Source organism: Scyliorhinus torazame, chromosome 4 (genome assembly GCF_047496885.1).
Source record: "Scyliorhinus torazame isolate Kashiwa2021f chromosome 4, sScyTor2.1, whole genome shotgun sequence".
NCBI lineage: Eukaryota > Metazoa > Chordata > Chondrichthyes > Carcharhiniformes > Scyliorhinidae > Scyliorhinus > Scyliorhinus torazame.
Window position 1 is genome coordinate 241,393,296 of NC_092710.1, and position 144,179 is coordinate 241,537,474.

A 144,179-nucleotide genomic window follows, 5' to 3' on the forward strand; every position below is an offset into this window, starting at 1 on the left:
GAATGTACTCTGAGCTGGTGGCATTTAAACATATGCTCGCCATAGGAGCGCTGTACAGGAGTTTCATCCAGGTGCTGAACTCTGATCCAAACTCAAACCGTTCAAGCACCTCCATGAGGCACCGCCATTCCACTTGATCTAAGTCTTTCTCAGCGTCTAGGAAGACAGTCATTCTGGTGTCTCCTCCCCAGGTGGGGTCATTATTATATTCAGCAGGTGTCTGATGTTTGCAGTTAGCTTTCTGCCCTCGACGAGCCCGGTCTGATCTTCCACGACCAATTCTGGAAGGCAACTCTTCAGCCTCCTCGCCAACGCTTTCGCAAGGACTTTAGCGTCAGTGTATAAAAGAGAGCTGGGTCTATATGACCCACACTCTGCCATGTCTTTGTCTTTTTTGGGGATCAGTGAAATCGAGGCCTTGCTAGCGTGGGTGGCAGTGCCCCCTTCGCTACTGAATTGTTGAATGTCTCCCACGAGTGGGGGGCCAATGATGTTGCAAATCTTTTGTAAAAGTCTACTGGGAATTCATCTGATTCTGGCGCCCTCCCTGACTGCATGTAATTGATGCAGTCCATGATCTTTTTGAGCCCTCTAGGCGCATCTAGCCCTTTCGTGTCTTCCCCATCATGTCCTTCAAGGAACTGTTTCATTCCCTTGTACCCCTCTGGGGGCTCGGAGAGGTACAGGTCTCGACAACAGTTTGCGAAGGCCTCGTCAACCTCATTCAGGGCTGCTCCCATCCTACCGTTCTTGTCCCTGATTTGTACTATTTTTTTTGTGGCAGCCTGCTTCCTTATTTGGTGTGGCAGCATGTGGCTGGCCTTCTCCATGTTTGTAAAAGGCCCCACTGTGGCTGGTGGAGCTCATGGAAAGCTTTCCCTGTGGAGAGAAGATCAAACTCCATCCGCAGCTTTTTCCTCTCTGCTGCAGTTCCACTGTGGGGACATGGAGTACAGTCGATCCACCTCCAGTTTGTAGTCGATCAGCCGCTGCCTGGTTATCCCTTTCTTCCTGTCCCGAAGGGCCCTAGAAGCTCTTATTTCCCCCATGATCACCACCTTCAGTGCCTCCCAGAACGTGGAGGGTGAGACCTTCCCATCTGGTTGCAGATTGCATATCCATCTTGGGATGGCTTGGGAATTTTGTTTGCAGAATTTCTTATGTCAGCGAGGAGGGCTATGCCCAGCCTTCATGTGGAGCCCAACCTCCCATTCATGTAATGCAGCATGTGGTCAGAGATTACTATAGTGAAGTATTCCAGCCCTGGAAGCACCATTTTCCCGACGACAAAAAGGTCTATGCTTGAGCAGGTCTTGTGCACATGGGAGAAGAAGGAGAATTATTTTTCCCCACGGTGTCTGAGCCTCCAAGGATCCACCTCCCCCATCTGCTTCATAAAGGTGTTTAGCTCTGGTGTCATTCCTGATACGTCTCCCGTCCCAGGGTTGGATCTGTCCATTTTTGAGTCCTGCATGCCATTAAAGTCACCCCTGATGGGTCGGTGGGTGTCTAGGTCGGGGATTTTGGCCATTATTCTCTTGACAAACTCTGCCCAGTTTGTCCCAGTTTGGGGCGTATATATTTACCAGAACTACCATGGCCCCTTCCAGGGTCCGGCTGACCATAACAAATTGTACCCCTGGATCAATCACTAGATTCATTACCGTCCTTTTAACTAGTTAGGCCACCCCCTTTCCCTAATGTCGAAGCATGCCTGAAATGTTTTTCCCACCCAGCTCTTCCTTCCCCACAGTTCATCTCTCTTGGGTGCGACCCTTGTAGAAAGGCTATGTCCACCCTCAGGCTTTTGAGATGGGCGAAGGCTATCTTTTCATTCGTCCGTTGAGGCCTCTCTCGTTCCACGTGACTATCCTAATGGGGGAGTTCTGCACCCCCCTCCCCCAACTCCTGTGGCGAAGCTGCAACTACCAGGCTGTCACGGCCTCTCAACATATGGAACTCGCCGTCTGGGACGCCTACGTGGCTGGAGTCAGGTCTGTCATGATATTCAAACACACACATCATGATAGACACACCAACAGACAAATCAGAACACACAACACCACAACCAATGACAGAAAGATATAAAAGCACAGACACGACCCCTGGTGGTCAGTATTAGCTGCAGAGGAGAACCAGGACACATCTATTGCCAAACACACTCAGGGAGACAGCACGTGCAGAGTATCCAGAACGAACTGTATTATAAGAGTTATAATAAAATAGAGTTGTACCACATACAACTGTGTTGGCTCATCTGTGCACCAGAGCACCCAACACCACAAGGTCCAACTACGTCAGACAGCACCTGCTTGAGAAAGGCGCTCTCGACCTAGAAGAGACGGTAAAACTAGCCACCTCCCTATAAGTAGCGTTCCAAAGCCTCAACGCTTTTCCGTCCGATCACGCGACCCCCTCGTGGACCCCCGATCAGAGAGTACCCCAGGCCTGTGCCGCACGGCTACCCGCCCAACCCGGTTGCACAATCAGGGCGCACGATCAGGGCGCCGGACAGACTGAACCTGAGTCAGCCTGGGGGCCTGGTCCTGTTTTCCCAAGCCTGCCTTCACACTTGGGTCATTCTAGATGGCCAGTGTCCACTTCCTCTGTTTTGCCGTCTCCACGTGCGGCCTGTTGTAACCAGCGCTCCACCCCCCCCCCCCACCCCCGCTCATTCCCTGCTCCCCCCTCCTTGTCCCTCCCCTCTTGCTCTTTGTTTCCCCTGAACTTATGCTTTTCCCCCACACATGCCAGGCGCTCCCTCTCTCCTGGGAGGTGCACCATTGCCGCCCCCTTTTCTGTACCTCTGTGCATCAGCCTTTTCACTAGTGGGCTTCCCCCAACGATTGGTTTTCCCATTCTAAATGCCTCCTTTTTCTTTTTGACGAGGCCTTCAATATCTCTCGTTATCCAAGGTTCCCGAAAATTGCCGTATTTATCCTTCTTCCTCACAGGAACATGCCGGTCCTGAATTCCTTTCAAATGACACTTGAAAGCCTCCCACATTTTTCTGAATGAACTTGGCCTCCTCCGGGGAGTCAAAGTCGTACTCCTTGCATTGGTAGGTGACCCATGGTTTGGCGGCATAGGGCATGCCAAACCGCACCTTGTTCTTCAACAGTGCAGATTTGGCACCATTAAATTCTGCCCAGCGTTTAGCTAGGTCTGCTCCAATGTCCTGACACAAATGGATGGAATGTCCTTCCCACTTGCATGTCCTTGTGTTTTTCTCCCACTTCATCATCCTGGTAACTGCAGAGCCTCACAATCATCGCCCACGGTGATTCCCCACCTTGGACGTGACCTGTGTGCGTGGAAGACTTCGAAAAGGCCGCCGCAGACCAAGGTGACCAGATTGTGGACCCTCCAATCCGAGGTGACGAGGCTAGTCAGGACTCAGTTAAGGCTGAGAGAGCGGAGAGAAAAGGTTGTCGACCAGGGGAACAGGAGGCGCTGGCAAAATCCGTGGGGCTGCCAGAGGGCACGAGAGAAGGAACCCCACTGAGTATGTAGCAGCGATGCCCAGGAAGCTGGTTGGTGAGGAGGGCTTCACCATGCCCCCGGAGGTGATGAAACCCATCATTTTTTTCCATCAGTGCCTGGCTCTGCGCTGGCGGTTCAGTGTGGGGGCGGCTGTCATTGGTTCCGTGTCGCCAAGTGGCCTTCCCTGTTCCGAGGCTGAGATCTGTCTCTCCTCACTTTTGCTGCTCCTACGGCTGGGTTGCTGGTTCCTTGGTATCCCGGCTGACACTGCAGTTGATGGGGTTTGGTTTGGGGGATTTTCTGTCCTTCTGGTGCCCGTTTGTTGTGATTAAAGGGCTTTGACCAAAGCACCTAGTGGAGAGCCACCTTTTGTGCGACTGCTGACCTCACAGCCACCACCGGAATTCCATACGAACCTCCTTATTGTGAAACTTTTTTTTTTAATTCTGGAAAGAACAAAATTAAAACAGAAGCCAGGGAAATGTATCCTGTTTATTTAGTATTTCTGTTCTGTGATATACAAAGTTAAGAGCAGTTTTCATATTTTCATCTACCTACTTGAAATAATTGCACTGCTGGCCACGCTTAACAAAATATGGAATGTTCAACAAACATATTGACTCGCAAAGTCTCTCAGGACACGTCAACATCTGGAATATAGACACCACAATATAACTTGATGGTAATACAATGAAGTGTCACATATTTCAGCGATTTCTAGTTCCTTGCTGGTGCTTGCTGGGCAGCACGGTAGCATAGCGGTTAGCACTATGGCTTCACAGCGCCAGGGTCCCAAATTCGATTCCTGGCTTGGGTCACTGTCTATGCGGAGTCTGCACCTTCTCCCGTATCTGCGTAGGTTTCCTCCGGGTGCTCTAGTTTCCTCCCACAAGTCTCGAAAGACGTGATGTTAGGTAATTTGGATATTCTGAATTCTCCCTATGTCTCCCCGAACAGGCGCCAGAATGTGGTGACTCGGGGCTTTTTGCAGTAACTTCATTGCAGTGTTAATGTAAGCCTACATGTGACGATAAAGATTATAAAATATAATGGTAACAGACTCTTCTGTTAAAATTCGTTTTTGTTTTGCACAAGCAGAAAGGTGAGGCAGGATAACATTTCTACAACTTTCAGCTAAGAAAATATAAGATAGAAACATCTGTATAACTCCTTCCAAAGAAATTCATACTTGTTTCCTGTGTTCACTTGAACTTAACTGCATTTCTGTTAGTTCTCTTTCAAGACGTCAGCTTAGACTACATTACTTTTAGAAATGGATTGCATAATCTGAAACCATTCACCATGTAAGGATAGAATGCCTTAGTGACACAGAATAATCACAGCTTTCATAGAATCCCTACAGTGCAAAAGGAGGCCATTCGGCCCATTGAGTCTGCACCGGCCCTTGGAAAGAGCACCCCACCTAGACCAACTCCCCTACCCAATTTCTGTAACTTCACCTAACTGATGGACACCAAGGGGCAATTTATCATGGCCAATCCACCTAACCTGCACATCTTTGGACTGTGGGAGGAAACCGGAGCACTCGGAGGAAAACCACACAGACGGGGGAGAAAGTGCAAACTCCACACAGTCATTCACCCAAGACAAGAATTGAACCCTGGTGTTGTGATGCAGCAGGAATAATCACTGCCACCATGCCGCTTACGAATTGTTCCCAATTTTGGACCAAATAAAGATAAGTATTAGAAAAAGCTCTTCTGCTATATTGCAAGAACTTCGAATTAAAATGCATTGAAGTTTGGCAATTCCAATGTGGAAGTAGTTTGGTTCAGTTTGGTAAGTACGAGTCAATGCTTATCAACTTTTAATCTGAATTGCTAAAATTTAGTATGAAGGAACAAAAAGTTTACTACAAGCTCTGTTTTCATGTAAAAAAGGTCAGGAACTGAATGCTTACATGTCTGTTTACAGAAGAGAAAAGGTGGATATTACAAAACAATTTATTCTAATATTGCATTTAATACAGTAATTATGTTTTCATGTGCAGCAAAACATTTCAAGGCTTCGTTATGACACTAAGCAAGAGCTATGAAATGGTGTTTTACATTTGGCTTACAGCTAACACAAATATAGTCAAATACATGGATTTAAATATCTTTTTTTTAAAATATTTTTTATTCTCCTTTTTCACATTTTCTCCCAAATTTACACCCTGATGTGACCATCGATTCACACGAGACAGAGAGTTGAAGGAAACAGTGGCTTTAATCGACTAGAACAGTGCCTGCCTGCGACTGCTCTGCTAGTGAGAGCTGCCTACAGGGCAGCTGCTCTTTATACCTCCCCTCAAGGGGGTGGAGCCAGGGGCAGAGCCCACAAGGGTACCAACATGATACATTCCATGTAGTACAGTACAATGGTCCATAGGTGGAGCCCACATGGGCAACAGTGTGATACAATATATACAGTGGTGAATGGTTAGTACAATACGTTCACCACATTCACCCCCTGTTAAAAAAAATTGAAGTCCGGCGGGGGTGAAGGGCTCACCGGTTCAGTCTGTCCGGCGCCCTGATCGTGCGCCCTGATTGTGCAACCGGGTTGGGCGGGTAGCCGTGCGGCACAGGCCTGGGGTACTCTCTGATCGGGGGTCCACGAGGGGGTCGCGTGATCGGACGGAAAAGCGTTGAGGCTTTGGAACGCTACTTATAGGGAGGTGGCTAGTTTTACCGTCTCTTCTAGGTCGAGAGCGCCTTTCTCAAGCAGGCGCTGTCTGACGTAGTTGGACCTGACTCCAGCCACGTAGGCGTCCCAGACAGCGAGTTCCATATGTTGAGAGGCCGTGACAGCCTGGTAGTTGCAGCTTCGCGCGTGGAGTTTGAGGTCGCGTAGGTACTCCTCCAATGATTCCCCGGGGCGTTGGCGGCGAGTGGTGAGGAGATGCCACGTGTACACTTCGTTCACCGGCCTTACGTATAGGCGCTTCAGCATCGCGAGGGCGTCCGCGTATGTGGAGGCTTCCTCAAGATGTACAGAGATTCGATGGCTCACCCAGGCGTGGAGGAGGCTCAGCTTCTGCTCATCGGTGACGGAGGGCGAGGAGGAGGCGGCGAGGTAGGCCTCGAAACATCGGAGCCAGTGTGAAAAAATCCCTTTGGCTTCCGCAGCCTGTGGGTCGAGTTCCAGTCGGTCAGGTTTGAGGGCTGATTCCATTGCGGTGCTGTAGTCGATCAAATTGATGCAACCATCAATTCACGCGAGACAGAGAGTTGAAGTGAACAGTGGCTTTAATCGACTAGAACTGTGCCTGCCTGCGACTGCTCTGCTAGTGAGAGCCGCCTACAGGGCAGCTGCTCTTTATACCTCCCCTCAAGGGGGTGGAGCCATGGGCGGAGCCCACAAGGGCACCAACATACCATGATACATTCTGTGGAGGACAGTACAATCGTCCATCGGTGGAGCCCACATGGGCAACAGCATGATAAAATGGAATACAGTGGTGAGTGGTTAGTACAATACGTTCACCACCCACCCACCAACATTAAACAATAATCAGTAACAAATATATCAATCCCCATATCAATAACAATGATCCCATCCTCCCACCAAACCCCAAACATTAGCCCGCATGTTCACACAAACAAATGACAAAAAGGAATGAGGGATCACCCATAGTCACCATTAACACACACAGCCCCCCTCCCCACAAACCTCGCACCCACACGCCCCTACTAATGTTCGATGTTATCCAGTTCTTGAAAGTGCATAATGAATAATGCCCATGAATTGTAGAATCACTCCATCCTTCCCGTTACTTCAAACTTAACCTTCTCAAGAGTCAAGAATTCCAACAGATCCCCCCGCCATGCCAGGGCACAGGGTGGAGAGGTTGCTCTCCAACCTATCAGGATCCGCCTTTGGGCGATCAACGAGACGAAGGCTACAATATCTGCCTCCGCATGCGTTTCCAACCATGGCTGGTCCGACACCCCGAATATGGCCTCCCGGGGACCTGGGTCCAGTTTCACGTGCACCACTTTTGAAATTACTCTAAAAACCTCCTTCCAGTAATCCTCTAGCTTTGGACAGGACTAAAACATATGAACGGGATTAGCGGGGCCTCCACCGCAACATTCACTCACATCTTCTACTTCTTCAAAGAACCGGCTCATCCTCGCCCTCGTGAGGTGTGCTCTGTGTACCACCTTCAGCTGTACCAGCCCCAACCTCATGCACGAGGTGGAGGCATTTACTCTCCGGAGCACCTCACACCAGAACCCATCCTCCATATCCTCTCCCAACTCTTCTTCCCACTTTGCTTTGATCCCTTCCAGTGGTGCCGTCTCCTCTTCCAAAATAGCTCCGTAAAACGCTGACACTACCTCCTTCTCCAGTCCCCCTGTCGTCAGCACCTCCTCCAGCAATGTGGAGGCCGGCTCCACTGGGAAGCTCTGTATCTCCTTTCTGGCAAAATTTCGAACCTGCATGTATCTAAACATTTCACCCTGCTCCAGCCCATACTTCGCTTCCAGCTCCTTCAATCCTGCAAATCGACCCATAAGAACCAAATCTTTTAGTGTTGTAATGCCCTTCTCCTCCCATTTCCGAAAATTTCCATCCCACCTCCCTGGCTCAAATCTGTGGTTCCCCCGAATCTGCATTTCCCTTGACCCTGCCCCCAACCCGAAGTGTTGGCGAAACTGCCTCCAAATTCTCAATGAAGCTATTATTACTGAGTATTTCCCCGGGGCTATCAGGAGCGGCGCAGTTGCTAGTGCTTTCAATCCCGACCCCCTGCACAAACTCTCCTCCATTCTGACCCACTGGGAATCAGACCCACTGGGAATCAACCCCTCTGACCCAGCTCCGCACCTTAGAACAAAGAACAAAGAACAAAGAAATGTACAGCACAGGAACAGGCCCTCCAAGCCCGTGCCGACCATGCTGCCCGACTAAACTACAATCTTCTACACTTCCTGGGTCCGTATCCCTCTATTCCCATCCTATTCATGTATTTGTCAAGATGCCCCTTAAATGTCACTATCGTCCCTGCTTCCACCACCTCCTCCGGTAGCGAGTTCCAGGCACCCACTACCCTCTGCATAAAAAACTTGCCTCGTACATCTACTCTAAACCTTGCCCCTCTCACCTTAAACCTATGCCCCCTAGTAATTGACCCCTCTACCCCGGGAAAAAGCCTCTGACTATCAACTGTCTATGCCCCTCATAATTTTGTAGACCTCTATCAGGTCGCCCCTCAACCTCCTTCGTTCCAGTGAGAACAAACCGAGTTTATTCAACCGCTCCTCATAGCTAATGCCCTCCATACCAGGCAACATTCTGGTAAATCTCTTCTGCACCCTCTCTAAAGCCTCCACATCCTTCTGGTAGTGTGGCGACCAGAATTGAACACTATACTCCAAGTGTGGCCTAACTAAGATTCTATACAGCTGCAACATGACTTGCCAATTCTTTTACTCAATGCCCCAGCCAATGAAGGCAAGCATGCCGTATGTCTTCTTGACTACCTTCTCCGCCTGTGTTGCCCCTTTCAGTGACCTGTGGACCTGTACTCCTAGATCTCTTTGACTTTCAATACTCTTGAGGGTTCTACCATTCACCGTATATTCCCTACCTGCATTAGACCTTCCAAAATGCATTACCTCACATTTGCCCGGATTAAACTCCATCTGCCATCTCTCCGCCCAAGTCTCCAAACAATCTAAATCCTGCTGTATCCTCTGACAGTCCTCATCGCAATCCGCAATTCCACCAACCTTTGTGTCGTCTGCAAACTTACTAATCAGACCAGTTACATTTTCCTCCAAATCATTTATATATACTACAAACAGCAAAGGTCCCAGCACTGATCCCTGTGGAACACCATTGGTCACAGCCCTCCAATTAGAAAAGCATCCTTCCATTGCTACTCTCTGCCTTCTATGACCTAGCCAGTTCTGTATCCACCTTGCCAGCTCACCCCTGATCCCGTGTGACTTCACCTTTTGTACTAGTCTACCATGAGGGACCTTGTCAAAGGCCTTACTGAAGTCCATATAGACAACATCCACTGCCCTACCTGCATCAATCATCTTTGTGACCTCCTCGAAAAACTCTATCAAGTTAGTGAGACACAACCTCCCCTTCACAAAACCATGCTGCCTCTCACTAATACGTCCATTTGCTTCCAAATGGGAGTAGATCCTGTCTCGAAGAATTCTCTCCAGTAATTTCCCTCCCACTGAAGTAAGGCTCACCGGCCTGTAGTTCCCGGGATTATCCTTGCTACCCTTCTTAAACAGAGGAACAACATTGGCTATTCTCCAGTCCTCCGGGACATCCCCTGAAGACAGCGAGGATCCAAAGATTTCTGTCAAGGCCTCAGCAATTTCCTCTCCAGCCTCCTTCAGTATTCTGGGGTAGATCCCATCAGGCCCTGGGGACTTATCTACCTTAATATTTTTTAAGACACCCAACACCTCGTCTTTTTGGATCACAATGTGACCCAGGCTATCTACACCCCCTTCTCCAGACTCAACATCTACCAATTCCTTCTCTTTGGTGAATACTGAGGCAAAGTATTCATTTAGTACCTCGCCCATTTCCTCTGGCTCCACACATAGGTTCCCTTGCCTATCCTTCAGTGGGCCAACCCTTTCCCTGGCTACCCTCTTGCTTTTTATGTACGTGTAAAAAGCCTTGGGATTTTCCTTAACCCTATTTGCCAATGACTTTTCGTGACCCCTTCTAGCCCTCCTGACTCCTTGCTTAAGTTCCTTCCTACTTTCTTTATATTCCACACAGGCTTCATCTGTTCCCAGCCTTTTAGCCCTGACAAATGCCTCCTTTTACTTTTTGACGAGGCCTTCAATATCTCTCGTTATACAAGGTTCCCGAAAATTGCCGTATTTATCCTTCTTCCTCACAGGAACATGCCGGTCCTGAATTCCTTTCAAATGACACTTGAAAGCCTCCCACATGTCAGATGTTGATTTGCCCACAAACATCCGCCCCCAATCTATGTTCTTCAGTTCCCGCCTAATATTGTTATAATTAGCCTTCCCCCAATTTAGCACATTCCTCCTAGGACCACTCTTATCCTTGTCCACCAGCACTTTGAAACTTACTGAATTGTGGTCACTATTCCCGAAATGCTCCCCTACTGAAACATCTACCACCTGGCCGGGCTCATTCCCCAATACCAGGTCCAGTACCGCCCCTTCCCTAGTTGGACTGTCTACATATTGTTTTAAGAAGCCCTCCTGGATGCTCCTTATAAACTCCGCCCCGCCTCAGCCCCTGGCACTAAGTTAGTCCCAGTCAATATTGGGGAAGTTGAAGTATCCCATTACCACAACCCTGTTGTTTTTACTCTTTTCCAAAATCTGTCTACCTATCTGCTCCTCTATCTCCCGCTGGCTGTTGGGAGGCCTGTAGTAAACCCCCAACATTGTGACTGCACCCTTATTCCTGATCTCTACCCATATAGCCTCACTGCCCTCTGAGGTGTCCTCCCGCAGTACAGCTGTGATATTCTCCCTAACCAGTAGCGCAACTCCGCCACCCCTTTTACATCCCCCTCTATCCCACCTGAAACATCTAAATCCTGGAACCTTTAGCTGCCAATCCTGCCCTTCCCTCAACCAGGTCTCTGTAATGGCAACAACATCATAGTTCCAAGTACTAATCCAAGCTCTAAGTTCACCTGCCTTACCCGTAATACTTCTTGCACTAAAACATATGCACTTCAGGCCACCAGATCCGCTGTGTTCAGCAACTTCTCCCTGTCTGCTCTGCCTCAGGGCCCCACTGTCCCTATTCCCTAGTTCTCCCTCAATGCTCTCACCTTCTGAACTATTGCTCCCGTGCCCACCTTCTCCACATTCGCCGCCCAGTAATAATACATCAGGTTCATAAGACCCAAACCCCCTGCCTGCCTTTCCCTCTGTAGCAGCACCTTTCTAATTCTGGACACCTTCCCTCCCCATATGAACGAAGTAATCCTTCCCTCAATCATGGATTTAAACATCTGTGGTAGTATGTATTGGGGGTCATGTGGGACTGGAAGCCCTAATGTCATTGGCTGACAGATCCCGGGTCCTGGTTGGCCGTTGACCTCAAGCACCGCCCTGAAGGCGGAGTATAAGAAGCCGGAGTCTTCCCCCGCAGGCCAGTTTACTATCGAGCTGCTGGGGAACAGACACGCTTAATAAAGCCTCATCGACTTCACTCTATTCGTCTCATGGAGTCTTTGTGCGCTACAATTTATTAAGCGTGCCTAAAAAGGACTATGGAGCTCAGGATCATTCCAGAATGCCTGAGGATCAGCCCCCACGCAGTGAACGCGGCAGCAGCCTTCAAACACAGGCAGATTTGCTTCGAAGCCTACATCAGAACGACCACCGGCCGAGTCTCAGACGAACAAAATCTGCAGGTCCTGCACTCGAGGGTGAGCACGGAGATTTTCACCCTCATTGAAGACACCGACGATTTCCAGACGGCGTTCGCAGCACTCAGAAGTCTCTATGTTCGCCCAGTTAACCAAATCTACGCTCGCTACCAGCTCGCGACGAGACGGCAAGCTCCCGGAGAATCGATGGACGAATTCTACGCCGCGCTGCTGATTTTGGGACGAGCCTGCAGCTGCCCGTCGGTGAACGCAAACGAACACATGGACATGTTAATGCGCGATGCTTTTGTGGCAGGTATGCAATCCTCCCAAATCCGCCAAAGACTTCTAGAAAAAGAGTCGCTAGGACTCTCAGAGGCACGGGCCCTAGCAGCCTCCCTAGACGTGGCCGCGCGTAATACCCGCGCCTACGGCCCCGACCGCGCGGCAGGCCATTGGGCCCCGTACGTACCCGTCGCGGCAAACCCCCGACCCCCCCCCCCGGACACCCCACAGGCTTGCGCGGTCCAAACGCCGAGTCGCACCGGGGGCGCCCACTGTTATTTCTGCGGCCAGGTGAAACACCCCCGACAGCGCTGTCCGGCCCGCGCAGCCATCTGCAAAAGCTGCGGGAAAAAGGGCCATTATGCGGTTGTGTGCTGGTCCCGCGAGGTCGCCGCCGTCCCGGGAGCACAGGGAGCCCTGCAAGCAGTCTATGCGCCCCAACCCCCCCAGCACGCCATGTACGACCCGCAGGCGCAGCCGCTCTGGGTCCCGACCACCGCGGTCCCGGGAGAACTGGGAGCCCTGCACGCCGCCTACGCTCCCCAACCCCCCTCCCCGCAGCCCATGTATGACCCGCCGCCGGCGCTACCGCTTTGGGTCCCGGCCAACACTCTCCACGGAGAGGAGGGAGTTTTTTGCGTCCCTAACGCCACCCTAACCCCCGTCCCGCGCCCCACGCCTGACCCGCCGGCGCCACCTACTTGGACCCCAACCACCGCTGTCCCCGGTGAGGGAGCTCCGCGCGGTCCTTGCGCTCGCGGCCCCACGCCTGACCCGCCGGCGCCGCCAACTTGGGCCCCGACCACCGCTGTCCCCGGTGAGGGAGCCCCGCGCGGTCCTAGCGCTCGTGGTCCTAGCGCTCGCGGTGAGGGAGCTCCGCGTGGTCCTAGTGCTCTCGGTCCTAGCGCTCCCCAGCCCCCCCAGCACACCATGTGCGACCCGCAGACGCCGCCATTTTGGGTCCCGACCACCACGAGGGGAGGAGGGGCGCCGCCATCTTGGACCGCCCCAGACCTGTACGACGCATGGGGGTGGCCATTTTGTCCACCCCCACCGCCATCTTGTGACCCCCCAGCCACGTGCGATGTATGGGGGCGGCCATTTTGTTCATCCCCGACGCCATCTTGGATGGCAACAACGGACCCCACTCCACTACTACAACCACGGCTCGCTTCGATTACGCTCGATCAGGCTCGGCCCCGGACACTCCAGACGACGACGACAACGGTCCTAATAAACGGCCACGAGACACCATGCCTAGTCGACTCCAGGAGCACGGAAAGCTTTATACACCCCAGCACGGTAAGACGCTGTTCCTTGACCACCTATCCCAGCGCACAAAAGATTTGCCTAGCTGCAGGATCCCACTCCGTACAGATCCAGGGATTCTGCATAGTTACCCTTACGGTGCAGGGGAGGGAGTTCAAAAACTACAAACTTAACATCCTTCCCCAACTCTGTGCCCCCACCTTGCTGGGGTTAGATTTCCAATGTAATCTACAGAGCCTTACGTTCAAATTCGGCGGCCCCATACCCCCACTCACTATCTGCGGCCTCGCAACCCTCAAAGTGCAACCCCCGTCCTTGTTTGCGAACCTCACCCCGGATTGCAAACCCATCGCCACTAGGAGCAGACGGTACAGCGCCCAGGACCGGACCTTCATTCGGTCCGAAGTCCAGCGGCTACTAAAGGAGAGCATAATCCAGGCCAGCAATAGTCCCTGGAGACCGCAGGTGGTAGTAGTGAAGACAGGGGAGAAACTAAGGATGGTCATTGACTACAGCCAGACCATCAACAGGTACACACGACTAGACGCGTACCCTCTCCCCCCGCATGTCCGACATGGTCAATCGGATTGCCCAATATAAAGTCTTCTCCACCGTGGACCTCAAGTCCGCCTACCATCAGCTCCCCATCCGCCCAAGTGACCGCAAGTAAACAGCCTTCGAGGCAGATGGGCGATTATACCATTTCCTACGGGTCCCTTTTGGCGTCACAAACGGGGTCTCGGTCTTCCAACGGGAGATGGACCGAATGGTTGATCAACATGGGTTGCGGGCCACGTTCCCGTATCTCGACAATGTAACAATCTGCGGCCACGATCAGCAGGACCACGACGCCAACCTCCAGAAATTCCTCCAGACCGCCAAAGTCTTGAACCTCACGTACAACGAGGACAATTGCGTTTTTAGCACCGACCGGCTAGCCATTCTGGGCTACATAGTACGTAATGGGATAATAGGCCCCGACCCCGAACGTATGCGTGCACTCATGGAATTTCCCCTCCCGCACTGCCCAAAAGCCCTGAAACGCTGCTTGGGGTTCTTTTCGTACTACGCCCAGTGGGTCCCCCAGTACGCAGACAAGGCCCGCCCCCTAATACAGACCACGACCTTCCCTCTGTCGACAGAGGCTTGCCAGGCCTTCAGCCGCATCAAAGCGGATATCGCAAAGGCCACGATGCGCGCCATCGACGAATCCCTCCCCTTCCAGGTCGAGAGCGATGCTTCCGACGTAGCTCTAGTGGCGACCCTTAACCAAGCGGGCAGACCCGTGGCCTTTTTCTCCCGAACCCTCCACGCCTCAGAAATCCGCCACTCCTCAGTGGAAAAGGAAGCCCAAGCCATAGTGGAAGCTGTGCGACATTGGAGGCATTACCTGGCCGGCAGGAGATTCACTCTCCTCACTGACCAACGGTCGGTAGCTTTCATGTTCGATAATGCACAGCGGGGCAAAATCAAAAATGACAAGATCTTAAGGTGGAGGATCGAGCTCTCTACCTTCAACTATGAGATCTTGTACCGTCCCGGAAAGTTGAACGAGCCGTCCGATGCCCTATCCCGCGGCACATGTACCAACGCACAAATTAACCGCCTCCAAACCCTCCACGAGGACCTCTGCCACCCGGGGGTCACTCGGTTTTACCACTTCATCAAGTCCCGCAATCTCCCATACTCTTTAGAGGAGGTCCGTACAGTCACAAGGGACTGCCACATCTGCGCGGAATGCAAGCCGCATTTTTTCAGGCCAGATGGAGCGCACCTGATTAAGGCTTCCCGCCCCTTTGAACGCCTCAGTCTCGATTTCAAAGGGCCCCTCCCCTCCACCGACCGCAACGCATATTTTCTTAATGTAGTGGACGAATACTCCCGCTTCCCTTTTGCCATTCCCTGCTCTGACATGACCGCGGCCACAGTCATTAAAGCCCTGAATGGCATCTTCACACTGTTCGGTTACCCCGCATACGTCCACAGCGACAGGGGGTCCTCTTTCATGAGTGACGAGCTGCGCCAGTTCCTGCTCAGCAAGGGCATAGCCTCAAGCAGGACGACCAGCTACAACCCCCGGGGGAACGGGCAAGTAGAAAGGGAGAACGGCACGGTCTGGAGGGCCGTCCTACTGGCCCTACGGTCCAGGGATCTCCCAGTTTCACGGTGGCAGGAGGTCCTCCCGGACGCTCTCCATTCCATCCGGTCGTTATTAAGTACGAGCACTAATCAAACGCCACACGAGCGTCTCCTTGTCTTCCCTAGGAGGTCCTCCTCTGGAACGTCGCTGCCGACCTGGCTGGCGGCCCCAGGACCCATCCTGCTCCGAAAGCATGTGCGGGCACATAAGGTGGACCCGTTGGTCGAATGGTTTCTCCTCCTCCACGCAAACCCCCAGTACGCCTACGTGGAGTACCCCGACGGCCGACAGGACACGGTCTCCCTGCGGGATCTGGCGCCCGCCGGCAACACGCACACCCCCCCGACACCATCAACCCAACCCCCCACCTTCCTGCCACCGCCGCACCCCGCGACAGCCCCCTTCCCAGGAGGATCGGCCCCCCTCCCTTTTGCACCAACAGCTGAAACCGTACGGCTCCTGGAGGCGACAACACTGGTACAAGCACCACAACCACCGCCGGGGCCGAGGCGATCGACACGGACGACCAGACCGCCCGACCGACTCGTGGCGTCGATGTAACACAAATATGGACTGTTCACAAGAACATTTTGCTTTTCTTCCTATACCCTCTGTAAATAGTTGCAACAGGACGAAATTGTCCAATACTGTATTGCCATGTGAATGTTTTATCCTCCCAGGACCAGCCCTGTAAACTCTTACCACCATACGAAGCATCACCCCGCCGGGTTCATTTTTGACAAGGGGTGAATGTGGTAGTATGTATTGGGGGTCATGTGGGACTGGAAGCCCTAATGCCATTGGCTGACAGATCCCGGGTCCTGGTTGGCCGTTGACCTCAAGCTCCGCCCTGAAGGCGGAGTATAAGAAGCCGGAGTCTTCCCCCGCAGGCCAGTTTACTATCGAGCTGCTGGGGAACAGACACGCTTAATAAAGCCTCATCGACTTCACTCTATTCGTCTCATGGAGTCTTTGTGCGCTACAACATCTGATGAGCTCATATTACTGAAATGAGTGAATTATCAAATCCCATATTTGCTCCGTAACTAACCAGTGCTTCCGTTATTTTTTGGCTTCCTATGCATTGTAGCAAACAACATTTTAGAATGAAAGAACTTTCAACTTATGATTCCATTCCATATGATTTAATTAGAAATATCTGGTCAGACTGCAAAACTTGCAGTTTAATCAGTTTGGAATCACCTTCCTTTATTTCCCACAAACCTACTATAACATGAAACAGAATGAGTTCCTTAATTCTTTAAGAGTTGTATTTTAATGTCTTTGCATAGCAATCTTGGATTTAATGCAGTAACTGTATCTCTATAATGATTTCATGCCCGCAAATATAGTTTTCAGTGGAAATTGTTTGAAATACTGTCCAGGATTGTGGCTTGTACATTAATATACAAAAATTAATTTTAAAAATAAATTTGTGCTGCCAATCTGTGTCAGGAGCACATATAAAGTATCTGGCTGTGGAGATCAGTCACCTGCAGGACCTTCCTTCCACATGAACATCTTTTAATCTCTCTTCTCCCAGATAAAGGTTTTACTATTGCATTCGCTTTATGTACATTAGCCAGAGGAACAATGTTTCATTCAGGCTTCAGTTGGCTGTCAAGGTCGCTTACAGATCACAATCACCAGCCAATAGCAATGTCTGGGAAGACTACATTTTTTTTGTACCGTAATCAACAGCATGCTGTTTTCTTTTGATGTGCCCCTTGAATTTTTGCAAATAGGATCTCTCTCTTCAGAGATGAGTAGAGAGAAAAAGAATGATTCTTCCAAGTTTAAGATGCCATTGTGGAGTAAATTTATCCAACATTCTGCAGGTTAACCTGACCTCTCCACAATGTTCTCTTTTTCCACATATGAAGCAGAGATATATTTAATTGAAGAATCCATTGAGTGACCTTTTTTAATTGTTGCCGCACCTATATATATTCTTGTTTCTCACGCAACGTCAGAATGAGCCAGAGGACTAAAGTCATAAACGAATATCTTATCTGTAGAATACACTAGAGACCAAGAAACCTGTGAGGATCAAGTTAACAGAATAAATCACTGCATTGTAGAGATACAGTACTGCCTTAAATCCAAGGTAACTATGTAAAGACTCTAAAATACAATATTAATAAATAAATAATTTATGAAATGATTCCAAAATACCTTTCGTTACTGGATCACTAGTGCTCAGCAAGGTGGCTAAAAAACAGAGCTAATTGAAAGTATGATTTGCAATTAAAATCAATATAAAAGTTCTAATAATTTCAACCATTTTATTCTCAACTGAATAGATAGTTTGTTTTAGCAAAAGGAAGTGTCATCCAGTGGTATAATTGTTATTGCAACCCTGGATGACACGTCCTGTTAGGGGAGGAAGGAAGATGGTGGTAACATCAAGTAATACAGAGGTTCAACATGGATATGAATTCAAATTGTATTCCAGATTTCTGAACGGAATTTAAATTCAATGAATAAATCTGGAATTTAAAGCTAGCTTATTTTAGAATAATTTTTTCCTGGGATGTGTGCTTCGTTAGCGAGGCCAGAATTTATTACCCATCCCTAATTGCCGTTGAGAAGGTGGTGGTGAGCTGCCTTCTTGGACCGCCTCAGTCCCTGAGGTGTAGGCACACTCACAGTGCAAGAAGGGAGGGAGTCTCAGCGACAGTGAAGGAACAGCGATATATTTCCGAGTCAGGCTTGTGAGTGACTTGAAGCGGAACTTCCAGGTATATGACAATCTTTATTAGTGTCACGAATAAGCTTACATTAACACTGCAATGAAGTTACGGTGAAAAGCTCCTTGTCGCCACATTCCGGCACCTGTTCAGGTACATTGGGGGAGAATTCAGAATGTCCAATTCACCTGACAAGCATGTCTTTCGGGACTTGTGGGAGGAAACGGGAGGAAATCCACACAGACACGGGGAGAACATGCAGACTCTGCACAGACAGGGATCCAAGCCAAGAATCAAACCCAGGTCTCTCGTGCTGTCAAGCAACAGTGCAAACCATTATGCTACCCTGGTGGTGTTCCCAGGCGTTTGCTGTCCTTGTCCTTCTAGATGGTAGTGGTTGTGGGTTTGGAAGATGAAAGGGCTGAAGGTGAGTTTGGAAGCTTGATAATGGTGAGCGTGAAGCTACCCTTGATGCTTGTAAAAAGCCATCTGGTTCATCTGAGAATATATCCTTGCATGTTCCAAAAGGGGAAAATAAATCGAGCCAGTTCAATTTAACTTCTTCCCTGATCAGCTTTTCCAATCCTTGAGCTACAAAGTGCATTGAGCCTTTGGCTTCTGTTCTCCACGGTAGCAAAAGGAAATTCAAAAGCAACTTGTTAGAGTTGACAAAGTGCTCCGTAAAACAAATGTAACCTCAGGACTAAATTTAGTTTTAAATGGTACTGAGAAGTTAATCGTCCTATGGGATACATTTTTGTCCGCATTGCCTGGATTGTTAATCTGGTGCGGCTAATTATCCAAACTTTCAGTTGAATGAAAGCCAGAGCATGTTTCTAAAAAGGGCTATATGATCCACATTTCCAGTTCAAGAGGTGAAAATTAAAACTTACATAAAGCATGATTTTCCTCTAACATTCAATACGATAGTTTTCAAATTTCGGTTTAAAAACAGTCATATTTTCTCCACATTGTGCCCTGTGATATTCACAAGATAAATGATCGGTGAATAATGTAAATGAAATACAGGTATTGGCAAATTGTAAACACTGCAACCATGTGGAATGATGATTACAAATTAAATTGAACAACAATGTGGAAATAAAACACATGGGGCTTCATTTACCGGCCGTCTCATGATCTCACTTGAGTGCGATGCGGCCGTTAGGTTGCAGGAAAGGCCAAAATCATTGACCGCGATGGGCACCGATCGGTTTGCGATCTAACCGGCCCCCTCCAGTTGACGAGATCAGGATCCTGCCATGGCGAGGCGAGAAACCAATAATCACCAATTAAAGTCCAACTCTGTATCATTAACGGAAACGACCCCCTGTGTAACGGCGTCCCGTGATCTAACCACCATCCTGCAAGTGGTTACGCGGGCACCAAATAGTAAACCTTTTTAAAAACTTGAAACTGGTGAAATAGTTGCTATGGGGACCCGAGGAGGGGGTAGCCACCTTTGAACCTGGGCAGTAAGCACGGGGACACTGGGGTTGCAGCCCCAGTGCCCAGGGTGGGGGAATAGGCTACCATCGGTGGTTGGGTGTGTCAGTGCCCGTGGGTCTACCAAGCCATCCCCTGCACCATCTGTATCCATAACGAGGGTGGCTTGAGCTACTCCCTATCTGTCCTCTCGACCACCCATTAACCCCCACTGACAGTGCCGGCCTCCTGGCGCCAGCAATAGGGAATTGGCAATCATAGTAATGTGAGCATTCACAGCCCCAAGTGAATTCCTGTGGGTACAGGTGCCATGTCGCAGGTGAGTTATTGCCTCGCATCTCAACCAGACCGTGAGGCCTGAACACAGGAGGCTGCAACAACATAGAGGCAGAAGGCAACTCCCAAATACCCAAGAGCTGGGCCTCAGCACTGTGTACATCCCCACAACCAGAGGGTGGATGTGTGCAACAGGAGGGAACCAGCACCCAGCCCAGGTAATGTTACCAGTGGGTGAAGTGTTGGGTGCTCTGAGGTACAGACGAACCAACACGGTTGCGATTGTCAGTAGCAAAGGACGACCATTCCTGGCTGGCAAAACAGGGCCCATTGTCCGACATGACAGTCATCGGAATGTCGTGGCGAGCAAAGGTGTCTTTGCAGGCCCTGATGACAGCAGACAACGTCAAATCGTGCAGGCGAATGACTTCAGGGTAGTTTGAGAAGTAGTCAACTATGATGACATAGACCCTGCCGAGCGCGTGAAACAGGTCGACACCCACCTTCGCCCAGGGGGACGTCACCAGCTCATGGGGCAGAAGCGTCTCAGGAGGTTGCGCCGGCTGAAACCTTTGGCAGGTTGTACAGTTGAGCACCATGTTGGCAATATCGTCACTGATGCCCGGCCAGTATACCGCCCCTCGGGCCCTCCGTCTGCACTTCTCGACCCCCAAGTGGCCTTCATGTAGTTGGTCGAGAACCAGCTTGTGCATGCTGTGCGGAATCACAATCCGGTCCAGCTTCAGAAGGACACCATCAATGATGGCTAGGTCGTCTCGGACATTATAGAACTGCGGGCACTGCCCTTTGAGCCATCCTCCCGTCATGTGGAGCATCACTCGCTGCAGAAGGGGGTCGGCCGCAGTCTCTCGGCGGATACAGGCCAGACTGGAGTCGTCAGCCGGCAGATTTGCCGCTGTGAAAGCCACCTGTGCCTCGACCTGAAATACGAACCCCTTTGCATCTGGCGACGTGCTCACTGCTCTGGATAGGGCATCCGCCACGATGAGGTCCTTCCCTGGAGTGTAGACCAGTTGGAAGTCGTACCTCCTGAGTTTAAGTAGGATGCGCTGGAGGCGAGGGGTCATCTCGTTCAGGTCCTTGTTTATTATGCTGACCAGGGGGCGGTGGTCAGTTTCGACAGTGAACCGGGTAAGACCATATACGTAATCATGGAACTTGTCTAAACTGGTTAGCAAGCCCAGGCACTCTTTTTCGATTTATGCGTAGCGCTGCTCTGTGGGGGTCACGGCCCGCGATGCATAGGCCACTGGGGCCCATGATGCCGTGTCATCCCGCTGCAGGAGTACTGCTCCAATGCCGGATTGGCTGTCATCAGTTGAGATTTTGGTGTCACGAGACGTGTCAAAAAACGCCAACACTGGTGCAGTGGTGAGTTTGCGTTTGAGCTCCTCCCATTCCAGCTGGTGTGTGTGTTGCCACTGGAACTCTGTGGATTTTCTGACGAGGTGGCGCAGAGTCGTCGTGTGGGAGGCAAGGTTGGGAATGAACTTCCCCAGGAAGTTGACCATGCCAAGGAAGCGTAGGACAGTTTGCTTGTCGGCCGGCTGTGGCATGGCTGTGATGGCGTTCACCTTGTCTGCATCCGGACGGACCCCTGACCGGGAGATGTGGTCCCCCAGGAACTTCAACTCGGTCTGGCCAAAGGAGCATTTGGCTCGGTTGAGGCGCAGGCCGTTTTCCCGTATGCGGGCAAAAACACGTTGGAGACGATAAATGTGCTCCTGCGGTGTGGTGGACCAGATGATGACATCGTCCACATATACGCGCACCCCTTCGATGCCTTCCATCATCTGCTCCATGATTCTATGGAAGACCTCGGATGCCGAGATGATGCCAAATGGCATCCGGTTGTAGCAGAACCTGCCGAAAGGGGTGTTGAAGGTACATAGCTTTCGGCTGGACGGGTGCAGTTGGATCTGCCAAAATCCCTTAGAAGCATCCAGTTTCGTGAATATCTTCGCCTGGACCATTTCACTGGTGATCTCCTCTCGTTTGGGTATGGGATAATGTTCCTTCATAATATTATTATTGAGGTCTTTGGGGTCAATACAGATACGGAGCTCGCCGGAGGGCTACGACCCTGGATAGGACCCCTTGGTCCTGGAGATCCTGCAGCTGCTGCTTGAGGCGGTCTTTAAGTGATGCAGGAACCCTGCGAGGTGCGTGAACTTCCGGGATGGCATCCGGTTTGAGGCGAATTCGGTAGGTGTATGGCAGTGTTCCCATGCCCTCGAATGCCTCCTGGGCGAGGAGCGATTGGAGCTGTGCGTTGAACTCTGCATCCGGGAAGTCAGACGTGCCGTCTGGAGAGAGAGAGTGGATTCGTTGCACAAGGTGGAGAGCCTTACATGCCTGTGCACTCAGCGAGGAGTCCTTCGATGAGCCGACTCTCTCGAACGAGAGTGTGGCTGTGTGTGTGCTGTGTGTCACCTGGAGCTGGCAGGATCCCATGGCCGGGATAACGTTCCCGTTGTAGTTGACCATCTTGCACCGGGATGCCGGATTGGTGGTCTGACCTTCATGGCGTAGAAGGCTGACCATGCTATGAGGTTGGCGGAAGCGCCAGTGTCCAGGCGGAAAGTGATCGGCGATCGGTTGACCGTCAGGGTGGCACTCCATTCATCGCCCGGATTGATGGTGTTGACCCTGTTCGCATCAATGACCGCAACCCGGAAGGCGTCTTGGTCATCTGTGTCATCGGTTTGGGTGTCGTGATGTGGAGGCTGAATGGTCCGCACGTTCCTGCGAGGTTGTCGGAGATGTGGAAGATCAACAGGTTGAGCCGCTCGACAGTAGGCAGCGTAGTGGCCCATCTTGCCACAGCGTAGGCATTGTCGGGTTTTTGCAGGACATTGCCCTTTTAAATGTGCAGCTCCACAGTTGCTGCACGTCGTGACGTCATGGCTTTCGTTACACCACTGTGCATGCGCAGTTCAGTCTTGCGTCGGGCCGCCTGCGCAGCATGTCCCTCAGTGTTGCCGTAGGTTTTGGCGCGCACAAACGCAAGAGGCCTTGAAAAGCGCGCGATACGGCCGCCCTCGTCCGGGCCGCGGGCCGGGAGAAACTCAATTGCCTGGACGCGTTTGACCTCGTGGGTGGCCTGGCTTGCCGATTCCATCACGTGGGACCCCCTCCGTGCCGATTCGGTCGACTGAAATTGGGCATAGCGGCTGGTCGCATTCTCATGCAGGACACAGGCTTCAACTGTAGGTGCTAAGGTCAGGCCTTTAATTTTTAGAAACTGCTGGCGTAGGCCGCTGGAGGCAACGCCAAAAACGATCTGGTCCCGGATCATGGACTCTGAGGTGGTGTCGTAACCGCAGGACTGCGCGAGTATGCGGAGGTGCGTCAGGAAGGACTGAAAGAGCTCATCCTTACCTTGCAGGCGCTGCTGAAAGACATACCTCTCAAAGCTCTCGTTGACCTCAAGATTGAGGTGCTTGTCGAGCTTGAGGAGGACCGTGTCATACTTAGCTTTGTTCTCGCCTTCCGCGAACACCAAGGAGTTGTATACATGGATGGCGTGCTGACCTGCGGTAGTGAGGAGCACGGCAATCTTTGTTTCGTCCGAGGTGCCCTGTTTTTCATTCCCCTGCATGAAGAGTTCAAAGCGCTGCTTGAAGAGCTTCCAATTTGTGCCCAGGTTCCCAGCAACTTGCAACGGCTGCGGTTTGTTGAGGGTTTCCATGGCTCAGGATGGCAGATTTGCTGGTAGGTATCGATTCACTCCTGGTATGATGAAGTGTTGGGTGCTCTGAGGTACAGACGAACCAACATGGTTGCGATTGGTACAACGCAGTTTTATTCCATCTAACTATTTATACATCAGACTTGGTACTCAGCATGTTGTGACGGTGTGAGTGTCTTGCTTTGAGGTCCTGTGCCGTCTCCAGATGGACTGCCCGGGAAGTGTTGTGTTTCTTGTTTTATACTGTGTCTGCTCTTGTCTGTGTTTGGCTGTCGTGTTATGTGTGCTAATTGGTCCGTTGCTCTGTCTATCATTATGTATGTGTTATGATGCATGTTTGAATATCATGACAGTGGGTGTCTGGGTTACAGGGGCTCGGCTTTGATGCCTGGGGGCACCCGCTGCATCCAGAAATGTGTGTGCAGGCTGTGTTTCATAGCACCCTGAGGATGTAAGGGGTAGGCTGGGGAACTGGAGTGTACCGGGTAAAAGCTATCGCTGAGTGACTGTTTCTCACCCTTATCAATCCCTTGCAGATATTGCACGAAATGGATACCTTGAACCCCACAGAAGTTGCCATCATGGTGCTGCTGGCAGGCCAGGTGGCCAAATGTCAGAGGAGGCAGCAGTACTGACAAAAGTTAGAGATGGTGGCCCATGTTAAGGGCCCCGCCCCACACCCTGAGGGCCCAGCCACTCATCAGACCAGGGAGGGATTCAGAGGAGGAGGCTGACAATGGCCCAAGGTGTACAGGCGTCGCTGGTCATTCGAACAGATAACGGACGTGTGCCGCAGGAGGCCCTGCCTCAAAAAGGGGATGGTGTGGCACCCTTGCCATGTCTTTGTGGACTTCGCACCATGTGTGAGGAACAAGGTAGAAGAACAAGGTAGCCTGCCTCAACGACGACCGACCAGTGGCCTTGACGTCTATTATCATGAAATGTTTCGAGCGGCGAGTCTTAAGACGGATCACTGCCAGCCTTCTAAACTGTCTCAATCCACTGCAGTTTGCACCGCAACCGGTTCAAAGCAGACGCTATCTCCCTGGCTCTCCAAACAACACTCGAACACCTCGACAACAAGGACACCTATGTAAGACTGCAGCACTACAGCTCCGCCTTCAACGCCATTATCCCGACAAGATTAATAACCAAACCCTGCAATCTTGGACTTGACCCCTCCCTGTGCAGCTGGATCCTTGACTTCTTCACCAGCAGACCGCAAACTGTCAGGATAGGCAACAGCACCTCCACCACAATAGTCATCAACACCGGGGCCCCGCAAGGGTGTGTGCTCAGTTCTCTACTATGCTCCCTATACACACTATGGTAAACCACTATATTGCATTGTACTGTTGTATTGTTACATGCCTGGGCTTGTCCCTGCTGGCTCCAAACCACTGTCGTATATAATATGTGTATTGTGGTAAACTGCCACTGTATTATATGTAATGTGGTAAACCACTGCCTGCTGGCTCCGCCTCCCCTTGGGCTCGCTATAAAGGTGGCTGGTCTCCGCCGCTGCCCACGTTCGGGATCCGAGGCCAGGCGGCTTTCTGTTTAGTTTCTTAAAGTCTCAGTTATGTTCACCACTCGTCATGTGTTCATTGATGGCACATCAATTTAATAAACTAAACTACTAAGATGAATTCATTGCTCAAGCCGGATCACCTGGAGCTGGACCCACAGGCAGCTGACGCCACTGCAACATTCGAGCACTGGCTATGCTGCTTCGAAGCGTACCTCGGATCCTCCACCGAACACTTCACCGATCTCCAAAAGAAGCAGATCCTCAACGCACGGGTGAGCCCGCAAGTTTTCCTTCTCATCAGGGATGCCCCCTCGTATACGGAGGCGATAATGCTGCTGAAGGGACAATATGTGAAGTCTGTAAACAAGGTGTATGCTAGGCACCTTCTTGCCACGAGACGACAACGCCCGGGGGAATCACTAGCAGAATTCCTGCGTGCCTTGCGGGTACTCAGCTGGAACTGGGGCTTGGTATAAAGGTGGCTGGTCTCCGCCGCTGCCTCAGTTATGGATCCAAGGCCAGGAGGTTTTCTGTTTAGTTTATTAAAGCCTCAGTTACATTCACTACTTGTCTCGTGTTCGTTGATGGCACATCACACACATGACCGTGTGGCAAGATTTAACTCAAAGTCAATCTATAAGTTTGCAGATGATACGACTGTGGTGGACCGTATCTCAAACAATGACGAATCAGACTACAGGAGGGAGATAAATCACTTGATTTCATGGTGTACCGAAAACAACCTCTCTCTAAATGGCGGAAAGACCAAGGAACTGATGATCGACTTCAGGAAGCATAGCACGGCACACACTCCCGTCTGCATCAATGGCTCTGAAGTGGAGATGGTCGATAGTTTTAGGTTCCTGGGGGTCACCAGTACCAACAGTCTGTCCTTGTCCACTCACATTGATGCAACAGTCAACAAAGCCCAACAACATCTCTACTTCCTACGGAAGCTAAAGAAATTTGGCATGTCTGCATCGACTCTCACAAACTTCTACAGATGTGCCATAGAGAGCATCCTATCCGGCTGCATCACAGGCTGGCATGGCAACTGCTCAGTCCAAGATCGCAAGAAACTGCATCACACAAGCTTGCCACCCCCACATTGATTCTGTATACACTTCCTGCTGCCTCCGGAAGGCAGACAGCATTATCAGAGACCCCTCCCACCCAGGCATTGCCTTCTTCCAGAATCTTCCATCAGGCAGAAGGTGCAGAAGTCTGAAGACCCGCACATCCAGACACAGGAACAGCTTCTTCCCCACAGCTACAAGACTCCTCAACGACTCCCCCTCGGACTGATCTGTTCCCTGTAAGAACACTATTCACGACGCCCTATGCTGCTCTTGCTCATGTATTTGCTTTGTTTGGCCCCTTGTTCTGCACTGTAACCAATCACTGTTTGTCGATGTACCATTTGTCAATGTTCTCTGTTGATTACTCTTTTTGTTTAGTATGTACGTACTGTGTACGTTCCCTCGGCCGCAGAAAAATACTTTTCACTGTACTTCGGTACATGTGACAATAAATCAAATCAAATCAAATATAGGAGGAGGACAACTGCTCCCGTTTGCCGTCATGGTCAACGCAGCTCTGAAATTTTAAGCTTTGGGATCATTCCAGGGCTTGAGCAGGGACTTGTGTGGCATTTCTCAACCAACAGCCCACAAGTGAAGTAACGGAGGCCCTTTTTGCCCAGACAGCTAACTATATAAACTTTGACCTGGACCAAGCCCAACAGGATTCTCCACCATCGCCGGGATGCCCCAGGTCCAGGGGGTAATAGATGGCACGTATGTTGCCTTCCATGCACCAGGGCATTAGGGACTGCATTTCTTTAACAGGATGGGGTTCCACACCCTGAATGTCAAACTTCTGTATGACCACCACATGCAGATCATGCACGTGTGTACACACTTCCCAGGGAGAGTCCACAACATCCTGGGGCAGTTGAAGATCCCCCTCTTCTCTGCGGGATCTCCTAGGGTGACCGTGTGGCTTTGGAGGGGATAAGAGGTACCCGCTGAAGACCTGGCTGATGACGCCAGTACGGAGACTGGTGACTGACGCGGAGACACAATATAACGCATCCCATGTGGCCACCTGGGCTGTGATTGAGCAGCGCAGCTTACTCCTCATAATGCGGTTCTGATGCCCCGACTGCTCCAGTGGTGCTGTGCTGTACAGCCACCCCCCTCCCCTCCCCGGAGGGTTGCCCGCTTTCTGGTGGTCTGCTGTGCCCTCCACAACCCTCCACAGAAATGGGGCAATGTGCTGGAGATGGAGGAGGAGGAGGAGAAGGAACATGCAGTTACCTCCAAGGAGGACAAGGAGGCGCTGGACCAGGTGGAAATGGAGGACGAGCCCGGGGAAGTTCCGCAGGACCAGCTGGAGGATGAAGGACATACAACGGTGGCAAGGAGAGCCAGTGAGGCCCTCATCCTTGACCGCCTCACATAAGATGTGGGCAGCACGGTAGCATAGTGGTTAGCACAGTTGCTTCACAGCTCCAGGGTCCCAGATTCGATTCCCCACTGGGTCACTGTCTGTGCAGAGTCTGCACGTTCTCCCCGTGTCTGCGTGGCTTTCCTCCGGGTGCTCCAGTATTTCTTCCACAGTCCAAATAGTGTGGGTTAGGTGGATTGGCTATGCTAAAATTGCCCTTAGTGTTCAAAAAATGTTAAGTGGGGGTTACTGGGTTACGGGGATAGGGTAGATATGTGGGCTTCAGTAGGGTGCTCTTTGTATGGGCCGGTGCAGACTCGATGGGCCTAATGGCCTCTGTCCTATGTTGTGCACTGTAAATTCTATGATTCTATGTCCGTCATCCCATCTCTTCACCCCTTCCCACCATACCTGTGTCCCCATCCCTCACCTGACCTGCTGCAACTTTCCCCTTCCCCGCCCACATCCACCGAACCCTCTCACCCTCTGCCACAATCACCCTCTTGCCACAATCACCCTGTTTCCACTCTCCCAAGGTCTGTGTTAGATCACTCCAGGGTGATGGTCCTGTGTTAGCACTGCCAGTTGGCCTCTGTGCCGGTGCTATCTCCTGTTCCCTTCGCCTTCAGGATTCCTCCAATCGGCTGTGGACATGTTGTGGCTGACATTCCCCTCTAAATCGCTCAGCCGCACTCTATCCATTGCATCAGCTCCAGGTAAACCTGGTCAACAGACTTACATCTGGCTGGGACCCAACTGGGTCCTGGGATCGAGCAGACCTCTAACTGCTGTCTCACCTGGATGTTCCTGCCTCCACCTAATGTGCATCTGCAACTGTGCGGTGCTCACCAGAATGTGTTCCAGAAGCCTGTCTACTGCTTTCGCCCACCTAGGATTGTGTCACTGAGCTGGTGAAGGGTGGGGATGATAGCCGCGACTATTATGGTGGTATCCTCACAGCTCTCCTCTGAGGTGTTCCCTTGGGAGGCATGGGAGGAAACCACCCCGGTTGGCCGGCGGCATCAGATGGAGGTCCTATGGGAGAATGGACATGTGGTCAATGGAGGGGGGGGGGGGGGTGCCAGGGAAAGGATCAACATGCTAGTTTGAACAACACACATGTGACCTGTCATTTGGATGGGAATCGGTGGTTTCTCACCTCTGCCAAGCTAGCTAATCTCAACGTAATTGACCTACCTGTCCCGGACAAGTCCCTCAACCTTCAGGGCCTGTTCCTCGTAGGGGATGAGGACGCTGATGTCCAGTACTGCGCCTCCCACCTGGGCCCTCTCCCGTCTGTTATGAGCCAGCTTCTTCTGCTGGGATTCAGACACTTCATGCACCTGGGGGGAGGGGGGATGGCATGGGCACCACTGCTGAGCATGGGTGGAGGGTTGTGGCATTATACTGAGCGGAGGAGGTGATGCAAAGTCGTTGGCCGGGTGGGGTTATGACAGGCAAGACCGGTGCCGGGGGCCGATGCAAACTCACCTGTGCAGTCCGGTGGAGGCCATTTAGCTTTTCGCGGCACTGGGTGGCAGTCCTCCTGGTGACACTCATCGTGCTGATGGCCCCTGCCACTTCCTCCCAGGCGACACTGGCTGCCCTGTGGTTGACCCGCCGAGCCCCTTGGGTGAACATGGTGTGCTGGCTCGACTCCACCGTGTCCAACAGTCTGGCCAGGTCTGCATCTCCGAAACCTGAAGCTGGTCTCCTTGGTGGCTTGGCTGCTCTCCGGGATCGGTTTAAGTACTGTCCCCCCTCGTTAGTGGGGGCTGGCAAACCAGCCAGTGTGACAGTCATTTGTGGAGTGAGGTCTGTGGGGTCTTGTTAAGTAGAGAAATTAGCATTAGATACCGGTGATGGCCTTGCCAGGGCAGCTGTCGGTAAACTGACGGCAATTCCGGCTTGCCATCACATTTTGAACAAATTTGGTTTGATCATACCCATGAAGCATCGTGCACCCTCATAACTGAACTATATTCAATTTCTGTCTCATGGCATATATTTTAAAAGTAAAATATTATTCGTTTGCACCATACATGCCTTATGCTACTTCCTTACTGAGCTTTAGCAAACACTTAAAAGAAACAGTAGAATACGCTGGTAACTTGTGCGTTGTAATTAGCTCCTATTTCTTCATTGCAATCTTCTGCTCGTAGTTTAACATTAGTTGATTTTAATGTTTCAAACACTAAGGGCGCAAAGTAACGGAAATGTTTTAAAGTGTGGTAGTGAGCAGGAATTGCTGGGTTTTTCCTGATGACTGACCTCACCGGTATCTAATGTTAAATAGGGCACTTAATGATGCCCCACAGCGAACATTTATGCACCAAATTGGGACAACGCAGATTTTATCAAAAGGGTGTTGGCGGCCATCCCCGATCTGGACTCATACCAGTTGATTATTGGGGGTAGATTTCAATTGTGTATTAGACGCGAGGATGGACATGTCAAGTCCAAGGTCTCTGGTTACTTCTGGGATGGCTAGGGAGTTGACTGTTCATGGAACGGATGGCGGCAGCGGCGGTGGTGGTGTTGGGGGAGGAAGGAGAGAGAGAAAGAGAGACGTGCACCGGGTCAATTCCAGAACACATTTCTTCATAGTGGGAAAGCCGTTATTCCCAGGGGTGTTGGGAACTGGATACTCGGCGATTGTAATACCGGACTATGCTCCACGCTATGTGGATATGCATTTGGAGATGGACCAAGCCCTGTGCCCCCCATGGAGTTTGGACACATCACTCCTGATAGGCAACGGGATTTCTGAAGAGGTGGCTAGGGCCAAAGAGAACTACGTGGATTCCAACTACAACAGGCAGGTCTCGCCTTCCATGTCTGGGAAGCGTCGAAGGTGGTGGTCAGAGGGAAAATAATATTGGACAAGGCACACAATGATAATGCTGGCAGGGCTGAAAATGCAGGTGCTGGTGGACTTAATCTTGGAGGTGGATCAGAGTACTCCACGGCCCCTACGGCAGAGAGAAAGAGGCTACAAATTATGTTTGAGCTTGAATCGACGGGGAATGCGGTGAGCCAGCTTTGCCGTTCGCGAGGGACATTTTATGAGGATGGGGGATACAGCCAGTCGATTATTTGCTCACCAACTGAGATGGCAGGCAGCCACATGGGAGATGGCCCAGGTGAAAAATGAGGGGGAGAGCTAGTTACTGCCCTGGAAATGATTAATGGAGGTTTTGAGGATTTTTATCGAGGGCTGTAGAAGTCTGAACCGCTGGAGGATAGCTCGAAGATGGAGCAATTCTTGGCCAGATTGGTCTCCCCTGTGGGGGAAAGGGTGAAATGGGAGGAGCTGGAGGCACTGTTGAGGTTGGAGGAAGATATGGACTGTAATGGTTCCATACAATTGGGGAAGGCACTGAGGCCGGATGGTTTTCTGGTGAAATTCTACAAACAGTTCACGGCCCTGTCAGTGGCGCACATACTGGGAACGTTCAATGACTCTCTGCTGAGGGAGGGTGTTGCCAGCCACACTGGCGCAGGCCTTGATTTCTCTAGGTAGGTAGTGGATTTAGGGTTGTTGCTGTTACTTCGTCAAAATAAAAATTCCTTTTGTCTGTGATAATTTGATGATGCTTGGAATAAAATATATATTTTTTAAATGATGCCCCATGAGCTTCATGCCACAACTGGCTGCCCAACAACTGATTTGCCTGGACATGCCCAACAGCTTCCCACCAACAGGGGGTGCAGCAGCTAAACCCCTCTGAGCAAACCCCAGGCAGCACAGAGCTATGCCACTGAAGAGACCTCCACCACCCTTTGGCAATGTTGACCTGGCTAGGCTGCTTCCATCGTAGTGTTGAGCCCCAGAGTCCAGGCCTCACAGTCTGATTGGGATGCTAGACCAGGGGTTTTCAAAGTGGAGGTTGCGACCCGCAGGTGGGTCACGGGCGGTTGTCAGAAGGGCCGTGGAAGCAGGATCGAATTGCTGCTCATTGCGCCCACCAGCCGCTAGGGCGGAGTTTCCCAACAGCAGCATTCAGAAGCCTGCAGGGAAAATCCAACTGGTCGGTGCAGGCTTGAAGGGCCGAAGGGACTGTTCCTGTGCTGTACTTTTCTTTGTTCTTTGTTCTAAAACGTCAATTCAGTCCTCTCCTTAAACAATTACAATGAGGACAGATTTGACAGTTAGGAATTCTAGCTTATTGCACCAGATCCATGTTCATCAATTTTGCCCCTTTAATTATTTTAAAGAAGTAATTTCAGTGCACTGTAATAATTATTTCCGGGGTCATAGGAGCTGATGGACGTACATTGATCAGATCATGCTAGAGTGAATGCAATTCAGGGGAAGTGACCGCGTACCAACCACTGTAGGTGAGAACAGAATGGATTCATAGCTTAAAATCCTTACCTAATTTGTGCTCAGCATTCTGTCTGCAAATGTGATAAAGCTGGCCGTTAGAGTGAAGGGTGTTTAAGGTGGCGTTTGATTAACCTACTAAATTGTAAAAGCATGGGAGGCAACTTCTGTATTGAAGGGCAGGATTGGCAAGATCTCAAATATCGTAGTTAATCGATTTATTTATCTATTGGTTAAGGGAGTGAGTCACCAACTCTCATTAAATGACCGAGGTGAAATTGCACATAGGCTCGGAGGCAAATTTATATGGTCCTATCCGAAATTCTGTTCCAATTGAATACAATTGACCATTGGAACAGTTTGAAAGATCTGCAAATGGGATTCTGACTGTTTTGTGACTCTGCACATATTTGTCTTAAATCCCTTCACACCACTGACCACAAAAAACTGTCATTCCTTTCTCTCTATTTTAATTAAATGCCTGCCCACACGTGCTGATTTCACATGTCTGTGAAGGCGGATGTATTCAATCACACAACTCAGCCAGCTCACATAACCATCCTTTGGACCCATGGCTGCGAGCCCCTCCCAGCCCAGGTCAACCCTCCACTGATAATAACCCACCCTCCCTACCAGGCCTATCCTTCCACCCCTCCACGCCCCCTCGCCCTCAGCACTGGGGCAGCAGCTCTGGTGCCCGTGCCCCTGGGATGCATGCCTGTTTCGAAGATAGCTGCGCACCTCCACAGATCCCCTCAGCAGCCATTCTGCCAGCTGTACATATTTTAATTGGTGTCTGCTCACTTTGTAGCCGGTTAGATCATGGGTGGCTGTTAGATAGGAGGTCAGTCCCATTAATGGGATCGAGTTTGGCCTTAATCGGTGATTATTGGTTTCTCGTCTCATTGAGGTGGGATCCGGAACCCGCCAACGGGAGTGGGCCGGTTAGGTCGGAAACTGACAGGTGTCCAGTGCGATTCCCAATTTCGGCCTCTCCCCGGCCCACGCAGATTCATACCCAAAGTGATGTGGCCGTTAGGCCGTGCCCTAAATTTCATCTTTGCTATGTTATTTTTATATTTAAATTGAAATTACTGGAATGTTCTAGATTGGGATTGTTCTGTTATCAAACCTTGTAATCTCAGAAATTGTAATCATCAGTAGATTGCAAATTCTGATAATAAATAAAAGTCTATTTCTGATGGAAAGAGAAAATATGACCATTAATGTCAGAGTTTGGGAAATACATTTTGCTTCCAGAGGTTTCAAGGAGCCAAAAAGGCACCAAACAATTTCACAACAGTGAACATAAAGTCATGACAGGTCTAAAAGTCAGACAACTTCCTTGTTCACAGGCCACATTATAAAGTTAATTCCATACATCTAATACAATATCTTGGACGCGATTGTCTGGAAAAACGTTTAAGTGTGGTAGCGAGCGGGAACTGCCGCGAGCTTCCTGGCACTCGGCCTGGCGAGACCGGCAACGCTATTCAAAGTTAAATGATCCACTTACTGAGGCTTCACGGGCTTCTCGCTGCAAATGAAGGCTTTCCAGCCGATTCATTGGCACCATGCTCGCCAGCCCCCCTACCACCACCTCCTAACAAGGTCGAGCAGCACTTAAGAACCACTTGTTCAGTCAAGCCCAGCCAGCTCACACCAATGGCGCCAAGGAGACCAGCCCCAAGATTTGGGGAGGCTGCTAGATGTTGTGGGGGACAGGAGGGATGTCCTGTTCCCCCAAAGGTCCTGGGGGGCTAGCCTCCCGTGAGACCACCTCGGAGGAGAGTGCCGAGGATGCCACCATATAGTCGCGTCACAGCTGTCATCCACCAGCCAGATACTCACACCTCGGTGGGAAATATTAGTGGTCAGGCTTCTGGGGCACAATCTGGTAAGCACCATGTTGCTGCTGAGGATGTACATCAGATGAGGCAAGAACCTCCGGGCGAGACAGCAGTCAGATGTCTGCTGGATCCCAGGACCCAGTGGAAGAGGAAATCACGGAGCTGATGGAGATGTTAGGGTGCAGCCGGGACATTCGGAGGGAGATGTCAGCGTCACTCCAGCAGATCCATAGCTCCTTGGGGGAGTCCCAGCAAAGACGGGTGCTGGAGATGTCGCCGGCAATGCATGACACTGAGGCCAACACAGGAAAGTTGGCGACCGCAGTGGAGAGCCTGATGCATGACGTCGGCACCATTAGTGAAGATATCCACGGCGTCGAGCAGTGGATGACGGCTATGGCTGAGGGTCTCGGCAGAATGTCCGACTCGCTGTGGGATGTGACTCAGTACTAGACTGACCTTGATGAGGTTGTGCGGGACATGTCCCGCTGTCAGATGGGCATGGCCATGCGCTGCAGAGCTTGTCCCAGTCGCAGATGGGCATTGCTGAGGCACTGCAGACCATGTCCCAGTCACTGAGGAGCATCGCAGAGGGCATTGACACAATGGTGCAGACTATGGGGAGCTGCAAGGGCTGGAAGAGCCAGATGATGCAGTGGCAGCAAGGCTTGAACCAGCTGCCCCTCCACCCCAAGGTGAATACCACAGCTCTATGGGCACTGAGCAGGAGGAGGGGGCTTCAGGTGCCGACCCAGACCGTCCCATGGAGTGGCACAGCTCCCCAGAGTTCCACCACTCTGATGAGGTCTCACAATCAGCACACAGGACAGGGTGGTACTGCTGTTCATGTGCCGCCGACAAGTAAGCCGGGGCCTTCTGGCCTCAGAGCCCCGAGAGGAAGCCCGCCAGGGGCATCAAAGGCCATGGGGCGAGGTAAGCAGCTGGCTGCCTTCACCTCAGATGTGCATCCTGGGGACACAACTAGATGTAATGATAGAGCTAGGAAGACAAAGAACATCGAGAATCATTGAGGGCAACGGGGGAGGGGTGGGGGGGATTGGTAGGGGGTGAGAGGGCCGGGGGTGGGGGAGGGGCAGCATCATTGGGTGGGGAATCATAAAACACAATAAACACCCTTGTGCACAACCTGAATGACACCTCTGTCACTTTCTTCCGCAATACGGCACGACCTCCGAACATTTGGCCCATCTCTCCAAGCATCTTCCCCTTTCCGTAGCACCCGCCCATCCTCCGGCCATGGACATGTCCCTGGAGCTGTGTCCCAACCCCTGGGTGTTTGGATGTTGGCTGCTGTGTGTGTGTGTGGTGTTGCCTCTCGCAGCGTTCAAACACAGTGTCCATGCAACAAGGTGTGTTTGGGATGCTAGGCAATGACTTCCACATGCTACATGGCCCGCCCACCCATAGGTCTCCACTATGGTTATGTGAAGTGCTCACTTAACCACAATTGCCAATTCACTATTAGCAATTGCCTTCAGCCGCACGGCCAGAGGGCTCGGCAGTCGGTGGGGTGGTCAGTTGGGCAGACAGGCAGGGACAGGAGTTGCCCCTGGAGTGGGTGCACATGATCTAGGGTTTGGCATAGTGGTGCTGCGCGTGGTTGCCCCCCGGTTGCCTCCCCCGCCACCCGCCCATGGCAGCCCGCCACTGCGGAAGATCCCCCACACCTCGCCAAGCACTGGGGTGGCAAGCCCAGCGCCCCATGGCTCTTTGCATGTGAGCAAAGATGGCTACTCACCTCCGTGGCTCCTCACAGAAGCCCTTCTGTCAGGTTCACGTTTTTAATAAGGAGTACTAATCGGCGCCAGCAGGAGCATTTGCTGGCAAGGCTGCTGAATAACGGGAGGCCGTTGGATATGGGGTGGCTCTCGTTTATTGAATTGAAATAGTGTATAAGTGGCGATAATTGTTTTCTTGACACGCTACGGCGAGATCCTGATTTCGCCTACTGGAACGGGCCGGTTGCATCGCAAACTGTTTGCCGCTGGCGCGGTTCTCAATTTCTCCCTCTCCTGATATTCACTGGCCTCGTTTTGCTCGAACGAGAGTGTAACAAGGCCAGAGAATTCCGCCCCTTGCATGACGTAGATGTAATTTATGACAATGGGGTAGATATTCCACTGTGTACAATTGAAGGAAATGCTCTTTATTTGTTAGTTAAAATTTCAGTTTAGTAAAATAAAACAAATACCTTCAACAGTACCCATGGAGAAAAACAGCAGAAATAATCAAAAAAAAGAAATACAGCCACATAGAAACAAAATAATATAAAGTCATTACCTAAATAAAATAATTACTGTAAAATCCAGTATTATTTCTTACAGCATCAAGAAAGTGTTTGAGACTTACAAAACAGTGGATGGAGTAAATACCATTCATAGATTTAATCAGTGATCTTGTCACCCAAGTGTACAATAGCTGAACCTTTATTCAGTAGCCAACATACAAATATTTATATCTCTTTTTATGTATTACAAAAAGTTAAATTGTTTGATCATATTAATCACTTTTAGGGAAAATACAGCTTTTACTCCCCCAGAACATTTAGCGAGAATAAATTCCATTGTGTTGTGATCACATTTTTTAAAAATACAGAGATTTAATTTTGAGTAGCTGATTATTTCAGTGCGATTGTTTAGAAACCCAGTGCTTAAAATGATCATAAATGTAAAAATATATATATCCAATAATAGTACAAAGGTGAGTGAAGATGACAACACGCCACTGAGGTGAAAACCTTTGCTAGTCACCAGGAGCAACAGAATTCCTGCCAAACGCGCAAGATTCATGAACATTTCCAATGTGGACAGAAACTGATTAAAATAAAATAAAATATATTTAATTTAATCCTCTTATTACATTAAGTCAATGCTTGCAGCTATCTTGCTAAATAAAGCACAGAGGACAGACTGCAAAATGCTATAGAATAAGCCCATTTTCAGTTTCAAAGGGTTCAAACTCGGTTTAGCCTGCAGTCCAGCAGTTCCAGTGCAATTTTATGTCAATGTTGTAGAAAACACATTACATTAATCCATTTCAGAACAAGCTATGGGCTTGAAGTGCAAAGGTATTTGTAATTCACAAAAATCATTTCAAGGGAGCACTTCTCATGACAACTGTAGGCCTTACCTCCAATTGCTATGCCACAGCTAGTAAACAGCAGCTGAACAGTATCTCTGGCCCAAAAAATAGGAGATATTTTTTGTTGAAGAGGAATGATAGGTCATCAGAGTCATTTGTTTGACAAGAAGAACAACAGCTTGCATTTATGTAGGGGTAAATTTCCAGTCCCGCCCAAAGTGGCAATCGTTGCAGGAGGGACGGACATGATGGTGGACCATTTAAAGGTCGGTGGGAAATAGTGTCTGAAGTGTCAAAAAAATCCCAAGGTTCTTCAAATAAACAGAAAAAAAAATTCCTGAATCAGGATGTTATACTAAGCTGAGTGACAAAACCATGGTGAAAGTGGTGATTTTAAGGATGGTCTTAAAGAAAAGAAAGATGCAGTGGCAACGTGAGAGGAGTTTATGGAAGGGATTCCAGGCAGCTGAACCTCTAAGTGGCTGGCATAAATCCAAAGTGGAACTTCCTCCCACGAATGGGTGGAGATCCCACCTTCTGCCAATTAATGCTTATTGGAGCATGATTTGCTGGAGTCGGATCTGCTGGAGTGGGTGGTAAAGCATTCCCCACCGACACTTCAAATGGCCCCCGCCAGCCAGAAAATTCGGCATTGCATATTTAATGGATTCAAACTTGGACATGTGATTTACTGTTGCTAATAATCTAAGTGCATGCTTTATCTCTATTATCCATTTTGTGTACATGTCTGTCTGCACGAGGGGGTGAGTGTATTTTGTTGCACTTACATTTTGGGGTGTTGTGTGAATAAACATTACCCTTTCATTGAATTTAAATTTTGTGTTTATTACTGAAATTCACAACCCTAAAATTGTTTAAAGTGCTCCCTCTAAACCCCAAGTTGTTGCAGCCACCTATGAGGTGAAAAAATGTGAGAAAAACTAACACATCACCTCCTTGCCCAAACTGAAGGGAATGCTTAACAGGAGAGTAGGGAGATTATCTGGAGCATTTTCTAATAATCTAATAATCTTTATTGTCACAAGTAGGCTCACATTAACACTGCATTGAAGTTACTGTGAAAAGTCCCTAGTCACCACATTCCAGCGCCTGTTTGGGTACACAGAGGGAGAATTCAGAATATCCAATTCACCTAGCAGCACGTCTTTCGGGACTAGTGGGAGGAAACTGGAGCACCCAGAGGAAACCCACTCAGACACAAGGAGAACATGCAGTTTCCACACAGACAGTGACCCAAGTTGGGAATCGAACCTGTGACCCTGGTGCTGTGAAGCAGCAGTGCTACCCACTGTGCTATTGTGATGCCCTGGGGTTTCTGTATGGGGGCCAGAAGAGCATTGCTGCTCCTCTTGACTTACGTGTAAACTAAAAAATCTTTAGAACAAATATACTTTGGTCCTCTATTGGCTCTGACAGTGGTTCATGACAGGTTTTGACAGGTATAGAGGCCACCAATGCGGCCTTGTTCGGGCCTCAGTTTAAAATGGCAGTTTGTGTGAGCCCCTGTAATGTCTTCAGAACCTGGTCTGCATTTCTAAAGATGATAGTCTGAAATTTCAAGCTTCTGTCAGCAAACTTGTGGTGGGTAAGGTATTAAAAGTCTCCATTCTAACTGCTGCTTGGACATGATGGCAGTTATTAAATTTGAGCCCATTACACCTCTGCTGGCTATTCGATAAACAGATATGAAGTCAAAGTGCCTGCAATAAATGGTAGACAATTTGTTAATTTTCAGCTGCCTGTCAATTTTCTTACTACCTGTCAAATCACAGAATAACTGTGTTGGATCCCAGGTCACCTCATCCACTTTGTATATAAAGTAATGACAATAGCCAAGGTTTGAGCTCCAGTCTCATGTAAGATTATAAATTCTGAAAAAAATCATTGGCACTTTACTCAATATGGATGGAATATACAGTGTTTATAAATTATTCAAAGTTATTTTCTTGAAACTACCATATAAGACGAACAATCTTTCTCCTGTTAAAATATACAGAATGGCTATACCATCTGTTTCAGGATATGTTCTCCATAATTCCTAGTAAAGGTGATTTCTTTTTCTCTGATATTTTTTTCTGCTCATGGCGATGATCAATGAAAGGGGGAAGGCAACTTGAAATTTCTTTCAAATAAAATAATTCACATTGGAATGCAATCACATTTTCCAGCGCAATTCAATTTAAAATGAGAATTTGATGCCCAGAATTCCACTGCTGCAGTTTCAGAGCATGACGAATTCTCACATCAGCAGGAAAGAGCTGTTGAGTTCTTTTTGGTTAAACAAAGCTTAAAAGAGGAAGTGAAAATATTTTGTTTTGGAGCAAGAAGTCAATTGAATTCAATAGATTTTGCTGATGATCCATGATATTCAACAGAGATTTGTTTTAGAGTTCAGCCCCAAAACCATTTCTCCAAATTGGAACATGATCTATATTTTTGATACCGTTTTATGTTCTCACACACGCTACATGCGTGTTCATCCCAGAAACGAACTGACCGTACTGAGTAGTGTTTCCTCCATTTGAAGTAGGTCATGTACAAATCTTCATTCCCGTCCAGTTTGTGCAGGTAACCCGCAAGTTCTTTAGCTGAGTGGAAATCATCCACATGAATGAAAGAATCGGCTGGAATGTAATTTTCATAGTTTTTTCTGGATGTCCCCAGGACCACAGGCACGGTACCAGCAAGCAAAGCATTGTAGAGCTTTTCAGTTATGTAATCTTCATGTACTGAATTCTCAAAGGAAAGGTAGAACTTACAACTAGATATGGTAGGCATCAAGTTGTTATCGCTTAGGCGTTCCCCAAAGGCTTGACCGTAAGTGCTGATATTAATATAGTTGCGGAATTCATTGTAGAACTTCACTCTGGCATGATTAGTGTTCCAATGGCTTACAACCCAACACACCAGATTGCTTTTCTTAGGCAGTTTAAAATCTAATGGAACTTTGTTTATTATCAGAGACCCATAAGGCACTACGATATCTGAACCTTGTCGATAAGTCAAGGTCAGGTTGAAGAAATGGTCGAGTCCAGTTTTTTTTGGAGAGTGGGTAGGTGACTCCAGGTTCATCCAAACCCATTTCTGAAATGTTGGCCGAGGCTGTTTGGGCAGATTGGACAAGTCTCCACTCATGTCTCGGTGATGGAAAAGGACAGCATCGGATTTGTCATAGAGGTTTCTATCCGCAGTTAAGTGGCATTTATGGATGTTAAACTCAGATGCACAAGAATTGAGTTTAAATAGCTGACCAAAAGGCCAAAACCAAATGAGCACAATAGTTTCATTCTCTTCAGCACTTGTCACAAAGGGGTTTTTCACACCTAGTTTTAATGTGGCAGATTCTAATGGAGCATAAATCCAGCTGTTAGACGGTTTGACATACAGCAACACCATGGCTAAAAAACAGCCCAAAATGATTAGGGAAATTAACAGGGTGCGGCAAATCCCTACACTGGACACAGATGTCATACTGACTCCTGTAAAGAAAAAAGATGAAGATTATTAGAATCCTGGGAGCACAGCTCCTATTCCATTTAAACTCTATCTAAATCCAAAACATTTGAACAGAACTTAACTAATGGAATGAGGAAGATTTACCTTGGAAATATAGGAGAGAGGGTAAAAGGAGCGGGTGAGGGATAACATCAAAATTAGATTTAAATTTAGCAAAAAAAGAAATGAAACAGAATTAAGAAAAGTAAGTCATAATCAAATATAGACAACAAAGAACATGGTAATATTGTTAGAATTAAAATATACTTAGTAGTTATTATTATCCCAGACCAGATCCCAACAATAGCTAGGATACTGAACAGACACCCCAATACTTATTTTAATTTTTTAAGACTGCGAGGCAAGGATACTTCATTCCAGGAGTGATTTCATGCAAAATAGGGATAAACAAACTTAATTCCTAATACACAATTGAAGTATCTTGAACATCACACAAGAAAATGCTTTACAATTACCCTTTAAGCAATGCTAAACAATGCAGCGACACAATAACCCTTAACTGCTAACTTTACTTCCACTCAAACAACAGAACAATCTCAGAACCCAATCCACTTTTAAATACAGTTAACACTCAGGAATACTTGATGGACAGAGATGTCTTTAATACTCCACTTTGAGAAAGAGAGATCTTTGAAGACTGCTTTAAATAAAGAGACCTGACCGCCCCCCCTGCCAGAATAATGCAGAATCTCTGGCTGTATTTCCTCAGAAAACCTTCTTAGCTCACCTTCCAGCCAAAAACTAAAACTGAACTGACTGCTTTAACCCCTGGCTCCTCCCACTGACTTCCTAATCTCCCTAAGCTGCACACAATGGGCGTGATTTACCAGCTGCATCCCACCAAAATCGGAAAGGGATGCGGCCGGTAGATCCCGAGAGTGGCCTCTTTTAGGATTCCGGTCAGTCGTTACGCCTCACAAGATCGAACGAGATCTCTTAAGGCGTCACCACCTGAATCACGTCCACAAGAGGTGGGACCCAGGCTCGCAGAGTTAAGTTGATTTTAAAAACTCACTTAACTCTGCTTTTGTCGACGGTTATATGTTTTGATTGTCGTTTTTCTTCTGCTTTTAAGTTTGGGTGAAGATGGGGGAAGTATAAGTTATTCGGTTCTATGGGTTTTCGGTGTGTTGGTGGGGGTGGCTGGTGGGGGCTTTTTACTTTTTATTACTTTGATTTGCACTATTGGGGGGGGTTCTTTGTGGGTTTTTCGTTTTGGGTTGTCTTCTGTAGTAATTGGGAGATTGTTTGGGGTTGGTTTGATGAGAGAAGTGGTTTCGATGGGCGGGGGGGGGAGGGGGAGGGGAGTAGGGAACAATAGGTGGGAGACTTATTGGCGCCGGAGGCGAGGGCCACCAGGCTAGCTGGGTGAACGAGTCTATGGAAGCACAGTGGGGGCTGTGTATATGTTCAATATATGGCATGGGTTAGGTTACAAAGTGGTGTTGCTGGTGGGGGGGAGTTACTCTGCTGACGAGGGAGGGACTTAGGTTTTGGGACAGAGAGGAGGTTGGGGGTGGGGGCTGCCAGGAGACAGGCCTGTGGAGGCCTGGCACATGGGCTGGAGGTGGGCCCAGGAAAGGGGATGGCTGACCGGCGGACGGGGGTGGGGGGGGTGGGGGGGGTGCAGTGCCCCCCAACTAGGCTGATCACCTGGAATGTTGGAGGGTTGAATGGGCCGGTCAAGAGGGCACATGTGTTCGCGCATCTGAGGGCTCTGAAGCCGGACGTGGTGATTTCAGGAGACACACCTGAAAGTGGCAGATCAAGTCAGGCTAAGGAAGGGTTGGGTCAGTCAGGTCTTTCATTCAGGGCTGGACACCAAGACTAGAGGGGAGGTGATTTTAATCAATAAGCGGGCGCAATTTCAGGTGGGCAGTATAGTCTCAGATGGGGGGGGCCATTATGGCATGGTGAGCGGCAAGCTGGAGGAAGGAAGGTAGCCATGGTTAACGTGTATGCGCCAAACTGGGATGACGTAGAATTCATAAAGAGGGTACTGGGGAAGATACCTGACCTGGGCTCGCACAAGCTGGTGATGGGAGGGGATTTTAATACGGTCATCGACCCTGGCCTGGACCGGTCGTGTTCAAAAACGGGGAGGGTACCAGCAATGGCGAAGAAACTGTTAGGGTTCATGGAGCAGATGGGGGGGGGGGGGTTGACCCATGGAGGTTTAGGCAGCCGACGGGGAGGGAATTTTCTTTTTATTCGCATGTGCATAAGGTTTATTCCCGGATTGATTTTTTCATTTTGAGCAGAGATTTGCTGGCGGGGGTGGTGGACATGAGGTATTCGGCGGCCATCACTATTTCGGATCATGCCCAACACTGAGTGGAACTGCAGGTTAATGAGGAGAGCTTCCAGTGTCCGCAATGGAGATTGGACGTGGGCTTATTGGTAGACGAGGCGGTGTGCGAGAGGCTGGGGAGGTGCATGCAGAACTACCTGCAGATCAATGACACAGCGGAAGTCTCAGCAGCGGTGGTCTGGGAGGCGCTGGAAGCAGTGGTGAGAGGGGAGCTGATTTTGATCCGGGCTCATAGGAACAGGATGGGTAGGGCAGAGACGGATCGACTGGTTAAGGAGATCCTACAGATAGATAGGAGGGGTGTGGCGACCCCGGGGGTGGAGCTGTTAAGGGAACGTCGGAGGCTGCAGGCTGAGTTCGGGGTGTTGTCCACAGGCAAGGCAGTGGAGCAGCTGAGAAAGGCGAGGGGTGCAGTTTACGAACATGGGGAGAAGGCCAGCAGAATGCTGGCACAGCAGCTTAGGAAGAGTGAGGCAGCCAGGGAAACAGAGAGGGTAGTTGATGGGGATGGGAATTTGGTAGGGGAGTCGGCTGGGCTAAACAGGGCAATCAGGGACTTTTACAATAGACTCTATCGCTCGGAACCCCCCATGGGGCCCGAGGGGATGAGACGCTTTTTGGATGGACTGACCTTCCCAAGGGTGGGCAGGGAGTTGGTGGATGTGCTGGGGGCCCCGATTAGGGCCGAAGAAATAGTCGAGGGCTTGAAGGCAATGCAGTCGGGTAAAGCCCTGGGGCCGGATGGGTATCCGGTGGAATTGTACAAGAAATTCTTGGGGATATTAGGGCCGTTGCTGGTCAAGGTTTTTAATGAGGCGAGGGATAGAAGGGTGCTGCCCCCGACGATGTCACAGGCCACTATTTTGTTAATATTGAAGCGGGACAAGAACCTGGAGCTATGAGGGTCATAGAGGCCGATCTCACTGCTTAATGTGGACGCCAAGCTGCTGGCCAAAGTTTTGGCCTCCAAGATTGAAGATTGTGTGCCGGATGTGATTATGGAGGATCAAACCAGGTTTGTCAAGGGCAGGTAGTTGGTGGCCAATATAAGAAGGCTGCTCAACGTGATTATGATGCCCCTGGAGAGTAGGGAGGTTGAAGTAGTTGTGGCCATGGATGTGGAGAAGACGTTCGACCGGGTGGAGTGGGACTATCTATGGGAGGTGTTGGGACGATTTGGGTTCGGCAGGGGCTTTATCGACTGGGTTATGCTGTTGTACCAGGCCCCGGAGGCTACTGTAAGGACGAATAGGGCGACCTCGGACTATTTTAGACTGCACCAGGGAACAAGGCAGGGATGCCCCCTCTCCCCACTGCTGTTTGCGTTAGCTATAGAGCCGCTGGCAATTGCTCTGAGAGCTTCAAGGGGCTGGTTCGGGGGGTGGTGGAACATAGGGTCTCGCTGTACGTGGATGACCTGCTCTTATATGTAACGGATCCAGGGGCAGGGATGGTTGAAATCATGGCGACTTTGGGGGAATTTGGTTGGTTTTCAGGATATAAACTGAATATGACAAAGAGCGAGATGTTTGTAGTCCAGGCAAGGAAACAGGAGGGTCGGCGGGGGGGGGGGGGGGAGTTACCGTTTAGGTTAGTGGCGGACAGTTTTAGGTAGTGGGGGACAGTTTTAGGTACCTAGGGATACGAGTGGCACGCGAGTGGGGCCGGTTACACAAGTTGAACTTGCCCCGGTTGGTTGAGCAGATGAGGGGCGAGTTTCGGAGATGGGATGCGCTACCGCTGTCGCTGGCTGGGAGGGTGCAGACGGTTAAGATGACGGTCCTACCGAGACGGTCCTGCCCTGTACAATAGTGGAGTGTGCTTTGGTTTGGTCTACCCGGCTCGTCTCAGAGTAACATTTGAAGAAAAAGACAATTTCTTCGATGTGCTGGGAGAGGTGGACTCTTTTGTTAAAAAAACACAAATTGGGCACGTTGTAATTTGTTTTTTTGGCTCTGTCGATGAGCCACGTTGTTGGGGTTTCATGTTTATTCTTGTTTTCTCTGTTCTTGTTGGGGTTGAGTTCTTGTACTTTTTGATTAGGAGTTTTATACTATGTGGGGTTCCGTTCTCTGTATAAAACTCCTAATCCAGAACTATAAGAACTCCAACCCCAACAAGAACAGAGAAAACAAGAATAAACATGAACCCCCAACAACATGGCTCATTGCCAGGGCCAAATCAACAAATTACAACGCGCCCAACTTGTGTTTTATTAACAACAATGTGGCAATACATTGTTTTGCTTCCTTTAAATGGGGTTTTGGTATTTTGTTATTTAGATCTATTTTTGTCTTTCTCCAGTTGGAAGTCTCCCTCCAGAGAGTTAGTTAGAGGGTGCTGTTATGGGCCAGATTTTAGAGAACCCCAAAGTGTATCATGGAGTTCACCTGACCCACAACTTTTAATACATTGTGGTATGGGGAGCACACGGCCCACTCTACAGGTGTGGTAGAGCAGAAATGGAAAAGTATTTTTTAAAGCAAAACAATGTTTATTCTATGAACTCAAGTTAACCTTTTTGAAAAAATCAAAGAATATCTTAGCAACCATCAATTCAAATACAACCCCCAAAGAATACAACACTAAGTAATTCTTTAAGCTTTCCTTTTAACATCCATAAGGCTTAAAACACCTTTTACCAGAAACACATCAGGTTAAAGTCACGACTGTTAATAGTTTTAAATCACCAGGATCGATTTACAGTCTTTAGATTACAGAGAGAGACTCTAATACACCTTCTGGCTGTGACTGCAGCTATCCAGCTCTGAAAACAAAACTAAAACACACCCTGCAGCAAGCAGCCTAAAATGAAAGTAAAACGCTGGCAGACAGCCCAGCTCCACCCACTCCTTGATATCACTGCAGTAGTAAACACCCATTTCTTAAAGGTACTCTTACTACAGACATTTATATACACACCCATTTATAAACACCCATTCCTTAAAGCTACTCTCACATGACAGTGCGGCTTAGCGCCAGAATGTGGCGACTAGGGGCTTTTCACAGTAACTTCATTGAAGCCTATTTGTGACAATAAGTGATTATTATTATTATTATTGTTATATTATTACTTAGTGAAGTGTGCAAACCATTGGGAGCAGTGTAAAATAAACTAGCTTTGTTTCAAATACATAGCTTGATGTTCTTTGTCAACACTACGACTTTTAACCATCTTGGAGAACTATACAAGGAACATCACACTCAGCTCAAGAGTTTAAACTCCGATGTAATGTTTTTGCAAGAGACTCATTTGTGGGTCCGAGATCAAACTAGGCTGTGCAAGGCGTGGGTAAGGCAGTTTTTTCATTCTGGTTTTGAAGGTAGGGCCAGGGGTATGGTGACTCTAATTAATAAAAGAGTTCAGCATTCCACTTTTAAGATTATAGCTGATCCCAACGGTCGATATGTTGGCTGTGCTCCCTAGTGAGCACCCCAGTTTTCATGATTGACATTTACGCCCTCCAACTGAGTATGAAAAGAATTTTATTAATACCCTGCAGATCTCCCTTCCCAATCTAGACTCATGTCAGCTTATTTTAGGAGGGAACCAGAATTGTGTCTTGGACAGCCTGATAGCACAGTGGTTAGCACTGTTGCTTCACAGCTCCAGGGTCCCAGGTTCAATTCCTGGCTTGGGTCACAGTCTGTGTGGAGTCTGCAGGTTCTCCACGTGTCTGCATGGCTTTCCTCTGGGTCCTCCTGTTTCCTCCCACAGTCCAAAGATGTGCAGGTTAGGTAGATTGGTATGATCAATTGCCCTTAGTGTCCACAAAAACGGTTAGGTGGGGATACTGGGATAGGGTGGAGGTGTGGGCTTGAGTGGGGTGCTCTTTCCAAGGACCAATGCAGACTCGATGGGCCAAATGGCCTCCTTCTGCACTGTAAATTCTATGATTGTATGACCCTGGATTGGATTGTTTCAAGCCTAAATCTCTTGCTCCATCGGATATGGTCAGGGCTTTGTCCTCTTTCCTGATGCAGATGGGGAGGGGGGAGAGGGGGGAAGGTAGATCCTTGGCATTTCTTGAAATAAAGCAAGCAATAAAGATTTTGTTTCTCGTGTCCACCAAGCATATTCACGAATTGATTTTTTGGATAGGGTTCTCCACCCTTTGGTGGTGGCATTTGAGTACTCAGCAATTGTTACTTTTGATCATGTCCCGCACTTCATTGATTTGTCGCTCGAGTCTGGCCGCACCCTGGAGATTAGATCCAGCATTGTTAGTGAATAAAGAATTTTGTGAGTGTATGTCCTCTGCCATTGAGGACTATATAAAATCTAACAAATCTGATTCAATCTCACCCTCCACATTGTGGGGGACCTCTTAAGGCAGCCCTCAGGGGGGAAATTATCTCCTACATTTGTTGAGGTTGGAGCAGCAAAGACTGGTGGATTCCATTCTAGAGGTGGATCACCAGTACTCCTTGATCCTACTTCGGAACTACTGGCAAATAGGGAAAAAAAGCTACAGACCCAGTTCGAACTATTGTCGACTGGCATGGTGGTACGTCATTTACAATGCTCCTGGGGCACTTTTTATGAGTACGGAGAAGGCCTGTCACCTTTTAGCTCATCAGCCCAAATGGCAAGGGACCTCCCAGGAGATCACACAGATATTCAATACGGGTGGCAACCTCCTCCTCAGGTTGATGCAGTTTTATTTTATTCGTTCATGGTGTGTGGGCACTGGCAGCTGACCCAGATCGAAATTGCCCATCCCTAATTGCCCTTGAAGGGGCAGTTAAGAGTCAACCACATTGCTGTGGGTCTGGAGTCACGTGTGGACCAGACTAAATGTGGACCTTAAAGGACATTAGTGAACCAGGTGGGTTTTTAAAACGATCAACAATGGTTTCATGGTCATTGTCAGACATTTAATTCCAGATTTTTATTGAATTCAAATTTCATCATCTGCTGTGACGCGATTTGAACCCGCGTCCCCAGAACTTTGTCTTCTGTCACTGGATTGCTCGTCCAGTAACAATATCACTCGACCCCGTAATCTTTTATATCTTCTTACCGCAATGTTTATAAATCGGAGTCTCCTGTGGTTGGGTCAGTCATGTTTGGCTTTCTGGATGGGCTACTTATCCCAACTATGGAGGTGGATAGGAGCAGTGAATTGAAATTCCCTTTACACCCTGACAAAATTTTAAAATGCATTGGGTTGATGCAATCTGGCAAACCCCTGGACTGGATAGCTTTCTGACTGAAAACTACAAAACTTTCTCGGAGAAGCTGGTGCCTTTAATTTTGGACATGTTCAATGATTCCTGATGTCGGGGGACGTTGTCCCTGACCCTCACTCACGCCTCTATTTCCCTACTTCTTAAGCAGGATAAAGTCCCGACAGAGTGCAGTTCCTACCGTTCTATTTTGCTTCTGAATGTGGACGTCAAGCTACTCGCTCAGGTGCAGGCAACCCGGCTGGAGCCTTGCCTTCAAAATATAATCTTGGAGAATCAAACAGGCTTTATGAAGGGCCAACAATTGTTGACCAATATATATTGTCTGTTAAATGTTGTCGTTTCCCCCTCCTCAGTACCTGAACCTGAGGTGATGGTATCTCTTGATGCTGAAAAGTTATTTGAAAAAATGGAATGAGAATATTTATTTGAGATTCTTGGGGGGGGGTTTGGATTTTACCATAAATGTATTTCTTGATTTTATCTGTTGTATAATGCCTCTACTGCCAATGTTTATATGGGAGCTTTGAACTCTGATTATTTTCCTTTGAATAGGGGCACTAGGCAGGGTTGCTCACTTTCCCCACTCCTGTTTGTTTTGGCAATAGCGATGCTTTCTAGCATTGAGGTCCTCTAGTAAGTGGAGGGGGATTGGTCGGGGAGGGGTGGAACATCCGATACAATTCCAGAGACATTGGCACCACTCCCTTTACTCTGGAAGCATAAACAGCAAGGTCAATGACCGATTAGGACACGCCCAGCCATCAAGGCACCCGCCCCTTTATTGGCTCAGATCGAAGGCAGTGATCAAAGTCTGCTGAATTATTGGGTCCAATCCTAAGGACCACCCAAAAGAGCGTGAAACCCCCCCCCCCCCCAGGATAAAGAGAGACACTGCCATGTGTTCGATCTCTTTTGGACCTGGCGCTCCAGCAACGTCCATCTCCAACTGCAGCACCACGACCACAAGCAAGTCCAAGTTCAACGCTCGCTGCCAGACGGATGAGCCCAGCTGAACCGCAGTTACTTCGCCAGACCCAGCAGAGCCAGATTCGAACAAAGGCCACTGTTCCTCTGACCTAAGCCGGGTGCCTGAAGTTAAGTACAGGTTGTCATAGTGTTAGGTGTAATTTAGCTCATAGTGTTTATGTTGCATGTATAAGTTAATCTTGTGTGTAAATAAAGTATTATTGAACTTGAACTAACTAACTGGTTGTTGAGTCTTTGATTGATATCCGGTTGAACCTTGTGGTGGTATCATTTGATACCTGGCGACTTTGAAAGCAATATAATATCAATATCTAGACAAAAGAAGGGCAACCTCATTGAATGCCATATTTATAGCGAGTAAATATAGCAACAGGGGTAGATTTTTGTTGGAGGGAAGTTTGCAGATTTGGAGGGGTTGGAGCAGACACATCAGTTGCCAAAAGGGATTGGGTCCAGGTATCTGCAAGTTGGGACTTTATGAGGAAGAAGGTGGCCTCGTTTCCAGCACTACCACCCCTGGCGCTGGAGGACAAACCCCTGTCCAAGGAGGAAATAGGAGAGGTCAAGGTCTTGGATATATATGGGAAGCTGTTGAAGAGAGAGAGTGCCCCGGTGGAGGAGGCTAGGTGTAAGTGGGAGGAAGAGCTGAGTGGCGCTTTGGGGGCTGGAGTATGGAGTAATGGTTTGTGGAGCGTTAATGCATCCTCATTGTGCGCAAGACTAAGTCTCGCCCAGTTCAAAGTGGCAAAGAGGGCGCACATGACTGTGTCCAGGATGAGTCGGTTCTTTCCAGGGGTAAAGGGTAGGTGTGGGCGGTGTGCAGGGAGGCCGGTGAACCATGTTCACATGTTTTGGACACATTTTAGGTTGGGGGGGGGGGGGGGAGAGGAGGGCTGGGTTTGGAAAGGATTCGCAGATGTCGAAGATATTGAGGGTAACAGTAGCTCTGAGTTCAGAGGTGGCAATATTTGGAGTGTCAGAGGATCCAGAAGTGCAGGTGGGGAGAGGGGTCAATGTGTTGGCCTTTGCCTCCCTGATAGCCCGGAGACGGATTTTGTTGAGCTGGTGGGACCTGGAGCTGCCGAGTGCAGGGGTGTGGGTTAGCAATTTGGCAAAGTTCTTAGACTTAGAGAAAATCAAGTTCGCCATCAGAGGTGCAGAGGAGGGATTCACCTCGAGGTAGAAGCTATTCATCGACTTCTTTTTTAAAAAAATTTAGAGACCCCAATTTGTTTTTCCAATTAAGGGGAAATTTAGCATGGTCAATCCACCTAACCTGCACATCTTTGGGTTGTTGGGGTGAAACCCACGCAGACATGGGGAGAAGGTGCAAACTCCACACGGACAGTGACCCAGGGCTGGGATTCGAACCCGAGTCCTCAGCGCCGCAATCCCAGTGCTAACCATCGTGCCACATGCCGCCCGTTCATCGACTCCTTTAAAGAGTATTGAGTCGTCAGTGGGGATGGTGGTTTCAGTTTGTTGGGGCCAGGGGCCTGGGTTCATAGAATCATAGAATTTTACAGCATGTAAACAGGCCCTTCGCTAGTCCCAGTTGCCCGCACTTGGCCCATAACCCTCTATACCCATCTTACCCATGTAACTATTTAAATGCTTTTTAAAAGACACAATTGTACCCGCCTCTACTACTACCACTGGCAGCCCATTCCAGACACTCACTACCCTCTGAGTGAAGAAATTGCCCCTCTGGGCCCTTCTGAATCTCTCCCCTCTCACCTTAAACCTATGCCCCCTAGTTTTAGGCTCCCCTACCTTTGGGAAAAGATGTTGACTATCTACCTTATCTATGCCCCTCATTATTTTATAGACCTCTATAAGATCACCCCTAAGCCTCCTACACTCCAGGGAAAAAAGTCCCAGTCTATCCAGCCTCTCCTTATAACTCGAACCATCAAGTCCCGGTAACATCCTAGTAAATCTTTTCTGCACTCTTTCTAGTTTAATAATATCCTTTCTATAATAGGGTGACCAGAACTGCACACAGTATTCCAAGTGTGGCCGTACCAATGTCTTGTACAACTTCAACAAGACGTACCAACTCCTGTATTCAATGTTCTGACCAATGAAACCAAGCATGCCGAATGCCTTCTTCACCACCCTGTCCACCTGTGACTCCACCTTCAAGGAGCTATGAACCTGTACTCCTAGATCTCTTTGTTCTATAACTCTCCCCAACGCCATACCATTAACTGAGTAGGTCCTGGCCTGATTCGATCTGCCAAAATGCATCACCTCACATTTATCTAAATTAAACTCCATCTGCCATTCGTCGGCCCACTGGCCTAATTGATCAAGATCCCGTTGCAATCCTAGATAACCTTCTTCACTATCCACTGTGCCACCAATCTTGGTGTCATCTGCAAACTTACTAACCATGCCGCCTAAATTCTCATCCAAATCATTAATATAAATCACAAATAACAGAGAACCCAGCACCGATCCCTGAGGCACACCACTGGTCACAGGCCTCCAGTTTGAAACACAACCCTCTACAACCACCCTCTGTCTTCTGTCGTCCAGCCAATTTTCACCCTGGATCCCGTGAGCTTTAACCTTCTGCAACAACCTACCATGCGGTACCTTGTCAAAGGCTTTGCTAAAGTCCATGTAGACAACGTCTACTGCACTGCCCTCATCTACCTTCTTGGTCACCCCCTCAAAAAACTCAATCAAATTTGTGAGACATGATTTTCCACGCACAAAGCCATGCTGACTGCCCCGAATCAGTCCTTGCCTCTCTAAATGCTTGTAGATCCTGTCTCTCAGAATACCTTCTAGCAACTTACCTACTACAGACGTTAGGCTCACCGGTTTGTAGTTCCCAGGCTTTTCCCTGTTGCCCTTCTTAAACAAGGGCACAACATTCGCCTCTCTCCAATCTTCAGGCACCTCACCTGTGGCTGCCGATGATTCAAATATCTCTGTTAGGGGACCCGCAATTTCCTCCCTAGCCTCCCACAACATCCTGGGATACATTTCATCAGGTCCCGGGGATTTATCTACCTTGATGCGCTTTAAGACTTCCAGCACCTCCTCCTCTGTAATATGCACACTTCTCAAGACATCACTATTTATTTCCCTTAGTTTCCTAACATCCATGCCTTTCTCCACTGTGAATACCGATGAGAAATATTCATTCAGGATCTCACCCAACTCTTGTGGCTCTGCACATAGATGTCCTTGTTGATCCTTAAGAGGCCCTACTCTGTCCCTAGTTACTCTTTTTCCCTTTATGTATCTGTAGAAGCTCCTTTGCATTATTTGCCAAAGCAATTTCATGTCGCCTTTTTGCCCTCCTGATTTCCCTCTTAACTCTATTTCGACAATCTCTATACTCTTCAAGGGATCCACTTGATCCCAGTTCTTTATGTACGTCATATGCCTCCTTCTTCTTTTTGACCAGAATCTCAATATCTCGAGTCATCCAGAGTTCCCTACTTCTACCAGCCTTGCCCTTCACTCTAAAGGGAATGTGCTTACCCTGAACCCTGGTTAACACATTTTTAAAAGCCTCCCATTTACCAGCCATCCCTTTGCCTGCCAACAGTCTCCCCCAATCTACCTCTGAAAGTTCCTGTCGGATACCATCAAAATTGGCCTTGCCCCAATTAAGAATTTTAACTCTTGGGCAAGACCTATCATTCTCCATAGCTATCTTAAAACTAATAGAGTTATGGTCACTTGTCCCAAAGTGATCCCTCACTAACACTTCTGTCACTTGCCCTTCCTTATTTCCCAAGACGAGGTCAAGTTTTGCCACCTCTCTGGTCGGTCCATCCACAGACTGAATGAGAAATTTCTCCTGAATACACTCAACAAATTTCCCTCCATCCAAGCCCCTAATGCTATGGCTGTCCCAGTCAATGTTGGGAAAGTTAAAGTCCCCTACTATTACCACCCTATTTTTCTTGCAGCTATCTGTAATCTCCTTACATATTTGCTCCTCAATTTCCCGCTGACTATTTGGGGGCCTGTAGTACAGTCCTATCAAGGTGATCTCTCCCTTCTTATTTTTCAGTTCCACCCATATAGACTCAGTGGGCGAACCCTCGGATATATCCCCTCTAAGTACTGCCGTGATGTTCTCCCGAATCAAAAACGCCACTCCCCGTCCTCTCTTACCTCCTGTTCTATCCTTTCTATAGCATCTGTACCCCGGAACATTGAGCTGCCAGTCCTGCCCCTCCCTTAGCCATGTTTCAGTCATAGCTATAATATCCCAGTCCCATGTGCCCATCCATGCCCTGAGTTCATCCGCTTTGCCCGTCAGCCCCTTGCATTGAAATAAATGCAGTTTAATGTAGACTTTCCTTGCTCTCTGCCCTGCTTTCTCTGGTCATGCTTTACACACTCTCCCTTCCTGCCTTTTGTTTCCGTCCCCACTGACTTCCTACATCGGTTCCCATCCCCCTGCCACATTAGTTTAAACCCTCCCCAACTGCACTAGCAAATACACCCCCGAGAACATTGGTTCCGGTCCCACCCAGATGCAGACCGTCCGATTTGTACAGGTCCCACCTCCCCAGAACTGGTCCCAATGTCCCAGGAATTTGAAACCCTCCCTCTTGCACCATCTCTCAAGCCACGTATTCATCCTAGCTATCCTGTCATTCCTACTCTGACTATCACGTGGCACTGGTAGCAGTCCTGAGATTACTACCTTTGAGGTCCTACTTTTTAGTTTAACTCCTAACTCCCTAAATTCAGCTTGTAGGACCTCATCCCGTTTTCTACCTATATCGTTGCTGCCTATATGCACCACGACAGCTGGCTGTTCACCCTCCCCCTCCAGAATGCCCTGCAGCCGCTCCGAGACATCCTTGACCCTTGCACCAGGGAGGCAACATACCAACCTGGATTCTCGTTTGCGTCCGCAGAAATGCCTGTCTATTCCCCTTACAATTGAATCCCCTATCACTATAGCTCTGCCACTCTTTTTCCCGCCCTTCTGTGCAGCAGAGCCAGCCACGTTGCCATGAACCTGGCTGCTGCCACCTTCCCCTGGTGAGCCATCTCCCCCAACAGTTTCCAAAACGGTAAATCTGCTTTGGAGGGAGATGACCGCAGGGGATCCCAGCACTGCCTTCCTACTCTTCCTCTGTCTGTTGGTCACCCATTGCCTATCTGCCTCAGTAATTTTAATCTGCGGTGTGACCAACTCACTGAATGTGCTATCCACAACTTCCTCAGCATCGCGGATGCTCCAAAGTGAATCCATCCGCAGCTCCAGAGCCGTCAAGCGGTCTAACAGGAGCTGCAGTTGGACACACTTCTTGCAGATGAAGGAGTCAGGGACACCAGAAGGTTCCCTGACTTGCCACATCTCACAAGAGGAGCATGACACGGGTCTGAGCTCTCCTGCCATGACTTAAACCTGAAGTTAAATTTGAACTACACTACACAGCTAAGAGAAAGTCAAAGAGAGAAAAATCACTTACTAGTCACAAGCCAATCGCTTACCTGCTGGCTGTGATGTAATTGCTCCCGAGACTCCCTCACAGGTCTGCTTCTCTGCACCTCCTTAAGATGAGCACCAAATTCCCTTCACTAGTTAATTAATTTACTTAATTAATTGGATTTTTTTTTTTTTTTTGGAAACTCAACTCCAAACACCAAACTCCAAAAAACACAGCCCTCACTCACCTCTTACCCGAACTCAGCCTTACCCAAACTCAGATACACTCTGTTTGCTTCCAGCACTCCGTTTCTAAAGGCTCGTCAGCCACACCTTTTGTATCCTTCCTGATTTACACTCAGCCAATAGGCCTGCTCCCGGAACTGAACTCCCGAAACTAACAGCTGACCTGCAAGGTAAGGAAGCTGTTAAACAGTTAAAAAATGGGGGGGAGGCACCGGAGTGGCAGCCGGGAGGGTAGGGGAGATTTTTGAGAGGGGTGTAAGGATGTTGTGGCTGTTTGCTGTTGCCGCGGTTGGTTTTGGTTTTTCTTCTTTCTTATGTATATATTTGAAAATGCTTCCAATAAAATATTTAAAGAAAAAAGACTGTGAAAAGATCGATTCACTCCAGGCATGATTCCATGAAGAAATCAGGTTAGTCATCTTTCAAAAAAAAATTATTGTGAATAACAATATTAAACCTGTTTAACTTCAAACCCGAAAAGAACAGCCACACCCGTACACCTTAAAATTACGATTCAATTTCCCATCAAAAAACAAGATCATACACATGCAGCTCTAAATATAGCTTAAACATGCAGGCCTTAAAGTGATACATGTCTCACTGTGCACATTCTGAGAATCTCTTCTTACTCTATCTGAAGGTCTTCAAATGGCTGCTTCACTTGATTTGTTTCAGTCTTTCCCTTGTCTCCGGAGAAGGCTGCTCTGTTTTTAAAGTAGTATCTTACTTGGAAAAGGAGTATGGACTCGGAGTCAAGCATATGGGAACTCAATTTCTCTTTTCTCAAACTCATTGCGTTTCTGCCTCAACCTGTGGTCCCAAAAAAAGCAAGAGTTGCCAGATCAGAGATCAGGGACGATCGGCTGGAGAATCAATGTTACCGATGAAATCGGGAGTGGCGCCGCTAAGCGGCATACTCTAGGAGTACGCCGCTGTCATAATATCCACGCATGTATATAATGAAGTGCGGACAGGCAGTGATTGACACACAGGATGACCAGTAAGCACACAGCACAGTGCAGCCAATCACCAGACAGGACACCACCACTATAAAGCCAGAGGGCACTAGGTTTCCCGCTCTCTCTGGACCCAGCCACTGAGACAGTCCGAGTCCACGAGCTAGCACAGTGCAAACACCATGTGGTAGCTAGTGAGTCTGGTCAGGCTAGTACAAGGTCTCCAGTCAGTTCAGTATAGTGTTGACCCACAGTTAAATATGTATGTTAGTTCTATCGGTCAATAAAACCGTGTTGGATCTTCTACAGTGTAGAGGTCTGTTACTTGCATCGCTGCATCAACTGTAGTCCACACCGAACTGACCTGCCTAACACATCAGCCGCGTGCCGTATCGACAGTTTCAGGATGTTGCCTGAGGCCCTCCCCATAAAGCTCCGCCCCCCCCAACCGGCCGAGTTCCCGATGGCGTCGGTCACGTGTGCTATCATTTGTCGGGAACTCGGCCTGGCGGCTGTGGACTCAGTCCAGCCCGTCACAGTCGGGGAAGGGCCAATCCGCGGGCAGGGAGGACTTTGGCAGGGGCTGGGGGCACTGTTGGGGGGTGGTCCGGGGCTCGCGAGCCGGCCAAATGGGAAGGCACTATTTTACAGGCCGGGACCACGCGCGGCCGGCGCTATGTTTCTCGGCGCGGCCACTGTAGACCGCCACCGTGCGCATGCGTGGCCATGGATCCGGCAATTATCCGTGCCGTATCGGCAGTTAGGTCCGGGTGGTCTGCGCTGCCTTCCTGCTAGCCCCCAGCCAGATGGAGAATCGGTGGCTGTTTACGTCAAATTTTTGGTCGTAAAACGCCACCGTTCTCACGCCAGCATCAAGACATAGCTTGAAAATCAGAGAATCCAGCCCCAGACCTCACTTCCAAAAGCCTTTCTCCAGCCACTGTCTCTCTTCACAGCTTCTCACAATATCGCTCAGTGCCTCTCCCCCCACAGCTGTTAAAAAATGTCCCTGAGCTCTCTTAGCTCCTCCCATCACTGACCTCCTCTGCCAGTGTTTAACCCTTAAATTGTCCACTATATTCATAACCCAATTTCTTACAATCGTCCAGTCATCACACCGACGAAGGAAAGAGAGAGGGAGAGTGCGCCTCCATTTTGAGGCTCCCTCGCAGCAACTTTACAAAATCTGAAATAAACAGTCACAGCTGTTGGAATGTCATTGTGGAGGGGAGACCCTGAAATTGGGCATGATGTCCACAAACCAGGGCACTGGCTGGTGGCACAAAATTATGCAAATGCCTACCAGCATTTCTGCTCACATATCAGGGAGGAAATTCAGCTGCATCTCCATTCATATTCCAAAAGGAGAAGATGTAGTTGAGGAGAAGGAGGGGGTCTAAGGTAAACCCTTTGGGGTTTCTTGAGGTGATATTGCATGGGTTCATAGAGACGCCACACAGAATGGCAATATGTGTTTCAGACCACCTTCATAGATAATTCCAAGTGAAAGATTGTCTCGAATAGGGCACTATAACTTTAATATATCTGATCAGCTATAAAATCTGTTTCAGGACACTTTCTCGATAATTTCTAATACAGTTTATCTTTTTCTAAAATGTTTTTAAAAGTGGCAATAGCAGGGGAAAGACAGTGTGATTTTTTTCCTAAATAAAATCATTCACCTTGGAAAGCCATTATTTTCCAGCACAGGTCAATTTAAGACGAGAAATTGATGCTCGGAATCCAACTACTGCAGTTTCAGAAGCATCATGAATTCTCACATCACCAGGGAAGATGTAAGGTTGTCGAGTTACTATTGCTTAAACAAATGAATTAATCAAAAATATTTTCTTTTGGAGAAAGAAGTCAATTGAATTTGATAGAAATTGCTCATGATCCGTGATATTTACCAGTGATGTGAGTCATCCGAGAGTGCCTTTAAGAACTGGATGTTTAAGCAATGTACCTTTAAGAAAACAGTGATGTCATAGAGTGGGTAGAGCTCAGGTCAGCCATTTTGCAGTTTGATTTTGCAGTTTGGTTTCAGTTTTGAAAAGTGCCTGGCTGGTTTTGCTGTGAGCTGATTAAAAGGAGAAAGCCAGTTTGAGACAGCAGCTTGAGAAGTTCTGGTTTGGAAAAGAGCTGGGTGTGTGTCTGTGTTTTGCAGTGAGCTGGATTTCTGCCATGAAAGACTATGCCTGGATCATTTGGGTGATTTAAAGTAAAGCCTTTAACCTGATGTGATTTTGTTTAAAGGTGTTAAGTCTCTTGGAAGTTTGAAGGAACATTTTAAGGAATTATTTACTGTTGCAATATTTTCTGAGTTATCTTTGAAGTAAGGGGAGTTAAGAGATCCAATGTTTATTTAAGATATTAAGTTGAGTTCATGGAATAAACAGTGTTTTGTGTTTGAAAACCCACCTGTCCATAATTGTAATACCACACCTAGGGAACAAGCCGTGTGCTAGGAAAAGCAACAAATCCATTAAAGGGAGAGGTTGGTTGAACTCCATGATACATTTGTGGTTCTGAAAAAGCCTCGCCCATAACAATTGGGGGCTCGAGGGGAATAAAAGTCTATCTATTGGATTGGCTTTTGTGAACTTAAAGACAGTGAAGGATTGTTGCTTTTCCGGTGTGGTATTTTAGTTTAAATGGGGAGAGTGTTGTGAACAATGGCTCTTTCAGAGGCTCAGACATTTTTGGGGGTGGTGAATGTTACACGTTACCTTACGGACAGAAATGAAAAACAGACTGTTAGATTTGGCAAGAATATTCGCATTTTGTCAGGTAATGTTAACTGCAAAAGATAAGGTAATTATGGCGGTGGTTAAGCATTTAAAGTTGCCTGAGATAGAGTTTGACTAATTGAAAATGGCAAAAATTCAGTTGCAAATTAATCAAATGGAACATGAGAAAGAATTAAAGTGGCTGGCATACGAGATTGAGAGAGAGGAAAAAGAAAGAGAAGAGAGGACAAAGCAAAGGAGAGAGAAGAAAGGATAAAAGAAAGAATAGCCCTAGCAAAACTAAAAGAAAAAGAAAGGGAGATACAGATCAGGGAAAAAGATAAAGAGAGGGAGTTTGAACTTCAGAAAATGGCCATGAAACATAACAATCAGTTAAAATTGGCAGACGTAAAGGGAAACGTACAGTTGGATGATAGTGATGAGGATAGTGAAAAAGAGTGTCATAGTCGAAGGCTTGGTGGGAATCTATTTAAATATGTCCAAGCATTGCCAAGGTTTGACGAGAAGGAAGTGGAAGCCTTTTTCATTTCATTTGAGAAGGGAGCTAAGCAAATGAAATGGCCACTGGACATGTGGGTGTTACTGATTCAAACAAAGCTGGTAGGTAGAGCTAGTGAAGTGTTTGCATCACTATGGGAGGAAGTATCTGGAAAGTATGAGGAGGTGAAGAAATCCATCTTAAGTGCATATGAGCGAGTGCCTGAAGCAGGTAAAGAAGTCACAATTTTAAGAGATACATGGGCTAGTCAATCTTTAATGGTAATGATGAGGAATTATGTAGTTTGCGAAGAATGGTGCCAGAAAAGGTGGTGACATGTGGAATTCAGGGTGAGAGGAGTAGTGTTCCATTATATAAGATAATGTTGGAAAGTCCAGTGAAGAGTGGTGAAGTGGTAGTAGGAGTAATAGATAAACTGTATTCCTGGACAAGATAGTTTATTTTGGGTGATGATATAGCTGGATCGCAGGTGGGAGTGATGCCTACTGTGGTTAATCAGCCATTGGAAAATCAGTCAACTGAAGGGTTGAAGGACGAATATCCTGGGATTTTTCTGGATTGTCGAGTAACAAGGTCGCAAAGTCACAGGTTAAGACAAGAGGAGAAATCAAAGAGTGAAGATGAAGCTAAAGTGCAATTAACAGAAACGATTTTTGACCAGATGGTTGAAAAAGAACAAGAACAGGTGGAGGGTGAGGTGAATATTTTTAGTTCAGGAACATTGGCAGAGTTACAACAGAAAGATGTAGAAATAAAACGGATATATTAGAAAGCATATACGGAAGAGGAATCTGAGTGTATACCAGAGTGTTATTACCGTAAAAATGATGTCTTGATGAGAAAATGGAGACCTGTTCATATGCAGGCGGATGAAAACTGGGCAGAAGTTCATCAAGTAGTATTGCCGGTAGGGTATAGAAAGGAGGTGTTGCGAGTTGCACATGAGGTACCAGTGGGAGGTCATTTGGGAATAAGGAAAACTCAAGCTAAAATCCAGAAACATTTTTATTGGCCTGGACTACAGAAAGATGTAGTTCAATGTTGTCAATCATGTCACACATGTCAAGTGATAGGGAAACCTCAAGCAGTGATAAAATCAGCGCTCTTAATACCCATTCCAGCATTTAAGGAACCTTTTACAAGGGTCCTAATCGATTGTGTAGGACCGCTTCCTAAAACAAAAAGTGGGAATCAATATCTTTTGACTATAATGGATGTGTCTACTAGGTTTCCAGAGGCCATTCCAGTACGTAATATTACAGCTAAAAGGATTGTGGAGGAGTTGCTTGAATTCTTTACTAGATATGGACTACCCACAGACATTCAATCGGATCAAGGAACTAATTTTACTTCAAAGTTATTCAAAGTTATGGATAGCTTAGGAATAAAACAATTTAAATCAACTGCGTACCATCCAGAATCGCAGGGAGCATTAGAAAGGTGGCATCAGACATTAAAGACAATATTGAGGGCCTATTGTCAAGATTATCCAGAGGATTGGGATAAAGTAATCCCATTTGTTTTGTTTGCAATTAGGGATGCACCTAATGAGTCTACCAAATTTAGTCCTTTTGAACTAATTTTTGGTCATGAGGTAAGAGGACCACTTAAATTGATTAAGGAAAAATTGGTGGGTGAGAAATCGGAAATTCCACTATTGGATTACGTGTCAAATTTTAGGGAACGATTAAATAGAGCAGGTGAATTGGCTAGACAACATTTGAAAATTGCACAAAATGTGATGAAACGGGTAGCGGACAAGAAATCCAAAGTTCGTAGTTTTGCCAGTGGGGATAAAGTTTTAGTGTTGATACCAGTGGTAGGGGAGACTTTAAAAGCTAGGTTTTGTGAACTGTTTCAGATTGAAAGGAAATTAAGTGAGCTGAATTATGTGGAAAAAACACCAGATAGAAGGCTCACCGAGTGTGTCATGTGAATATGCTTAAAAGGTACTTTGAAAGGGAAGGAGAGAAAAAGGAGGTTTTAATGATTCTAACTCAAAGTGACGAACCAAATCCAGGTGACTGTGATTTTGACATACCTCAAATTAAATTGGAAAATGAGAATGTTCTTAAAAATTGGGATAAATTAAGTTACCTTCCAGAGGAAAAACAAACTGACTTGAAAGAGTTATTGATATCACATGGGCAAGTTTGTAGAGATAAATTGGGAAGTACTAAAATGGCTATACATGATGTAAATGTGGGAAATGCTGTTCCTATCAAACAACATCCATATAGACTTAATCCTTTAAAATTGGCACAGGTTAACAAAGAGATTGAGAGTATGCTTAAAAATGGCATAATTGAAGTGGGTTGCAGCCAATGGCGCTCACCCATAGTGATGGTACCTAAACCAAACAGTACCCAATGGTTGTGTTTGGACTATCAAAAGGTGAATGCAGTTACAAGAATGGACTCTTATTCTATCCCACCATTGAAGGATTGCATGGAGAAAGTGGGACAATCTGCTTTTATTTCCACTTTCCAGACATGGAAAGAACATTTAAAACATCGTATGGAGTTCTTCGATCAACTTCAGGTGGCGGGTTTGGTGATGAACCTAGCCGAAAGTGAATTTGGAGAAGCCCGAATCACTTTTCTTGAGGAGTTTCCGATACCCTCAAGACAAAGGGAGGCAATGCGATCTCTTACCATGAATGAATTTGATCGAACCTTTGTGCAAAAGTTTTGTGGCGTGATTACTCCACTGATGGAGTTGCTAAAGAAACCTAAAAAATTTCAATGGACAGCGGACTTTCAACAGGCATTTGACTGCCTGAAAGCTGTGATCACCAATGCTCGTGTATTGGAGAATTGCAAGGGACTCTGTGGTCAGATTGAACGAAAGTATCTGATTCTAAAGAGAAATGCCGAGGAGTAGAGGAATGGATGGATCGTGCAGAGACTTTGTTGAAAAAGTCTATCAACCATTTTAGTTGGAGGAAGAAGAACAAAGAAAAATGGACTATATTATTATACCTGTTTGCGTGTGTTGTTTTCTTTAAATAAAAATGTATATTTAATGTGTGCATTTCTTAGTGGATGGTGCAAAAGTGAAAAATGAAACCATCTTGAAGTTGATGGGGTTTTTTTTCTTGGGGGGATGTGTCATGCGAGAGTACCTTTAAGAACTGGTTGTTTAAGCAATGTACCTTTAAGAAAACAGTGATGCCATAGAGTGGGTGGAGCTCAATGAGAGATCCAATGTTTAGTTGAGATGTTAAGTTGAGTTCATGGAATAAACAGTGTTTTATGTTTGAAAACCCACCTGTCCATAATTGTAATACCACACCTAGGGAAAAAGCCATGTGCTAGGAAAAGCAACAAATCCATTGAAGGGAGAGGTTGGTTGAACTCCATGATACATTTTGGGGTTCTGAAAACGCCTCGCCCATAACATGTGATTTTGAGTTCAGTCCCAAAACCATTTCTCCAAATTGGAACATGATCTATATTCTTGATACCGTTTTACATTCTCACACACGTGGCATGCGTGTTCACACCAGGAAAACGGATTCCTCACTGAGTAGTGTTTCCTCCATTTGAAGTAGGTCATGTACAAATCTTCATTCCCGTCCAGTTTGTGCAGGTAACCCGCAAGTTCTTTAGCTGAGTGGAAATCATCCACATGAATGAAAGAATCGGCTGGAATGTAATTTTCATAGTTTTTTCTAGATGTCCCCAGGACCACAGGCACGGTGCCAGCACGCAAAGCATTGTAGAGCTTTTCAGTTATGTAATCTTCATGTACTGAATTCTCAAAGGCAAGGTAGAATTTAGAACTAGATATGGTAGGCATCAATTTGTGATTGTCCAGACGTTTCCCGAAGGCTTGACCGTAAGTGTTGATATTAATGTATTTGCGGAATTCATTGTAGAACTTCACTCTGGCATGATTAGTGTTCCAATGGCTTACAACCCAACACACCAGATTGCTTTTCTTAGGCAGTTTAAAATCTAATGGCACTCTGTTTATTATCAGAGACCCATAAGGCGCTTTGATATCTGAATCATGACGATATGTCAAGGTCAGGTTGAAGAAATGGTCGAGTCCAGTCTTTTTTGGAGAGTGGGTAGGTGACTCCAGGTTCATCCAAACCCATTTCTGAAATGTTGGCCGAGGCTGTTTGGGCAGATTGGACAAGTCTCCACTCATGTCTCGGTGATGGAAAAGGACAGCATGAGATTTGTTATAGAGGTTTCTATCTGCAGTTAAACGGCAGTTGAACTCAGATCCACAAGAATTGAGCTCAAATTTTGCACCAAAAGGCCAAAGCCAAATGAGTACAATAGTTTCATTCTTTTCAATAACTTTCACAAGGGGCTTTTTCACACCGAGTATCGATTTGGCAGATTCCAATGGAGTATAAATCCAGTTGGTTGTTGGTTGGACATACAGCAACAACATGGCTAAAAAACAGCCCAAACAGATGGTGGATATTAACAGGATGCGAAAAATCCCTGTATTACCAATTGATGTCATAATGTCTCCTGTGAAGGGAACGATTAAGACTATTAGGATCCTGGAAGCACAGCTTCTCTTCCAATTAACTGCATCAAGATCCAGAATGTTTGAACACAGCTTTCTGAATGGAATGAGGAAGATTTAGCTTGGAGATATAAGAGAGAAGGTAAAGAGAGTGGAAGAGGAGAAAGCTTAAAATGAGAGTTCAATTTAGGAAAGAAGTGAACAAAAAGAATGAAGAAAAATGATAGTAAGAGGATCTAATCAAACACAGACAACAATGAGCATGATAATGTTGTCAACATTACAATGCACTGTGGAATAAAAGGAAAGAAAGATTTGCATTTATATTGCACCTTTCATAGAGCCATAGGATAGAATTGAAGGTAGATGATGGGGTTACTGCACATCAACTGGACAACGGCCTTCCCTGTGATCAAGGAAACTGGGGCAGAAATTCTGCCTCCTTTAATGCTCTTGGCCAATCAGAGGCGATCAGCTGAGTTTGCTTGGCAGGGCCCCCAGCTAATGTGCAATGAGGCAGGATTAATTAATGGGCTCATAATTTTCAGTCATCATACATGACTGAATTTTGCACTCATTTTGAATAAGCAAGGTGTAGATCTAAGACTGGTGTTTTAAATTTAAATAAAGGGTACGAAGACAGAGCTGGGCAACGTGAACTGGGAACGTTTGGCTGAGCGATAGATGAGTTGAGATGCAGTGGCAGATATTTAAGGAGATATATCATAACACTCAACAAAGATGCATTCCAGTTCAAAAGAATTATTTGAGGAGAAGGATGCGTCATCCATGGAAGTGAGGAAGTTAAAGATAGCAGGGAATTGAAAGAAAACGCATATAATTTTGCTAAGATTAGTGGCAAGTCAGAGGATTGGACAGATATAAGTAAAACAAAGAATGACTGGAAAAGTAATAAGAGAGTAAGCAAGCTAGAAATATTAAAATAAGCATACAGAGTTCCTACAGATATTTGAAAAGAAAAATGGTCGCTAAGGTGGGTGTTTGTCCTCTGGGGGGTGGGCGAGTCTGGTGATTAGTAATGAGAAATATGGAAATGGAAGAAGCACTGGATAGATGTTTTGTGTCTGTCTTCTTTGTAGAAGACACAAATAACATCCCAGAAATAATTGTAAAGCAAGAAGTTGAAAAAGGGAGGAATTGAAATCAATTCGTATCAGGAAAAGGGTACTGAGAAAAATGTTAAAAGCAAAGCTGACAAGTCCCTGGTTCTGATAGACTTCAACCTAGGGTCTTAAAATAAGTGGTTGCAGAGATAGTAATTTTTCCAAAATTCCCTAGATTATAAAAATCTCCCATCTGCTTGGAAGTTTGCAAATGTAAATCTATTATTCAAGAAAGAAGGGAGACAGAAAGAGGAAATTACAGGCCAATTAGTCGAACATCGGCCAGAGGGAAAATGCTAGAATCCATTATTTAGGAGCTTATCTATGGTGATTGTCCCTTCAAGGGCAACACAGCAGAGTAAGGGTCACATGGCCTGTGTGACCAATCGGGACTTAGTGTTTGGAATCCATGGTGAGAAAGGTTCTTCGGCAAAGCAACATTTTGGGAGCTTGCTATAGCCATGAGACTGCTGTCCAATTCTCATTTATAAACACCTTTTGTGTTCACAAATGACATCTGTGAAAGTGCACCTTTACATCTGGTGACGAGGATAAATTATCCTGACACTACCTCTGACCCAACACCTGTGAGTAATATGTTTCAATCGAAGTCTAAGAAAATAAAGTACTCACCAGAATAAACCTATTTGACACCTCCATGGAGGACTGGACACAATAAGTTGAGTGCCTTGGATATGATTTCCAAGCAAACAAAGTGGAGAGGAGATGAAACACAAAGTAATTCTCCTTGTGGAACTCAGGCCTAAAACCTTATTTGCAGTCTTACAGCCCCAAGTGAGACCGACTCCAGATAATTTAGTGAGCTCATGGATTTAATAAATGTTCAATTGCACCCTCAACCATCAATCATATTCCAGAGATTCAAATTGAATTTGAGGGCGGGAGCCGCAAGTGACTTGATCACAACTTACATTGTTAGACTGAAGCAATCATGGAGTATTGTGATTTTGGAGCCAACCTAAACAACATGTTATGGGACAGGTTCATCTGTGGCATGAACAACATCATTCAACACAGATTGCTTCCAGAGGCCAAGGTAAATTTGAAACGAGCAATGGAGATAGTGATGGCCGTGGAAAGTGCTGAAAAAGGTGCATAAGACCTGCAGAGCGCATTAAATGGTGTTGTTCACCAGTTAGGGAAGGAACCTATAGGACACCATGGCACCAAAACCACTGAAATCGCTGTGAAGCAGGAAACAATCTCAGCTACAAACTACAGAATAGGCAATCAATCTGTAATGCTTAAAATGGAATATTAACAATAAGGAGTTAACCACACTCCTGAATCATGTGAGTTTAAGGAGACAATCGGCGAAATTCTCCCCCAATGGTGCGTTGTCCGCCGACTGGCGCCAAAAACGGCGCCAATCAGATGGGCATCGCGCCGGCCCAAAGGTGCAGAATGCTCCGCATCTTTGGGGGCCAAACCCCAACATTGAGGGGCTAGGCCGACGCCGGAGGGATTTCCGCCCCGCCAGCTGGCGGAAATGGCGTTTGTTGCCCCGCCAGCTGCCGCGGAAATGCGGCGCATGCGCGGGAGCGTCAGCGGCCGCTGACAGTTTCCCGGCGCATGCGCGGGAGCATCAGCGGGCGCCAACAGTTTCCCACGCATGCGCAGTGGGGAGAGTCACTTCCTCCTCCGCCATGGTGGAGGCCGTGGCGGAGGCGGAAGGGAAAGAGTGCCCCCACGGCACAGGCCTGCCCGCGGATCGGTGGGCCCCGATCGCGGGCCAGGCCACCGTGGGGGCACCCCCCCGGGGTCAGATCACCTCACGCCCCCCCCCCAGGACCCCGGAGCCCGGCCACGCCGCCTGGTCCCGCCGATAAATACCAGGTTTAATTTACGCCGGCGGGACAGGCAATTTCTGGGCGGGACTTCAGCCCATCCGGGCCGGAGAATTGAGCGGGGGTCCCGCCAACCGGCGCGGCCCGATTCCCGCCCCCGCCCAATGTCCGGTACCGGAGACTTCGGCGGGGGCGGGGGCGGGATTCACGGCGGCCAACGGCCATTCTCCGACCCGGCGGGGGGTCGGAGAATGACGCCCAATGTTTTTATTGTCACAAGAGGAATGCAGTCAAGGTCAGCAACTAATTGATCAATCATGATGTTACAAAAATACATTGTGAAAGAGCTTAGCACCAGTGATTCTGCTATTCACTCTCTGTTTAATCTAAAGGCAGGCAAGATAGGTCCTATTGCTGTAATGCTCTGGGTAAATGGGAGGCCTAAACAGCTGGCTTGTAATGCAGAACAAGGCCAGCAGCACGGGTTCAATTCCCATACCGGACTCCCTGAACAGGGGCTGGAATGTGGTGACTAGGGGCTTTTCACAGTAACTTCATTGAAGCCTACTTTTTTAAAAATAAATTTAGAGTACCCAATTAATTTTTTCCAATTAAGGGACAATTTTGCATGGCCAATCCACCTAGCCTGCACATCTTTGGGTTGTCGGGGCGAAACTCATGCAAACACGGGGAGAATGTGCAAATTCCACACGGACAGTGACCCAGAGTCGGGATCGAACCTGGGACCTCGGCGCTGTGAGGCTGCAGGGCTAACCCACTGCGCCACCGTGCTGCCATTGAAGCCTACTTGTGACAATAAGCAATTATTATTATTATTATTAAGATGGAAGTGGATCCGGGCCATTAGTCACTATGATGGATGAGAATTCATTTCAGTACCTAAGTGAAGGAGTCCAACCATTGAACTTCAAGAGCACTTAGAGACTTATATGGGAGAAGCAATAAAAATAAAAGGCATTACAATGGTACTTGTAAGCTATGGACAACAGTCTACCCAACTCCCAGTGACAACAGTGATGGGTGAAGGACCAAGCCTTCTCAGCCGCGATCGGCTCAAAGAAATCAAGTTGAATTGGGCTGAGAGTTTTCAAGTGTGGGAAGGGGGACTGCCCAAACCGAAAAGAAAATACGGGAACGTCTTCTGTGATAAGGGCTACAAGCTAAAGTTTATGTGGATTCAGGGGCGACAGATCAATTATTTAGGGTAAGACCGGTACCTGGGCTGGATTCTCTGTGACATCATGCCGAAATCGCGAAACGCGATCGGCTGGAGAATCGGCTCCGATGCCAAAATCGGATCCAGAAATACAGTACACATCTCATTATCAGCCCTGACGACCGATTCTCCGGGGCCTCAGCGATTCTGCGCCCCAGATGGGCTGATTTCCCGACAGCGTGTTTCTAATGAGCTGTACAAAATTGTGAAGCCACCGTGCTGGCTGAGGCAACTGCGAGAGGAGGTAGGAGTTGGTGTGGGGAGCACTGCGGCCTCCCGTTTCGGACACTGGCTGTGCTTTCTGCAGGGGTATTTGCTACTCAATTTCCCGCTGACTATTTGGGGGCCTGTAGTACAGTCCTATCAAGGTGATCTCTCCCTTATTTTTCAGTTCCACCCATATAGACTCAGTGGGCGAACCCTCGGATACATCCCCTCTAAGAACTGCCGTGATGTTCTCCCTAAACAAAAACGCCACTCCCCCTCCTCTCTTACCTCCTGTTCTATTTTTTCTATAGCATCTGTACCCCAGAACATTGAGCTGCCAGTCCTGCCCCTCCCTGAGCCATGTTTCAGTCATAGCTATAATATCCCAGTCCCATGTGCCCATCCATGCCCTGAGTTCATCCGCTTTGCCCGTCAGGCCCCTTGCATTGAAATAAATGCAGTTTAATGTAGACTTTCCTTGCTCTCTGCCCTGCTTTCTCTGGTCATGCTTTACACACTCTCCCTTCCTGCCTTTTGTTTCCGTCCCCACTGACTTCCTACATCGGTTCCCATCCCCCTGCCAAATTAGTTTAAACCCTCCCCAACTGCACTAGCAAACACACCCCCGAGAACATTGGTTCCGGTCCCACCGAGATGCAGACCGTCCGATTTGTACAGGTCCCACCTCCCCCAGAACTGGTCCCAATGTCCCAGGAATTTGAAACCCTCCCTCTTGCACCATCTCTCAAGCCACGTATTCATCCTAGCTATCCTGTCATTCCTACTCTGACTATCACGTGGCACTGGTAGCAATCCTGAGATTACTACCTTTGAGGTCCTACTTTTTAGTTTAACTCCTAACTCCCTAAATTCAGCTTGTAGGACCTCATCCCATTTTCTACCTATATCGTTGGTGCCTATATGCACCACGACAGCTGGCTGTTCATCCTCCCCCTCCAGAATGCCCTGCAGCCGCTCCGAGACATCCTTGACCCTTGCACCAGGGAGGCAACATACCAACCTGGATTCTCGTTTGCGTCCGCAGAAATGCCTGTCTATTCCCCTTACAATTGAATCCCCTATCACTATAGCTCTGCCACTCTTTTTCCCGCCCTTCTGTGCAGCAGAGCCAGCCACGTTGCCATGAACCTGGCTGCTGCCACCTTCCCCTGGTGAGCCATCTCCCCCAACAGTTTCCAAAACGGTAAATCTGCTTTGGAGGGAGATGACCGCAGGGGATCCCTGCACTGCCTTCCTACTCTTCCTCTGTCTGTTGGTCACCCATTCCCTATCTGCCTCAGTAATTTTAATCTGCGGTGTGACCAACTCACTGAATGTGCTATCCACAACTTCCTCAGCATCGCGGATGCTCCAAAGTGAATCCATCCGCAGCTCCAGAGCCGTCAAGCGGTCTAACAGGAGCTGCAGTTGGACACACTTCTTGCAGATGAAGGAGTCAGGGACACCAGAAGGTTCCCTGACTTGCCACATCTCACAAGAGGAGCATGACACGGGTCTGAGCTCTCCTGCCATGACTTAAACCTGAAGTTAAATTTGAACTACACTACACAGCTAAGAGAAAGTCAAAGAGAGAAAAATCACTTACTAGTCACAAGCCAATCGCTTACCTGCTGGCTGTGAAGTAATTGCTCCCGAGACTCCCTCACAGGTCTGCTTCTCTGCACCTCCTTAAGATGAGCACCAAATTCCCTTCACTAGTTAATTAATTTACTTAATTAATTGGATTTTTTTTTTTTTTTTTTTGGAAACTCAACTCCAAACACCAAACTCCAAAAAACACAGCCCTCACTCACCTCTTACCCGAACTCAGCCTTACCCAAACTCAGATACACTCTGTTTGCTTCCAGCACTCCGTTTCTAAAGGCTCGTCAGCCACACCTTTTGTATCCTTCCTGATTTACACTCAGCCAATAGGCCTGCTCCCGGAACTGAACTCCCGAAACTAACAGCTGACCTGCAAGGTAAGGAAGCTGTTAAACAGTTAAAAAATGGGGGGGAGGCACCGGAGTGGCAGCCGGGAGAGTAGGGGAGATTTTTGAGAGGGGTGTAAGGATGTTGTGGCTGTTTGCTGTTGCCGCGGTTGGTTTTGGTTTTTCTTCTTTCTTATGTATATATTTGAAAATGCTTCCAATAAAATATTTAAAGATAAAAGACTGTGAAAAGATCGATTCACTCCAGGCATGATTCCATGAAGAAATCAGGTTAGTCATTTTTAAAACAAAACTTTATTGTGAATAACAATATTAAACCTGTTTAACTTCAAACCCGAAAAGAACAGCCACACCCGTACACCTTAAAATTACGATTCAATTTCCCATCAAAAAACAAGATCATACACATGCAGCTCTAAATATAGCTTAAACATGCAGGCCTTAAAGTGATACATGTCTCACAGTGCACATTCTGAGAATCTCTTCTTACTCTATCTGAAGGTCTTCAAATGGCTGCTTCACTTGATTTGTTTCAGTCTTTCCCTTGTCTCCGGAGAAGGCTGCTCTGTTTTTAAAGTAGTATCTTACTTGGAAAAGGAGTATGGACTCGGAGTCAAGCATATGGGAACTCAATTTCTCTTTTCTCAAACTCATTGCGTTTCTGCCTCAACCTGTGGTCCCAAAAAAAGCAAGAGTTGCCAGATCAGAGATCAGGGACGATCGGCTGGAGAATCAATGTTACCGATGAAATCGGGAGTGGCGCCGCTAAGCGGCATACTCTAGGAGTACGCCGCTGTCATAATATCCACGCATGTATATAATGAAGTGCGGACAGGCAGTGATTGACACACAGGATGACCAGTAAGCACACAGCACAGTGCAGCCAATCACCAGACAGGACACCACCACTATAAAGCCAGAGGGCACTAGGTTTCCCGCTCTCTCTGGACCCAGCCACTGAGACAGTCCGAGTCCACGAGCTAGCACAGTGCAAACACCATGTGGTAGCTAGTGAGTCTGGTCAGGCTAGTACAAGGTCTCCAGTCAGTTCAGTATAGTGTTGACCCACAGTTAAATATGTATGTTAGTTCTATCGGTCAATAAAACCGTGTTGGATCTTCTACAGTGTAGAGGTCTGTTACTTGCATCGCTGCATCAACTGTAGTCCACACCGAACTGACCTGCCTAACACATCAGCCGCGTGCCGTATCGACAGTTTCAGGATGTTGCCTGAGGCCCTCCCCATAAAGCTCCGCCCCCCCCAACCGGCCGAGTTCCCGATGGCGTCGGTCACGTGTGCTATCATTTGTCGGGAACTCGGCCTGGCGGCTGTGGACTCAGTCCAGCCCGTCACAGTCGGGGAAGGGCCAATCCGCGGGCAGGGAGGACTTTGGCAGGGGCTGGGGGCACTGTTGGGGGGTGGTCCGGGGCTCGCGAGCCGGCCAAATGGGAAGGCACTATTTTACAGGCCGGGACCACGCGCGGCCGGCGCTATGTTTCTCGGCGCGGCCACTGTAGACCGCCACCGTGCGCATGCGTGGCCATGGATCCGGCAATTATCCGTGCCGTATCGGCAGTTAGGTCCGGGTGGTCTGCGCTGCCTTCCTGCTAGCCCCCAGCCAGATGGAGAATCGGTGGCTGTTTACGTCAAATTTTTGGTCGTAAAACGCCACCGTTCTCACGCCAGCATCAAGACATAGCTTGAAAATCAGAGAATCCAGCCCCAGACCTCACTTCCAAAAGCCTTTCTCCAGCCACTGTCTCTCTTCACAGCTTCTCACAATATCGCTCAGTGCCTCTCCCCCCACAGCTGTTAAAAAATGTCCCTGAGCTCTCTTAGCTCCTCCCATCACTGACCTCCTCTGCCAGTGTTTAACCCTTAAATTGTCCACTATATTCATAACCCAATTTCTTACAATCGTCCAGTCATCACACCGACGAAGGAAAGAGAGAGGGAGAGTGCGCCTCCATTTTGAGGCTCCCTCGCAGCAACTTTACAAAATCTGAAATAAACAGTCACAGCTGTTGGAATGTCATTGTGGAGGGGAGACCCTGAAATTGGGCATGATGTCCACAAACCAGGGCACTGGCTGGTGGCACAAAATTATGCAAATGCCTACCAGCATTTCTGCTCACATATCAGGGAGGAAATTCAGCTGCATCTCCATTCATATTCCAAAAGGAGAAGATGTAGTTGAGGAGAAGGAGGGGGTCTAAGGTAAACCCTTTGGGGTTTCTTGAGGTGATATTGCATGGGTTCATAGAGACGCCACACAGAATGGCAATATGTGTTTCAGACCACCTTCATAGATAATTCCAAGTGAAAGATTGTCTCGAATAGGGCACTATAACTTTAATATATCTGATCAGCTATAAAATCTGTTTCAGGACACTTTCTCGATAATTTCTAATACAGTTTATCTTTTTCTAAAATGTTTTTAAAAGTGGCAATAGCAGGGGAAAGACAGTGTGATTTTTTTCCTAAATAAAATCATTCACCTTGGAAAGCCATTATTTTCCAGCACAGGTCAATTTAAGACGAGAAATTGATGCTCGGAATCCAACTACTGCAGTTTCAGAAGCATCATGAATTCTCACATCACCAGGGAAGATGTAAGGTTGTCGAGTTACTATTGCTTAAACAAATGAATTAATCAAAAATATTTTCTTTTGGAGAAAGAAGTCAATTGAATTTGATAGAAATTGCTCATGATCCGTGATATTTACCAGTGATGTGAGTCATCCGAGAGTGCCTTTAAGAACTGGATGTTTAAGCAATGTACCTTTAAGAAAACAGTGATGTCATAGAGTGGGTAGAGCTCAGGTCAGCCATTTTGCAGTTTGATTTTGCAGTTTGGTTTCAGTTTTGAAAAGTGCCTGGCTGGTTTTGCTGTGAGCTGATTAAAAGGAGAAAGCCAGTTTGAGACAGCAGCTTGAGAAGTTCTGGTTTGGAAAAGAGCTGGGTGTGTGTCTGTGTTTTGCAGTGAGCTGGATTTCTGCCATGAAAGACTATGCCTGGATCATTTGGGTGATTTAAAGTAAAGCCTTTAACCTGATGTGATTTTGTTTAAAGGTGTTAAGTCTCTTGGAAGTTTGAAGGAACATTTTAAGGAATTATTTACTGTTGCAATATTTTCTGAGTTATCTTTGAAGTAAGGGGAGTTAAGAGATCCAATGTTTATTTAAGATATTAAGTTGAGTTCATGGAATAAACAGTGTTTTGTGTTTGAAAACCCACCTGTCCATAATTGTAATACCACACCTAGGGAACAAGCCGTGTGCTAGGAAAAGCAACAAATCCATTAAAGGGAGAGGTTGGTTGAACTCCATGATACATTTGTGGTTCTGATAAAGCCTCGCCCATAACAATTGGGGGCTCGAGGGGAATAAAAGTCTATCTATTGGATTGGCTTTTGTGAACTTAAAGACAGTGAAGGATTGTTGCTTTTCCGGTGTGGTATTTTAGTTTAAATGGGGAGAGTGTTGTGAACAATGGCTCTTTCAGAGGCTCAGACATTTTTGGGGGTGGTGAATGTTACACGTTACCTTACGGACAGAAATGAAAAACAGACTGTTAGATTTGGCAAGAATATTCGCATTTTGTCAGGTAATGTTAACTGCAAAAGATAAGGTAATTATGGCGGTGGTTAAGCATTTAAAGTTGCCTGAGATAGAGTTTGACTAATTGAAAATGGCAAAAATTCAGTTGCAAATTAATCAAATGGAACATGAGAAAGAATTAAAGTGGCTGGCATACGAGATTGAGAGAGAGGAAAAAGAAAGAGAAGAGAGGACAAAGAAAAAGAGAGAGAAGAAAGGATAAAAGAAAGAATAGCCCTAGCAAAACTAAAAGAAAAAGAAAGGGAGATACAGATCAGGGAAAAAGATAAAGAGAGGGAGTTTGAACTTCAGAAAATGGCCATGAAACATAACAATCAGTTAAAATTGGCAGACGTAAAGGGAAACGTACAGTTGGATGATAGTGATGAGGATAGTGAAAAAGAGTGTCATAGTCGAAGGCTTGGTGGGAATCTATTTAAATATGTCCAAGCATTGCCAAGGTTTGACGAGAAGGAAGTGGAAGCCTTTTTCATTTCATTTGAGAAGGTAGCTAAGCAAATGAAATGGCCACTGGACATGTGGGTGTTACTGATTCAAACAAAGCTGGTAGGTAGAGCTAGTGAAGTGTTTGCATCACTATGGGAGGAAGTATCTGGAAAGTATGAGGAGGTGAAGAAATCCATCTTAAGTGCATATGAGCGAGTGCCTGAAGCAGGTAAAGAAGTCACAATTTTAAGAGATACATGGGCTAGTCAATCTTTAATGGTAATGATGAGGAATTATGTAGTTTGCGAAGAATGGTGCCAGAAAAGGTGGTGACATGTGGAATTCAGGGTGAGAGGAGTAGTGTTCCATTATATAAGATAATGTTGGAAAGTCCAGTGAAGAGTGGTGAAGTGGTAGTAGGAGTAATAGATAAACTGTATTCCTGGACAAGATAGTTTATTTTGGGTGATGATATAGCTGGATCGCAGGTGGGAGTGATGCCTACTGTGGTTAATCAGCCATTGGAAAATCAGTCAACTGAAGGGTTGAAGGACGAATATCCTGGGATTTTTCTGGATTGTCGAGTAACAAGGTCGCAAAGTCACAGGTTAAGACAAGAGGAGAAATCAAAGAGTGAAGATGAAGCTAAAGTGCAATTAACAGAAACGATTTTTGACCAGATGGTTGAAAAAGAACAAGAACAGGTGGAGGGTGAGGTGAATATTTTTAGTTCAGGAACATTGGCAGAGTTACAACAGAAAGATGTAGAAATAAAACGGATATATTAGAAAGCATATACGGAAGAGGAATCTGAGAGTATACCAGAGTGTTATTACCGTAAAAATGATGTCTTGATGAGAAAATGGAGACCTGTTCATATGCAGGCGGATGAAAACTGGGCAGAAGTTCATCAAGTAGTATTGCCGGTAGGGTATAGAAAGGAGGTGTTGCGAGTTGCACATGAGGTACCAGTGGGAGGTCATTTGGGAATAAGGAAAACTCAAGCTAAAATCCAGAAACATTTTTATTGGCCTGGACTACAGAAAGATGTAGTTCAATGTTGTCAATCATGTCACACATGTCAAGTGATAGGGAAACCTCAAGCAGTGATAAAATCAGCGCTCTTAATACCCATTCCAGCATTTAAGGAACCTTTTACAAGGGTCCTAATCGATTGTGTAGGACCGCTTCCTAAAACAAAAAGTGGGAATCAATATCTTTTGACTATAATGGATGTGTCTACTAGGTTTCCAGAGGCCATTCCAGTACGTAATATTACAGCTAAAAGGATTGTGGAGGAGTTGCTTGAATTCTTTACTAGATATGGACTACCCACAGACATTCAATCGGATCAAGGAACTAATTTTACTTCAAAGTTATTCAAAGTTATGGATAGCTTAGGAATAAAACAATTTAAATCAACTGCGTACCATCCAGAATCGCAGGGAGCGTTAGAAAGGTGGCATCAGACATTAAAGACAATATTGAGGGCCTATTGTCAAGATTATCCAGAGGATTGGGATAAAGTAATCCCATTTGTTTTGTTTGCAATTAGGGATGCACCTAATGAGTCTACCAAATTTAGTCCTTTTGAACTAATTTTTGGTCATGAGGTAAGAGGACCACTTAAATTGATGAAGGAAAAATTGGTGGGTGAGAAATCGGAAATTCCACTATTGGATTACGTGTCAAATTTTAGGGAACGATTAAATAGAGCAGGTGAATTGGCTAGACAACATTTGAAAATTGCACAAAATGTGATGAAACGGGTAGCGGACAAGAAATCCAAAGTTCGTAGTTTTGCCAGTGGGGATAAAGTTTTAGTGTTGATACCAGTGGTAGGGGAGACTTTAAAAGCTAGGTTTTGTGAACTGTTTCAGATTGAAAGGAAATTAAGTGAGCTGAATTATGTGGAAAAAATACCAGATAGAAGGCTCACCGAGTGTGTCATGTGAATATGCTTAAAAGGTACTTTGAAAGGGAAGGAGAGAAAAAGGAGGTTTTAATGATTCTAACTCAAAGTGACGAACCAAATCCAGGTGACTGTGATTTTGACATACCTCAAATTAAATTGGAAAATGAGAATGTTCTTAAAAATTGGGATAAATTAAGTTACCTTCCAGAGGAAAAACAAACTGACTTGAAAGAGTTATTGATATCACATGGGCAAGTTTGTAGAGATAAATTGGGAAGTACTAAAATGGCTATACATGATGTAAATGTGGGAAATGCTGTTCCTATCAAACAACATCCATATAGACTTAATCCTTTAAAATTGGCACAGGTTAACAAAGAGATTGAGAGTATGCTTAAAAATGGCATAATTGAAGTGGGTTGCAGCCAATGGCGCTCACCCATAGTGATGGTACCTAAACCAAACAGTACCCAATGGTTGTGTTTGGACTATCAAAAGGTGAATGCAGTTACAAGAATGGACTCTTATTCTATCCCACCATTGAAGGATTGCATGGAGAAAGTGGGACAATCTGCTTTTATTTCCACTTTCCAGACATGGAAAGAACATTTAAAACATCGTATGGAGTTCTTCGATCAACTTCAGGTGGCGGGTTTGGTGATGAACCTAGCCGAAAGTGAATTTGGAGAAGCCCGAATCACTTTTCTTGAGGAGTTTCCGATACCCTCAAGACAAAGGGAGGCAATGCGATCTCTTACCATGAATGAATTTGATCGAACCTTTGTGCAAATGTTTTGTGGCGTGATTACTCCACTGATGGAGTTGCTAAAGAAACCTAAAAAATTTCAATGGACAGCGGACTTTCAACAGGCATTTGACTGCCTGAAAGCTGTGATCACCAATGCTCGTGTATTGGAGAATTGCAAGGGACTCTGTGGTCAGATTGAACGAAAGTATCTGATTCTAAAGAGAAATGCCGAGGAGTAGAGGAATGGATGGATCGTGCAGAGACTTTGTTGAAAAAGTCTATCAACCATTTTAGTTGGAGGAAGAAGAACAAAGAAAAATGGACTATATTATTATACCTGTTTGCGTGTGTTGTTTTCTTTAAATAAAAATGTATATTTAATGTGTGCATTTCTTAGTGGATGGTGCAAAAGTGAAAAATGAAACCATCTTGAAGTTGATGGGGTTTTTTTTCTTGGGGGGATGTGTCATGCGAGAGTACCTTTAAGAACTGGTTGTTTAAGCAATGTACCTTTAAGAAAACAGTGATGCCATAGAGTGGGTGGAGCTCAATGAGAGATCCAATGTTTAGTTGAGATGTTAAGTTGAGTTCATGGAATAAACAGTGTTTTATGTTTGAAAACCCACCTGTCCATAATTGTAATACCACACCTAGGGAAAAAGCCATGTGCTAGGAAAAGCAACAAATCCATTGAAGGGAGAGGTTGGTTGAACTCCATGATACATTTTGGGGTTCTGAAAACGCCTCGCCCATAACATGTGATTTTGAGTTCAGTCCCAAAACCATTTCTCCAAATTGGAACATGATCTATATTCTTGATACCGTTTTACATTCTCACACACGTGGCATGCGTGTTCACACCAGGAAAACGGATTCCTCACTGAGTAGTGTTTCCTCCATTTGAAGTAGGTCATGTACAAATCTTCATTCCCGTCCAGTTTGTGCAGGTAACCCGCAAGTTCTTTAGCTGAGTGGAAATCATCCACATGAATGAAAGAATCGGCTGGAATGTAATTTTCATAGTTTTTTCTAGATGTCCCCAGGACCACAGGCACGGTGCCAGCACGCAAAGCATTGTAGAGCTTTTCAGTTATGTAATCTTCATGTACTGAATTCTCAAAGGCAAGGTAGAATTTAGAACTAGATATGGTAGGCATCAATTTGTGATTGTCCAGACGTTTCCCGAAGGCTTGACCGTAAGTGTTGATATTAATGTATTTGCGGAATTCATTGTAGAACTTCACTCTGGCATGATTAGTGTTCCAATGGCTTACAACCCAACACACCAGATTGCTTTTCTTAGGCAGTTTAAAATCTAATGGCACTCTGTTTATTATCAGAGACCCATAAGACGCTTTGATATCTGAATCATGACGATATGTCAAGGTCAGGTTGAAGAAATGGTCGAGTCCAGTCTTTTTTGGAGAGTGGGTAGGTGACTCCAGGTTCATCCAAACCCATTTCTGAAATGTTGGCCGAGGCTGTTTGGGCAGATTGGACAAGTCTCCACTCATGTCTCGGTGATGGAAAAGGACAGCATGAGATTTGTTATAGAGGTTTCTATCTGCAGTTAAACGGCAGTTGAACTCAGATCCACAAGAATTGAGCTCAAATTTTCCACCAAAAGGCCAAAGCCAAATGAGTACAATAGTTTCATTCTTTTCAATAACTTTCACAAGGGGCTTTTTCACACCGAGTATCGATTTGGCAGATTCCAATGGAGTATAAATCCAGTTGGTTGTTGGTTGGACATACAGCAACAACATGGCTAAAAAACAGCCCAAACAGATGGTGGATATTAACAGGATGTGAAAAATCCCTGTATTACCAATTGATGTCATAATGTCTCCTGTGAAGGGAAAGATTAAGACTATTAGGATCCTGGAAGCACAGCTTCTCTTCCAATTAACTGCATCAAGATCCAGAATGTTTGAACACAGCTTTCTGAATGGAATGAGGAAGATTTAGCTTGGAGATATAAGAGAGAAGGTAAAGAGAGTGGAAGAGGAGAAAGCTTAAAATGAGAGTTCAATTTAGGAAAGAAGTGAACAAAAAGAATGAAGAAAAATGATAGTAAGAGGATCTAATCAAACACAGACAACAATGAGCATGATAATGTTGTCAACATTACAATGCACTGTGGAATAAAAGGAAAGAAAGATTTGCATTTATATTGCACCTTTCATAGAGCCATAGGATAGAATTGAAGGTAGATGATGGGGTTACTGCACATCAACTGGACAACGGCCTTCCCTGTGATCAAGGAAACTGGGGCAGAAATTCTGCCTCCTTTAATGCTCTTGGCCAATCAGAGGCGATCAGCTGAGTTTGCTTGGCAGGGCCCCCAGCTAATGTGCAATGAGGCAGGATTAATTAATGGGCTCATAATTTTCAGTCATCATACTAGACTGAATTTTGCACTCATTTTGAATAAGCAAGGTGTAGATCTAAGACTGGTGTTTTAAATTTAAATAAAGGGTACGAAGACAGAGCTGGGCAACGTGAACTGGGAACGTTTGGCTGAGCGATAGATGAGTTGAGATGCAGTGGCAGATATTTAAGGAGATATGTCATAACACTCAACAAAGATGCATTCCAGTTCAAAAGAATTATTTGAGGAGAAGGATGCGTCATCCATGGAAGTGAGGAAGTTAAAGATAGCAGGGAATTGAAAGAAAACGCATATAATTTTGCTAAGATTAGTGGCAAGTCAGAGGATTGGACAGATATAAGTAAAACAAAGAATGACTGGAAAAGTAATAAGAGAGTAAGCAAGCTAGAAATATTAAAATAAGCATACAGAGTTCCTACAGATATTTGAAAAGAAAAATGGTCGCTAAGGTGGGTGTTTGTCCTCTGGGGGGTGGGCGAGTCTGGTGATTAGTAATGAGAAATATGGAAATGGAAGAAGCACTGGATAGATGTTTTGTGTCTGTCTTCTTTGTAGAAGACACAAATAACATCCCAGAAATAATTGTAAAGCAAGAAGTTGAAAAAGGGAGGAATTGAAATCAATTCGTATCAGGAAAAGGGTACTGAGAAAAATGTTAAAAGCAAAGCTGACAAGTCCCTGGTTCTGATAGACTTCAACCTAGGGTCTTAAAATAAGTGGTTGCAGAGATAGTAATTTTTCCAAAATTCCCTAGATTATAAAAATCTCCCATCTGCTTGGAAGTTTGCAAATGTAAATCTATTATTCAAGAAAGAAGGGAGACAGAAAGAGGAAATTACAGGCCAATTAGTCGAACATCGGCCAGAGGGAAAATGCTAGAATCCATTATTTAGGAGCTTATCTATGGTGATTGTCCCTTCAAGGGCAACACAGCAGAGTAAGGGTCACATGGCCTGTGTGACCAATCGGGACTTAGTGTTTGGAATCCATGGTGAGAAAGGTTCTTCGGCAAAGCAACATTTTGGGAGCTTGCTATAGCCATGAGACTGCTGTCCAATTCTCATTTATAAACACCTTTTGTGTTCACAAATGACATCTGTGAAAGTGCACCTTTACATCTGGTGACGAGGATAAATTATCCTGACACTACCTCTGACCCAACACCTGTGAGTAATATGTTTCAATCGAAGTCTAAGAAAATAAAGTACTCACCAGAATAAACCTATTTGACACCTCCATGGAGGACTGGACACAATAAGTTGAGCGCCTTGGATATGATTTCCAAGCAAACAAAGTGGAGAGGAGATGAAACACAAAGTGATTCTCCTTGTGGAACTCAGGCCTAAAACCTTATTTGCAGTCTTACAGCCCCAAGTGAGACCGACTCCAGATAATTTAGTGAGCTCATGGATTTAATAAATGTTCAATTGCACCCTCAACCATCAATCATACTCCAGAGATTCAAATTGAATTTGAGGGCGGGAGCCGCAAGTGACTTGATCACAACTTACATTGTTAGACTGAAGCAATCATGGAGTATTGTGATTTTGGAGCCAACCTAAACAACATGTTATGGGACAGGTTCATCTGTGGCATGAACACCATCATTCAACACAGATTGCTTCCAGAGGCCAAGGCAAATTTGAAACGAGCAATGGAGATAGTGATGGCCGTGGAAAGTGCTGAAAAAGGTGCATAAGACCTGCAGAGCGCATTAAATGGTGTTGTTCACCAGTTAGGGAAGGAACCTATAGGACACCATGGCACCAAAACCACTGAAATCGCTGTGAAGCAGGAAACAATCTCAGCTACAAGCTACAGAATAGGCAATCAATCTGTAATGCTTAAAATGGAATATTAACAATAATGAGTTAACCACACTCCTGAATCATGTGAGTTTAAGGAGACAATCGGCGAAATTCTCCCCAAACGGCGCGATGTCCGCCGACTGGCGCCAAAAACGGCGCCAATCAGATGGGCATCGCGCCGGCCCAAAGGTGCAGAATGCTCCGCATCTTTGGGGGCCAAACCCCAACATTGAGGGGCTAGGCCGGCGCCGGAGGGATTTCCGCCCCGCCAGCTGGCGGAAATGGCGTTTGTTGCCCCGCCAGCTGCCGCGGAAATGCGGCGCATGCGCGGGAGCGTCAGCGGCCGCTGACAGTTTCCCGGCGCATGCGCGGGAGCATCAGCGGGCGCCGACAGTTTCCCACGCATGCGCAGTGGGGTGAGTCACTTCCTCCTCCGCCATGGTGGAGGCCGTGGCGGAGGCGGAAGGGAAAGAGTGCCCCCACGGCACAGGCCTGCCCGCGGATCGGTGGGCCCCGATCGCAGCCAGGCCACCGTGGGGGCACCCCCCCCGGGGTCAGATCACCACACGCCCCCCCCCCAGGACCCCGGAGCCCGCCCACGCCGCCTGGTCCCGCCGGTAAATACCAGGTTTAATTTACGCCGGCGGGACAGGCAATTTCTGGGCGGGACTTGGGCCCATCCGGGCCGGAGAATTGAGCGGGGGTCCCGCCAACCGGCGCGGCCCGATTCCCGCCCCCGCCCAATCTCCGGTACCGGAGACTTCGGCGGGGGCGGGGGCGGGATTCACGGCGGCCAGCGGCCATTCTCCGTCCCGGCGGGGGGTCGGAGAATGACGCCCAATGTTTTTATTGTCACAAGAGGAATGCAGTCAAGGTCAGCAACTAATTGATCAATCATGATGTTACAAAAATACATTGTGAAAGAGCTTAGCACCAGTGATTCTGCTATTCACTCTCTGTTTAATCTAAAGGCAGGCAAGATAGGTCCTATTGCTGTAATGCTCTGGGTAAATGGGAGGCCTAAACAGCTGGCTTGTAATGCAGAACAAGGCCAGCAGCACGGGTTCAATTCCCATACCGGACTCCCTGAACAGGGGCTGGAATGTGGTGACTAGGGGCTTTTCACAGTAACTTCATTGAAGCCTACTTTTTTAAAAATAAATTTAGAGTACCCAATTAATTTTTTCCAATTAAGGGACAATTTTGCATGGCCAATCCACCTAGCCTGCACATCTTTGGGTTGTCGGGGCGAAACTCATGCAAACACGGGGAGAATGTGCAAATTCCACACGGACAGTGACCCAGAGTCGGGATCGAACCTGGGACCTCGGCGCTGTGAGGCTGCAGGGCTAACCCACTGCGCCACCGTGCTGCCATTGAAGCCTACTTGTGACAATAAGCAATTATTATTATTATTATTAAGATGGAAGTGGATCCGGGCCATTAGTCACTATGATGGATGAGAATTCATTTCAGTACCTAAGTGAAGGAGTCCAACCATTGAACTTCAAGAGCACTTAGAGACTTATATGGGAGAAGCAATAAAAATAAAAGGCATTACAATGGTACTTGTAAGCTATGGACAACAGTCTACCCAACTCCCAGTGATAACAGTGATGGGTGAAGGACCAAGCCTTCTCAGCCGCGATCGGCTCAAAGAAATCAAGTTGAATTGGGCTGAGAGTTTTCAAGTGTGGGAAGGGGGACTGCCCAAACCGAAAAGAAAATACGGGAACGTCTTCTGTGATAAGGGCTACAAGCTAAAGTTTATGTGGATTCAGGGGCGACAGATCAATTATTTAGGGTAAGACCGGTACCTGGGCTGGATTCTCTGTGACATCATGCCGAAATCGCGAAACGCGATCGGCTGGAGAATCGGCTCCGATGCCAAAATCGGATCCAGAAATACAGTACACATCTCATTATCAGCCCTGACGACCGATTCTCCGGGGCCTCAGCGATTCTGCGCCCCAGATGGGCTGATTTCCCGACAGCGTGTTTCTAATGAGCTGTACAAAATTGTGAAGCCGCCGTGCTGGCTGAGGCAACTGCGAGAGGAGGTAGGAGTTGGTGTGGGGAGCACTGCGGCCTCCCGTTTCGGACACTGGCTGTGCTTTCTGCAGGGGTGGGGAAGGGTGGGGAAGACAGGCCGAGCAGCCGTGGAGCCCCCGACAGGACAGGGGCGGTGCCCATGCACGGAGAGCCATTACGGCAGCCAGCTTGCTGCCACCCACCCCCGTCCCTAGGAGGACGCAGAGAAAACGGCCATAAGGGGGGATACCTCTCCTCCTCCACCCTCTGGTGCCCGATGGCCCCCGGGCCTCTCCATGGGACGGGGGTGCGGGCGGAGCCATCCCCCGTGGTCCCTCGCCACCTGGCACTGCCAGTCCTGGAGGCCCGCTCAGGTATCGACATGGGTCTGAACGTTCGTGGCCATGGAGCACAGGGAGTGGGCCATCTCTGTCTGCGACTGTGCCACCACCCTGAATGTCTGTGCCACATCAGCGAGTCATTGGGCCACCTCCCTCTGTGTCTGTGCGAGCACCTGGGCAATGCCGCCGCAGCTCTCATCAATAGCCTGCTGTGACTGGGCCAGCACCTGGGCTATGCCGCCAATTCTGTCAGGAATGGCCTGCTGTGAGTCGACGACGCTGAGGAGCACTGCTGCAATCTCCAGGTGGCTCTGTACATGATTGCCAGTGAGAGGGCAGCCCTGTCCTGGGCCACGGCTCCCGCCTGCACAGAGTGCCCCACACATGTTGACCCATGTTTGACACCGTTGCCCCCAATGCCTCCACCGCGGACGCCACCCATAAGGTTTCGGCCTGGGTAGCACGCATTGCCGGCACCACCTCCTGCTGCTGCACGCGGATGGACTCCTCCACCTGCATCTGCAGGTGCTGGAAGCCAGCCGTCATCCCCTCCTCTAGTCCCTGGGTCTCTGCCTGCACCAACACTACAGGTGGGACTGGATATTCCAAGAACCCGGGACCCGTCTGGGCGGCAGCTGGTTGCTGGTTCCGGCCTACCCTCCGACCGTCCGGCCCCTCGGCTCCTCCTACCTCCTGCTGCACCGGAACGACTGTGTGGTGCGCACCAGACAGTGTCCCAGAAGCCTCTTTACTAATTTGCTCAACCGAGGTCATGGAATCATAGAATTTACAGTGCAGAAGGAGGACATTCGGCCCATCGAGTCTGCACCGGCCCTTACAAAGAGCACCCTACTGAAGCCCACATATCTCCCGTATCCCCGTAACCCAGTAACCCCCACTTAACATGTTTTGGACACTGAGGGCAATTTAGCATAGCCAATCCACATAACCCGCACATCTTTGGACTGTGGGAGGAAACCGGATCACCCGGAGGAAACCCATGCAGACACAGGGAGAACATGCAGACTCCGCGCAGACAGTGACCCAGCTGGGAATTGAACCTGAGACCTTGGAGTTGTGAAGTGGCTGTGCTAACCACTATGCTACCATGCTGCCCTACAAATTCAACTCCGATAGTCTCAGAGATGGTGGAGGGCGTTGAAGATAGCTGTGATGGAAAGTCAGTGTTCTCCTCCGACCCGAACTCCGGGATCTCTTGGGTCGCGGTGTCCTGGGTTGTGGTGTCCTGGGTCGCCTCGGGCAGAAAGCTGGTTTTCCAATTGCTCCCTCGGTCGATGCTTGACTGTCTGGAGGGCACATGCTCTGGCCCTCACTGGGGGTGGGTGGCCACGGATGGGCTGAGACCATCCCCGGCTGGTCCTGTAAGGCAAAAGACGGCATTTATGGTTAGACAGCCAGACGGGGGTGAGGCGTGAGGTGGTGAGGGCTGGGGTGAGGGGGGGTATGGAATGTGGGGTGTTGGATTGTGGGGTGAGAGAGGTTGGGGTGCGGGCTGTGGGGTGAGGGGGGTTGGGGTGTGGGGATTGGGGTGGGAAGGGACCCACAACCATGCATGGAGACCTGCACCAGGCAGGGGAACCAAGCAACCAGCCAGTAACAGTGTTAGATGGCCCAACACATACACCCTAGGGGTCGGATATCTGATGGCATTAGTGGCCAGGGGACCCGGCCATGCGGCTGGCATGGGTGCAGTCATGTGAGTCAGGGTGGGGTTGTTGGGTCACATGTATGTTGAGGGTAGGGTGCTTGGTGCCAGGGGCACAGCGCTGGGTACTCACCCTGGCCGCCCTGAGGTGGTTGTGCAGTTTCTTCCTGCACTGGCCTCCAGTCCGGGCCACCTCGCTGATGGCGACTCACACCTCCGCCGAGGCATGGCGAACAATGGCTTCTGCTGAACTCTGTCTCGGCCCGGGGTATAGTATCAGCCTCCTCTCCTGCATGGTGTCAAGGAGGGTCTCCAGTTCGACGTCCCGGAAGCGCAGTGCTGCCCTCCTTGCGGGCATGTCGGCTGCCACGCTTGTTTGAGGGGGAGAATGCATTATGTGCAGCCGCGGCGTTGCGTCAATCACGGAACCGGCGAATCGGCCGTCGGTCCATTAACAGCATGTTGTGGTTCCCGATACGTCCACGCTAGCCCCTTGGGAGCGATTAAATCGCTGCAGCTGTGGACCTGATAACGTCATCGTGAAAATCCACCATTTGCATGACAGCGTCAACACGTAGTCTCCAGAATGGATAATCCAGCCCCATATGTCTATAAGATTAAATGGATACTGAGTTTAAAAAGTTGGAAGAAATGAAATGAAATGAAATGAAAATGAAATGAAAATTGCTTATTGTCACAAGTAGGCTTCAAATGAAGTTACTGTGAAAAGCCCCTAGTCGACACATTCCGGCGCCTGTTCGGGGAGGCTGGTACGGGAATTGAACCGTGCTGCTGGCCTGCCTTGGTCTGCTTTAAAAGCCAGCGATTTAGCCCTGGTACTCACCAATTCAGTTCAGTTCTGAGAATGGGCAGCACCCATGGTCCGCATATTGAAACTGGACAAGACCATCCACATTTACGGCAATTACAAGCTGACACATTATCAGGCTGCCAAGCTGGATAAATATCCAATCCCGAGTATTGAAGACCTGTATGCTGTTATATTACAGAGATGTAGTATAAATATTATTCATTTGTCTTGCTGAGTTGTATTGAACCTGGTGATAAACAGTCAAAGTCTTCCAGTTGATGACAAATTATTTATTGAGTAACAAAATAATATACTTGTGAGTTCTTTTACTTTAATACTTTAACTAGTAAGATAATTAACTGAGATTATATTAAACTAACAACTATGATAATACACTACACTCTGATCTGGTCATGTCTTTACTCTAGCTGCACTACGCACACAGTAACCCACAGAAAGAGCGGGTTAGTATTGCCATCTATTGATCATCTGATTGTAATGACTGCACATTAACTAATCATGTATTAACATATACAGAGATCACTACATATGCAAAGCTGGCAGGAGATCAGTCCTTCACAAAGTTGTATATGAGTCACGCGAACCAGCAATTTGAATTAGATGATGCGATAAACACACACTAAAGCCTATTCCAGTACACATGCCTGCCTTTTGTTATGCCTTCAGCATCTGCAATATTCCAAAGGACATTGAAGAGTCTCCTACAGGGGCTACCACGAATTGCAGTATACCTTGACAATGTCCTTATCACTGGATCGACAGACATTGAGCATCTAGTGTAAAGAGATTTCAGGAGGCTGGAGTTTGCTTCAAGAAATCGAAGGGCACCATTCAAGCCATTGAGGTAACCTACCTGGAGCCCTGTGTAGGTGCACAAAGATCACACCCTGTGGAAAACATGATCAAAGCGACAAAGGAGGTACCTGCCCTCACACACGCAACTGAACTCAAATCAAACTTATCAATGGTATTAGCCCCCTTGTATATTTTGCAAAAGAAGCACCATCATAGGTCTTGAAAGGCTCTTGAGGAGGAGGTTTTCAACAGAGTAAAGAAAGTGCTCCATCCCTCAAACCTGTTAGTATAATTTGACCCAGCAAAGAACTGATATTGACCTGTAACACCTCTCCATATGGTGTCGGTGCGCTATTGTGCCATGAAATGGACTAGGGCTCTGAAAGGCCAATAGGGTATGTGTATGGAACTCTTTCAGAGGCCAAAAAAGGCGACTCAACAATCACGAAGAAAGGACTTTGGCATCAAGAAATTCCAACAGCACAGTAGACAGTTTTCCACTATTTATGACCACAAACCGCCCTTGGGTCTCTTCGAAGAGGACAAGGTTATCCTGACGATCGTCTCAGCGAGAATTCATTGATGGGCATTAATTCTGTCTGCCTTTAAATACTTTCAAGCACAGAGCTGGAACACACATTCCAAATACGGATGCTCTTAGCATCCTACCCTTGCAAGAAAGTACCACCTATACACCAATACCACAAGATATCATCATGGCCTTATACTTTTTAGACACATTGCCAGTCTCGGCGAAGCAGATCTAAAACTGGACTAAATGAGATCCACTTCTGTCCAAAGTCCCCCAGTTAAATGAGTACTTATCGGATAGGTCAATGAGCCAGTTTTCGAGGAAATGAAACAATTCTTTACCCGCAAGAATGAATTGAATTGTCAGGAAATGAAAATGAAATGCAAATTGCTTATTGTCACAAGTAGGCTTCAAATGAAGTTACTGTGAAAAGCCCCTAGTCGCCACATTCCGGCACCTGTTCGGGGAGGCTGTTACGGGAATTGAACCGTTCTGCTGGCCTGCCTAGGTCGTCTTTCAAAACCAGCGATTTAGCCCTGTGCTAAACAGCCCCGATGGCATCATACCTTTGGGGAGTGAGTGTTGTCATTCTAGGCAGCTCTAGTTAGGCTGCTCCTATCTGAATTACACAGCACTCATCCTGGTATCTCTAGGATGAAGACGTTTGCCAGGAGTTATGTGTGGTTGCCTGGTATTGATGCTGGTATCAAGAAGCTAGTTAAGCACTGTCAACAGTGCCAACTGCAATGGCTGCCTGCTACAGCCCCACGGGCATCCTTGGGTATGAATCCATAATAATTATGTTGGTCTATTCCTGGGCACAATGTTTTGCTCATGACTGATGCACACTCAAACTGGATGGGCACGTTTGAGGTAAAGTCACCTGCATCGCACACTACCATTGAATAATCCCGTCAATGTTTATCAACTCCTGGGGTACCTGAAGTCATGGTATCAGACAATGGAACCGTATTCACAAGGGCTGACGTTCAAATCTTCACCGGAATGCCCGACCCGGCCCCCGACCAAGAGACATGACCCGACCCGATTCGGAGAGACCCATCTGGCATCCCAACTTACCGGCAGATGGAGAAAAGGGGGTGAATCCACGTGAAGGCCCGATTTCAGGAACGCCCGACCTGACCACCAACGCTGGAACCGAACACGTGACACAGGACAACCTGATGCAGGAAGACCCTGCCTGCGACCCAAACCCAGGCTAAACACCCCCAAAACAGCGAAGACCCCATGCGAGGACCCGAATGTGCTGAAAAGTAGACCCATCCTTACAGAACCCGGGGCCAGACCGGATAGCAAAGGTAAGTCAACCTTTAAAAGCACTTCTCTTTGCAGGGGCAGGCCAGTCGATTTCGGCGGCGTGAGAGCAGCTGGTTAGTCAGTTTCAGCGGGAGCATTGCGGAAGGAGGGTGCTGGGAGGTAAGTCAACCTTTAAAAGCACTTCTCTTTGCAGGGGCAGGCCAGTCGATTTCGGCGGCGTGAGAGCAGCTGGTTAGTCAGTTTCAGCGGGAGCATTGCGGAAGGAGGGTGCTGGGAGGTAAGTCAACCTTTAAAAGCACTTCTCTTTGCAGGGGCAGGCCAGTCGATTTCGGCGGCGTGAGAGCAGCTGGTTAGTCAGTTTCAGCGGGAGCATTGCGGAAGGAGGGTGCTGGGAGGTAAGTCAACCTTTAAAAGCACTTCTCTTTGCAGGGGCAGGCCAGTCGATTTCGGCGGCGTGAGAGCAGCTGGTTAGTCAGTTTCAGCGGGAGCATTGCGGAAGGAGGGTGCTGGGAGGTAAGTCAACCTTTAAAAGCACTTCTCTTTGCAGGGGCAGGCCAGTCGATTTCGGCGGCGTGAGAGCAGCTGGTTAGTCAGTTTCAGCGGGAGCATTGCGGAAGGAGGGTGCTGGGAGGTAAGTCAACCTTTAAAAGCACTTCTCTTTGCAGGGGCAGGCCAGTCGATTTCGGCGGCGTGAGAGCAGCTGGTGAGTGGTGAGTCAGTTTCAGCAGGAGCTGAGACTTTTTCTCTTTTCTTTAAATTAGATTTTTAGGCGGGATCAGGAAGTCGACCCGCGGACGTCTGGGAAGACCCTCACCAATAAATTCAGGTGGAGAGGAAACCCGAGACACTACACGTGTAGTGTCTCCCACCCGCCCTCCTCCTCTAACCTAATAATAAAACCCATTGGTCTGAGGTAAGTACCATATTTTTATTATATTATTATTATTTTTTATAAAAATTTAATTTAGTTGTTAGCCAGATCTTGGTAGAAAGTTAGAGGAATGGCAGGGAAGGGAGTACAATGTTCCTCCTGCAGGATGTTTGAGGTGAGGGATGCAGTTAGTGTCCCTGCTGATTTTACCTGCAGGAAGTGCTGCCATCTCCAGCTCCTCCAAGACCGAGTTAGGGAACTGGAGCTGGAGTTGGAAGAACTTCGGATCATTCGGGAGGCAGAAGGGGTCATAGATAGCAGCTTCAGGGAATTAGTTACACCAAAGATTGGAGATAGGTGGGTAACTGTAAGAGGGACTGGGAAAAAACAGTCAGTGCAGGGATCCCCTGCGGTCGTTCCCCTGAGAGACAAGTATACCGCTTTGGATACTTGTGGGGGGGGGGACTTACCAGGGGTAAGCCATGGGGTACGGGCCTCTGGCACGGAGTCTGTCCCTGTTGCTCAGAAGGGAAGGGGGGAGAGGAGCAGAGCATTAGTAATTGGGGACTCTATAGTCAGGGGCACAGATAGGAGATTTTGTGGGAGCGTGAGAGACTCACGTTTGGTATGTTGCCTCCCAGGTGCAAGGGTACGTGATGTCTCGGATCGTGTTTTCCGGGTCCTTAGGGGGGAGGGGGAGCAGCCCCAAGTCGTGGTCCACATTGGCACCAACGACATAGGTAGGAAAGGGGACAAGGATGTCAGGCAGGCTTTCAGGGAGCTAGGATGGAAGCTCAGAACTAGAACAAACAGAGTTGTTATCTCTGGGTTGTTGCCCGTGCCACGTGATAGTGAGATGAGGAATAGGGAGAGAGAGCATTTAAACACGTGGCTACAGGGATGGTGCAGGCGGGAGGGTTTCAGATTTCTGGATAACTGGGGCTCTTTCTGGGGAAGGTGGGACCTCTACAGACAGGATGGTCTACATCTGAACCTGAGGGGCACAAATATCCTGGGGGGGAGATTTGTTAGTGCTCTTTGGGGGGGTTTAAACTAATGCAGCAGGGGCATGGGAACCTGGATTGTAGTTTTAGGGTAAGGGAGAATGAGAGTATAGAGGTCAGGAGCACAGATTTGACGTCGCAGGAGGGGGCCAGCGTTCAGGTAGGTGGTTTGAAGTGTGTCTACTTCAATGCCAGGAGTATACGAAACAAGGTAGGGGAACTGGCAGCGTGGGTTGGTACCTGGGACTTCGATGTTGTGGCCATTTCGGAGACATGGATAGAGCAGGGACAGGAATGGATGTTGCAGGTTCCGGGGTTTAGGTGTTTTAGTAAGCTCAGAGAAGGAGGCAAAAGAGGGGGAGGTGTGGCGCTGCTAGTCAAGAGCAGTATTACGGTGGCGGAGAGGATGCTAGATGGGGACTCTTCTTCCGAGGTAGTATTGGCTGAAGTTAGAAACAGGAAAGGAGAGGTCACCCTGTTGGGAGTTTTTTATAGGCCTCCTAATAGTTCTAGGGATGTAGAGGAAAGGATGGCGAAGATGATTCTGGATATGAGCGAAAGTAACAGGGTAGTTATTATGGGAGACTTTAACTTTCCAAATATTGACTGGAAAAGATATAGTTCGAGTACAATAGATGGGTCGTTTTTTGTACAGTGTGTGCAGGAGGGTTTCCTGAAACAATATGTTGACAGGCCAACAAGAGGCGAGGCCACGTTGGATTTGGTTTTGGGTAATGAACCAGGCCAGGTGTTGGATTTGGAGGTAGGAGAGCACTTTGGGGACAGTGACCACAATTCGGTGACGTTTACGTTAATGATGGAAAGGGATAAGTATACACCGCAGGGCAAGAGTTATAGCTGGGGGAAGGGCAATTATGATGCCATTAGACGTGACTTGGGGGGGATAAGGTGGAGAAGTAGGCTGCAAGTGTTGGGCACACTGGATAAGTGGGGCTTGTTCAAGGATCAGCTACTGCGTGTTCTTGATAAGTATGTACCGGTCAGACAGGGAGGAAGGCGTCGAGCGAGGGAACCGTGGTTTACCAGGGAAGTGGAATCTCTTGTTAAGAGGAAGAAGGAGGCCTATGTGAAGATGAAGTGTGAAGTTTCGGTTGGGGCGATGGATAGTTACAAGGTAGCGAGGAAAGATCTAAAGAGAGAGCTAAGACGAGCAAGGAGGGGACATGAGAAGTATTTGGCAGGAAGGATCAAGGAAAACCCAAAAGCTTTCTACAGGTATGTCAGGAATAAGCGAATGACTAGGGAAAGAGTAGGACCAGTCAAGGACAGGGATGGGAAGTTGTGTGTGGAGTCTGAAGAGATAGGCGAGATACTAAATGAATATTTTTCGTCAGTATTCACTCAGGAAAAAGATAATGTTGTGGAGGAGAATGCTGAGCCCCAGGCTAATAGAATAGATGGCATTGAGGTACGTAGGGAAGAGGTGTTGGCAATTCTGGACAGGCTGAAAATAGATAAGTCCCCGGGACCTGATGGGATTTATCCTAGGATTCTATGGGAGGCCAGGGAAGAGATTGCTGGACCTTTGGCTTTGATTTTTATGTCATCATTGGCTACAGGAATAGTGCCAGAGGACTGGAGGACAGCAAATGTGGTCCCTTTGTTCAAAAAGGGGAGCAGAGACAACCCCGGCAACTATAGACCGGTGAGCCTCACGTCTGTAGTGGGTAAAGTCTTGGAGAGGATTATAAGGGACAAGATTTATAATCATCTAGATAGGAATGATATGATCAGGGATAGTCAGCATGGCTTTGTGAAGGGTAGGTCATGCCTCACAAACCTTATTGAGTTCTTTGAGAAGGTGACTGAACAGGTAGATGAGGGTAGAGCAGTTGATGTGGTGTATATGGATTTCAGCAAAGCGTTTGATAAGGTTCCCCACGGTAGGCTATTGCAAAAAATACGGAGGCTGGGGATTGAGGGTGATTTAGAGATGTGGATCAGAAATTGGCTAGCTGAAAGAAGACAGAGGGTGGTGGTTGATGGGAAATGTTCAGAATGGAGTACAGTCACAAGTGGAGTACCACAAGGATCTGTTCTGGGGCCGTTGCTGTTTGTCATTTTTATCAATGACCTAGAGGAAGGCACAGAAGGGTGGGTGAGTAAATTTGCAGATGATACTAAAGTCGGTGGTGTTGTCGATAGTGTGGAAGGATGTAGCAGGTTACAGAGGGATATAGATAAGCTGCAGAGCTGGGCTGAGAGGTGGCAAATGGAGTTTAATGTAGAGAAGTGTGAGGTGATTCACTTTGGAAGGAATAACAGGAATGCGGAATATTTGGCTAATGGTAAAGTTCTTGAAAGTGTGGATGAGCAGAGGGATCTAGGTGTCCATGTACATAGATCCCTGAAAGTTGCCACCCAGGTTGATAGGGTTGTGAAGAAGGCCTATGGAGTGTTGGCCTTTATTGGTAGAGGGATTGAGTTCCGGAGTCGGGAGGTCATGTTGCAGCTGTACAGAACTCTGGTACGGCCGCATTTGGAGTATTGCGTACAGTTCTGGTCACCGCATTATAGGAAGGACGTGGAGGCTTTGGAGCGGGTGCAGAGGAGATTTACCAGGATGTTGCCTGGTATGGAGGGAAAATCTTATGAGGAAAGGCTGACGGACTTGAGGTTGTTTTCGTTGGAGAGAAGAAGGTTAAGAGGAGACTTAATAGAGGCATACAAAATGATCAGGGGGTTGGATAGGGTGGACAGTGAGAGCCTTCTCCCGCGGATGGATATGGCTGGCACGAGGGGACATAACTTTAAACTGAGGGGTAATAGATATAGGACAGAGGTCAGAGGTAGGTTCTTTACGCAAAGAGTAGTGAGGCCGTGGAATGCCCTACCTGCTACAGTAGTGAACTCGCCAACATTGAGGGCATTTAAAAGTTTATTGGATAAACATATGGATGATAATGGCATAGTGTAGGTTAGATGGCTTTTGTTTCGGTGCAACATCGTGGGCCGAAGGGCCTGTACTGCGCTGTATTGTTCTATGTTCTATGTTCTATCTCCTCCGGCGACCCCGAAATCACACCTAGTGCCCGGGACCCTGCCAGATACGACCCTGAAATTGCAACCACCCTACCATAAGGCCAGATGTCTCCCACCATCCAGAAGCAGCCACCTGACCGAGGAAGCGAGGGGAACGCGGCAGTCTGTAGGTGAGACGAAAACAATGCTGATTGAAGACTCCTCTCCCCAGCATAGTGCTGGCAAATGTCCAAGTGATTGAAAACAAGCTGGACGAGCTTAACTCTAGACTTACCTCTCAGAGGGAAGTAAGAGGCTGCTATGTGCTCTATTTTACGGAGACATGGCTCCCCCCTGCCTCACCAGACTCCGGATGGACGGCACAGCAAAGCGAAGGATGGAGGCGTTTGCCTCCTCGTCAACTCCCACTGGTGCTCGGACATGGCGACCCTGGTGAACTACTGTTCCTTGGAACTGGAATACCTGACTGTGAAATGTCGCCCCATTACCTTCCATGGGAGTTCAGTTCTGCCGTCATCACGGCGGTCTACATCCCACCCTAGGTGGAACTGAAGAAGGCACTTGATGAATTGTACACCACTGAAAATAACAAAGAAACAGAATGCCGGAGGCCTTGTTCATCGAGGTCAGGTGAAATAGATCCATGGAGGCAGAAGTCCCTTCACCAGAATCCCTTTTATTAACAAAACCAACAACAGTACAACAAGATGCATTCCGCTTGCTATCTACACTGGGAGTGCCGAGGATCTGACACTACCTGTTATATACAGAGAAGAGGTCCCCTGATTAGCTCACTAATCAGGGAACTCGTATACCAATTGGACAATCTCAAATGCCTGGTCTAATTCATTATACCGGGGACTTTAACCAGGCCAATCTCAAGAGTGTACTGCCAAAATTACACCAACAAAGCTCCTGTCCCTCAGAGGCGCCAAAATCCTTGATCACTGCTTTCAAAATCACCATAAACACCAAGTGCCTGATTGACATGTTATCGACATAACTGATGTCTCCATGGAAGCAAATAGCGATGAATCGCCTGGGCCAGAAGAGATGTCTGTTATTGCAGTTCCTGTAAATGTCGATCCTGTGGAAGCATCTCAGATGACAGAAATATGCCACTCGACAAGATACAGAAAACCTCCTCAAAGACTTGATTTGGAATTGTCCAACTCATGTACATAATGTTTAGTTAATATTTAGGGCTGAGTAAAAGATTGTATAAAGGAATTAAAGGGGAAAGGATATGGTGATTGTCCCTTTAAGGGCAACACAGCAGAGTAAAGGTCACATGGCTTGGGTGACCAATCGGGACCCAGAGTGTCGAATCACCCCATGGTGAGAAAGGTTCCTCACCATTTGGGGAGTTGGCTACAACCATGAAGCTGCTGTATAATTCCTATTAATAAATATCTTTTGTGTTCACTAAGTCAGTGAAAATGCATCTTTACATTATCATAAGCCAGTTTGAAAATCTTAGTCCAGTCAGGAAGAATCAATGTGGTTTTGTGAATGGGAAATTATGATTTACTAATTTATTTGAGTTCTCTGAGGAAATAATATGCAACATGGATATAGCAGAAACCGTGGATATAGTGTACATGGATTTCTGGAGGCATTTGACAAAGTTCCACATCAAAGGTTGCCACAAAATAAGATTGCCACAAGAGGTAAAATATTAGCATGGATAGAGGATTGGTTGGTAAACAGAAAACAGAGAGTAGGGATACATGGATAATGATTGCAATGGCAACATGCTACAAGTGTTGTGCCACAGGTATCAGTGCTGGGGCCTCAATAATTTACAATCTATACTAATCACTTGGATGAAGAGGCCAAATCCATGGTTACAAATTTTGGTGATGACACAAAGGTAGGTAGAAGAGCAAGTTGTGAAGAGGACATAAGAAGTCTGAAAAGGGACATAGATATAGGTAAAGTGTATGGGCAAAAATTCGGCAGATGGAGTACAATGTGGAAAGATGTGGAACTTGTCCACTTTGGCAAAAAGAATGGAAAAGCACAATATAATGTAAATGGTATGCGAGTAGTCCTGTGTTGTAGCATGCTTCACAAAAGGTAATTATGCAGGTACAGCACGTGATTAGGAAGGCAAATTAAATATTATATTTTATTGTGAAGGGAATAAAATATAAAAGCTGAGATGTTTTGCCGTAGTTGTGCAGGGCATTGGTGAGACCACACCTGGGGTATTGTATACAGTTTTGGCCATCTTGGGCAGGATTTACTGGCTGTTCAAACCGATGGAAAATTCCAATCCCACGTCGGAGCATGGGTCTCCCAGCAACGACAACGGCGAATACTTTTAAGGCAGAGTCAGATTTGTGACTGAGAAGGGACTCAAAGGTTTTAAGGATAGACAGGAAGGTAGATGCTGCCATGAGATCAGCCATTTTCTTAACAAATGGTAGAGCAGGCTCAAGAGGCCAAATGGTCAATTCCTGCTCCACATTCTTATGTCTTTGCGACTAACAATTCACCCACTTGAGCACCAGGGAAAGTGAGTGATCCAGGCCACAGTTGAATAGTATTGGGGAGGGGGGTGAAACCCCAAGGATAAAGGTTGCAAGGGAGAACAAGTAAAGTCACAATAGTCTGAGATGACCAAATGCTGTTTTCCCTTTGAAGGGGAGGCTGACTAGTGGTGATTTAACCTGAGGATCACCATACCTCAGGCGAGGGGCAAGGTCATGAATAACCTCAGCCGGTACAATGGTATGTTGGCATCGCTCTGCATCAAGACCCAGCTGTCCAGCCAACTGATCTAAACCAACCCTCAACAAGGGAGTATGGGCAGCAGCAAGGATATGGGAATTAGCTATAGTAGGGTTGTAGCCATCTGGGATGGCCACTTACAAAGGGAAACATGGCCACTTATAAAGGGAAGTATGGCCACTTGCAAAGAATCACGGGAAATATGGCCAATGCGGGATCCAGGCGAACTCAGAGCTTAAGTGTATATTTCCCACTAGATAACCAGACTCGATCGAAACCCCCAGCCAATTTACATTCTAATGGCCCATTTCCCCAGAACAAAGGTCTTGTACTTAGGTATCAGATACAGATACAGACTCATCGGCGTCACTCCCTTCACCCAAGAAGCCCAAACAGCCAAGGTCAATGACCGCTTAGGACATGCCCAGCCATCAAGGCACCCGTCCCTTTATTGCCTGAAATCGAAGGCAGTAATCGAAGCCTGCCGAATTATTAGGTCCAAAGCTAAGGACTGCTCAAAAGAGCACAAAACCGCCGAAGGATAAAAAGAGACACTGCCATGTGTTCAGTCTTTTTTGGCCCCAGCGCACCAGCAATTCTCTTGGCCCCGGCTTGCGTCCAAAACCAATTGTAGCATGATGGCCAGAAGCAAGTTCAAGACCAACAATTGCTACCAGATGGATGAGCCCAGCAGAAACAAAGTCACTTCTCCAGACCCAGCCATGCAAGATCCAAACAAAGGCCTTGTTCTTCTGCATAAAGCCGGGTGCCTGAAGTTAAGTACAGGTTGTTGTAGTGTTAGGTGTCATTTGGCTTGTAGTGTTTTATGTTGCATGTCGAACTAATTCTTGTGTGTAAATAAACTATCATTGAACTTGAACTAACTAACAGGTTTTTTGGTCTTTGATCGGTATCCGGTAAAGCCTTGTGGTGGTATCATTTGATACCTGGCGACTCTGAAAAGCAATATTATCATCAATAACTATCAGTATCCAGTTAAAAGGAACAACACTATTGGCGACACTGACGGGACTCGACCCAGAAGTGATTTTGGCACTCCGACAGAACTCACAAAACGTTGAATTAGAAATCCAATTGGGAAAAGTGAAAGAAACCACAAGTGTAAGGCCAAATCTCCAAGATTCGGAAGTGTGTATTAACTTGCATGCGTACTAACAGGGATATAAGGTAAGCTCGTTAGATTTTCTTGCGTAAAACTATCGGGAGTATTGTGAACCGGTAAATAGCTTAGGCCATACCCGCTGTTCGAATCGCCGCCTTACTTCCGCTGTCCCACATTTACGGTAGAGAAACAGAGATTATGGGAGGATAAGCGATACTAGTAACAATGGCAGCAAAGGCAATAAAACGCCTAATGAACCTGCAAGAACCAAAGTCGCAGCGTCCAGTAGAGCAGAGCAGTGCCCCATATGGGAAGAAGAGTTGAGGAAGTATTTAAAGGGGAAAGGATGGCCCCTTTGGTCCGAGTTTTGTTCAAATGAAGAATCCAGTCCAGGAAGCATAGAACAAACCTGGTGGGATAACCTAACCGAAATACATAAGAAGAATGTAGGAAATGTTTGTAAGCCGTTGCCAATCGTGTCCTGTCTGGCACAATTGCGAGGCACAGAGGAGGTCGTGAGGACGCTCCGCAGACAGCTTGTAGAGAAAGAGGAGAAGAGTGAGGGAAATTTTAATGAATGTAAGAAAATTTTTAGAAACTGCTGGCGTAGGCCGCTGGAGGCAACGCCAAAAACGATCTGGTCCCGGATCATGGACTCTGAGGTGGTGTCGTAACCGCAGGACTGCGCGAGTATGCGGAGGTGCGTCAGGAAGGACTGAAAGAGCTCATCCTTACCTTGCAGGCGCTGCTGAAAGACATACCTCTCAAAGCTCTCGTTGACCTCAAGATTGAGGTGCTTGTCGAGCTTGAGGAGGACCGTGTCATACTTAGCTTTGTTCTCGCCTTCCGCGAACACCAAGGAGTTGTATACATGGATGGCGTGCTGACCTGCGGTAGTGAGGAGCACGGCAATCTTTGTTTCGTCCGAGGTGCCCTGTTTTTCATTCCCCTGCATGAAGAGTTCAAAGCGCTGCTTGAAGAGCTTCCAATTTGTGCCCAGGTTCCCAGCAACTTGCAACGGCTGCGGTTTGTTGAGGGTTTCCATGGCTCAGGATGGCAGATTTGCTGGTAGGTATCGATTCACTCCTGGTATGATGAAGTGTTGGGTGCTCTGAGGTACAGACGAACCAACATGGTTGCGATTGGTACAACGCAGTTTTATTCCATCTAACTATTTATACATCAGACTTGGTACTCAGCATGTTGTGACGGTGTGAGTGTCTTGCTTTGAGGTCCTGTGCCGTCTCCAGATGGACTGCCCGGGAAGTGTTGTGTTTCTTGTTTTATACTGTGTCTGCTCTTGTCTGTGTTTGGCTGTCGTGTTATGTGTGCTAATTGGTCCGTTGCTCTGTCTATCATTATGTATGTGTTATGATGCATGTTTGAATATCATGACAGTGGGTGTCTGGGTTACAGGGGCTCGGCTTTGATGCCTGGGGGCACCCGCTGCATCCAGAAATGTGTGTGCAGGCTGTGTTTCATAGCACCCTGAGGATGTAAGGGGTAGGCTGGGGAACTGGAGTGTACCGGGTAAAAGCTATCGCTGAGTGACTGTTTCTCACCCTTATCAATCCCTTGCAGATATTGCACGAAATGGATACCTTGAACCCCACAGAAGTTGCCATCATGGTGCTGCTGGCAGGCCAGGTGGCCAAATGTCAGAGGAGGCAGCAGTACTGACAAAAGTTAGAGATGGTGGCCCATGTTAAGGGCCCCGCCCCACACCCTGAGGGCCCAGCCACTCATCAGACCAGGGAGGGATTCAGAGGAGGAGGCTGACAATGGCCCAAGGTGTACAGGCGTCGCTGGTCATTCGAACAGATAACGGACGTGTGCCGCAGGAGGCCCTGCCTCAAAAAGGGGATGGTGTGGCACCCTTGCCATGTCTTTGTGGACTTCGCACCATGTGTGAGGAACAAGGTAGAAGAACAAGGTAGCCTGCCTCAACGACGACCGACCAGTGGCCTTGACGTCTATTATCATGAAATGTTTCGAGCGGCGAGTCTTAAGACGGATCACTGCCAGCCTTCTAAACTGTCTCAATCCACTGCAGTTTGCACCGCAACCGGTTCAAAGCAGACGCTATCTCCCTGGCTCTCCAAACAACACTCGAACACCTCGACAACAAGGACACCTATGTAAGACTGCAGCACTACAGCTCCGCCTTCAACGCCATTATCCCGACAAGATTAATAACCAAACCCTGCAATCTTGGACTTGACCCCTCCCTGTGCAGCTGGATCCTTGACTTCTTCACCAGCAGACCGCAAACTGTCAGGATAGGCAACAGCACCTCCACCACAATAGTCATCAACACCGGGGCCCCGCAAGGGTGTGTGCTCAGTTCTCTACTATGCTCCCTATACACACTATGGTAAACCACTATATTGCATTGTACTGTTGTATTGTTACATGCCTGGGCTTGTCCCTGCTGGCTCCAAACCACTGTCGTATATAATATGTGTATTGTGGTAAACTGCCACTGTATTATATGTAATGTGGTAAACCACTGCCTGCTGGCTCCGCCTCCCCTTGGGCTCGCTATAAAGGTGGCTGGTCTCCGCCGCTGCCCACGTTCGGGATCCGAGGCCAGGCGGCTTTCTGTTTAGTTTCTTAAAGTCTCAGTTATGTTCACCACTCGTCATGTGTTCATTGATGGCACATCAATTTAATAAACTAAACTACTAAGATGAATTCATTGCTCAAGCCGGATCACCTGGAGCTGGACCCACAGGCAGCTGACGCCACTGCAACATTCGAGCACTGGCTATGCTGCTTCGAAGCGTACCTCGGATCCTCCACCGAACACTTCACCGATCTCCAAAAGAAGCAGATCCTCAACGCACGGGTGAGCCCGCAAGTTTTCCTTCTCATCAGGGATGCCCCCTCGTATACGGAGGCGATAATGCTGCTGAAGGGACAATATGTGAAGTCTGTAAACAAGGTGTATGCTAGGCACCTTCTTGCCACGAGACGACAACGCCCGGGGGAATCACTAGCAGAATTCCTGCGTGCCTTGCGGGTACTCAGCTGGAACTGGGGCTTGGTATAAAGGTGGCTGGTCTCCGCCGCTGCCTCAGTTATGGATCCAAGGCCAGGAGGTTTTCTGTTTAGTTTATTAAAGCCTCAGTTACATTCACTACTTGTCTCGTGTTCGTTGATGGCACATCACACACATGACCGTGTGGCAAGATTTAACTCAAAGTCAATCTATAAGTTTGCAGATGATACGACTGTGGTGGACCGTATCTCAAACAATGACGAATCAGACTACAGGAGGGAGATAAATCACTTGATTTCATGGTGTACCGAAAACAACCTCTCTCTAAATGGCGGAAAGACCAAGGAACTGATGATCGACTTCAGGAAGCATAGCACGGCACACACTCCCGTCTGCATCAATGGCTCTGAAGTGGAGATGGTCGATAGTTTTAGGTTCCTGGGGGTCACCAGTACCAACAGTCTGTCCTTGTCCACTCACATTGATGCAACAGTCAACAAAGCCCAACAACATCTCTACTTCCTACGGAAGCTAAAGAAATTTGGCATGTCTGCATCGACTCTCACAAACTTCTACAGATGTGCCATAGAGAGCATCCTATCCGGCTGCATCACAGGCTGGCATGGCAACTGCTCAGTCCAAGATCGCAAGAAACTGCATCACACAAGCTTGCCACCCCCACATTGATTCTGTATACACTTCCCGCTGCCTCCGGAAGGCAGACAGCATTATCAGAGACCCCTCCCACCCAGGCATTGCCTTCTTCCAGAATCTTCCATCAGGCAGAAGGTGCAGAAGTCTGAAGACCCGCACATCCAGACACAGGAACAGCTTCTTCCCCACAGCTACAAGACTCCTCAACGACTCCCCCTCGGACTGATCTGTTCCCTGTAAGAACACTATTCACGACGCCCTATGCTGCTCTTGCTCATGTATTTGCTTTGTTTGGCCCCTTGTTCTGCACTGTAACCAATCACTGTTTGTCGATGTACCATTTGTCAATGTTCTCTGTTGATTACTCTTTTTGTTTAGTATGTACGTACTGTGTACGTTCCCTCGGCCGCAGAAAAATACTTTTCACTGTACTTCGGTACATGTGACAATAAATCAAATCAAATCAAATATAGGAGGAGGACAACTGCTCCCGTTTGCCGTCATGGTCAACGCAGCTCTGAAATTTTAAGCTTTGGGATCATTCCAGGGCTTGAGCAGGGACTTGTGTGGCATTTCTCAACCAACAGCCCACAAGTGAAGTAACGGAGGCCCTTTTTGCCCAGACAGCTAACTATATAAACTTTGACCTGGACCAAGCCCAACAGGATTCTCCACCATCGCCGGGATGCCCCAGGTCCAGGGGGTAATAGATGGCACGTATGTTGCCTTCCATGCACCAGGGCATTAGGGACTGCATTTCTTTAACAGGATGGGGTTCCACACCCTGAATGTCAAACTTCTGTATGACCACCACATGCAGATCATGCACGTGTGTACACACTTCCCAGGGAGAGTCCACAACATCCTGGGGCAGTTGAAGATCCCCCTCTTCTCTGCGGGATCTCCTAGGGTGACCGTGTGGCTTTGGAGGGGATAAGAGGTACCCGCTGAAGACCTGGCTGATGACGCCAGTACGGAGACTGGTGACTGACGCGGAGACACAATATAACGCATCCCATGTGGCCACCTGGGCTGTGATTGAGCAGCGCAGCTTACTCCTCATAATGCGGTTCTGATGCCCCGACTGCTCCAGTGGTGCTGTGCTGTACAGCCACCCCCCTCCCCTCCCCGGAGGGTTGCCCGCTTTCTGGTGGTCTGCTGTGCCCTCCACAACCCTCCACAGAAATGGGGCAATGTGCTGGAGATGGAGGAGGAGGAGGAGAAGGAACATGCAGTTACCTCCAAGGAGGACAAGGAGGCGCTGGACCAGGTGGAAATGGAGGACGAGCCCGGGGAAGTTCCGCAGGACCAGCTGGAGGATGAAGGACATACAACGGTGGCAAGGAGAGCCAGTGAGGCCCTCATCCTTGACCGCCTCACATAAGATGTGGGCAGCACGGTAGCATAGTGGTTAGCACAGTTGCTTCACAGCTCCAGGGTCCCAGATTCGATTCCCCACTGCGTCACTGTCTGTGCAGAGTCTGCACGTTCTCCCCGTGTCTGCGTGGCTTTCCTCCGGGTGCTCCAGTATTTCTTCCACAGTCCAAATAGTGTGGGTTAGGTGGATTGGCTATGCTAAAATTGCCCTTAGTGTTCAAAAAATGTTAAGTGGGGGTTACTGGGTTACGGGGATAGGGTAGATATGTGGGCTTCAGTAGGGTGCTCTTTGTATGGGCCGGTGCAGACTCGATGGGCCTAATGGCCTCTGTCCTATGTTGTGCACTGTAAATTCTATGATTCTATGTCCGTCATCCCATCTCTTCACCCCTTCCCACCATACCTGTGTCCCCATCCCTCACCTGACCTGCTGCAACTTTCCCCTTCCCCGCCCACATCCACCGAACCCTCTCACCCTCTGCCACAATCACCCTCTTGCCACAATCACCCTGTTTCCACTCTCCCAAGGTCTGTGTTAGATCACTCCAGGGTGATGGTCCTGTGTTAGCACTGCCAGTTGGCCTCTGTGCCGGTGCTATCTCCTGTTCCCTTCGCCTTCAGGATTCCTCCAATCGGCTGTGGACATGTTGTGGCTGACATTCCCCTCTAAATCGCTCAGCCGCACTCTATCCATTGCATCAGCTCCAGGTAAACCTGGTCAACAGACTTACATCTGGCTGGGACCCAACTGGGTCCTGGGATCGAGCAGACCTCTAACTGCTGTCTCACCTGGATGTTCCTGCCTCCACCTAATGTGCATCTGCAACTGTGCGGTGCTCACCAGAATGTGTTCCAGAAGCCTGTCTACTGCTTTCGCCCACCTAGGATTGTGTCACTGAGCTGGTGAAGGGTGGGGATGATAGCCGCGACTATTATGGTGGTATCCTCACAGCTCTCCTCTGAGGTGTTCCCTTGGGAGGCATGGGAGGAAACCACCCCGGTTGGCCGGCGGCATCAGATGGAGGTCCTATGGGAGAATGGACATGTGGTCAATGGAGGGGGGGGGGGGGTGCCAGGGAAAGGATCAACATGCTAGTTTGAACAACACACATGTGACCTGTCATTTGGATGGGAATCGGTGGTTTCTCACCTCTGCCAAGCTAGCTAATCTCAACGTAATTGACCTACCTGTCCCGGACAAGTCCCTCAACCTTCAGGGCCTGTTCCTCGTAGGGGATGAGGACGCTGATGTCCAGTACTGCGCCTCCCACCTGGGCCCTCTCCCGTCTGTTATGAGCCAGCTTCTTCTGCTGGGATTCAGACACTTCATGCACCTGGGGGGAGGGGGGATGGCATGGGCACCACTGCTGAGCATGGGTGGAGGGTTGTGGCATTATACTGAGCGGAGGAGGTGATGCAAAGTCGTTGGCCGGGTGGGGTTATGACAGGCAAGACCGGTGCCGGGGGCCGATGCAAACTCACCTGTGCAGTCCGGTGGAGGCCATTTAGCTTTTCGCGGCACTGGGTGGCAGTCCTCCTGGTGACACTTATCGTGCTGATGGCCCCTGCCACTTCCTCCCAGGCGACACTGGCTGCCCTGTGGTTGACCCGCCGAGCCCCTTGGGTGAACATGGTGTGCTGGCTCGACTCCACCGTGTCCAACAGTCTGGCCAGGTCTGCATCTCCGAAACCTGAAGCTGGTCTCCTTGGTGGCTTGGCTGCTCTCCGGGATCGGTTTAAGTACTGTCCCCCCTCGTTAGTGGGGGCTGGCAAACCAGCCAGTGTGACAGTCATTTGTGGAGTGAGGTCTGTGGGGTCTTGTTAAGTAGAGAAATTAGCATTAGATACCGGTGATGGCCTTGCCAGGGCAGCTGTCGGTAAACTGACGGCAATTCCGGCTTGCCATCACATTTTGAACAAATTTGGTTTGATCATACCCATGAAGCATCGTGCACCCTCATAACTGAACTATATTCAATTTCTGTCTCATGGCATATATTTTAAAAGTAAAATATTATTCGTTTGCACCATACATGCCTTATGCTACTTCCTTACTGAGCTTTAGCAAACACTTAAAAGAAACAGTAGAATACGCTGGTAACTTGTGCGTTGTAATTAGCTCCTATTTCTTCATTGCAATCTTCTGCTCGTAGTTTAACATTAGTTGATTTTAATGTTTCAAACACTAAGGGCGCAAAGTAACGGAAATGTTTTAAAGTGTGGTAGTGAGCAGGAATTGCTGGGTTTTTCCTGATGACTGACCTCACCGGTATCTAATGTTAAATAGGGCACTTAATGATGCCCCACAGCGAACATTTATGCACCAAATTGGGACAACGCAGATTTTATCAAAAGGGTGTTGGCGGCCATCCCCGATCTGGACTCATACCAGTTGATTATTGGGGGTAGATTTCAATTGTGTATTAGACGCGAGGATGGACATGTCAAGTCCAAGGTCTCTGGTTACTTCTGGGATGGCTAGGGAGTTGACTGTTCATGGAACGGATGGCGGCAGCGGCGGTGGTGGTGTTGGGGGAGGAAGGAGAGAGAGAAAGAGAGACGTGCACCGGGTCAATTCCAGAACACATTTCTTCATAGTGGGAAAGCCGTTATTCCCAGGGGTGTTGGGAACTGGATACTCGGCGATTGTAATACCGGACTATGCTCCACGCTATGTGGATATGCATTTGGAGATGGACCAAGCCCTGTGCCCCCCATGGAGTTTGGACACATCACTCCTGATAGGCAACGGGATTTCTGAAGAGGTGGCTAGGGCCAAAGAGAACTACGTGGATTCCAACTACAACAGGCAGGTCTCGCCTTCCATGTCTGGGAAGCGTCGAAGGTGGTGGTCAGAGGGAAAATAATATTGGACAAGGCACACAATGATAATGCTGGCAGGGCTGAAAATGCAGGTGCTGGTGGACTTAATCTTGGAGGTGGATCAGAGTACTCCACGGCCCCTACGGCAGAGAGAAAGAGGCTACAAATTATGTTTGAGCTTGAATCGACGGGGAATGCGGTGAGCCAGCTTTGCCGTTCGCGAGGGACATTTTATGAGGATGGGGGATACAGCCAGTCGATTATTTGCTCACCAACTGAGATGGCAGGCAGCCACATGGGAGATGGCCCAGGTGAAAAATGAGGGGGAGAGCTAGTTACTGCCCTGGAAATGATTAATGGAGGTTTTGAGGATTTTTATCGAGGGCTGTAGAAGTCTGAACCGCTGGAGGATAGCTCGAAGATGGAGCAATTCTTGGCCAGATTGGTCTCCCCTGTGGGGGAAAGGGTGAAATGGGAGGAGCTGGAGGCACTGTTGAGGTTGGAGGAAGATATGGACTGTAATGGTTCCATACAATTGGGGAAGGCACTGAGGCCGGATGGTTTTCTGGTGAAATTCTACAAACAGTTCACGGCCCTGTCAGTGGCGCACATACTGGGAACGTTCAATGACTCTCTGCTGAGGGAGGGTGTTGCCAGCCACACTGGCGCAGGCCTTGATTTCTCTAGGTAGGTAGTGGATTTAGGGTTGTTGCTGTTACTTCGTCAAAATAAAAATTACAAACTGTTTGTATTATATAGTTATGCCTTTTGTCTGTGATAATTTGATGATGCTTGGAATAAAATATATATTTTTTAAATGATGCCCCATGAGCTTCATGCCACAACTGGCTGCCCAACAACTGATTTGCCTGGACATGCCCAACAGCTTCCCACCAACAGGGGGTGCAGCAGCTAAACCCCTCTGAGCAAACCCCAGGCAGCACAGAGCTATGCCACTGAAGAGACCTCCACCACCCTTTGGCAATGTTGACCTGGCTAGGCTGCTTCCATCGTAGTGTTGAGCCCCAGAGTCCAGGCCTCACAGTCTGATTGGGATGCTAGACCAGGGGTTTTCAAAGTGGAGGTTGCGACCCGCAGGTGGGTCACGGGCGGTTGTCAGAAGGGCCGTGGAAGCAGGATCGAATTGCTGCTCATTGCGCCCACCAGCCGCTAGGGCGGAGTTTCCCAACAGCAGCATTCAGAAGCCTGCAGGGAAAATCCAACTGGTCGGTGCAGGCTTGAAGGGCCGAAGGGACTGTTCCTGTGCTGTACTTTTCTTTGTTCTTTGTTCTAAAACGTCAATTCAGTCCTCTCCTTAAACAATTACAATGAGGACAGATTTGACAGTTAGGAATTCTAGCTTATTGCACCAGATCCATGTTCATCAATTTTGCCCCTTTAATTATTTTAAAGAAGTAATTTCAGTGCACTGTAATAATTATTTCCGGGGTCATAGGAGCTGATGGACGTACATTGATCAGATCATGCTAGAGTGAATGCAATTCAGGGGAAGTGACCGCGTACCAACCACTGTAGGTGAGAACAGAATGGATTCATAGCTTAAAATCCTTACCTAATTTGTGCTCAGCATTCTGTCTGCAAATGTGATAAAGCTGGCCGTTAGAGTGAAGGGTGTTTAAGGTGGCGTTTGATTAACCTACTAAATTGTAAAAGCATGGGAGGCAACTTCTGTATTGAAGGGCAGGATTGGCAAGATCTCAAATATCGTAGTTAATCGATTTATTTATCTATTGGTTAAGGGAGTGAGTCACCAACTCTCATTAAATGACCGAGGTGAAATTGCACATAGGCTCGGAGGCAAATTTATATGGTCCTATCCGAAATTCTGTTCCAATTGAATACAATTGACCATTGGAACTGTTTAGAAAGATCTGCAAATGGGATTCTGACTGTTTTGTGACTCTGCACATATTTGTCTTAAATCCCTTCACACCACTGACCACAAAAAACTGTCATTCCTTTCTCTCTATTTTAATTAAATGCCTGCCCACACGTGCTGATTTCACATGTCTGTGAAGGCGGATGTATTCAATCACACAACTCAGCCAGCTCACATAACCATCCTTTGGACCCATGGCTGCGAGCCCCTCCCAGCCCAGGTCAACCCTCCACTGATAATAACCCACCCTCCCTACCAGGCCTATCCTTCCACCCCTCCACGCCCCCTTGCCCTCAGCACTGGGGCAGCAGCTCTGGTGCCCGTGCCCCTGGGATGCATGCCTGTTTCGAAGATAGCTGCGCACCTCCACAGATCCCCTCAGCAGCCATTCTGCCAGCTGTACATATTTTAATTGGTGTCCGCTCACTTTGTAGCCGGTTAGATCATGGGTGGCTGTTAGATAGGAGGTCAGTCCCGTTATTGGGATCGAGTTTGGCCTTAATCGGTGATTATTGGTTTCTCGTCTCATTAAGGTGGGATCCGGAACCCGCCAACGGGAGTGGGCCGGTTAGGTCGGAAACTGACAGGTGTCCAGTGCGATTCCCAATTTCGGCCTCTCCCCGGCCCACGCAGATTCATACCCAAAGTGATGTGGCCGTTAGGCCGTGCCCTAAATTTCATCTTTGCTATGTTATTTTTATATTTAAATTGAAATTACTGGAATGTTCTAGATTGGGATTGTTCTGTTATCAAACCTTGTAATCTCAGAAATTGTAATCATCAGTAGATTGCAAATTCTGATAATAAATAAAAGTCTATTTCTGATGGAAAGAGAAAATATGACCATTAATGTCAGAGTTTGGGAAATACATTTTGCTTCCAGAGGTTTCAAGGAGCCAAAAAGGCACCAAACAATTTCACAACAGTGAACATAAAGTCATGACAGGTCTAAAAGTCAGACAACTTCCTTGTTCACAGGCCACATTATAAAGTTAATTCCATACATCTAATACAATATCTTGGACGCGATTGTCTGGAAAAACGTTTAAGTGTGGTAGCGAGCGGGAACTGCCGCGAGCTTCCTGGCACTCGGCCTGGCGAGACCGGCAACGCTATTCAAAGTTAAATGATCCACTTACTGAGGCTTCACGGTCTTCTCGCTGCAAATGAAGGCTTGCCAGCCGATTCATTGGCACCATGCTCGCCAGCCCCCCTACCACCACCTCCTAACAAGGTCGAGCAGCACTTAAGAACCACTTGTTCAGTCAAGCCCAGCCAGCTCACACCAATGGCGCCAAGGAGACCAGCCCCAAGATTTGGGGAGGCTGCTAGATGCTGTGGGGGACAGGAGGGATGTCCTGTTCCCCCAAAGGTCCTGGGGGGCTAGCCTCCCGTGAGACCACCTCGGAGGAGAGTGCCGAGGATGCCACCATATAGTCGCGTCACAGCTGTCATCCACCAGCCAGATACTCACACCTCGGTGGGAAATATTAGTGGTCAGGCTTCTGGGGCACAATCTGGTAAGCACCATGTTGCTGCTGAGGATGTACATCAGATGAGGCAAGAACCTCCAGGCGAGACAGCAGTCAGATGTCTGCTGGATCCCAGGACCCAGTGGAAGAGGAAATCACGGAGCTGATGGAGATGTTAGGGTGCAGCCGGGACATTCGGAGGGAGATGTCAGCGTCACTCCTGCAGATCCATAGCTGGTTGGGGGAGTCCCAGCAAAGACGGGTGCTTTATGATTACGGTATGATTACGGCAATGCATGACACTGAGGCCAACACAGGAAAGTTGGCGACCGCAGTGGAGAGCCTGATGCATGACGTCGGCACCATTAGTGAAGATATCCACGGCGTCGAGCAGTGGATGACGGCTATGGCTGAGGGTCTCGGCAGAATGTCCGACTCGCTGTGCGATGTGACTCAGTACTAGACTGACCTTGATGAGGTTGTGCGGGACATGTCCCGCTGTCAGATGGGCATGGCCATGCGCTGCAGAGCTTGTCCCAGTCGCAGATGGGCATTGCTGAGGCACTGCAGACCATGTCCCAGTCACTGAGGAGCATCGCAGAGGGCATTGACACAATGGTGCAGACTATGGGGAGCTGCAAGGGCTGGAAGAGCCAGATGATGCAGTGGCAGCATGGCTCGAACCAGCTGCCCCTCCACCCCAAGGTGAATACCACAGCTCTATGGGCACTGAGCAGGAGGAGGGGGCTTCAGGTGCCGACCCAGACCGTCCCATGGAGTGGCATAGCTCCCCAGAGTTCCACCACTCTGATGAGGTCTCACAATCAGCACACAGGACAGGGTGGTACTGCTGTTCATGTGCCGCCGACAAGTAAGCCGGGGCCTTCTGGCCTCAGAGCCCCGAGAGGAAGCCCGCCAGGGGCATCAAAGGCCATGGGGCGAGGTAAGCAGCTGGCTGCCTTCACCTCAGATGTGCATCCTGGGGACACAACTAGATGTAATGATAGAGCTAGGAAGACAAAGAACATCGAGAATCATTGAGGGCAACGGGGGAGGGGTGGGGGGGATTGGTAGGGGGTGAGAGGGCCGGGGGTGGGGGAGGGGCAGCATCATTGGGTGGGGAATCATAAAACACAATAAACACCCTTGTGCACAACCTGAATGACACCTCTGTCACTTTCTTCCGCAATACGGCACGACCTCCGAACATTTGGCCCATCTCTCCAAGCATCTTCCCCTTTCCGTAGCACCCGCCCATCCTCCGGCCATGGACATGTCCCTGGAGCTGTGTCCCAACCCCTGGGTGTTTGGATGTTGGCTGCTGTGTGTGTGTGTGGTGTTGCCTCTCGCAGCGTTCAAACACAGTGTCCATGCAACAAGGTGTGTTTGGGATGCTAGGCAATGACTTCCACATGCTACATGGCCCGCCCACCCATAGGTCTCCACTATGGTTATGTGAAGTGCTCACTTAACCACAATTGCCAATTCACTATTAGCAATTGCCTTCAGCCGCACGGCCAGAGGGCTCGGCAGTCGGTGGGGTGGTCAGTTGGGCAGACAGGCAGGGACAGGAGTTGCCCCTGGAGTGGCTGCACATGATCTAGGGTTTGGCATAGTGGTGCTGCGCGTGGTTGCCCCCCGGTTGCCTCCCCCGCCACCCGCCCATGGCAGCCCGCCACTGCGGAAGATCCCCCACACCTCGCCAAGCACTGGGGTGGCAAGCCCAGCGCCCCATGGCTCTTTGCATGTGAGCAAAGATGGCTACTCACCTCCGTGGCTCCTCACAGAAGCCCTTCTGTCAGGTTCACGTTTTTAATAAGGAGTACTAATCGGCACCAGCAGGAGCATTTGCTGGCAAGGCTGCTGAATAACGGGAGGCCGTTGGATATGGGGTGGCTCTCGTTTATTGAATTGAAATAGTGTATAAGTGGCGATAATTGTTTTCTTGACACGCTACGGCGAGATCCTGATTTCGCCTACTGGAGCGGGCCGGTTGCATCGCAAACTGTTTGCCGCTGGCGCGGTTCTCAATTTCTCCCTCTCCTGATATTCACTGGCCTCGTTTTGCTCGAACGAGAGTGTAACAAGGCCAGAGAATTCCGCCCCTTGCATGACGTAGATGTAATTTATGACAATGGGGTAGATATTCCACTGTGTACAATTGAAGGAAATGCTCTTTATTTGTTAGTTAAAATTTCAGTTTAGTAAAATAAAACAAATACCTTCAACAGTACCCATGGAGAAAAACAGCAGAAATAATCAAAAAAAAGAAATACAGCCACATAGAAACAAAATAATATAAAGTCATTACCTAAATAAAATAATTACTGTAAAATCCAGTATTATTTCTTACAGCATCAAGAAAGTGTTTGAGACTTACAAAACAGTGGATGGAGTAAATACCATTCATAGATTTAATCAGTGATCTTGTCACCCAAGTGTACAATAGCTGAACCTTTATTCAGTAGCCAACATACAAATATTTATATCTCTTTTTATGTATTACAAAAAGTTAAATTGTTTGATCATATTAATCACTTTTAGGGAAAATACAGCTTTTACTCCCCCAGAACATTTAGCGAGAATAAATTCCATTGTGTTGTGATCACATTTTTTAAAAATACAGAGATTTAATTTTGAGTAGCTGATTATTTCAGTGCGATTGTTTAGAAACCCAGTGCTTAAAATGATCATAAATGTAAAAATATATATATCCAATAATAGTACAAAGGTGAGTGAAGATGACAACACGCCACTGAGGTGAAAACCTTTGCTAGTCACCAGGAGCAACAGAATTCCTGCCAAACGCGCAAGATTCATGAACATTTCAAATGTGGACAGAAACTGATTAAAATAAAATAAAATATATTTAATTTAATCCACTTATTACATTAAGTCAATGCTTGCAGCTATCTTGCTAAATAAAGCACAGAGGACAGACTGCAAAATGCTATAGAATAAGCCCATTTTCAGTTTCAAAGGGTTCAAACTCGGTTTAGCCTGCAGTCCAGCAGTTCCAGTGCAATTTTATGTCAATGTTGTAGAAAACACATTACATTAATCCATTTCAGAACAAGCTATGGGCTTGAAGTGCAAAGGTATTTGTAATTCACAAAAATCATTTCAAGGGAGCACTTCTCATGACAACTGTAGGCCTTACCTCCAATTGCTATGCCACAGCTAGTAAACAGCAGCTGAACAGTATCTCTGGCCCAAAAAATAGGAGATATTTTTTGTTGAAGAGGAATGATAGGTCATCAGAGTCATTTGTTTGACAAGAAGAACAACAGCTTGCATTTATGTAGGGGTAAATTTCCAGTCCCGCCCAAAGTGGCAATCGTTGCAGGAGGGACGGACATGATGGTGGACCATTTAAAGATCGGTGGGAAATAGTGTCTGAAGTGTCAAAAAAATCCCAAGGTTCTTCAAATAAACAGAAAAAAAAATTCCTGAATCAGGATGTGATACTAAGCTGAGTGACAAAACCATGGTGAAAGTGGTGATTTTAAGGATGGTCTTAAAGAAAAGAAAGATGCAGTGGCAACGTGAGAGGAGTTTATGGAAGGGATTCCAGGCAGCTGAACCTCTAAGTGGCTGGCATAAATCCAAAGTGGAACTTCCTCCCACGAATGGGTGGAGATCCCACCTTCTGCCAATTAATGCTTATTGGAGCATGATTTGCTGGAGTCGGATCTGCTGGAGTGGGTGGTAAAGCATTCCCCAGCGACACTTCAAATGGCCCCCGCCAGCCAGAAAATTCGGCATTGCATATTTAATGGATTCAAACTTGGACATGTGATTTACTGTTGCTAATAATCTAAGTGCATGCTTTATCTCTATTATCCATTTTGTGTACATGTCTGTCTGCACGAGGGGGTGAGTGTATTTTGTTGCACTTACATTTTGGGGTGTTGTGTGAATAAACATTACCCTTTCATTGAATTTAAATTTTGTGTTTATTACTGAAATTCACAACCCTAAAATTGTTTAAAGTGCTCCCTCTAAACCCCAAGTTGTTGCAGCCACCTATGAGGTGAAAAAATGTGAGAAAAACTAACACATCACCTCCTTGCCCAAACTGAAGGGAATGCTTAACAGGAGAGTAGGGAGATTATCTGGAGCATTTTCTAATAATCTAATAATCTTTATTGTCACAAGTAGGCTCACATTAACACTGCATTGAAGTTACTGTGAAAAGTCCCTAGTCACCACATTCCAGCGCCTGTTTGGGTACACAGAGGGAGAATTCAGAATATCCAATTCACCTAGCAGCACGTCTTTCGGGACTAGTGGGAGGAAACTGGAGCACCCAGAGGAAACCCACTCAGACACAAGGAGAACATGCAGTTTCCACACAGACAGTGACCCAAGTTGGGAATCGAACCTGTGACCCTGGTGCTGTGAAGCAGCAGTGCTACCCACTGTGCTATTGTGATGCCCTGGGGTTTCTGTATGGGGGCCAGAAGAGCATTGCTGCTCCTCTTGACTTACGTGTAAACTAAAAAATCTTTAGAACAAATATACTTTGGTCCTCTATTGGCTCTGACAGTGGTTCATGACAGGTTTTGACAGGTATAGAGGCCACCAATGCGGCCTTGTTCGGGCCTCAGTTTAAAATGGCAGTTTGTGTGAGCCCCTGTAATGTCTTCAGAACCTGGTCTGCATTTCTAAAGATGATAGTCTGAAATTTCAAGCTTCTGTCAGCAAACTTGTGGTGGGTAAGGTATTAAAAGTCTCCATTCTAACTGCTGCTTGGACATGATGGCAGTTATTAAATTTGAGCCCATTACACCTCTGCTGGCTATTCGATAAACAGATATGAAGTCAAAGTGCCTGCAATAAATGGTAGACAATTTGTTAATTTTCAGCTGCCTGTCAATTTTCTTACTACCTGTCAAATCACAGAATAACTGTGTTGGATCCCAGGTCACCTCATCCACTTTGTATATAAAGTAATGACAATAGCCAAGGTTTGAGCTCCAGTCTCATGTAAGATTATAAATTCTGAAAAAAATCATTGGCACTTTACTCAATATGGATGGAATATACAGTGTTTATAAATTATTCAAAGTTATTTTCTTGAAACTACCATATAAGACGAACAATCTTTCTCCTGTTAAAATATACAGAATGGCTATACCATCTGTTTCAGGATATGTTCTCCATAATTCCTAGTAAAGGTGATTTCTTTTTCTCTGATATTTTTTTCTGCTCATGGCGATGATCAATGAAAGGGGGAAGGCAACTTGAAATTTCTTTCAAATAAAATAATTCACATTGGAATGCAATCACATTTTCCAGCGCAATTCAATTTAAAATGAGAATTTGATGCCCAGAATTCCACTGCTGCAGTTTCAGAGCATGACGAATTCTCACATCAGCAGGAAAGAGCTGTTGAGTTCTTTTTGGTTAAACAAAGCTTAAAAGAGGAAGTGAAAATATTTTGTTTTGGAGCAAGAAGTCAATTGAATTCAATAGATTTTGCTGATGATCCATGATATTCAACAGAGATTTGTTTTAGAGTTCAGCCCCAAAACCATTTCTCCAAATTGGAACATGATCTATATTTTTGATACCGTTTTATGTTCTCACACACGCTACATGCGTGTTCATCCCAGAAACGAACTGACCGTACTGAGTAGTGTTTCCTCCATTTGAAGTAGGTCATGTACAAATCTTCATTCCCGTCCAGTTTGTGCAGGTAACCCGCAAGCTCTTCAGCTGAGTGGAAATCATCCACATGAATGAAAGAATCGGCTGGAATGTAATTTTCATAGTTTTTTCTGGATGTCCCCAGGACCACAGGCACGGTACCAGCAAGCAAAGCATTGTAGAGCTTTTCAGTTATGTAATCTTCATGTACTGAATTCTCAAAGGAAAGGTAGAACTTACAACTAGATATGGTAGGCATCAAGTTGTTATCGCTTAGGCGTTCCCCAAAGGCTTGACCGTAAGTGCTGATATTAATATAGTTGCGGAATTCATTGTAGAACTTCACTCTGGCATGATTAGTGTTCCAATGGCTTACAACCCAACACACCAGATTGCTTTTCTTAGGCAGTTTAAAATCTAATGGAACTTTGTTTATTATCAGAGACCCATAAGGCACTACGATATCTGAACCTTGTCGATAAGTCAAGGTCAGGTTGAAGAAATGGTCGAGTCCAGTTTTTTTTGGAGAGTGGGTAGGTGACTCCAGGTTCATCCAAACCCATTTCTGAAATGTTGGCCGAGGCTGTTTGGGCAGATTGGACAAGTCTCCACTCATGTCTCGGTGATGGAAAAGGACAGCATCGGATTTGTCATAGAGGTTTCTATCCGCAGTTAAGTGGCATTTATGGATGTTAAACTCAGATGCACAAGAATTGAGTTTAAATAGCTGACCAAAAGGCCAAAACCAAATGAGCACAATAGTTTCATTCTCTTCAGCACTTGTCACAAAGGGGTTTTTCACACCTAGTTTTAATGTGGCAGATTCTAATGGAGCATAAATCCAGCTGTTAGACGGTTTGACATACAGCAACACCATGGCTAAAAAACAGCCCAAAATGATTAGGGAAATTAACAGGGTGCGGCAAATCCCTACACTGGACACAGATGTCATACTGACTCCTGTAAAGAAAAAAGATGAAGATTATTAGAATCCTGGGAGCACAGCTCCTATTCCATTTAAACTCTATCTAAATCCAAAACATTTGAACAGAACTTAACTCATGGAATGAGGAAGATTTACCTTGGAAATATAGGAGAGAGGGTAAAAGGAGCGGGTGAGGGATAACATCAAAATTAGATTTAAATTTAGCAAAAAAAGAAATGAAACAGAATTAAGAAAAGTAAGTCATAATCAAATATAGACAACAAAGAACATGGTAATATTGTTAGAATTAAAATATACTTAGTAGTTATTATTATCCCAGACCAGATCCCAACAATAGCTAGGATACTGAACAGACACCCCAATACTTATTTTAATTTTTTAAGACTGCGAGGCAAGGATACTTCATTCCAGGAGTGATTTCATGCAAAATAGGGATAAACAAACTTAATTCCTAATACACAATTGAAGTATCTTGAACATCACACAAGAAAATGCTTTACAATTACCCTTTAAGCAATGCTAAACAATGCAGCGACACAATAACCCTTAACTGCTAACTTTACTTCCACTCAAACAACAGAACAATCTCAGAACCCAATCCACTTTTAAATACAGTTAACACTCAGGAATACTTGATGGACAGAGATGTCTTTAATACTCCACTTTGAGAAAGAGAGATCTTTGAAGACTGCTTTAAATAAAGAGACCTGACCGCCCCCCTGCCAGAATAATGCAGAATCTCTGGCTGTATTTCCTCAGAAAACCTTCTTAGCTCACCTTCCAGCCAAAAACTAAAACTGAACTGACTGCTTTAACCCCTGGCTCCTCCCACTGACTTCCTAATCTCCCTAAGCTGCACACAATGGGCGTGATTTACCAGCTGCATCCCACCAAAATCGGAAAGGGATGCGGCCGGTAGATCCCGAGAGTGGCCTCTTTTAGGATTCCGGTCAGTCGTTACGCCTCACAAGATCGAACGAGATCTCTTAAGGCGTCACCACCTGAATCACGTCCACAAGAGGTGGGACCCAGGCTCGCAGAGTTAAGTTGATTTTAAAAACTCACTTAACTCTGCTTTTGTCGACGGTTATATGTTTTGATTGTCGTTTTTCTTCTGCTTTTAAGTTTGGGTGAAGATGGGGGAAGTATAAGTTATTCGGTTCTATGGGTTTTCGGTGTGTTGGTGGGGGTGGCTGGTGGGGGCTTTTTACTTTTTATTACTTTGATTTGCACTATTGGGGGGGGTTCTTTGTGGGTTTTTCGTTTTGGGTTGTCTTCTGTAGTAATTGGGAGATTGTTTGGGGTTGGTTTGATGAGAGAAGTGGTTTCGATGGGCGGGGGGGGGAGGGGGAGGGGAGTAGGGAACAATAGGTGGGAGACTTATTGGCGCCGGAGGCGAGGGCCACCAGGCTAGCTGGGTGAACGAGTCTATGGAAGCACAGTGGGGGCTGTGTATATGTTCAATATATGGCATGGGTTAGGTTACAAAGTGGTGTTGCTGGTGGGGGGGAGTTACTCTGCTGACGAGGGAGGGACTTAGGTTTTGGGACAGAGAGGAGGTTGGGGGTGGGGGCTGCCAGGAGACAGGCCTGTGGAGGCCTGGCACATGGGCTGGAGGTGGGCCCAGGAAAGGGGATGGCTGACCGGCGGACGGGGGGGGGGGGGGGGTGGGGGGGGGTGCAGTGCCCCCCAACTAGGCTGATCACCTGGAATGTTGGAGGGTTGAATGGGCCGGTCAAGAGGGCACATGTGTTCGCGCATCTGAGGGCTCTGAAGCCGGACGTGGTGATTTCAGGAGACACACCTGAAAGTGGCAGATCAAGTCAGGCTAAGGAAGGGTTGGGTCAGTCAGGTCTTTCATTCAGGGCTGGACACCAAGACTAGAGGGGAGGTGATTTTAATCAATAAGCGGGCGCAATTTCAGGTGGGCAGTATAGTCTCAGATGGGGGGGGCCATTATGGCATGGTGAGCGGCAAGCTGGAGGAAGGAAGGTAGCCATGGTTAACGTGTATGCGCCAAACTGGGATGACGTAGAATTCATAAAGAGGGTACTGGGGAAGATACCTGACCTGGACTCGCACAAGCTGGTGATGGGAGGGGATTTTAATACGGTCATCGACCCTGGCCTGGACCGGTCGTGTTCAAAAACGGGGAGGGTACCAGCAATGGCGAAGAAACTGTTAGGGTTCATGGAGCAGATGGGGGGGGGGGGTTGACCCATGGAGGTTTAGGCAGCCGACGGGGAGGGAATTTTCTTTTTATTCGCATGTGCATAAGGTTTATTCCCGGATTGATTTTTTCATTTTGAGCAGAGATTTGCTGGCGGGGGTGGTGGACATGAGGTATTCGGCGGCCATCACTATTTCGGATCATGCCCAACACTGAGTGGAACTGCAGGTTAATGAGGAGAGCTTCCAGTGTCCGCAATGGAGATTGGACGTGGGCTTATTGGTAGACGAGGCGGTGTGCGAGAGGCTGGGGAAGTGCATGCAGAACTACCTGCAGATCAATGACACAGCGGAAGTCTCAGCAGCGGTGGTCTGGGAGGCGCTGGAAGCAGTGGTGAGAGGGGAGCTGATTTTGATCCGGGCTCATAGGAACAGGATGGGTAGGGCAGAGACGGATCGACTGGTTAAGGAGATCCTACAGATAGATAGGAGGGGTGTGGCGACCCCGGGGGTGGAGCTGTTAAGGGAACGTCGGAGGCTGCAGGCTGAGTTCGGGGTGTTGTCCACAGGCAAGGCAGTGGAGCAGCTGAGAAAGGCGAGGGGTGCAGTTTACGAACATGGGGAGAAGGCCAGCAGAATGCTGGCACAGCAGCTTAGGAAGAGTGAGGCAGCCAGGGAAACAGAGAGGGTAGTTGATGGGGATGGGAATTTGGTAGGGGAGTCGGCTGGGCTAAACAGGGCAATCAGGGACTTTTACAATAGACTCTATCGCTCGGAACCCCCCATGGGGCCCGAGGGGATGAGACGCTTTTTGGATGGACTGACCTTCCCAAGGGTGGGCAGGGAGTTGGTGGATGTGCTGGGGGCCCCGATTAGGGCCGAAGAAATAGTCGAGGGCTTGAAGGCAATGCAGTCGGGTAAAGCCCTGGGGCCGGATGGGTATCCGGTGGAATTGTACAAGAAATTCTTGGGGATATTAGGGCCGTTGCTGGTCAAGGTTTTTAATGAGGCGAGGGATAGAAGGGTGCTGCCCCCGACGATGTCACAGGCCACTATTTTGTTAATATTGAAGCGGGACAAGAACCTGGAGCTATGAGGGTCATAGAGGCCGATCTCACTGCTTAATGTGGACGCCAAGCTGCTGGCCAAAGTTTTGGCCTCCAAGATTGAAGATTGTGTGCCGGATGTGATTATGGAGGATCAAACCAGGTTTGTCAAGGGCAGGTAGTTGGTGGCCAATATAAGAAGGCTGCTCAACGTGATTATGATGCCCCTGGAGAGTAGGGAGGTTGAAGTAGTTGTGGCCATGGATGTGGAGAAGACGTTCGACCGGGTGGAGTGGGACTATCTATGGGAGGTGTTGGGACGATTTGGGTTCGGCAGGGGCTTTATCGACTGGGTTATGCTGTTGTACCAGGCCCCGGAGGCTACTGTAAGGACGAATAGGGCGACCTCGGACTATTTTAGACTGCACCAGGGAACAAGGCAGGGATGCCCCCTCTCCCCACTGCTGTTTGCGTTAGCTATAGAGCCGCTGGCAATTGCTCTGAGAGCTTCAAGGGGCTGGTTCGGGGGGTGGTGGAACATAGGGTCTCGCTGTACGTGGATGACCTGCTCTTATATGTAACGGATCCAGGGGCAAGGATGGTTGAAATCATGGCGACTTTGGGGGAATTTGGTTGGTTTTCAGGATATAAACTGAATATGACAAAGAGCGAGATGTTTGTAGTCCAGGCAAGGAAACAGGAGGGTCGGCGGGGGGGGGGGGGGGGGAGTTACCGTTTAGGTTAGTGGCGGACAGTTTTAGGTAGTGGGGGACAGTTTTAGGTACCTAGGGATACGAGTGGCACGCGAGTGGGGCCGGTTACACAAGTTGAACTTGCCCCGGTTGGTTGAGCAGATGAGGGGCGAGTTTCGGAGATGGGATGCGCTACCGCTGTCGCTGGCTGGGAGGGTGCAGACGGTTAAGATGACGGTCCTACCGAGACGGTCCTGCCCTGTACAATAGTGGAGTGTGCTTTGGTTTGGTCTACCCGGCTCGTCTCAGAGTAACATTTGAAGAAAAAGACAATTTCTTCGATGTGCTGGGAGAGGTGGACTCTTTTGTTAAAAAAACACAAATTGGGCACGTTGTAATTTGTTTTTTTGGCTCTGTCGATGAGCCACGTTGTTGGGGTTTCATGTTTATTCTTGTTTTCTCTGTTCTTGTTGGGGTTGAGTTCTTGTACTTTTTGATTAGGAGTTTTATACTATGTGGGGTTCCGTTCTCTGTATAAAACTCCTAATCCAGAACTATAAGAACTCCAACCCCAACAAGAACAGAGAAAACAAGAATAAACATGAACCCCCAACAACATGGCTCATTGCCAGGGCCAAATCAACAAATTACAACGCGCCCAACTTGTGTTTTATTAACAACAATGTGGCAATACATTGTTTTGCTTCCTTTAAATGGGGTTTTGGTATTTTGTTATTTAGATCTATTTTTGTCTTTCTCCAGTTGGAAGTCTCCCTCCAGAGAGTTAGTTAGAGGGTGCTGTTATGGGCCAGATTTTAGAGAACCCCAAAGTGTATCATGGAGTTCACCTGACCCACAACTTTTAATACATTGTGGTATGGGGAGCACACGGCCCACTCTACAGGTGTGGTAGAGCAGAAATGGAAAAGTATTTTTTAAAGCAAAACAATGTTTATTCTATGAACTCAAGTTAACCTTTTTGAAAAAATCAAAGAATATCTTAGCAACCATCAATTCAAATACAACCCCCAAAGAATACAACACTAAGTAATTCTTTAAGCTTTCCTTTTAACATCCATAAGGCTTAAAACACCTTTTACCAGAAACACATCAGGTTAAAGTCACGACTGTTAATAGTTTTAAATCACCAGGATCGATTTACAGTCTTTAGATTACAGAGAGAGACTCTAATACACCTTCTGGCTGTGACTGCAGCTATCCAGCTCTGAAAACAAAACTAAAACACACCCTGCAGCAAGCAGCCTAAAATGAAAGTAAAACGCTGGCAGACAGCCCAGCTCCACCCACTCCTTGATATCACTGCAGTAGTAAACACCCATTTCTTAAAGGTACTCTTACTACAGACATTTATATACACACCCATTTATAAACACCCATTCCTTAAAGCTACTCTCACATGACAGTGCGGCTTAGCGCCAGAATGTGGCGACTAGGGGCTTTTCACAGTAACTTCATTGAAGCCTATTTGTGACAATAAGTGATTATTATTATTATTATTGTTATATTATTACTTAGTGAAGTGTGCAAACCATTGGGAGCAGTGTAAAATAAACTAGCTTTGTTTCAAATACATAGCTTGATGTTCTTTGTCAACACTACGACTTTTAACCATCTTGGAGAACTATACAAGGAACATCACACTCAGCTCAAGAGTTTAAACTCCGATGTAATGTTTTTGCAAGAGACTCATTTGTGGGTCCGAGATCAAACTAGGCTGTGCAAGGCGTGGGTAAGGCAGTTTTTTCATTCTGGTTTTGAAGGTAGGGCCAGGGGTATGGTGACTCTAATTAATAAAAGAGTTCAGCATTCCACTTTTAAGATTATAGCTGATCCCAACGGTCGATATGTTGGCTGTGCTCCCTAGTGAGCACCCCAGTTTTCATGATTGACATTTACGCCCTCCAACTGAGTATGAAAAGAATTTTATTAATACCCTGCAGATCTCCCTTCCCAATCTAGACTCATGTCAGCTTATTTTAGGAGGGAACCAGAATTGTGTCTTGGACAGCCTGATAGCACAGTGGTTAGCACTGTTGCTTCACAGCTCCAGGGTCCCAGGTTCAATTCCTGGCTTGGGTCACAGTCTGTGTGGAGTCTGCAGGTTCTCCACGTGTCTGCATGGCTTTCCTCTGGGTCCTCCTGTTTCCTCCCACAGTCCAAAGATGTGCAGGTTAGGTAGATTGGTATGATCAATTGCCCTTAGTGTCCACAAAAACGGTTAGGTGGGGATACTGGGATAGGGTGGAGGTGTGGGCTTGAGTGGGGTGCTCTTTCCAAGGACCAATGCAGACTCGATGGGCCAAATGGCCTCCTTCTGCACTGTAAATTCTATGATTGTATGACCCTGGATTGGATTGTTTCAAGCCTAAATCTCTTGCTCCATCGGATATGGTCAGGGCTTTGTCCTCTTTCCTGATGCAGATGGGGAGGGGGGAGAGGGGGGAAGGTAGATCCTTGGCATTTCTTGAAATAAAGCAAGCAATAAAGATTTTGTTTCTCGTGTCCACCAAGCATATTCACGAATTGATTTTTTGGATAGGGTTCTCCACCCTTTGGTGGTGGCATTTGAGTACTCAGCAATTGTTACTTTTGATCATGTCCCGCACTTCATTGATTTGTCGCTCGAGTCTGGCCGCACCCTGGAGATTAGATCCAGCATTGTTAGTGAATAAAGAATTTTGTGAGTGTATGTCCTCTGCCATTGAGGACTATATAAAATCTAACAAATCTGATTCAATCTCACCCTCCACATTGTGGGGGACCTCTTAAGGCAGCCCTCAGGGGGGAAATTATCTCCTACATTTGTTGAGGTTGGAGCAGCAAAGACTGGTGGATTCCATTCTAGAGGTGGATCACCAGTACTCCTTGATCCTACTTCGGAACTACTGGCAAATAGGGAAAAAAAGCTACAGACCCAGTTCGAACTATTGTCGACTGGCATGGTGGTACGTCATTTACAATGCTCCTGGGGCACTTTTTATGAGTACGGAGAAGGCCTGTCACCTTTTAGCTCATCAGCCCAAATGGCAAGGGACCTCCCAGGAGATCACACAGATATTCAATACGGGTGGCAACCTCCTCCTCAGGTTGATGCAGTTTTATTTTATTCGTTCATGGTGTGTGGGCACTGGCAGCTGACCCAGATCGAAATTGCCCATCCCTAATTGCCCTTGAAGGGGCAGTTAAGAGTCAACCACATTGCTGTGGGTCTGGAGTCACGTGTGGACCAGACTAAATGTGGACCTTAAAGGACATTAGTGAACCAGGTGGGTTTTTAAAACGATCAACAATGGTTTCATGGTCATTGTCAGACATTTAATTCCAGATTTTTATTGAATTCAAATTTCATCATCTGCTGTGACGCGATTTGAACCCGCGTCCCCAGAACTTTGTCTTCTGTCACTGGATTGCTCGTCCAGTAACAATATCACTCGACCCCGTAATCTTTTATATCTTCTTACCGCAATGTTTATAAATCGGAGTCTCCTGTGGTTGGGTCAGTCATGTTTGACTTTCTGGATGGGCTACTTATCCCAACTATGGAGGTGGATAGGAGCAGTGAATTGAAATTCCCTTTACACCCTGACAAAATTTTAAAATGCATTGGGTTGATGCAATCTGGCAAACCCCTGGACTGGATAGCTTTCTGACTGAAAACTACAAAACTTTCTCGGAGAAGCTGGTGCCTTTAATTTTGGACATGTTCAATGATTCCTGATGTCGGGGGACGTTGTCCCTGACCCTCACTCACGCCTCTATTTCCCTACTTCTTAAGCAGGATAAAGTCCCGACAGAGTGCAGTTCTTACCGTTCTATTTTGCTTCTGAATGTGGACGTCAAGCTACTCGCTCAGGTGCAGGCAACCCGGCTGGAGCCTTGCCTTCAAAATATAATCTTGGAGAATCAAACAGGCTTTATGAAGGGCCAACAATTGTTGACCAATATATATTGTCTGTTAAGTGTTGTCGTTTCCCCCTCCTCAGTACCTGAACCTGAGGTGATGGTATCTCTTGATGCTGAAAAGTTATTTGAAAAAATGGAATGAGAATATTTATTTGAGATTCTTGGGGGGGGGTTTGGATTTTACCATAAATGTATTTCTTGATTTTATCTGTTGTATAATGCCTCTACTGCCAATGTTTATATGGGAGCTTTGAACTCTGATTATTTTCCTTTGAATAGGGGCACTAGGCAGGGTTGCTCACTTTCCCCACTCCTGTTTGTTTTGGCAATAGCGATGCTTTCTAGCATTGAGGTCCTCTAGTAAGTGGAGGGGGATTGGTCGGGGAGGGGTGGAACATCCGATACAATTCCAGAGACATCGGCACCACTCCCTTTACTCTGGAAGCATAAACAGCAAGGTCAATGACCGATTAGGACACGCCCAGCCATCAAGGCACCCGCCCCTTTATTGGCTCAGATCGAAGGCAGTGATCAAAGTCTGCTGAATTATTGGGTCCAATCCTAAGGACCACCCAAAAGAGCGTGAAACCCCCCCCCCCCCCAGGATAAAGAGAGACACTGCCATGTGTTCGATCTCTTTTGGACCTGGCGCTCCAGCAACGTCCATCTCCAACTGCAGCACCACGACCACAAGCAAGTCCAAGTTCAACGCTCGCTGCCAGACGGATGAGCCCAGCTGAACCGCAGTTACTTCGCCAGACCCAGCAGAGCCAGATTCGAACAAAGGCCACTGTTCCTCTGACCTAAGCCGGGTGCCTGAAGTTAAGTACAGGTTGTCATAGTGTTAGGTGTAATTTAGCTCATAGTGTTTATGTTGCATGTATAAGTTAATCTTGTGTGTAAATAAAGTATTATTGAACTTGAACTAACTAACTGGTTGTTGAGTCTTTGATTGATATCCGGTTGAACCTTGTGGTGGTATCATTTGATACCTGGCGACTTTGAAAGCAATATAATATCAATATCTAGACAAAAGAAGGGCAACCTCATTGAATGCCATATTTATAGCGAGTAAATATAGCAACAGGGGTAGATTTTTGTTGGAGGGAAGTTTGCAGATTTGGAGGGGTTGGAGCAGACACATCAGTTGCCAAAAGGGATTGGGTCCAGGTATCTGCAAGTTGGGACTTTATGAGGAAGAAGGTGGCCTCGTTTCCAGCACTACCACCCCTGGCGCTGGAGGACAAACCCCTGTCCAAGGAGGAAATAGGAGAGGTCAAGGTCTTGGATATATATGGGAAGCTGTTGAAGAGAGAGAGTGCCCCGGTGGAGGAGGCTAGGTGTAAGTGGGAGGAAGAGCTGAGTGGCGCTTTGGGGGCTGGAGTATGGAGTAATGGTTTGTGGAGCGTTAATGCATCCTCATTGTGCGCAAGACTAAGTCTCGCCCAGTTCAAAGTGGCAAAGAGGGCGCACATGACTGTGTCCAGGATGAGTCGGTTCTTTCCAGGGGTAAAGGGTAGGTGTGGGCGGTGTGCAGGGAGGCCGGTGAACCATGTTCACATGTTTTGGACACATTTTAGGTTGGGGGGGGGGGGGGGGGGGGAGAGGAGGGCTGGGTTTGGAAAGGATTCGCAGATGTCGAAGATATTGAGGGTAACAGTAGCTCTGAGTTCAGAGGTGGCAATATTTGGAGTGTCAGAGGATCCAGAAGTGCAGGTGGGGAGAGGGGTCAATGTGTTGGCCTTTGCCTCCCTGATAGCCCGGAGACGGATTTTGTTGAGCTGGTGGGACCTGGAGCTGCCGAGTGCAGGGGTGTGGGTTAGCAATTTGGCAAAGTTCTTAGACTTAGAGAAAATCAAGTTCGCCATCAGAGGTGCAGAGGAGGGATTCACCTCGAGGTAGAAGCTATTCATCGACTTCTTTTTAAAAAAAATTTAGAGACCCCAATTTGTTTTTCCAATTAAGGGGAAATTTAGCATGGTCAATCCACCTAACCTGCACATCTTTGGGTTGTTGGGGTGAAACCCACGCAGACATGGGGAGAAGGTGCAAACTCCACACGGACAGTGACCCAGGGCTGGGATTCGAACCCGAGTCCTCAGCGCCGCAATCCCAGTGCTAACCATCGTGCCACATGCCGCCCGTTCATCGACTCCTTTAAAGAGTATTGAGTCGTCAGTGGGGATGGTGGTTTCAGTTTGTTGGGGCCAGGGGCCTGGGTTCATAGAATCATAGAATTTTACAGCATGTAAACAGGCCCTTCGCTAGTCCCAGTTGCCCGCACTTGGCCCATAACCCTCTATACCCATCTTACCCATGTAACTATTTAAATGCTTTTTAAAAGACACAATTGTACCCGCCTCTACTACTACCACTGGCAGCCCATTCCAGACACTCACTACCCTCTGAGTGAAGAAATTGCCCCTCTGGGCCCTTCTGAATCTCTCCCCTCTCACCTTAAACCTATGCCCCCTAGTTTTAGGCTCCCCTACCTTTGGGAAAAGATGTTGACTATCTACCTTATCTATGCCCCTCATTATTTTATAGACCTCTATAAGATCACCCCTAAGCCTCCTACACTCCAGGGAAAAAAGTCCCAGTCTATCCAGCCTCTCCTTATAACTCGAACCATCAAGTCCCGGTAACATCCTAGTAAATCTTTTCTGCACTCTTTCTAGTTTAATAATATCCTTTCTATAATAGGGTGACCAGAACTGCACACAGTATTCCAAGTGTGGCCGTACCAATGTCTTGTACAACTTCAACAAGACGTACCAACTCCTGTATTCAATGTTCTGACCAATGAAACCAAGCATGCCGAATGCCTTCTTCACCACCCTGTCCACCTGTGACTCCACCTTCAAGGAGCTATGAACCTGTACTCCTAGATCTCTTTGTTCTATAACTCTCCCCAACGCCATACCATTAACTGAGTAGGTCCTGGCCTGATTCGATCTGCCAAAATGCATCACCTCACATTTATCTAAATTAAACTCCATCTGCCACTCGTCGGCCCACTGGCCTAATTGATCAAGATCCCGTTGCAATCCTAGATAACCTTCTTCACTATCCACTGTGCCACCAATCTTGGTGTCATCTGCAAACTTACTAACCATGCCGCCTAAATTCTCATCCAAATCATTAATATAAATCACAAATAACAGAGAACCCAGCACTGATCCCTGAGGCACACCACTGGTCACAGGCCTCCAGTTTGAAACACAACCCTCTACAACCACCCTCTGTCTTCTGTCGTCCAGCCAATTTTCACCCTGGATCCCGTGAGCTTTAACCTTCTGCAACAACCTACCATGCGGTACCTTGTCAAAGGCTTTGCTAAAGTCCATGTAGACAACGTCTACTGCACTGCCCTCATCTACCTTCTTGGTCACCCCCTCAAAAAACTCAATCAAATTTGTGAGACATGATTTTCCACGCACAAAGCCATGCTGACTGCCCCGAATCAGTCCTTGCCTCTCTAAATGCTTGTAGATCCTGTCTCTCAGAATACCTTCTAGCAATTTACCTACTACAGACGTTAGGCTCACCGGTTTGTAGTTCCCAGGCTTTTCCCTGTTGCCCTTCTTAAACAAGGGCACAACATTCGCCTCTCTCCAATCTTCAGGCACCTCACCTGTGGCTGCCGATGATTCAAATATCTCTGTTAGGGGACCCGCAATTTCCTCCCTAGCCTCCCACAACATCCTGGGATACATTTCATCAGGTCCCGGGGATTTATCTACCTTGATGCGCTTTAAGACTTCCAGCACCTCCTCCTCTGTAATATGCACACTTCTCAAGACATCACTATTTATTTCCCTTAGTTTCCTAACATCCATGCCTTTCTCCACTGTGAATACCGATGAGAAATATTCATTCAGGATCTCACCCAACTCTTGTGGCTCTGCACATAGATGTCCTTGTTGATCCTTAAGAGGCCCTACTCTGTCCCTAGTTACTCTTTTTCCCTTTATGTATCTGTAGAAGCTCCTTTGCATTATTTGCCAAAGCAATTTCATGTCGCCTTTTTGCCCTCCTGATTTCCCTCTTAACTCTATTTCGACAATCTCTATACTCTTCAAGGGATCCACTTGATCCCAGTTCTTTATGTACGTCATATGCCTCCTTCTTCTTTTTGACCAGAATCTCAATATCTCGAGTCATCCAGAGTTCCCTACTTCTACCAGCCTTGCCCTTCACTCTAAAGGGAATGTGCTTACCCTGAACCCTGGTTAACACATTTTTAAAAGCCTCCCATTTACCAGCCATCCCTTTGCCTGCCAACAGTCTCCCCCAATCTACCTCTGAAAGTTCCTGTCGGATACCATCAAAATTGGCCTTGCCCCAATTAAGAATTTTAACTCTTGGGCAAGACCTATCATTCTCCATAGCTATCTTAAAACTAATGGAGTTATGGTCACTTGTCCCAAAGTGATCCCTCACTAACACTTCTGTCACTTGCCCTTCCTTATTTCCCAAGACGAGGTCAAGTTTTGCCACCTCTCTGGTCGGTCCATCCACAGACTGAATGAGAAATTTCTCCTGAATACACTCAACAAATTTCCCTCCATCCAAGCCCCTAATGCTATGGCTGTCCCAGTCAATGTTGGGAAAGTTAAAGTCCCCTACTATTACCACCCTATTTTTCTTGCAGCTATCTGTAATCTCCTTACATATTTGCTCCTCAATTTCCCGCTGACTATTTGGGGGCCTGTAGTACAGTCCTATCAAGGTGATCTCTCCCTTCTTATTTTTCAGTTCCACCCATATAGACTCAGTGGGCGAACCCTCGGATATATCCCCTCTAAGTACTGCCGTGATGTTCTCCCGAATCAAAAACGCCACTCCCCGTCCTCTCTTACCTCCTGTTCTATCCTTTCTATAGCATCTGTACCCCGGAACATTGAGCTGCCAGTCCTGCCCCTCCCTTAGCCATGTTTCAGTCATAGCTATAATATCCCAGTCCCATGTGCCCATCCATGCCCTGAGTTCATCCGCTTTGCCCGTCAGCCCCTTGCATTGAAATAAATGCAGTTTAATGTAGACTTTCCTTGCTCTCTGCCCTGCTTTCTCTGGTCATGCTTTACACACTCTCCCTTCCTGCCTTTTGTTTCCGTCCCCACTGACTTCCTACATCGGTTCCCATCCCCCTGCCACATTAGTTTAAACCCTCCCCAACTGCACTAGCAAATACACCCCCGAGAACATTGGTTCCGGTCCCACCCAGATGCAGACCGTCCGATTTGTACAGGTCCCACCTCCCCAGAACTGGTCCCAATGTCCCAGGAATTTGAAACCCTCCCTCTTGCACCATCTCTCAAGCCACGTATTCATCCTAGCTATCCTGTCATTCCTACTCTGACTATCACGTGGCACTGGTAGCAGTCCTGAGATTACTACCTTTGAGGTCCTACTTTTTAGTTTAACTCCTAACTCCCTAAATTCAGCTTGTAGGACCTCATCCCGTTTTCTACCTATATCGTTGCTGCCTATATGCACCACGACAGCTGGCTGTTCACCCTCCCCCTCCAGAATGCCCTGCAGCCGCTCCGAGACATCCTTGACCCTTGCACCAGGGAGGCAACATACCAACCTGGATTCTCGTTTGCGTCCGCAGAAATGCCTGTCTATTCCCCTTACAATTGAATCCCCTATCACTATAGCTCTGCCACTCTTTTTCCCGCCCTTCTGTGCAGCAGAGCCAGCCACGTTGCCATGAACCTGGCTGCTGCCACCTTCCCCTGGTGAGCCATCTCCCCCAACAGTTTCCAAAACGGTAAATCTGCTTTGGAGGGAGATGACCGCAGGGGATCCCAGCACTGCCTTCCTACTCTTCCTCTGTCTGTTGGTCACCCATTGCCTATCTGCCTCAGTAATTTTAATCTGCGGTGTGACCAACTCACTGAATGTGCTATCCACAACTTCCTCAGCATCGCGGATGCTCCAAAGTGAATCCATCCGCAGCTCCAGAGCCGTCAAGCGGTCTAACAGGAGCTGCAGTTGGACACACTTCTTGCAGATGAAGGAGTCAGGGACACCAGAAGGTTCCCTGACTTGCCACATCTCACAAGAGGAGCATGACACGGGTCTGAGCTCTCCTGCCATGACTTAAACCTGAAGTTAAATTTGAACTACACTACACAGCTAAGAGAAAGTCAAAGAGAGAAAAATCACTTACTAGTCACAAGCCAATCGCTTACCTGCTGGCTGTGATGTAATTGCTCCCGAGACTCCCTCACAGGTCTGCTTCTCTGCACCTCCTTAAGATGAGCACCAAATTCCCTTCATTAGTTAATTAATTTACTTAATTAATTGGATTTTTTTTTTTTTTTTGGAAACTCAACTCCAAACACCAAACTCCAAAAAACACAGCCCTCACTCACCTCTTACCCGAACTCAGCCTTACCCAAACTCAGATACACTCTGTTTGCTTCCAGCACTCCGTTTCTAAAGGCTCGTCAGCCACACCTTTTGTATCCTTCCTGATTTACACTCAGCCAATAGGCCTGCTCCCGGAACTGAACTCCTGAAACTAACAGCTGACCTGCAAGGTAAGGAAGCTGTTAAACAGTTAAAAAATGGGGGGGAGGCACCGGAGTGGCAGCCGGGAGGGTAGGGGAGATTTTTGAGAGGGGTGTAAGGATGTTGTGGCTGTTTGCTGTTGCCGCGGTTGGTTTTGGTTTTTCTTCTTTCTTATGTATATATTTGAAAATGCTTCCAATAAAATATTTAAAGAAAAAAGACTGTGAAAAGATCGATTCACTCCAGGCATGATTCCATGAAGAAATCAGGTGAGTCATCTTTCAAAAAAAAATTATTGTGAATAACAATATTAAACCTGTTTAACTTCAAACCCGAAAAGAACAGCCACACCCGTACACCTTAAAATTACGATTCAATTTCCCATCAAAAAACAAGATCATACACATGCAGCTCTAAATATAGCTTAAACATGCAGGCCTTAAAGTGATACATGTCTCACTGTGCACATTCTGAGAATCTCTTCTTACTCTATCTGAAGGTCTTCAAATGGCTGCTTCACTTGATTTGTTTCAGTCTTTCCCTTGTCTCCGGAGAAGGCTGCTCTGTTTTTAAAGTAGTATCTTACTTGGAAAAGGAGTATGGACTCGGAGTCAAGCATATGGGAACTCAATTTCTCTTTTCTCAAACTCATTGCGTTTCTGCCTCAACCTGTGGTCCCAAAAAAAGCAAGAGTTGCCAGATCAGAGATCAGGGACGATCGGCTGGAGAATCAATGTTACCGATGAAATCGGGAGTGGCGCCGCTAAGCGGCATACTCTAGGAGTACGCCGCTGTCATAATATCCACGCATGTATATAATGAAGTGCGGACAGGCAGTGATTGACACACAGGATGACCAGTAAGCACACAGCACAGTGCAGCCAATCACCAGACAGGACACCACCACTATAAAGCCAGAGGGCACTAGGTTTCCCGCTCTCTCTGGACCCAGCCACTGAGACAGTCCGAGTCCACGAGCTAGCACAGTGCAAACACCATGTGGTAGCTAGTGAGTCTGGTCAGGCTAGTACAAGGTCTCCAGTCAGTTCAGTATAGTGTTGACCCACAGTTAAATATGTATGTTAGTTCTATCGGTCAATAAAACCGTGTTGGATCTTCTACAGTGTAGAGGTCTGTTACTTGCATCGCTGCATCAACTGTAGTCCACACCGAACTGACCTGCCTAACACATCAGCCGCGTGCCGTATCGACAGTTTCAGGATGTTGCCTGAGGCCCTCCCCATAAAGCTCCGCCCCCCCCAACCGGCCGAGTTCCCGATGGCGTCGGTCACGTGTGCTATCATTTGTCGGGAACTCGGCCTGGCGGCTGTGGACTCAGTCCAGCCCGTCACAGTCGGGGAAGGGCCAATCCGCGGGCAGGGAGGACTTTGGCAGGGGCTGGGGGCACTGTTGGGGGGTGGTCCGGGGCTCGCGAGCCGGCCAAATGGGAAGGCACTATTTTACAGGCCGGGACCACGCGCGGCCGGCGCTATGTTTCTCGGCGCGGCCACTGTAGACCGCCACCGTGCGCATGCGTGGCCATGGATCCGGCAATTATCCGTGCCGTATCGGCAGTTAGGTCCGGGTGGTCTGCGCTGCCTTCCTGCTAGCCCCCAGCCAGATGGAGAATCGGTGGCTGTTTACGTCAAATCTTTGGTCGTAAAACGCCACCGTTCTCACGCCAGCATCAAGACATAGCTTGAAAATCAGAGAATCCAGCCCCAGACCTCACTTCCAAAAGCCTTTCTCCAGCCACTGTCTCTCTTCACAGCTTCTCACAATATCGCTCAGTGCCTCTCCCCCCACAGCTGTTAAAAAATGTCCCTGAGCTCTCTTAGCTCCTCCCATCACTGACCTCCTCTGCCAGTGTTTAACCCTTAAATTGTCCACTATATTCATAACCCAATTTCTTACAATCGTCCAGTCATCACACCGACGAAGGAAAGAGAGAGGGAGAGTGCGCCTCCATTTTGAGGCTCCCTCGCAGCAACTTTACAAAATCTGAAATAAACAGTCACAGCTGTTGGAATGTCATTGTGGAGGGGAGACCCTGAAATTGGGCATGATGTCCACAAACCAGGGCACTGGCTGGTGGCACAAAATTATGCAAATGCCTACCAGCATTTCTGCTCACATATCAGGGAGGAAATTCAGCTGCATCTCCATTCATATTCCAAAAGGAGAAGATGTAGTTGAGGAGAAGGAGGGGGTCTAAGGTAAACCCTTTGGGGTTTCTTGAGGTGATATTGCATGGGTTCATAGAGACGCCACACAGAATGGCAATATGTGTTTCAGACCACCTTCATAGATAATTCCAAGTGAAAGATTGTCTCGAATAGGGCACTATAACTTTAATATATCTGATCAGCTATAAAATCTGTTTCAGGACACTTTCTCGATAATTTCTAATACAGTTTATCTTTTTCTAAAATGTTTTTAAAAGTGGCAATAGCAGGGGAAAGACAGTGTGATTTTTTTCCTAAATAAAATCATTCACCTTGGAAAGCCATTATTTTCCAGCACAGGTCAATTTAAGACGAGAAATTGATGCTCGGAATCCAACTACTGCAGTTTCAGAAGCATCATGAATTCTCACATCACCAGGGAAGATGTAAGGTTGTCGAGTTACTATTGCTTAAACAAATGAATTAATCAAAAATATTTTCTTTTGGAGAAAGAAGTCAATTGAATTTGATAGAAATTGCTCATGATCCGTGATATTTACCAGTGATGTGAGTCATCCGAGAGTGCCTTTAAGAACTGGATGTTTAAGCAATGTACCTTTAAGAAAACAGTGATGTCATAGAGTGGGTAGAGCTCAGGTCAGCCATTTTGCAGTTTGATTTTGCAGTTTGGTTTCAGTTTTGAAAAGTGCCTGGCTGGTTTTGCTGTGAGCTGATTAAAAGGAGAAAGCCAGTTTGAGACAGCAGCTTGAGAAGTTCTGGTTTGGAAAAGAGCTGGGTGTGTGTCTGTGTTTTGCAGTGAGCTGGATTTCTGCCATGAAAGACTATGCCTGGATCATTTGGGTGATTTAAAGTAAAGCCTTTAACCTGATGTGATTTTGTTTAAAGGTGTTAAGTCTCTTGGAAGTTTGAAGGAACATTTTAAGGAATTATTTACTGTTGCAATATTTTCTGAGTTATCTTTGAAGTAAGGGGAGTTAAGAGATCCAATGTTTATTTAAGATATTAAGTTGAGTTCATGGAATAAACAGTGTTTTGTGTTTGAAAACCCACCTGTCCATAATTGTAATACCACACCTAGGGAACAAGCCGTGTGCTAGGAAAAGCAACAAATCCATTAAAGGGAGAGGTTGGTTGAACTCCATGATACATTTGTGGTTCTGAAAAAGCCTCGCCCATAACAATTGGGGGCTCGAGGGGAATAAAAGTCTATCTATTGGATTGGCTTTTGTGAACTTAAAGACAGTGAAGGATTGTTGCTTTTCCGGTGTGGTATTTTAGTTTAAATGGGGAGAGTGTTGTGAACAATGGCTCTTTCAGAGGCTCAGACATTTTTGGGGGTGGTGAATGTTACACGTTACCTTACGGACAGAAATGAAAAACAGACTGTTAGATTTGGCAAGAATATTCGCATTTTGTCAGGTAATGTTAACTGCAAAAGATAAGGTAATTATGGCGGTGGTTAAGCATTTAAAGTTGCCTGAGATAGAGTTTGACTAATTGAAAATGGCAAAAATTCAGTTGCAAATTAATCAAATGGAACATGAGAAAGAATTAAAGTGGCTGGCATACGAGATTGAGAGAGAGGAAAAAGAAAGAGAAGAGAGGACAAAGCAAAGGAGAGAGAAGAAAGGATAAAAGAAAGAATAGCCCTAGCAAAACTAAAAGAAAAAGAAAGGGAGATACAGATCAGGGAAAAAGATAAAGAGAGGGAGTTTGAACTTCAGAAAATGGCCATGAAACATAACAATCAGTTAAAATTGGCAGACGTAAAGGGAAACGTACAGTTGGATGATAGTGATGAGGATAGTGAAAAAGAGTGTCATAGTCGAAGGCTTGGTGGGAATCTATTTAAATATGTCCAAGCATTGCCAAGGTTTGACGAGAAGGAAGTGGAAGCCTTTTTCATTTCATTTGAGAAGGTAGCTAAGCAAATGAAATGGCCACTGGACATGTGGGTGTTACTGATTCAAACAAAGCTGGTAGGTAGAGCTAGTGAAGTGTTTGCATCACTATGGGAGGAAGTATCTGGAAAGTATGAGGAGGTGAAGAAATCCATCTTAAGTGCATATGAGCGAGTGCCTGAAGCAGGTAAAGAAGTCACAATTTTAAGAGATACATGGGCTAGTCAATCTTTAATGGTAATGATGAGGAATTATGTAGTTTGCGAAGAATGGTGCCAGAAAAGGTGGTGACATGTGGAATTCAGGGTGAGAGGAGTAGTGTTCCATTATATAAGATAATGTTGGAAAGTCCAGTGAAGAGTGGTGAAGTGGTAGTAGGAGTAATAGATAAACTGTATTCCTGGACAAGATAGTTTATTTTGGGTGATGATATAGCTGGATCGCAGGTGGGAGTGATGCCTACTGTGGTTAATCAGCCATTGGAAAATCAGTCAACTGAAGGGTTGAAGGACGAATATCCTGGGATTTTTCTGGATTGTCGAGTAACAAGGTCGCAAAGTCACAGGTTAAGACAAGAGGAGAAATCAAAGAGTGAAGATGAAGCTAAAGTGCAATTAACAGAAACGATTTTTGACCAGATGGTTGAAAAAGAACAAGAACAGGTGGAGGGTGAGGTGAATATTTTTAGTTCAGGAACATTGGCAGAGTTACAACAGAAAGATGTAGAAATAAAACGGATATATTAGAAAGCATATACGGAAGAGGAATCTGAGTGTATACCAGAGTGTTATTACCGTAAAAATGATGTCTTGATGAGAAAATGGAGACCTGTTCATATGCAGGCGGATGAAAACTGGGCAGAAGTTCATCAAGTAGTATTGCCGGTAGGGTATAGAAAGGAGGTGTTGCGAGTTGCACATGAGGTACCAGTGGGAGGTCATTTGGGAATAAGGAAAACTCAAGCTAAAATCCAGAAACATTTTTATTGGCCTGGACTACAGAAAGATGTAGTTCAATGTTGTCAATCATGTCACACATGTCAAGTGATAGGGAAACCTCAAGCAGTGATAAAATCAGCGCTCTTAATACCCATTCCAGCATTTAAGGAACCTTTTACAAGGGTCCTAATCGATTGTGTAGGACCGCTTCCTAAAACAAAAAGTGGGAATCAATATCTTTTGACTATAATGGATGTGTCTACTAGGTTTCCAGAGGCCATTCCAGTACGTAATATTACAGCTAAAAGGATTGTGGAGGAGTTGCTTGAATTCTTTACTAGATATGGACTACCCACAGACATTCAATCGGATCAAGGAACTAATTTTACTTCAAAGTTATTCAAAGTTATGGATAGCTTAGGAATAAAACAATTTAAATCAACTGCGTACCATCCAGAATCGCAGGGAGCGTTAGAAAGGTGGCATCAGACATTAAAGACAATATTGAGGGCCTATTGTCAAGATTATCCAGAGGATTGGGATAAAGTAATCCCATTTGTTTTGTTTGCAATTAGGGATGCACCTAATGAGTCTACCAAATTTAGTCCTTTTGAACTAATTTTTGGTCATGAGGTAAGAGGACCACTTAAATTGATGAAGGAAAAATTGGTGGGTGAGAAATCGGAAATTCCACTATTGGATTACGTGTCAAATTTTAGGGAACGATTAAATAGAGCAGGTGAATTGGCTAGACAACATTTGAAAATTGCACAAAATGTGATGAAACGGGTAGCGGACAAGAAATCCAAAGTTCGTAGTTTTGCCAGTGGGGATAAAGTTTTAGTGTTGATACCAGTGGTAGGGGAGACTTTAAAAGCTAGGTTTTGTGAACTGTTTCAGATTGAAAGGAAATTAAGTGAGCTGAATTATGTGGAAAAAACACCAGATAGAAGGCTCACCGAGTGTGTCATGTGAATATGCTTAAAAGGTACTTTGAAAGGGAAGGAGAGAAAAAGGAGGTTTTAATGATTCTAACTCAAAGTGACGAACCAAATCCAGGTGACTGTGATTTTGACATACCTCAAATTAAATTGGAAAATGAGAATGTTCTTAAAAATTGGGATAAATTAAGTTACCTTCCAGAGGAAAAACAAACTGACTTGAAAGAGTTATTGATATCACATGGGCAAGTTTGTAGAGATAAATTGGGAAGTACTAAAATGGCTATACATGATGTAAATGTGGGAAATGCTGTTCCTATCAAACAACATCCATATAGACTTAATCCTTTAAAATTGGCACAGGTTAACAAAGAGATTGAGAGTATGCTTAAAAATGGCATAATTGAAGTGGGTTGCAGCCAATGGCGCTCACCCATAGTGATGGTACCTAAACCAAACAGTACCCAATGGTTGTGTTTGGACTATCAAAAGGTGAATGCAGTTACAAGAATGGACTCTTATTCTATCCCACCATTGAAGGATTGCATGGAGAAAGTGGGACAATCTGCTTTTATTTCCACTTTCCAGACATGGAAAGAACATTTAAAACATCGTATGGAGTTCTTCGATCAACTTCAGGTGGCGGGTTTGGTGATGAACCTAGCCGAAAGTGAATTTGGAGAAGCCCGAATCACTTTTCTTGAGGAGTTTCCGATACCCTCAAGACAAAGGGAGGCAATGCGATCTCTTACCATGAATGAATTTGATCGAACCTTTGTGCAAAAGTTTTGTGGCGTGATTACTCCACTGATGGAGTTGCTAAAGAAACCTAAAAAATTTCAATGGACAGCGGACTTTCAACAGGCATTTGACTGCCTGAAAGCTGTGATCACCAATGCTCGTGTATTGGAGAATTGCAAGGGACTCTGTGGTCAGATTGAACGAAAGTATCTGATTCTAAAGAGAAATGCCGAGGAGTAGAGGAATGGATGGATCGTGCAGAGACTTTGTTGAAAAAGTCTATCAACCATTTTAGTTGGAGGAAGAAGAACAAAGAAAAATGGACTATATTATTATACCTGTTTGCGTGTGTTGTTTTCTTTAAATAAAAATGTATATTTAATGTGTGCATTTCTTAGTGGATGGTGCAAAAGTGAAAAATGAAACCATCTTGAAGTTGATGGGGTTTTTTTTCTTGGGGGGATGTGTCATGCGAGAGTACCTTTAAGAACTGGTTGTTTAAGCAATGTACCTTTAAGAAAACAGTGATGCCATAGAGTGGGTGGAGCTCAATGAGAGATCCAATGTTTAGTTGAGATGTTAAGTTGAGTTCATGGAATAAACAGTGTTTTATGTTTGAAAACCCACCTGTCCATAATTGTAATACCACACCTAGGGAAAAAGCCATGTGCTAGGAAAAGCAACAAATCCATTGAAGGGAGAGGTTGGTTGAACTCCATGATACATTTTGGGGTTCTGAAAACGCCTCGCCCATAACATGTGATTTTGAGTTCAGTCCCAAAACCATTTCTCCAAATTGGAACATGATCTATATTCTTGATACCGTTTTACATTCTCACACACGTGGCATGCGTGTTCACACCAGGAAAACGGATTCCTCACTGAGTAGTGTTTCCTCCATTTGAAGTAGGTCATGTACAAATCTTCATTCCCGTCCAGTTTGTGCAGGTAACCCGCAAGTTCTTTAGCTGAGTGGAAATCATCCACATGAATGAAAGAATCGGCTGGAATGTAATTTTCATAGTTTTTTCTAGATGTCCCCAGGACCACAGGCACGGTGCCAGCACGCAAAGCATTGTAGAGCTTTTCAGTTATGTAATCTTCATGTACTGAATTCTCAAAGGCAAGGTAGAATTTAGAACTAGATATGGTAGGCATCAATTTGTGATTGTCCAGACGTTTCCCGAAGGCTTGACCGTAAGTGTTGATATTAATGTATTTGCGGAATTCATTGTAGAACTTCACTCTGGCATGATTAGTGTTCCAATGGCTTACAACCCAACACACCAGATTGCTTTTCTTAGGCAGTTTAAAATCTAATGGCACTCTGTTTATTATCAGAGACCCATAAGGCGCTTTGATATCTGAATCATGACGATATGTCAAGGTCAGGTTGAAGAAATGGTCGAGTCCAGTCTTTTTTGGAGAGTGGGTAGGTGACTCCAGGTTCATCCAAACCCATTTCTGAAATGTTGGCCGAGGCTGTTTGGGCAGATTGGACAAGTCTCCACTCATGTCTCGGTGATGGAAAAGGACAGCATGAGATTTGTTATAGAGGTTTCTATCTGCAGTTAAACGGCAGTTGAACTCAGATCCACAAGAATTGAGCTCAAATTTTGCACCAAAAGGCCAAAGCCAAATGAGTACAATAGTTTCATTCTTTTCAATAACTTTCACAAGGGGCTTTTTCACACCGAGTATCGATTTGGCAGATTCCAATGGAGTATAAATCCAGTTGGTTGTTGGTTGGACATACAGCAACAACATGGCTAAAAAACAGCCCAAACAGATGGTGGATATTAACAGGATGCGAAAAATCCCTGTATTACCAATTGATGTCATAATGTCTCCTGTGAAGGGAACGATTAAGACTATTAGGATCCTGGAAGCACAGCTTCTCTTCCAATTAACTGCATCAAGATCCAGAATGTTTGAACACAGCTTTCTGAATGGAATGAGGAAGATTTAGCTTGGAGATATAAGAGAGAAGGTAAAGAGAGTGGAAGAGGAGAAAGCTTAAAATGAGAGTTCAATTTAGGAAAGAAGTGAACAAAAAGAATGAAGAAAAATGATAGTAAGAGGATCTAATCAAACACAGACAACAATGAGCATGATAATGTTGTCAACATTACAATGCACTGTGGAATAAAAGGAAAGAAAGATTTGCATTTATATTGCACCTTTCATAGAGCCATAGGATAGAATTGAAGGTAGATGATGGGGTTACTGCACATCAACTGGACAACGGCCTTCCCTGTGATCAAGGAAACTGGGGCAGAAATTCTGCCTCCTTTAATGCTCTTGGCCAATCAGAGGCGATCAGCTGAGTTTGCTTGGCAGGGCCCCCAGCTAATGTGCAATGAGGCAGGATTAATTAATGGGCTCATAATTTTCAGTCATCATACATGACTGAATTTTGCACTCATTTTGAATAAGCAAGGTGTAGATCTAAGACTGGTGTTTTAAATTTAAATAAAGGGTACGAAGACAGAGCTGGGCAACGTGAACTGGGAACGTTTGGCTGAGCGATAGATGAGTTGAGATGCAGTGGCAGATATTTAAGGAGATATATCATAACACTCAACAAAGATGCATTCCAGTTCAAAAGAATTATTTGAGGAGAAGGATGCGTCATCCATGGAAGTGAGGAAGTTAAAGATAGCAGGGAATTGAAAGAAAACGCATATAATTTTGCTAAGATTAGTGGCAAGTCAGAGGATTGGACAGATATAAGTAAAACAAAGAATGACTGGAAAAGTAATAAGAGAGTAAGCAAGCTAGAAATATTAAAATAAGCATACAGAGTTCCTACAGATATTTGAAAAGAAAAATGGTCGCTAAGGTGGGTGTTTGTCCTCTGGGGGGTGGGCGAGTCTGGTGATTAGTAATGAGAAATATGGAAATGGAAGAAGCACTGGATAGATGTTTTGTGTCTGTCTTCTTTGTAGAAGACACAAATAACATCCCAGAAATAATTGTAAAGCAAGAAGTTGAAAAAGGGAGGAATTGAAATCAATTCGTATCAGGAAAAGGGTACTGAGAAAAATGTTAAAAGCAAAGCTGACAAGTCCCTGGTTCTGATAGACTTCAACCTAGGGTCTTAAAATAAGTGGTTGCAGAGATAGTAATTTTTACAAAATTCCCTAGATTATAAAAATCTCCCATCTGCTTGGAAGTTTGCAAATGTAAATCTATTATTCAAGAAAGAAGGGAGACAGAAAGAGGAAATTACAGGCCAATTAGTCGAACATCGGCCAGAGGGAAAATGCTAGAATCCATTATTTAGGAGCTTATCTATGGTGATTGTCCCTTCAAGGGCAACACAGCAGAGTAAGGGTCACATGGCCTGTGTGACCAATCGGGACTTAGTGTTTGGAATCCATGGTGAGAAAGGTTCTTCGGCAAAGCAACATTTTGGGAGCTTGCTATAGCCATGAGACTGCTGTCCAATTCTCATTTATAAACACCTTTTGTGTTCACAAATGACATCTGTGAAAGTGCACCTTTACATCTGGTGACGAGGATAAATTATCCTGACACTACCTCTGACCCAACACCTGTGAGTAATATGTTTCAATCGAAGTCTAAGAAAATAAAGTACTCACCAGAATAAACCTATTTGACACCTCCATGGAGGACTGGACACAATAAGTTGAGTGCCTTGGATATGATTTCCAAGCAAACAAAGTGGAGAGGAGATGAAACACAAAGTAATTCTCCTTGTGGAACTCAGGCCTAAAACCTTATTTGCAGTCTTACAGCCCCAAGTGAGACCGACTCCAGATAATTTAGTGAGCTCATGGATTTAATAAATGTTCAATTGCACCCTCAACCATCAATCATATTCCAGAGATTCAAATTGAATTTGAGGGCGGGAGCCGCAAGTGACTTGATCACAACTTACATTGTTAGACTGAAGCAATCATGGAGTATTGTGATTTTGGAGCCAACCTAAACAACATGTTATGGGACAGGTTCATCTGTGGCATGAACAACATCATTCAACACAGATTGCTTCCAGAGGCCAAGGTAAATTTGAAACGAGCAATGGAGATAGTGATGGCCGTGGAAAGTGCTGAAAAAGGTGCATAAGACCTGCAGAGCGCATTAAATGGTGTTGTTCACCAGTTAGGGAAGGAACCTATAGGACACCATGGCACCAAAACCACTGAAATCGCTGTGAAGCAGGAAACAATCTCAGCTACAAACTACAGAATAGGCAATCAATCTGTAATGCTTAAAATGGAATATTAACAATAATGAGTTAACCACACTCCTGAATCATGTGAGTTTAAGGAGACAATCGGCGAAATTCTCCCCGAATGGCGCGTTGTCCGCCGACTGGCGCCAAAAACGGCGCCAATCAGATGGGCATCGCGCCGGCCCAAAGGTGCAGAATGCTCCGCATCTTTGGGGGCCAAACCCCAACATTGAGGGGCTAGGCCGACGCCGGAGGGATTTCCGCCCCGCCAGCTGGCGGAAATGGCGTTTGTTGCCCCGCCAGCTGCCGCGGAAATGCGGCGCATGCGCGGGAGCGTCAGCGGCCGCTGACAGTTTCCCGGCGCATGCGCGGGAGCATCAGCGGGCGCCAACAGTTTCCCACGCATGCGCAGTGGGGAGAGTCACTTCCTCCTCCGCCATGGTGGAGGCCGTGGCGGAGGCGGAAGGGAAAGAGTGCCCCCACGGCACAGGCCTGCCCGCGGATCGGTGGGCCCCGATCGCGGGCCAGGCCACCGTGGGGGCACCCCCCCGGGGTCAGATCACCTCACGCCCCCCCCCTGGACCCCGGAGCCCGCCCACGCCGCCTGGTCCCGCCGATAAATACCAGGTTTAATTTACGCCGGTGGGACAGGCAATTTCTGGGCGGGACTTCAGCCCATCCGGGCCGGAGAATTGAGCGGGGGTCCCGCCAACCGGCGCGGCCCGATTCCCGCCCCCGCCCAATGTCCGGTACCGGAGACTTCGGCGGGGGCGGGGGCGGGATTCACGGCGGCCAACGGCCATTCTCCGACCCGGCGGGGGGTCGGAGAATGACGCCCAATGTTTTTATTGTCACAAGAGGAATGCAGTCAAGGTCAGCAACTAATTGATCAATCATGATGTTACAAAAATACATTGTGAAAGAGCTTAGCACCAGTGATTCTGCTATTCACTCTCTGTTTAATCTAAAGGCAGGCAAGTTGGGTCCTATTGCTGTAATGCTCTGGGTAAATGGGAGGCCTAAACAGCTGGCTTGTAATGCAGAACAAGGCCAGCAGCACGGGTTCAATTCCCATACCGGACTCCCTGAACAGGGGCTGGAATGTGGTGACTAGGGGCTTTTCACAGTAACTTCATTGAAGCCTACTTTTTTAAAAATAAATTTAGAGTACCCAATTAATTTTTTCCAATTAAGGGACAATTTTGCATGGCCAATCCACCTAGCCTGCACATCTTTGGGTTGTCGGGGCGAAACTCATGCAAACACGGGGAGAATGTGCAAATTCCACACGGACAGTGACCCAGAGTCGGGATCGAACCTGGGACCTCGGCGCTGTGAGGCTGCAGGGCTAACCCACTGCGCCACCGTGCTGCCATTGAAGCCTACTTGTGACAATAAGCAATTATTATTATTATTATTAAGATGGAAGTGGATCCGGGCCATTAGTCACTATGATGGATGAGAATTCATTTCAGTACCTAAGTGAAGGAGTCCAACCATTGAACTTCAAGAGCACTTAGAGACTTATATGGGAGAAGCAATAAAAATAAAAGGCATTACAATGGTACTTGTAAGCTATGGACAACAGTCTACCCAACTCCCAGTGATAACAGTGATGGGTGAAGGACCAAGCCTTCTCAGCCGCGATCGGCTCAAAGAAATCAAGTTGAATTGGGCTGAGAGTTTTCAAGTGTGGGAAGGGGGACTGCCCAAACCGAAAAGAAAATACGGGAACGTCTTCTGTGATAAGGGCTACAAGCTAAAGTTTATGTGGATTCAGGGGCGACAGATCAATTATTTAGGGTAAGACCGGTACCTGGGCTGGATTCTCTGTGACATCATGCCGAAATCGCGAAACGCGATCGGCTGGAGAATCGGCTCCGATGCCAAAATCGGATCCAGAAATACAGTACACATCTCATTATCAGCCCTGACGACCGATTCTCCGGGGCCTCAGCGATTCTGCGCCCCAGATGGGCTGATTTCCCGACAGCGTGTTTCTAATGAGCTGTACAAAATTGTGAAGCCGCCGTGCTGGCTGAGGCAACTGCGAGAGGAGGTAGGAGTTGGTGTGGGGAGCACTGCGGCCTCCCGTTTCGGACACTGGCTGTGCTTTCTGCAGGGGTGGGGAAGGGTGGGGAAGACAGGCCGAGCAGCCGTGGAGCCCCCGACAGGACAGGGGCGGTGCCCATGCACGGAGAGCCATTACGGCAGCCAGCTTGCTGCCACCCACCCCCGTCCCTAGGAGGACGCAGAGAAAACGGCCATAAGGGGGGATACCTCTCCTCCTCCACCCTCTGGTGCCCGATGGCCCCCGGGCCTCTCCATGGGACGGGGGTGCGGGCGGAGCCATCCCCCGTGGTCCCTCGCCACCTGGCACTGCCAGTCCTGGAGGCCCGCTCAGGTATCGACATGGGTCTGAACGTTCGTGGCCATGGAGCACAGGGAGTGGGCCATCTCTGTCTGCGACTGTGCCACCACCCTGAATGTCTGTGCCACATCAGCGAGTCATTGGGCCACCTCCCTCTGTGTCTGTGCGAGCACCTGGGCAATGCCGCCGCAGCTCTCATCAATAGCCTGCTGTGACTGGGCCAGCACCTGGGCTATGCCGCCAATTCTGTCAGGAATGGCCTGCTGTGAGTCGACGACGCTGAGGAGCACTGCTGCAATCTCCAGGTGGCTCTGTACATGATTGCCAGTGAGAGGGCAGCCCTGTCCTGGGCCACGGCTCCCGCCTGCACAGAGTGCCCCACACACGTTGACCCATGTTTGACACCGTTGCCCCCAATGCCTCCACCGCGGACGCCACCCATAAGGTTTCGGCCTGGGTAGCACGCATTGCCGGCACCACCTCCTGCTGCTGCACGCGGATGGACTCCTCCACCTGCATCTGCAGGTGCTGGAAGCCAGCCGTCATCCCCTCCTCTAGTCCCTGGGTCTCTGCCTGCACCAACACTACAGGTGGGACTGGATATTCCAAGAACCCGGGACCCGTCTGGGCGGCAGCTGGTTGCTGGTTCCGGCCTACCCTCCGACCGTCCGGCCCCTCGGCTCCTCCTACCTCCTGCTGCACCGGAACGACTGTGTGGTGCGCACCAGACAGTGTCCCAGAAGCCTCTTTACTAATTTGCTCAACCGAGGTCATGGAATCATAGAATTTACAGTGCAGAAGGAGGACATTCGGCCCATCGAGTCTGCACCGGCCCTTACAAAGAGCACCCTACTGAAGCCCACATATCTCCCGTATCCCCGTAACCCAGTAACCCCCACTTAACATGTTTTGGACACTGAGGGCAATTTAGCATAGCCAATCCACATAACCCGCACATCTTTGGACTGTGGGAGGAAACCGGATCACCCGGAGGAAACCCATGCAGACACAGGGAGAACATGCAGACTCCGCGCAGACAGTGACCCAGCTGGGAATTGAACCTGAGACCTTGGAGTTGTGAAGTGGCTGTGCTAACCACTATGCTACCATGCTGCCCTACAAATTCAACTCCGATAGTCTCAGAGATGGTGGAGGGCGTTGAAGATAGCTGTGATGGAAAGTCAGTGTTCTCCTCCGACCCGAACTCCGGGATCTCTTGGGTCGCGGTGTCCTGGGTTGTGGTGTCCTGGGTCGCCTCGGGCAGAAAGCTGGTTTTCCAATTGCTCCCTCGGTCGATGCTTGACTGTCTGGAGGGCACATGCTCTGGCCCTCACTGGGGGTGGGTGGCCACGGATGGGCTGAGACCATCCCCGGCTGGTCCTGTAAGGCAAAAGACGGCATTTATGGTTAGACAGCCAGACGGGGGTGAGGCGTGAGGTGGTGAGGGCTGGGGTGAGGGGGGGTATGGAATGTGGGGTGTTGGATTGTGGGGTGAGAGAGGTTGGGGTGCGGGCTGTGGGGTGAGGGGGGTTGGGGTGTGGGGATTGGGGTGGGAAGGGACCCACAACCATGCATGGAGACCTGCACCAGGCAGGGGAACCAAGCAACCAGCCAGTAACAGTGTTAGATGGCCCAACACATACACCCTAGGGGTCGGATATCTGATGGCATTAGTGGCCAGGGGACCCGGCCATGCGGCTGGCATGGGTGCAGTCATGTGAGTCAGGGTGGGGTTGTTGGGTCACATGTATGTTGAGGGTAGGGTGCTTGGTGCCAGGGGCACAGCGCTGGGTACTCACCCTGGCCGCCCTGAGGTGGTTGTGCAGTTTCTTCCTGCACTGGCCTCCAGTCCGGGCCACCTCGCTGATGGCGACTCACACCTCCGCCGAGGCATGGCGAACAATGGCTTCTGCTGAACTCTGTCTCGGCCCGGGGTATAGTATCAGCCTCCTCTCCTGCATGGTGTCAAGGAGG

At 47.4% G+C, this 144,179-nt stretch overlaps 5 protein-coding genes across 14 annotated transcripts; all 5 read right to left on the reverse strand.

The window, feature by feature from the left end:
- Positions 1-36,241: 36,241 nt before the first annotated feature.
- Positions 36,242-58,476, reverse strand: LOC140410832 (4-galactosyl-N-acetylglucosaminide 3-alpha-L-fucosyltransferase 9-like). Of its 6 annotated transcripts, none has more exons than XM_072499519.1 (3): positions 54,605-54,715; positions 48,132-48,339; positions 36,242-40,412 (listed from the first exon to the last, which is right to left on the reverse strand). In XM_072499519.1, exon 3 carries the CDS (start codon positions 40,402-40,404, stop codon positions 39,325-39,327), a length of 1,080 nt encoding a protein of 359 aa, XP_072355620.1. In that variant the 5' UTR covers positions 40,405-40,412; positions 48,132-48,339; positions 54,605-54,715; the 3' UTR covers positions 36,242-39,324. The 6 variants fall into 6 exon arrangements, with proteins under 6 accessions (XP_072355620.1, XP_072355621.1, XP_072355623.1 ...); XM_072499520.1 differs by lacking the exon at positions 54,605-54,715 and adding an exon at positions 54,422-54,569; XM_072499522.1 differs by lacking the exons at positions 48,132-48,339; positions 54,605-54,715 and adding an exon at positions 55,232-58,476.
- A 3,471-nt stretch (positions 58,477-61,947) lies between these two features.
- LOC140410833 (4-galactosyl-N-acetylglucosaminide 3-alpha-L-fucosyltransferase 9-like) lies at positions 61,948-63,320 on the reverse strand. The gene has a single exon (XM_072499523.1). It carries the CDS (start codon positions 63,290-63,292, stop codon positions 62,222-62,224), a length of 1,071 nt encoding a protein of 356 aa, XP_072355624.1. The 5' UTR covers positions 63,293-63,320; the 3' UTR covers positions 61,948-62,221.
- Positions 63,321-75,611: 12,291 nt separating this feature from the next.
- LOC140410834 (4-galactosyl-N-acetylglucosaminide 3-alpha-L-fucosyltransferase 9-like) lies at positions 75,612-78,177 on the reverse strand. Its single transcript, XM_072499524.1, has one exon. The coding sequence runs from the start codon at positions 78,175-78,177 to the stop codon at positions 77,107-77,109; it is 1,071 nt and encodes a 356-aa protein (XP_072355625.1). The 3' UTR covers positions 75,612-77,106.
- A 32,239-nt stretch (positions 78,178-110,416) lies between these two features.
- Positions 110,417-130,569, reverse strand: LOC140410835 (4-galactosyl-N-acetylglucosaminide 3-alpha-L-fucosyltransferase 9-like). 5 transcript variants are annotated; one of them, XM_072499529.1, is made up of 2 exons: positions 129,415-130,569; positions 110,417-114,587 (listed from the first exon to the last, which is right to left on the reverse strand). In XM_072499529.1, exon 2 carries the CDS (start codon positions 114,577-114,579, stop codon positions 113,500-113,502), a length of 1,080 nt encoding a protein of 359 aa, XP_072355630.1. In that variant the 5' UTR covers positions 114,580-114,587; positions 129,415-130,569; the 3' UTR covers positions 110,417-113,499. The 5 variants fall into 5 exon arrangements, with proteins under 5 accessions (XP_072355630.1, XP_072355631.1, XP_072355627.1 ...); XM_072499530.1 differs by lacking the exon at positions 129,415-130,569 and adding an exon at positions 128,811-128,923; XM_072499526.1 differs by lacking the exon at positions 129,415-130,569 and adding an exon at positions 128,788-128,904.
- A 5,561-nt stretch (positions 130,570-136,130) lies between these two features.
- Positions 136,131-137,503, reverse strand: LOC140410836 (4-galactosyl-N-acetylglucosaminide 3-alpha-L-fucosyltransferase 9-like). The gene has a single exon (XM_072499531.1). It carries the CDS (start codon positions 137,473-137,475, stop codon positions 136,405-136,407), a length of 1,071 nt encoding a protein of 356 aa, XP_072355632.1. The 5' UTR covers positions 137,476-137,503; the 3' UTR covers positions 136,131-136,404.
- Between the last annotated feature and the right edge of the window lie 6,676 nt (positions 137,504-144,179).

Coding starts and splice junctions, on each gene's coding strand:
- LOC140410832 (XM_072499522.1), bottom strand. CDS start 40,404: ATGACATCTGTGTCCAGTGTAGGGATTTGCCGCACCCTGTTAATTTCC.
- LOC140410833 (XM_072499523.1), bottom strand. CDS start 63,292: ATGACATCAATTGGTAATACAGGGATTTTTCGCATCCTGTTAATATCC.
- LOC140410834 (XM_072499524.1), bottom strand. CDS start 78,177: ATGACATCAATTGGTAATACAGGGATTTTTCACATCCTGTTAATATCC.
- LOC140410835 (XM_072499529.1), bottom strand. CDS start 114,579: ATGACATCTGTGTCCAGTGTAGGGATTTGCCGCACCCTGTTAATTTCC.
- LOC140410836 (XM_072499531.1), bottom strand. CDS start 137,475: ATGACATCAATTGGTAATACAGGGATTTTTCGCATCCTGTTAATATCC.